General features: G+C 38.4%; 18 protein-coding genes and 2 pseudogenes across 26 annotated transcripts; 10 read left to right on the top strand and 10 right to left on the bottom strand.

The window, feature by feature from the left end:
• The first annotated feature begins 9,885 nt into the window (after positions 1-9,885).
• On the top strand, positions 9,886-11,583 carry LOC121771238 (protein DEEPER ROOTING 1-like). 2 transcript variants are annotated; one of them, XM_042168017.1, is made up of 5 exons: positions 9,886-10,011; positions 10,097-10,154; positions 10,409-10,941; positions 11,044-11,178; positions 11,316-11,583. In XM_042168017.1, the coding sequence occupies exons 1-5, from the start codon at positions 10,006-10,008 to the stop codon at positions 11,325-11,327; spliced, it is 744 nt and encodes a 247-aa protein (XP_042023951.1). In that variant the 5' UTR covers positions 9,886-10,005; the 3' UTR covers positions 11,328-11,583. The 2 variants fall into 2 exon arrangements, with proteins under 2 accessions (XP_042023951.1, XP_042023950.1); XM_042168016.1 differs by having other exon boundaries at positions 11,044-11,212.
• Positions 11,584-12,256: 673 nt separating this feature from the next.
• On the top strand, positions 12,257-14,465 carry LOC121770086 (annotated as a pseudogene).
• A 677-nt stretch (positions 14,466-15,142) lies between these two features.
• Positions 15,143-18,104, top strand: LOC121771176. Of its 2 annotated transcripts, XM_042167959.1 has the most exons (10): positions 15,143-15,725; positions 15,846-15,941; positions 16,159-16,266; positions 16,391-16,498; positions 16,582-16,677; positions 16,763-16,876; positions 16,967-17,080; positions 17,167-17,277; positions 17,454-17,741; positions 17,844-18,104. In XM_042167959.1, the coding sequence occupies exons 1-10, from the start codon at positions 15,183-15,185 to the stop codon at positions 17,949-17,951; spliced, it is 1,686 nt and encodes a 561-aa protein (XP_042023893.1). In that variant the 5' UTR covers positions 15,143-15,182; the 3' UTR covers positions 17,952-18,104. The 2 variants fall into 2 exon arrangements, with proteins under 2 accessions (XP_042023893.1, XP_042023894.1); XM_042167960.1 differs by lacking the exons at positions 16,159-16,266; positions 16,391-16,498; positions 16,582-16,677.
• Positions 18,105-20,382: 2,278 nt separating this feature from the next.
• Positions 20,383-21,783, top strand: LOC121769814. Its single transcript, XM_042166573.1, has 2 exons — positions 20,383-20,783; positions 21,015-21,783. Exons 1-2 carry the CDS (start codon positions 20,462-20,464, stop codon positions 21,572-21,574), a joined length of 882 nt encoding a protein of 293 aa, XP_042022507.1. The 5' UTR covers positions 20,383-20,461; the 3' UTR covers positions 21,575-21,783.
• A 6,094-nt stretch (positions 21,784-27,877) lies between these two features.
• Positions 27,878-31,491, bottom strand: LOC121771037. Of its 2 annotated transcripts, XM_042167835.1 has the most exons (12): positions 30,914-31,491; positions 30,697-30,792; positions 30,502-30,615; positions 30,195-30,302; positions 29,963-30,070; positions 29,780-29,875; positions 29,584-29,697; positions 29,310-29,378; positions 28,838-28,951; positions 28,643-28,747; positions 28,394-28,489; positions 27,878-28,286 (listed from the first exon to the last, which is right to left on the bottom strand). In XM_042167835.1, exons 1-12 carry the CDS (start codon positions 31,457-31,459, stop codon positions 27,939-27,941), a joined length of 1,914 nt encoding a protein of 637 aa, XP_042023769.1. In that variant the 5' UTR covers positions 31,460-31,491; the 3' UTR covers positions 27,878-27,938. The 2 variants fall into 2 exon arrangements, with proteins under 2 accessions (XP_042023769.1, XP_042023770.1); XM_042167836.1 differs by lacking the exon at positions 29,310-29,378.
• Positions 31,492-38,866: 7,375 nt separating this feature from the next.
• Positions 38,867-41,701, bottom strand: LOC121771878 (NAC domain-containing protein JA2-like). The gene is made up of 11 exons (XM_042168767.1): positions 41,159-41,701; positions 40,944-41,039; positions 40,750-40,863; positions 40,444-40,551; positions 40,212-40,319; positions 40,030-40,125; positions 39,834-39,947; positions 39,558-39,626; positions 39,327-39,440; positions 39,135-39,239; positions 38,867-39,034 (listed from the first exon to the last, which is right to left on the bottom strand). Exons 1-11 carry the CDS (start codon positions 41,699-41,701, stop codon positions 38,867-38,869), a joined length of 1,635 nt encoding a protein of 544 aa, XP_042024701.1.
• A 1,067-nt stretch (positions 41,702-42,768) lies between these two features.
• Positions 42,769-45,933, bottom strand: LOC121771877. The gene is made up of 3 exons (XM_042168766.1): positions 44,595-45,933; positions 44,183-44,459; positions 42,769-43,334 (listed from the first exon to the last, which is right to left on the bottom strand). The coding sequence occupies exons 1-3, from the start codon at positions 45,752-45,754 to the stop codon at positions 42,975-42,977; spliced, it is 1,797 nt and encodes a 598-aa protein (XP_042024700.1). The 5' UTR covers positions 45,755-45,933; the 3' UTR covers positions 42,769-42,974.
• Positions 45,934-48,576: 2,643 nt separating this feature from the next.
• LOC121771876 (putative late blight resistance protein homolog R1A-10) lies at positions 48,577-49,620 on the top strand. The gene has a single exon (XM_042168765.1). It carries the CDS (start codon positions 48,577-48,579, stop codon positions 49,618-49,620), a length of 1,044 nt encoding a protein of 347 aa, XP_042024699.1.
• Positions 49,621-50,838: 1,218 nt separating this feature from the next.
• On the bottom strand, positions 50,839-53,175 carry LOC121772727 (exocyst complex component EXO70A1-like). The gene has a single exon (XM_042169927.1). It carries the CDS (start codon positions 53,003-53,005, stop codon positions 51,212-51,214), a length of 1,794 nt encoding a protein of 597 aa, XP_042025861.1. The 5' UTR covers positions 53,006-53,175; the 3' UTR covers positions 50,839-51,211.
• Positions 53,176-60,511: 7,336 nt separating this feature from the next.
• On the top strand, positions 60,512-64,306 carry LOC121771804 (oligouridylate-binding protein 1B-like). The gene is made up of 12 exons (XM_042168688.1): positions 60,512-60,797; positions 61,339-61,400; positions 61,748-61,850; positions 61,957-62,033; positions 62,113-62,174; positions 62,315-62,402; positions 62,583-62,658; positions 62,746-62,776; positions 62,915-63,028; positions 63,256-63,341; positions 63,442-63,618; positions 63,821-64,306. The coding sequence occupies exons 1-12, from the start codon at positions 60,693-60,695 to the stop codon at positions 64,103-64,105; spliced, it is 1,266 nt and encodes a 421-aa protein (XP_042024622.1). The 5' UTR covers positions 60,512-60,692; the 3' UTR covers positions 64,106-64,306.
• Positions 64,307-65,670: 1,364 nt separating this feature from the next.
• LOC121770800 (protein PHYTOCHROME-DEPENDENT LATE-FLOWERING-like) lies at positions 65,671-71,936 on the top strand. The gene is made up of 12 exons (XM_042167576.1): positions 65,671-65,923; positions 66,254-66,293; positions 66,415-66,479; positions 66,571-66,651; positions 66,988-67,068; positions 67,153-67,311; positions 67,381-67,479; positions 67,561-68,798; positions 69,094-69,320; positions 69,398-69,546; positions 69,660-69,698; positions 69,772-71,936. Exons 1-12 carry the CDS (start codon positions 65,756-65,758, stop codon positions 71,359-71,361), a joined length of 3,936 nt encoding a protein of 1,311 aa, XP_042023510.1. The 5' UTR covers positions 65,671-65,755; the 3' UTR covers positions 71,362-71,936.
• A 541-nt stretch (positions 71,937-72,477) lies between these two features.
• On the top strand, positions 72,478-74,433 carry LOC121771357 (annotated as a pseudogene).
• Positions 74,434-74,492: 59 nt separating this feature from the next.
• Positions 74,493-76,932, bottom strand: LOC121771356 (zinc finger CCCH domain-containing protein 62-like). Its single transcript, XM_042168143.1, has 9 exons — positions 76,700-76,932; positions 76,475-76,548; positions 76,254-76,368; positions 76,101-76,162; positions 75,970-76,021; positions 75,762-75,873; positions 75,565-75,663; positions 75,356-75,474; positions 74,493-75,234 (listed from the first exon to the last, which is right to left on the bottom strand). Exons 1-9 carry the CDS (start codon positions 76,852-76,854, stop codon positions 74,667-74,669), a joined length of 1,356 nt encoding a protein of 451 aa, XP_042024077.1. The 5' UTR covers positions 76,855-76,932; the 3' UTR covers positions 74,493-74,666.
• A 929-nt stretch (positions 76,933-77,861) lies between these two features.
• Positions 77,862-79,873, top strand: LOC121770638 (3-oxoacyl-[acyl-carrier-protein] synthase II, chloroplastic-like). Its single transcript, XM_042167395.1, has 8 exons — positions 77,862-78,223; positions 78,528-78,715; positions 78,990-79,064; positions 79,130-79,220; positions 79,318-79,472; positions 79,570-79,618; positions 79,702-79,761; positions 79,845-79,873. Exons 2-7 carry the CDS (start codon positions 78,596-78,598, stop codon positions 79,740-79,742), a joined length of 531 nt encoding a protein of 176 aa, XP_042023329.1. The 5' UTR covers positions 77,862-78,223; positions 78,528-78,595; the 3' UTR covers positions 79,743-79,761; positions 79,845-79,873.
• A 208-nt stretch (positions 79,874-80,081) lies between these two features.
• LOC121770637 (25.3 kDa vesicle transport protein-like) lies at positions 80,082-83,028 on the bottom strand. 4 transcript variants are annotated; one of them, XM_042167392.1, is made up of 7 exons: positions 82,795-83,028; positions 82,506-82,605; positions 81,926-82,134; positions 81,389-81,549; positions 81,151-81,297; positions 80,864-80,940; positions 80,082-80,444 (listed from the first exon to the last, which is right to left on the bottom strand). In XM_042167392.1, exons 3-7 carry the CDS (start codon positions 82,111-82,113, stop codon positions 80,361-80,363), a joined length of 657 nt encoding a protein of 218 aa, XP_042023326.1. In that variant the 5' UTR covers positions 82,114-82,134; positions 82,506-82,605; positions 82,795-83,028; the 3' UTR covers positions 80,082-80,360. The 4 variants fall into 4 exon arrangements, with proteins under 4 accessions (XP_042023326.1, XP_042023328.1, XP_042023325.1 ...); XM_042167394.1 differs by lacking the exon at positions 82,506-82,605 and adding an exon at positions 82,262-82,338; XM_042167391.1 differs by lacking the exon at positions 82,506-82,605 and having other exon boundaries at positions 82,795-83,026.
• Positions 83,029-83,489: 461 nt separating this feature from the next.
• Positions 83,490-86,495, top strand: LOC121771682. The gene is made up of 4 exons (XM_042168526.1): positions 83,490-83,810; positions 84,232-84,876; positions 85,314-85,658; positions 85,816-86,495. Exons 1-4 carry the CDS (start codon positions 83,682-83,684, stop codon positions 86,089-86,091), a joined length of 1,395 nt encoding a protein of 464 aa, XP_042024460.1. The 5' UTR covers positions 83,490-83,681; the 3' UTR covers positions 86,092-86,495.
• Positions 86,496-86,618: 123 nt separating this feature from the next.
• On the bottom strand, positions 86,619-93,769 carry LOC121771875 (ABC transporter B family member 19-like). The gene is made up of 9 exons (XM_042168764.1): positions 92,777-93,769; positions 92,329-92,677; positions 92,048-92,102; positions 91,780-91,955; positions 91,541-91,705; positions 91,168-91,463; positions 90,738-91,054; positions 88,424-90,525; positions 86,619-88,293 (listed from the first exon to the last, which is right to left on the bottom strand). Exons 1-9 carry the CDS (start codon positions 93,334-93,336, stop codon positions 87,946-87,948), a joined length of 4,368 nt encoding a protein of 1,455 aa, XP_042024698.1. The 5' UTR covers positions 93,337-93,769; the 3' UTR covers positions 86,619-87,945.
• A 1,600-nt stretch (positions 93,770-95,369) lies between these two features.
• On the bottom strand, positions 95,370-103,561 carry LOC121771681. Of its 3 annotated transcripts, XM_042168524.1 has the most exons (3): positions 102,625-103,561; positions 102,112-102,541; positions 95,370-96,291 (listed from the first exon to the last, which is right to left on the bottom strand). In XM_042168524.1, the coding sequence occupies exons 1-3, from the start codon at positions 103,206-103,208 to the stop codon at positions 95,527-95,529; spliced, it is 1,779 nt and encodes a 592-aa protein (XP_042024458.1). In that variant the 5' UTR covers positions 103,209-103,561; the 3' UTR covers positions 95,370-95,526. The 3 variants fall into 3 exon arrangements, with proteins under 3 accessions (XP_042024458.1, XP_042024457.1, XP_042024459.1); XM_042168523.1 differs by lacking the exons at positions 102,112-102,541; positions 102,625-103,561 and adding an exon at positions 96,779-97,602 and having other exon boundaries at positions 95,370-96,697; XM_042168525.1 differs by lacking the exon at positions 95,370-96,291 and having other exon boundaries at positions 101,256-102,541.
• Positions 103,562-104,689: 1,128 nt separating this feature from the next.
• On the bottom strand, positions 104,690-106,330 carry LOC121771874 (aldehyde oxidase GLOX1-like). Its single transcript, XM_042168762.1, has one exon. The coding sequence runs from the start codon at positions 106,328-106,330 to the stop codon at positions 104,690-104,692; it is 1,641 nt and encodes a 546-aa protein (XP_042024696.1).
• Positions 106,331-107,304: 974 nt separating this feature from the next.
• LOC121771531 (phosphoinositide phosphatase SAC2-like) lies at positions 107,305-113,747 on the bottom strand. The gene is made up of 16 exons (XM_042168335.1): positions 113,239-113,747; positions 112,386-112,590; positions 112,105-112,270; positions 111,342-111,564; positions 111,030-111,106; positions 110,721-110,908; positions 110,544-110,641; positions 110,297-110,430; positions 110,110-110,205; positions 109,428-109,833; positions 109,154-109,275; positions 108,921-109,028; positions 108,497-108,685; positions 108,091-108,267; positions 107,898-107,991; positions 107,305-107,792 (listed from the first exon to the last, which is right to left on the bottom strand). The coding sequence occupies exons 1-16, from the start codon at positions 113,362-113,364 to the stop codon at positions 107,673-107,675; spliced, it is 2,529 nt and encodes an 842-aa protein (XP_042024269.1). The 5' UTR covers positions 113,365-113,747; the 3' UTR covers positions 107,305-107,672.
• Positions 113,748-122,380: the final 8,633 nt, after the last annotated feature.

Genomic DNA, 122,380 nt, shown 5'->3' with positions numbered 1-122,380 from the left:
TCCGAAAAGACATGAGGATCCCGAAGACGACGACGAGCCGCAATATGATGGAGTAATCCTGACTATTGATGCTCTCCCTGCCGGGAAGACTAAGTCGTCCCTAAAAGCAGAACGCAGAGGTTCCAATCAAGAGGAGCCAACACATAAAAGGCTGAAGAAAGACGAAGTGATTACATTTTCAGATGCCGATCCCGTCCCAGCCATCTCTCCTCACCAAGACGCTATTGTCATTCAAGCCGGAGTGGCAAACAAACTGATCCACAGAGTATTTGTGGATACAGGAGCGTCAGTCAGCATTCTTTTTAAAGAATGTTTCGATAAAATGGAAGTGGATCCATCCCGGCTCAGTCCGGCTCCACTTCCTCTGAAAAGTTTCGCCCAGGAGGACACCCGCCCTGAAGGTATTATCAGCCTTCCGATCACGGTGGGAAAAGCGCCTACAAGCTCCAATACGATGATCGAGTTCTTTGTGGTGAAAGCTCGGTCCCCGTACAACATCATCCTGGGGAGAGACTGGCTCAACATTGTTCGGGCCGTTTGCTCTACTTATCACCTCACCATCAAGATCCCCACTAAAGGTGGGATAGCGGTCATCCGAGGTGATCAAAAAAGAGCAAAAGAATGTCTGCAGATTGCGCTTAAAAGTGCCGAGCAACCAGTTCGGCACCATCAAGCATAGCAATCACAGCAACCGGAGTCAGAGGCAAGCGAGATGACCGAAGTCACTTCAGAGCCGAACTCAATGACCGTTCAGTTATACGAAGATGATCCATCCAGAGTGGTCAAGATCGGCTTCGCAGGAACGCCTCTACTCCGGGAAAAAACCATCCAGCTCCTCAAGGAGTATAAAGACGTCTTTGCATGGTCTCCGTTGGACATGACCGGAGTGCCCCCCGAGGTAATCACTCATCGGTTAAATATTGATCCTTCGGTCCGGCCGATAAAACAGAAGCAAAGACTCTTTGCGGCAGAAAGAAGCCAAGTCATCCATGACGAAGTCCGCCAATTACTAAAAGCGGATGTACTATTCGAGGTGAAATATCCTTCCTGGGTGGCCAATCCTGTGATGATCAAGAAAAAAGAAGGAGGATGGCGGATGTGCATAGATTTTACCGATCTAAACAAGCACTGTCCTAAAGATTGCTATCCCCTTCCGAATATAGATAAAAAAGTAGAAGCTTTGATCGGCTTCGAAATTTTCTGTTTTCTTGATTTACACAAAGGATATCACCAAGTGTTGATGGATGAGAGTGACGCTCCGAAAACAGCTTTCATTACCGATTTCGGCATTTTCGCTTATAAAAAGATGCCATTCGGTTTAAAGAATGCCGGAGCCACTTATCAAAGGATGGTAGACAAGCTTTTTCGGCACCTGATCGGAAAGGAGGTCGAAGTGTATGTTGATGATATCGTCGTCAAAAGCAAAAGCACTTCGGAGTACGAGCACAACCTCAAGTCCACTCTCAACGTGCTCAAGAAAGCCAACCTCAAACTTAATCCCCAAAAGTGTACCTTTTTGGTAGATTCGGGAAAGTTTCTGGGTTGTTGGGTTTCAAAGGACGGACTCAAGGCAAACCCCTCAAAAGTTCAAGTCGTTCAGAACATGGCAATGCCGAAGTCCATACATGACGTGCAAAGGCTAACCGGATGTCTAGCCGCACTGAATCGATTCCTTTCCCAAGCAGCCGAAAAGCAACTGCCGTTCTTCAAGGTGTTGAAAAAGGCACCAAAGTTCGAGTGGGGAGCCGAGCAGAAAAAGGCCTTTGACGAGCTCAAAAGTTATCTAGCCGAGCTTCCTATTCTCTCTGCTCCAACCGAAGCCGAGGTAATATTTTTATACTTAGCAGCATCAGATCAAACCATCAGCGCGGTGCTTGTACGAGAAGAAGGCCTAAAGCAGTTTCCCATCTACTTTACAAGCCGAGCATTAAGAGGTCCAGAAACAAGGTATCAACCTCTGGAAAAAATTGCTCTGGCGTTAGTAAATGCAGCAAGGAGACTGCGGCCATACTTCTATGCTCACAAGGTATGCGTCTTAACCGATCTGCCTCTTCGGCAAGTTTTGACCAAGCCAGCAGCATCAGGCAGAATCGCCAAATGGGCCATAGAGCTGGGAGAACACTCAATCGAGTACCTACCTCGGAAAGCCATCAAGGGACAAGCCTTGGCAGATTTTCTTACAGAGGCCAAGTTCGATCAAGCAATCCCTGTCATTGCCGAACAGAAAAATTCTGCCAATGCCGAACTAGCACAGCCTTTGGAATCCGAAGGAGAGCCGCCAGACTGCTGGAGCGGATTCGTAGATGGAGCTTCAAACAAGATGGGAAGTGGAGCTGGTATTTTACTCGTCGCTCCCGACGGACATGAGGTAACCTACTCACTTCGGTTCCTATTCCCCACTACTAATAATGAAGCCGAGTACGAAGCCCTCCTGGCCGGACTCCAGTTAGCGCAAAGTTTGCTCGTCAAATCTCTCAAAGTCCATTGTGATTCACAAGTCATAGTAAATCACATGTTGGGAACAAGTGAAGCCCGTGACGAGAGAATGAAGAAGTATTTGGACAAAGCGCAAAGCATCAGCCGAAGTTTCTCCTATTTTCGGATAATCCGCGTTCCCAGAGCGGAAAATAGCCGAGCAGATACCTTAAGTAAGTTGGCCTCAGATCCGAGCTCAAAGGCGGAAGAATTAATGCATCGAAGCATTGATGAAGCCGAGGTACATTCAGTATCCAGCTCGTCGAACTGGATGACGCCGATCTTGCAGTATCTGGATCTAGGACAACTGCCCGAGGATAAGAGAGAAGCTCGGAAGATCACATGCCGAGCACTTCGGTACGAACTTCATGAAGGAGTCCTCTTTAGAAAGTCTTACCTCCAGCCGTTATTGCGGTGCGTAGGACCAGAAGAGACGGACTACATCCTCAGAGAAGTTCATGAAGGATCGTGCGGCAGCCACATCGGAGCTAGAGCTTTAGCTAAAAAAGTTCTAAGATGGGGATATTATTGGCCAACCTTGGTACAAGAAGCAGTGCAGCTCGTCAAGACATGCCCGAAGTGCCAAATCCATGCAAATATCCCAAGGATGCCGCAGACCGATCTATCCACTATGCAAAGCCCTTGGCCTTTCATGCAATGGGGCATAGACATAGTGGGACCACTTCCTCAAGCTCCTCGGCAAATGAAATTCCTAATCGTTGCCGTGGACTACTTTACGAAGTGGGTGGAAGCTGAACCATTAGCTACGATAACGAGCTCGAAGGCATTGGATTTCGTCTGGAAGAACATAGTGTGCCGATTTGGCATACCCCACATCCTCATCTCGGATAACGGGACTCAGTTCACCGACAAGACGTTCAAGAATTGGTGCCAAGAGCTGAATATTCAACAGCGGTTCACTTCGGTCTCTCATCCACAAGCAAACGGACAAACGGAGGTAACAAATCGTATCCTGGTGAAAGGGTTAAAAGCTCGGTTAGAACAAGCCAAAGGACAATGGGTAGAAAATCTCCCTCAAGTCCTATGGTCCTACCGAACTACACCCACAACCTCCAACGGTGAAACTCCGTACAGTCTGGTGTACGGCACTGAAGCCGTGATTCCGGTTGAGATCGGCGTACCCAGTCCACGAACTCTACATTTCTCCTCAGAAATGAATGATGACGGACTGCGAGCCGAAGAAAGAAGAGAATTGGCATGCATAAAAGCAGCCAAGTACAAGGAGCAAGTAACCCGGTATTACAACCAAAGGGTGAAGAAGCTACAATTTCAAGTGGGAGATCTCGTCTTGAGAAACAACGAAGTGAGCCGAGCAGAAAAGCTGGGCAAGCTCGAACCCACATGGGAAGGTCCGTATCGGGTGTCAGAAGTCCTCGGCAAAGGGTCTTACAAATTGGCTCACATGTCAGGAGAACAGGTACCCCGAACATGGCACATTTCCAACCTCAAGAAGTTCCATTTGTAAGAGACAGTCCAGTCAGTCAGTCTTATGTGCTTTCCTTGTTTTTTATTTGCTCTCTTTGCCTATGTGCGTTTTTGTTTGTCTTACGTGCGTTGTGTCTGTCTATGTGAGTGTCGTCTCTTACAAATGTAACTGAGGTATCTTGTTCTTCGAAGGCTGATCCCCTTCTTAGAACATATACAAGCTAAACGATTGTGAGTCAAAGCTTCTACAGAAGATACAAGACCACAATTCAGCTTAAACAAGCAGTTCGTCTGAAACGAGCTGCAACAAGCCAACGATTGCGAGTCAAAGCTTCTACAGAAGATACAAGACCACAATTCAGCTTAAACAAGCAGTTCGTCTGAAACGAGCTGCAACAAGCCAACGATTGCGAGTCAAAGCTTCTAAAGAGGATACAAGACCACAATTCGGCTTAAAAATCGAGCACTTCGTCTGAAACGAACTGCAATAAAAGTCCGATTCTCGCGATAAAACTTGCCTGAATTAGGACAAGGGAAAGTCCGATCCACGCGATAAAACTCGCCGAATTAGGACAAGGGAAAGTCCGATCCCCAAATTAGGACAAGGGAAAGTCCGATCCCCGAATTAGGACAACGGAAAGTCCGATCCGAGCGATAAAACTCGCCAAATTAGGACACAGACGAGTCCGGTCAAAGATGTTTATTTCATCAGCCCAAAGACGAGTCCGGTCAAAGATGTTTATTTCATCAGACCAAAGCCAAGTCCGGTCAAAGAAAAGTTCACTTCATCAGACCGAAGACAAACATCAACTTACCCCGTACCTTTTTCCAGAATGCCGAAGTAATTCACTTCGCTTTTCGGGGGGGGGGGTAGTGATGGAGTACGTACTAAACAAGCCAGCACAAAGCCCAAGAAAGAGTATCAGTTCGGCATGACCAAAGAGTTCGGCTAAGAGTTCAGTTCGGCACAACCAAAGAGTTCGGCCTCAGCCTACAGCTCGGTAAAAGCCAACCAATCAAGCTCTGCCCTCAGGTCGGCATCAAGCTCTACTCTCAGATCGGCAAAAGCTGCTCGGCAATAATTCAGCAGTTCGGTCTCAGTATTCGACCGAACTAGGAGATAGTGGACTCATGCAAGATTTCCACCTCCGCTACACCGACGATCTATTTAGTGGTGTCAAGCAGTCATTAACTCATGCAGGATAGTGGACCCATGCAAGGTCGCCACGACCTCCACGACATCCACTACCTAATAAATGCTGCATGCCACGATCTTGGTTCAATGTATAAATAGAACCTAGGTCAGATAGATTTTCTTCTTCTGTTAACTTCTGTTAAGCTCTCTAGAGAGAAAATAGCAAATAGCAAGTCTGTATTGTTAGCTGTAGAAAACAGATCAAGCAATACAACTCTGCCCTCTTTTCTTCCCGTGGACGTAGATTTACCTCAGTAAATCGAACCACGTAAAATCTCTGCGTTTTTCCTGCATTCACTAACATTAAAAATTCGCGGCTTCATCATGAAGGCTACACGAAATCAACACGTAAATTGATGGTTGTGACCTAGAAGACTTTGGGGAATGAAGAGAGAGAATTGTATTTATTGGGGAATTTAATTTGTTTAGGTCCCATTCACCAATAATTTATGATAGAGACTTTTGTTTTGTTTTTGTGATTGGTGAAAAGATTGAGGAAAAGAAAACAACCATCCAATCTTGGCCTAATCATGAAGTGTTAAGTGTGTTCGAATATATGATCGTGATACAAATAAAATAGGAGATGTATTAAACAATGGTAAAATATTTCACTAAAGAAAATACTACTCCTTGTTTCAACTTGAATAGCTATGTACTTATTCAACTTAAAATGTTAGGTTTTTTTGAAGTGAAATGTAATTAATGGTTACAACATTTAAGAAATACTATAATCAATGAAAATACTGTATATATATTAAATTTATCTTAGGTAATGCAGTTGGATGATGGAAAAGAAAAACAAGATAGATTGCTACATTTCCTTTTAAATTGCTAGATTTGGGCTGCAACAACTTGTAGATTGCTACAGTGCTACATTGTTGAGGATTTAATTTTTTTTGAGTGAAGAGATTGAAGTCGGCTCTCTATTGGGCTGACATTGAAACACTATAATTGGGCTTACTCTCTATGGGCTCAGGTCAGTTTCATGCCCAAGGCCACATTATACAAATTGTTTCTTCTCCTTCTTCACCTTTTTCTATCTTTTACAAATAAACTTCCATTAATGTATCAAGATTAAACTACTAACACGTTTATTCTCCAACTAATAAGTTCAAGATTCAAATTACTATGGACATGAATGTATCGAATTTCCCAATAATACGGTCAACAATGTTACATACCAAACATGATAACCACTCCGAGTCAATTAGCTCTCAAATTCCCTCATTGGACACGGCCACAGTTCCCTATCCAAGTCGGGCCTCATTGAAATAGCAATGTTACATGCCAAACAAAAAAACGTATCCCAAAAGATTAATCTACCAGGATAGAGAGCTCGTTTGGTCTATAAATATCTATTGTCTTACACAATTGACGTGTGACAAGTTTCCTTGCACTGAGATTCATAACATCTTCATGCCTATCAAGGAAAATGAACTGTTGCCGCATGTTGTCTAGTACAAACTTCGTTGAATACTAATAAGGCCAAGTTGATATAAGAGTACATTTTTGTGCTCAAAGATTATTTAGTATCCAAGATCCAATGAGATTTGCACTCTTAGCCACTTTATGGAGGATAGTAGACCACATCAACTTAATCAGCACCCTTTGTTTAAGGTGTTGAAACACCAAAATATTCCAAATTTGGTAAGTTTTCGAGTTTCAATTGCACCACTTATGGCAATTGGGAGTTGGATTTCTCAAATTCTAGACCATTTGCTAGTTCTACTCATTCTCACATGGCTATGGCTTTTTTTCTTCTTCTTTAAACGGATAATAAAATAATGGGGGTGATTTTTTCTTTCTCGATTGGTGTGAATTCTTGAGGTTTCTTTAACTTTTCCCTTTTCTTTAACTTGTGTCTATTTACATGCATCTCGAGGGATATCTGCAAATTCTATATAGAAGCTCAAGGAAGTCTGAAATAGAGAGGGTGACGGTTTGCATGACGTTTATTATACTTAAGAATTTAATAAATATATTGTGATTGCAGACGATAGTATAATACTCCCTCCGTATTCAAAAAATAGAAACATTTGAAACGACACGGGTTTTAATGCACAATTGGTAAAGTAAATGAGAAAAATTGGTAAAGTAAGAGATATGAAAAGAAAAATGAGTAAAGTAAGAGAGAAGAAGATAAAAAAATAGTGAAAGTAGAGTTAGTGGATTGTGGGGTCCATATCCTAAAATAGAAATATTTTAAAGTTTTTATTTTTAAGGAACGACCCAAAATGAAATAGTTGCTATTTTTAAAAAACGGAGGGAGTAGTATGTTCTGAGATAATATCATTAAATAAAGAGTGAATAATAATTTAATAAACTAAATAAATTGTTAATTATTTTGTTGAGATATACTTTGTGGATACTTTCTCCCACCATCATGCAGCAACATGCCAAACCTAGTATGGTTTTGATTGGCGGGGGACCAAACTTGAAACGTGTTCGAATCAAGTGAATTTTTCCATTAACTCAAAGTTATGAAAAGAGTATTTTAGTTGTCATGCTAAAGAAAATAAAAGTCCAAAACACATTATAAACAAAAGTATTTGTGATCTTTTATTGGGATATAAACTTTAGGATTTATAGGTCACTTAATCACACGCTCCCTATATTTCATGGTAGTAGAGTCAATTTTTTTCAGCATGAAAATTTAGAAAGAGATGTATAATGTATTAAATGAATAGATAATAAAATAAGGGAGAAAAAAGTAAAGAGAATAAAGTAAGAATGAGAAAATATATTACTTTTTCTAAATGAAAAAAATGATTCAACTATCATGGAACGTTCTAAACTGGAAAAATAACTCAACTATCATGGAACAAATGGAATTGTAGAAAAGCAATGTTTAGGTTTAATTTATCAACATTTTTAAGAAAACAATTCGAAATAAAAGAAAGTTCTAATAATAAGATTATCTAATACTCGTATCATTATTTTTTTTATATTATTATTTGAATGATATTGTAGAGTGGAACCACACACAAGAGAAAGACTGCAAGACAGGGATACTCATTTACATTAAAATTGCTAATTTTGCTAATTTTGATGACACATGTCATATCTGAAATCTAATTATTTAGACAAACCCGACCCCTTGGGACACGTGTTGACATTTAAAGGGGGTTTTGGACACTTGTCGATATACTATTCGCTCTCAACTTAAGCTATGAGAACCAACTTTAATTTAAGAAACAACTAAAAGAAGACGAATTCGTTATTTAGTAGCCTTTCATCCAAATACATTTGAACTAATTAAAGGGACAGTTAACTATTTTTCTAATACTAAAAGCTAGTTATTTCATGAATATTCAATATAGTAGTAGATGTTACCTTTTGTGTACGTGGAAAATAGTAACACACGCCTATTAATCCAAAATAGAAACAATGGTGTTTAATCGTAAAATCATTTAGAAACAATGTATCGTATTTCAACTGACTAAACTGATTTTTCTTTATAATTAATAAATTGACATTTTGAATCATTCACCACTATTGTTATCCTCATGTTAGACAAAAAAATCACTTAGAAGTTAGAAATTTTAGGAGGATTTTATTACAGACATATTAGATTCTTATGAAGCCATTGATCATCTTGACCAGCTTATCAAATAATTAAATGCATAAATATTACCCTGTCACGAATTATGATGCATTTTTGTCACGTTTCATTTGGCATTGAAATTATGTACACGCGTATATATATAAAATAATAAATATATATGTAAACCACAAAGAAATGAAATTAGGAGAATTTCTTCACAAGAATTTCTTCACATTGGTATGTGATTACTAAGAGTAACTAACTATATTAATTGCACATATTTATTTTGTCGAAAACACAACTTGTTCAAAGTTCATACCGTGGCGCCATATGTCTAGGTTCTTTGAATCGAACGAATCGATTAACATTCAACTTTATATTTATAATTAAATTTGTATTTTATCGATCTACATATTTTCGAAGGGTATTTAATTTAATAATAGTATTTTTTAGGAAATGTGACTTTTCAATTTCCAAGAATTCTTCGAGGGTGAAAAAGAAAAACGAGTGTATACAATTTATGATGGATTTCACGTCGAATTAGAGTACTAACTAATTAATTAATATTAATCCAATCTATGTGGGAAACTATGTGTATCAGTATATAATATTTGTGTGTGTGTTTGCGTGTATTTTCCATTTTTGAACTTTGTATAGTTCTTGCAGCTTCTAGGTCCACTCCTACTAAATATTTTATCCCCTTAAATCAATTCTTTTATATTTTTAGTTTTCTTTAACCTACAAGTTAATTAAATCCAAACACTAATTTATGAATAATGCTTCTTCACACATAGGGCCAGTATGTTCTTTCTTATTTATTACTATTTCTTGGATTATATATTTTCAGGGATTAGTGGTGATTAAGGCCTTAATCCGCAAGATTAGGACTTTAGCCTCGTGTAAAATAGGTGGCCTTATGATATATCATGCCTCTCATTTTTTGAGATCATTGCACACTAATCTTCACTTTACCTCAAGATTAGCATTAATCTTATGGATTTACATATAAGTATAAGTAAAACCAATGAGAGACTAACATGTAATTATAAGAAGTGACCTTGTTTTTCCATTATGGGGCATGTATTTTAGGCATTGAGATTTTAAATTTGATACTAGGTTAGGTTGAGTTGATCTCTTGCCCAAAAGAATTCAAGATTAAATATATACATATATTTTGGAATTTGCACCAATAGAAAAGCAGCTTCATCCCACTAATCTAATCTATAATTGTTAGTGCTAAAGTTCACATTTCATTGGCTTCTAGCTAGGATCTGCTTCTTCAAGACTTTCTTTTTCTTCACCAAAATCTCTACAACCCCCACCTCTTAAGAGTAATTCTTGCACAATGAAGGTGAGAGATTGATCAATTTAAGTATTTCTTTTTTTTTTCAAAAGTATTCATTTCTTATGTTTCAATATGTGTTGTTTTTGTGCAGTTCTTCAACTGGATGCAGAGCAAGTTCAATGGAGATAAGAGACCTAATTCTGTTACAAGTAAGTGTTTTTTTAACTCTTTCAAGATCCAATTTTAATCAAATGTGTGACATATCATATTGCAAAAGTAGACAATTCACTCTTTCAAGATCCAATTTTTATTCAAGTGTGAGACATATCATATTCAAAACTAGATATTTACTATCAAAATAAGAGACAACATTACATAAAGACAGCAGGTTGGGCTAATCAACTAATGTCTGAAAATGAGTTCTTGACAAATAAATCGAACCTAACACCAATCATCTTTGCAGATCACAAAATGAAAGAGCCACCAAAGGAAGAGTTCAGCGACTGGCCCCACGGCCTACTCACCATCGGGACTTTTGGAAACACAGCCCCAACAGACAGCAAGGAAGAAATCCAAGCAGCAGAGGAGCAATGCTCATCTCCTGATCTTTCAGAATTCACAGTTGAGGAAGTAGGGAAGCTGCAAAAGGAGCTAAAGAAGCTCCTAACGCGAAAGCCAGCTGCTGAGGAGCAGCCGGCTGATCTTCCATTGGACAGATTCCTCAACTGCCCTTCCAGTTTGGAAGTGGACAGGACTAATTCAAACAGGTTCAGCACGTACTCAGACGACAAAGATGAGGAGGAGATTGATCGGACGATCAGGATCATCCTAGGAAGATGCAAAGATGTGTGTGATAAGAAGAAGAAGAAGAAGAAGAATAAGACAATTGGGAAGAAGTCCTTAGCCTTCCTTGTCAAGAAAGTATTTGCTTGCAGAAGTGGCTTTGTCCCGGCTCCTAGCATTCGAGACACTCTTCAAGAATCAAGAATGGAAAAGGTATGTGCCTTAGAAACATGTGTTTGACATGATTATGATTTTGTATCAAAGTTAAGTTGCCATTTTTGGACATACATTTAAGTTGTTTTTTTTGGGATTTAGCTTATGAGGATAATGCTGACCAAGAAAATGAACTCTCAAAAACCTTCAAGAATGGCATCAAAGAGATGCATAGAGGATTACAGGGCTAAATCTGAGGCAGACGAAGATCAAGAATCGCGCTATGAAGGTGGAGAGGTATCATCTAAATGGGACAAGACTGATTCTGATTGTGAGTTCTGTTTTTTGAAGTTTGATCATATTTTTATGTGTAGGAAAAATGAATTTATGTATATATGTATGAAGACTAATAGTTATAGTGTTTTTATGTACAGTTATTGTGCTAGAGATTTAAATAATGCACAAGTTCATCAAGACTTGAAGAAAATAAGGAGACTTTGAGGTGATAAATATGGATCATGGGAGATTTATGAGCAATAAAAATATTTATTTTACAAGTGAACATGTATTTGTTCTTCTTGTTGATGGGAAGGAAACTTTCCTTCTCTTTTTTCATGTGAGCATTCATCGATTTGGATGAATTCATCACATGTTGTGTAATATTCTCACCAGTTTTTCTATAGTAATATACTATAGTTTAGATTCAACCCTCAATTTTGTACATCATACTTCGTTTCATAAGTAATACTTACTACTATATCATTTGTATGTGTGCACGTGAATTCTCCGCTTCTTCTTTAACACGTGCCCGATGAAATATAATACGAGACTGAAAAACGAGACATCAATTTTGTGTATCATACTTCGTTTCATAAGTAATACTTACTACTATATCATTTGTATGTGTGCACGTGAATTCTCTGCTTATTCTTTAACACGTAGAATGTGCCCGATGAAATATAATACGAGACTGAAAAACGAGACAAGTAGGTAAGATAATGTATACATTTTTCTAAAGCCCTTTAAACACATCAAGTTCTTCCGATTTCCAATTGTGTTTTTGTTTTTGTTTTTGTTTTACATATTGAGATGACTTCTTCTCTTAAACTGCAAAAAGAGCCCTTAAGGTTTAGTACATTTACATAACTCACTACACCTTGTGACTATCTTCAATATTCATCCCTAAAGATGACTAGATTTTTATTATCCAAATAACACCATAGAAAAGTTAAGCACAAGGAAAACAATAAAATAAGAAGTACGGTAAATAAAAGGACCAAATATTTCTAAAGCTTGACATTAATGGGGTGAAAATACACTTATATAAAACATAAGTCTCTATTTAGACAATATAATAAAAAACGAAGAAAAAGAATCCTACACAAAATCGATAATGGATTTTCCCCAAAATAGTCAGATTAGGCCTTAGGGCCTTCCCCATTTCCGATCTTCAACAAATAGCCAACATTACACCGCCCCACTTTCAAATCTTCCCCCTCTTTTTTGTCAAATTTCTTGAATTAGGCTTCAGCGCAGCTGTCAAATTTCGGATTTTCACTCAATTGAGGTTGGTGAAGAGAGTAATTCGAGTGGCCAATGCGATTTATGTCGTCGGAATTCTTGGTTTTTTTCGGTGGTTTCTTTTGTGAATACCGAAAAGACTCGAGCTTTCATCAATGTCGTGGGCTGGCCCTGAAGATGTCTATCTCTCGACTTCCCTAGCTAGCTATCTTGACAGTGAGTTTTCTTTTTTTGCTTTTGTTTTTCAGAAAAATAATTTAATTGGGAATTTGATGGTTTGAATGTAGTGTGATTTATGGGTTTATTGTGTTTCAATTCGAGTGAAACTGTGTGACTGTTGGAATCTGAATTTGGATTTATTTTTGTATTGGTTGAGCTGTTGAATTTGCTGTTTTGTAATGGAATAGTTGAGGAGATTCTTTGTAGCATTATTCTATGAAATTTGAGTTGTAAAATAGTGTGTGAAATCTTGGCAGATATATGAGATTGATTTGCATCAATGTAGTTTATCTCTGACTTAAAGGTTGTAGATTGTGTATGTAAATATAGTGACATATTATTTTCCAGAGTTTAAGAGGTGATTGGCCGGGAAGAATTGTTACGAATAAATGCTGTTAACGAACGGTTTCTTGGGTAATTTGGCCCGTGTGTGTTGCACGTAGATAGCATTTAGCGAACTTGATTGGTGCACGAGAACTTGAAATATGCAATGCCACAAGGCGAAAGATAGTAGTGCTAGTTCTTTCGAATGTATAGAGAAGGCAGTTTGATATCGTTCTCTAACAATTTAGACCGGTTAAGGACAAGACACACTCTGAGTCTGCGTTTCTATCCCAAAAATTCTATGTTTTTATGCCTATCTGCAATTACAAATTTACAATGTTTGATTTAATATTTTCTAAGACTCTGAATATAATGAGATTGAAAAGGCAAGTCTGTGATTTTGTGATTTTGCTCTGTCATAGGTTCGAAAATTGTGAGTCTGTGACGGGTTTTTTATTGCTAAAAACAACTAACAAGCTGCGCCTTTCTAATCTTTTCACGTACCAAATTGTAAAAATCATAGATCAGTTTGTATATGCCATATTTTACATTCATTTCATTTTCATAACAGTCCTTGTGATATAGTCCGATGATTCATGATTTGTTATCTATTTCTAGTTTGAATACGGAAATCCTTAGCTATATTATCCGTCTAATGTAGAATACATTGTATTTGTATAACGTCACGCTTGTTTAGATTAGTCTTACCTTTTGACTTGAATTTTTTCTTTCCACAGAGAAACTTCTTGTATTACTTCGAGATGTCCAGAAGGGATCCTTCGCTCCGTTGACCAGTTTGGTACGGCTGTGAATTCACCATAGAATCTGCCCGCAACATCTCTAACAACTCTTGATATCTTATTTGTAGCTAATGCTGTCCTAGAGGGCGCGTGTGAGCATGTGATTGTAGGCCAGCTTTATTGCGATATCCCCCTGGGTCTGTACATAATCCGTGGAGAAAGTGTCGTCTTGATTGGTGAGCTGGTACGTGCATTTAAACTCTGCAGTAATCGCTTTCTCCATTTCCCACTTCCCTTTGTATTTTGTCTTACGCGATCATGGTTGGTTAGGAATTGAACAAGGATGAGCTTCCATCTCACATGACCCGCGTTTCATCAGCTGAGATAAAGAGGGTAAAGCTTCAGTCTTGATATCTACTGACGTCTCGTTTAGTTAACATCCCTCTTTGTGCAGGCGCAGAAGGCAGAAAGGGAGGCTTCGGAGCTCAAGGGTATGATGATAAAGAGGATGGACTTTCTTGATATGGATTGATTTTTTCGGCAATCCAGTTCATCGTTGTGCTCCAATGTCGGGCTCTGCAAATATTGTCGCAGATGCTGGCCTTTTGGAAGTATAACCGCGCTGGAGAGTCGTGCCTCTGCTCTCGTGGTACTTGCGAATATAGCGCGATATATAAAAGCCCGGCTTCTTCTGCAGCGCGATAAAAAAAGCCCACAATCTGCGGATAAATGTATAGACGTGAAATTATTATTGTTCATTTATTGATGATTATCTTTTAATTTGAGCTTTATTATTATTATTAAATTAGATAATAGTTCAAGGAAAGTATAATATTTTACATTTAATTTAATTTACAGTATTGTCTTTCAATCAAAAGTAAGTTTACTTTTCAGTATGAACAGGAACTATCGGATAGCTTAAACATTTGAAAAAACAAATTCTATAATCACTTAACATTTTGTAGCTAACAATTAACAGTTAAATTTTAGGAAATTATATCCAAGTATGAAATAACATTAATTAAACCTATTATAAATGATACTCCCCCGTCCCCTAATAACATTAATTAGTATGAAAGACAGTTGATTATAGAATGTGGGATCACATAGCTAATGACAATATGCTATTTATCCAATTAGCAAACCATCGAACAGATTAATAATTATATGTCGTGACCATTATTAAATTTAATTATTTATTTAAATTATTAATCTTATCCAAATAACACAAAATACTACTAGAATCCCAAAAAAAGGAAATTTATGATCTGTAAAATCAGGGAGAGAGAAAAAGCTAAAAATACTACTAGAATCTAAAAAAAAGGAAATTAATTATCGAAAAAATCTAGAACACCTGATATCGGATTTCTACGTAGAATAAAACCCACACACAAACTCTTTATATATTCATAACACCATCAAACCTAATCCATTGCAAACGAGAGTATACAAAGCAAACACGAGAGAGAAAGAAAGAAAGAAAAACCGAGAGAGAAGATGGGTGATCACTTGGAAATCCGGATCGAGCAGGGATTCCAGCTCAATCCGACCCCGGAGAAGCTGATCAAAGGCTACCTGATTCCGTGGGTAACGGGGCAGAATCCGATATGGAACGGTGTCGTTGAGAAGGCGATCTACGGTGACAGCTTCCCGTGGGAGATTTTCAGCGATATCGAGTCGCTTTACCACTCGAAGATGGAGGAGAAGGGCGCCATCAAGTACACCATCTTCGCCTTCACTACGCTGGTAAGGGCTCGAAATTCCAAGAGGGTTTCAAGAAAGGCCGGGAAGGGCACGTGGGATGGCCAGACTGGCCCCATGAAGATTGAAGACTCCAACACCGGTTTTATCATCGGCCAATCCAAGATGCTCACGTTCGGGAACTCAGGCAAGGCGGACGTCGGCCATTGGATTATGCATGAATATTCTCTTAGTAAGGAGTTGGTTAAGAAGAGCGGCCGAGCAAACGCCGCCGATCTTGTCGTATGTAAGATCACTAAAACTGTCAAGAAGGACAAATCCGATCACAACACAAATCAGGTATTTTCTTGGAACTTTTTACGCATCCTAAATAAAATTTGGAAAGCATAATCCTAACCTTTTAGGGTTTACGAATTTGTGCAAATTGTTACTCAACTTTTTTTCCCGCATTTTCCTTAGGGATTTTTTAACGGAGATTATCAAGTCCAATGTGCGCAACCAGAATCGTACGACGATGGTTCAAATTATGAAAGATTCGCACCGGCCACAAGTGAGGTATTTTTTAAAAATTATGTTAAGAGTTTACAAATTTATGCAAATTGTTATGTAACTTATTTTTTCATGCGTCCACCCTAGGGATTTTCATCGGAATATATAGGCAAATTTAATAAATTTAAATTTTTTTGGAACAATTTTACATATCCAAATTTTAGGTATGTAGCGGGAAATAAAATTTAGAAAACATAATCCTTACCCATATTTTTTTGTGAAGTCACCCGCGGGGATCGGTCACCGTGACCGTTATGATGCTCCTGCTGCGCAACCAGAGCCGAATGTTGACGGTTCGAATCATATGAGACTTGCGCCGGACACAACTGAGGTAATTATATTTTTTCGTTTAGAGTTTACAAATTTAGCTTTATTTTTTAGTAATTTCTTGGAACTTTTTACGTATCCGAAATAAAATTTAGAAAGCATAATTCTAACTTAATTTTTTTGTGAAGTCACCGGCGGCGATTGGTTACAATGACCGTAATGATGCAATGGCTGCGCAACCAGAGTCGAATGGCGAGAGTTGCAATCTTGTGAGATTCGCGCCGGAAACAAATGAGGTATTTCTTTTTTTCTAATCCTTTTTGGGTTTACAAATTTGTGCAAATTGTTACTCAACTTTTTTTTTCCGCGTTTCCCTTAGAGATTTTTTAACGGTGATTATCAAGTCCAATGTGCGCAACCAGAATCGTACGGCGATGGTTCAAATTATGAAAGATTTGCGCCGGCCACAAGTGAGGTACTTATTTTTTTAAAAATTATGTTAAGAGTTTACAAATTTATGCAAATTGTTATGTAACTTTTTTTTCATGCGTCCACCCTAGGGATTTTCATCGGAATATATAGGCAACAACGGCGATTATCAAGTCCAGGCTGCGCAACCAGAATCGTATGACGATGGTTCAAATTATGCAAGATTTGCGCCAGACGGAAATGAGGTACTTATTTTTGTAACTACATTCTTTTATTAGAGTTTACAAATTTATGCAAATTTTTATGTAACTTTTTTTTTCATGTGTCCACCATAGGGATTTTCATCGGAATACATAGGCAACAACGACGATTATCAATTCCAGGCTGCGCAATCACAATCGTATGACGATGGTTCAAACTATGCAAGATTTGTGCCGGACATATATGAGGTACTTATTTTTTTTAATTACATTCTCTTAGAGTTTACAAATATATGCAAATTGTTTTGTAACTTTTTTTCATGCGTCCACCCTAGGAATTTTCGTCGGAATATATAGGCAACAACGGCGATCAAGTCCATGCCGTGCAACCAGAATCGTATGACGATGGTTCATATTATGCGAGATTTACACCGGACACAAACGAGGTACTTCTTTTTTTAAATTACATTCTTTTAGAATTTACAAATTTATGCAAATTGTTTTGTAACTTTTTTTCATAATATTCTCCCTCTAAATTTGAATTTTTTTGGAACAATTTTACGTATCCAAATTTTATGTAAATTGATATCTAACTATTTTTTTTCTGCGTCCGCCCTTGTAGTTTTTGTTACCAGCAAATGAAGTTCCATTTGCAAATCCCGGTTTTGATCCGTTTGCGCAACCCAATATTGTTCCGACTGTGCAACAATCCGATGAGAGACATGCGCCGCTGCAACCGTCGGAGGACGCAACTGTATCAATGAAGAGGGCGGCGGAGGTCGAAGATTCAGATATGAAAAGACAGAAATGCGACGGCAAAGAATACTCAGATGCTAATCCTGACTGGATGACGGAATTTGAAGATTTGTTCCCTTCAGATTTTCACCAACTAATGGAGGCAGAGACGATGGTACCTAATCACTTTATTTGAATTACCTAAAAATATAGTTTCGAAATATATTTAGGTAACAAAGTCCATATTGATATTTTGTTTTGTATTTTTTTTTTGCAGCCAAATCCTGAAGGTTCCGGTGATGGATGGGTTCCGCAACCGATGATCACACATGGGGCGAATGCATTTGATGTCTCGGTTCCGACCGAAGAACAACAAAGAATTTAATTTAAGTTTAATTAAGTATTCGCATTGAAAAAGAATTATGTAATACGTTTAAGTGTATATTTTGTGACGATGAAGAGCATCGGCTTTGAGTCACCAAGGGGGGAAATGGGGAACCATTATCGATCCTCTTTAAATATACATATACTTTTTCTACTTGTATTGTTATAAAAAAAATTATTCTGTATAAATATAGTGGTTGGAATGTTGTGTAGTAATTACAATGTCCCAACCTATTTCGCAATTTTGGGTAACTCTGTATATTTTAAATTAACGAATTATTGCTCGTGTCTCATGTCAATTTAATATATGTAGTCCATGTTTTAAGTTATTCCATAAGTACTTCTTTATAAATGTTAGATGAATTGACTTGCTGAAAGCTTTATATATCACGCATGAAACTGCGATTCAAACGTGTTCGATCAATTGTTATTTTGAAACAAAAACAAAGTTGACTAACCATTAAATTATTAAATAATACTCCATACAGTATATCCTAATTAACTAAACAAGGAAACGCCGATAAAAATTAACTACTACTCAAGTACGTACTAATATCCAGAATCTTATCCAAATAACAAAATAATACTAATTGAATTTTATATATTTTTTTGGTTTTCGATTTTATCCAAATTTAACATAAATTGCTTTCTAGTATATCCTAATTGCTTTCGTTCTGATCTTGCTCCAATCTTGATTTCTAACAGTTTTGTACGTTGCATTCTATTTTTAAATGGATGTTTCATGTTTGTATAATAATATCTCTGTCGTGCTTTTGCACTATTTTCACACTATTTTGCACTATTTTCGCACTATTTTTTATTCTTATATAATATCGTTCTATTTTTGCACTAATTTGGCACCAATTTACTCTTTCATTTTATCATTTTTTTTGTTATTTTAATCTTTTTATTTTATTTTTCTCTTGGATTCCTTCTGTCTTCCCCCATTTCCCCCCTCATCTCTGGCTATTTTCCATTTTTCTTAACTTCATTTATTTCAAAATATAAATATTCTACGTATTCATAAAATTAAAAATCACATCAATAACTTTAATTTGATATACATTATTTTAAAAATAAATTAGTAATAAAAGGTTATAAATATTGAAAACATGTTATAGACAGTTTTATATAAAATGGCGCATTTAATGGGGGATGAGGACTCGTACGTTGCTTTGGATGTTGCAGTATTTGGTTAGTTGTGCTATGTGTGAATGTAAAATGTGATTAGCTAGGAAGGATTTAATTATAATGTTAGCTCATATTTCTCATTTGGCTGACTGATTCAGTTTTTTCTTGAAAACGAGTATATATTATAATAATTACATGAAAATGATATTTTAATTGCATGAACACAAAAATGTAGATTAATATTATGAACTTGAACGAGATAACATTCTCAAACCCAAAACTCTCTAGCGAGAAAAAGCTAGGAGTGAAAATCATAGCATAAGTAAAGTAATGCTCTCCAGCTACATCCTTACACATATCGACTGGTTGAATAGTTCTTGTATTGTTGGAATAGTTCTTCTCATGCAGCAACATCAAAATGTCTCCATTTTTGAAAGCTTTGATGGGATGAGAAAATGGCAATTTAATCGGATCAAAATAAATTGTACTAAACCTATATTCTATAGTCCAAGATTCTTCGAATTGGTACTTCTTCATTAGCCAGATGACAATTTCACTGCCCACCGATATGCAATAGCTAAAACAAAGACAGTCCCTTAAAACAGACAACTCCCTAACTCCAACCATCATAGGAGGAGGGGAGTATATTATTTAATTTTTTTTGATTGAATTTGGCTTGAAATGAGCTATATATTGGCTTTAATTTGAGCATAATATTTTATTCATAGTAATTGTTCTAAAGATAGTAATTGTTCCACCTCCACTATTTATTTATTTATTTATTTTTGTCTAAATCCTAAGTAATTACTCCTTCGGTCCCAATTTATGTGGAGGATTTTTGTTCTAATATAAGATTTTATTTAGTATTATTTTATAAGTTAAGTCGAGATGATAAAGTAAGAGAGATAAAGAAAGTAAAGAAAGTAGAGAAAATGACATTTCTATTATTAAAAATATGCAATTTTGATTATACATTTCGAAAAAGAAAATGGTTTACTTAGAGTGAAACATGAGTAGTTATTAAATTAGAATATGAAGAGTATGATTTCCAAATTCTTCTGGTTTATCAACAATTAAATTTTTTGAGTGAACTTTAAACTTAGTCCATAATGTATTTTATTTATACCTTCTAGGGACCTGAATTACAAAATATATCCCTGCAAATATATAAAAAAATGGAAAATATCAAAATAACTCCTCATTTTCGAATAAACTTAAATGAACAAAAGAAAAATTATTTGCGTTATTATTTTATAAATAAATAGTACTACATAAAATATTCACCAAAGCCTTCATTTCCAATTTAGCCCCAATTCCCAGTCCTAGCCTCTTTTCTTCTTCTTTGTTGTCAGTGTGATTGAGCAGTGATTCAGTCCATCAATGGAGCGTGATTTCTTCAAATATCTACCATCAGAAATCACCACCGACATCCTCTCACGCCTGCCCTTCCGAAGCCTCGTAATCAGCAAGTCCGTTTGCAAACCATGGCTCAATTTAATCGATTCCGACGATTTCCGCAAATCCGAAATCAAAACCCCACCCGCCCTAGTCCTCTTGACAGAGAAGACGATGGATTCAACTTGGTGCGCGATTTTCGAAATTGAAGACGAAGACGGAGTCGATGCGGAGAAGAGCCATGATTTTCACCACATTCCGCTCATGGATTTGGAAATCCCTCACGGAAACAGAGCAACAATGAAAGGTATCACTGCTAATGGATTACTTCTTCTCTACTCACTATCAACTAAAGGTATTCCTGTTTACATATGCAATCTGATAACTCGTGAATATACGAAGCTCTGTTTGCCTGCGGACTACATCCCGGGTAATTCGTTGAATTTTGGATTCGGCATGAGCAAAATAAGTGGGCAATGTAAGGTCGTCTGCATCAATAACTGCACCGACTCTCATCATGTATACACCCTCGGAACAGGAACATGGAGGCGTGTTGAAGCCGGCGCTGCTTCTGGTTTCGCATTTTATGGTCAAAGCATTGAATTTAATGGCAACATTCACTGGAGAGCATTTGATTTGGGTGGTGACATGTCGATTTGTGGTTTTGATGTTGAAACGGAATGTTTTAGACTCTTCTCAATTCCTCCCGTGGAAGATGGTGGATATCTAAATGGGTATTTGTGTGTTTTAAGGGATTGTCTGTGTTATTATTACACACGTAAATATGAAATTGTCATCTGGATGATGAAGGAATACCAAGTCGAGGCTTCTTGGACCATGGATTACAAGTTGAGTACTCTGGTTTTTGATTTTGATGTGGATTATGTGTATGTTCATCCGATTAAACATTTTAAAGACGGTGATATTTTGATGTTGCTGGACGAAGATGATCTCATCTACTACTCCAACAAGACAAGAAGTTTTCAACAAGTCGGTATGTTTGGGGATGGATCTGCGGGTTGCCTTAGCGCCCTGACTCTCACTCCTAGCCGTTTCTCACTCAAGAATTTCGGATTCAAGAATGTGATCTCGTTTTAGTCCAGGTTCTAATGTTTGTCTGTTGTCTAGTGTTCGGAATCTAAGGTTTGTTTGTCATGTAATGTTCGGGTTCTAAGGTTTCTTTGTCTTGTAGTGTTCGTGTTTGGTCTTATCGTGTCCATCTTGACATAAACCATCGTCGATGCATCTGTAATGTGTTACTAGTATTTGTCATCAAATTCGAATGCCTCTTTTATTTGGACTGTTAATGTTTTTTTTATTAGACTTTGTTTATTGCCCTCTTCGTTGACCTCGTCACTGAAGACAGCCAGACTCTCGTAGTCCACCTCCGGGAATCACGGAAACGGTGAACTTCATTGTTGTTGTTGACGTTGAGGCGTAGTGAGGTGATTATAGTACCTTATAAATTGCCTAAAGAGGAAAACAGAGAGAAGCGTTTTCCTTTGATTAAGTCAAAGCATAGCACACAAACCTATCAAAATTTTCAAAGATGGTGACGTTTTGATCTTGTTGGAAAATGGACTCGTCTACCAATCCAACAAGACAAGAACTACTCATGAAGTTAGTATCTTCTATAATACTGATAGGATGGTTTACTCTACCGATATCAAGATTTTCACTCCTAGCCTTCTCTCACTCAAGAGTTTTGGAATTGAAAATGCGATCTCGTTTTAGTTTACATTTTGTGTTCCTGTAAAGTTTCTTTGTCGTGTAGTGATTGTGCTCTAATGTTTTTTTGCTATGTAGTGTTCGCTTTTGGCCTTATCATGTAGACCCGATGTTCACATTTGATTTTTCTAATTTCAACAAAAATCATGATTAAAATGACAAAGTTCATCAAAATTTTAATTGTATTAGACAATCAAGATATGTGCAAAAGTAATGATTTAATGAGCTAATTTCATATATTAAGAAATAGATCAGAAGTCAATCAAAAGTTTTGATTTAAATGACATTTTTTCATATGAAAATATGAAAGTAACTTGGTAAGTTCAGTGTCATAATGCTCGTGCACATGAGAGATAATTAAATACTCCCATGTCCTCAAAAAGTATGAGTATTTGATTTGACACAGGTTTTAATGCATAATCGGTAATTGAAAAGGTTTTTAAAATATCATGAGAATGGGTTACAATTTATTAGAAGGAAAAAAGTTTCGAAAATTAAAATGTTCATACTTTTTAAGTACGAACTAAAAAGAAAGGAGTACATACTTCTCAGGGACGTAGCGAATATGGTGTACTTGATGGCTCCCTTTTCCTCCATCTTCGAGTGGTAAAGTGATACATACCAAACGGGAGAACTCATCCCAAAAGACTAGTCTGTTAGGAGAGAGAGCACATTTAGTCTATATACCCCACATCAGTTGTTCTCACAACCGATGTGGGAACAACTGATGTGGGAATTGAGTCTGTAACATTCGACCCTCTTTTAAGGGCCAACGTCCTCGTTGGTCACGGCCACGTTGGTCACGGCGGATTCTTTGCCCGGCCACCACTCCGTGGGTCACCACTCCAACGTACTCGTACCGATGTGTGAATTGAGTCCGTAACATTTGACCCTCCTTTAAGGGCCAACGTCCTCGTTGGTCACAGCCACGTTGGTCAGGGCTGGTTCTTTGCCAGGCCACCACTCCGAGTTCTCGTTGGTCACGGCCACGTTGGTCATGGCAAATTCTTTGCCCAGCCACCACTCCGAGCGGTCCCAAACGCACTTGTTGGTCACGGCGAGTTCGTTGCCCAGTCACAGCAGCAACGGTGGGAGGAAAGCAGCAACGGTGTCGGCGTTGGGTGCGAATAGCACCGTCGCGCGGCGGACAGCAGCTCGCGTCGGCAAATCAGCGAAATGCCGAGGGATTGGAGACATGAGTGAGCCTCTGATTTTGTGAAAGATTGGAGAAGGAAGATTTAGAGAGTTAAGAGAGAATTTGCGTTTGAGAGTGATGAGAGACGGAGGGAGAGATCGAGAAGAAGAAGGAGAATTCAAATCTCATTCTAGGAGTTTACTGTTCACGAGATGGATGACTTGACACACGTTTTTCGAGAATAGAATGGAGCACAAGTAAAGACTTTAAACGAACGAGGTGGGCTTTCGAACTAAATTATTTTCAAGAGCTTGCGATTTATTATATCCGGTTTGAGCATCTTTTTAAGTGATGAATTGCTTTCTAAGTGTGATTGCCAATTATTATTTCATTCCATGACGACGTGATATATGTGTTTAAAGTGTGAAAATGATTGTCATAAGTTGTGAATTGGTTGTGAAAGTGATAGCTTTTGAGTGGTTGTGAATTGCTCGACTTTGTGGATGTGATATGATGCTCGACTTTGACAGAAAAATGATTTATATTTTAAATATGTTTTTGAGGAAAAATAAAGTTTACAAAGGGTATGTCATGCCATGTTTTTGTTTTGAGAAATGCATATCTGTTTGTTTAGCAAGGGAGTTGTCCCTACTAGACCTATTGAAATCGAATTCGGGTCTGACTAAGGAGTGAGTCCCTACTCAGGCTAGTGTACACCAATGGGGATCGTGAGCCGTCTTTTGAGTCGGCCGGTCTAGTGATCGAGTTTGCGGCCACATTCTCGTTCACAGGATGTTGATGTTGATGTTGTTGAGATAATGATTATTTAGTGGGGAGTGAGTCCATACTATAAGTTTAATCGAATTCGGGTCCTAGCAAGAGTGCGTCCCTACTCGGACTAGTGTACACGATGAGGACAGTGAGTCATCGAACGGGTTGGGCGGTTTTCGTGCTCATAGAAAGTGGCCCCCTTACACAGCACCCTAAAGAACAGATATGACAGTTTCTTAAATAAATCAAGGAGAAATGGTTGTGTTTTGAAATGATGAGGAAAAAGGATTTGAGGATGAGTAGAAAATTTGTGTTGGAGATATTTTTAGTGTCTCGGGCCTTTTCAAGTTAAAAACCCTGAGGTCACTCAATGGTGACATGATATAACTGTTTTTATAAAATTGTTTTGGAATTTGTCCACTGAGTGCATCAAGTACTCAACCTTGCATTTCTTTTTAAAAATGTGCAGGTTGAGCGGTGACGAGCGCGGTGGGTGTTGAGCATAAAAGTGAAGAATGTCTATCAAATGTCTAGAATATGTTGTGTCTTCATGCATAGCATTATTCTACTCTCGAAATGTTTCTGCTAAATATTGTTTCTTTTGAGTTGTTGATTGTTGAGATACTCTGATTTTATTCGAGCTATTCCCATTTGTTTCGAGCTATGGTCGAGTTGCGTTGTTTTCCCCTTTCTTCCCCGCTTCTTTAACCATCTCCTAGTTGCGATCAACCGTGTTTTCTATCCTTAGAAAATGCGGGCGTTACAAATAATAATGTGATTCCATTGTCCATTGACACTACATTAGCTACTATTATTCTCATCTCTCTTACTTTACCAATTTTATCTTAATTTTCGTGTCATATCATATGCTTATATTTTGATGGGGCGAAGGAAGTATGACGTTTGAATCTATTTCGAAATATAAATAAAATTGAACCTAAACTTTGAGCCGCGACTTATTATTGGAGTGCTTCATATTTGACATGAAACTTTATTCTGAGTTATTTTGTGAGCTAAGTAGAAAAATAATAAAATAGAGAAAAAAGAATGTAGTTTTTATTTTAAGAAACGTATGATAGAAAATGTGACAAAACAAGTCCATATGAAAATGCATGTCCAAGACTGGATTATACTCTCTCAGAATGGAGATCCAAACCAAGATAGCATGCACATTGTTGGGTCTCAACAATACTATCAAATGTTACTAGAAAAATATAAAATTCAAACTTTAATTTTATGTAACTAGTAAAATTAATAATAATGTCAATGATAAATTTTAGACATTAGAATTAAAATAAATATTTTGTAAAATACTAGATAAATAATGCTAATGTAAACTAAACTAGAGTAATGATTATCAATAATACTCATATATGCACCATAAATTAACATATCATTTCTTCGTGAGTATATAGTCTAACAATCACCTATACTCTCTTCGATCTTTCCACTTTTTTTCACTATAGCTACTTTATTCTCACTCCACTTAACATATTCCCTCTATCCACGAAATAATGTCCAAAATTGTCATTTTAGTCCGTCCACAAAATAATATCCAAATTTACTTGTTCATTTATAGCAAATGGACTTCACTTTCCACTAACTCGATACACTAGCATTCTATTATATTGGTTGGAATGTTGTGTACTAGTTTCAATATTGGGCGGATAAAGTTTATACTTCCTCCGTACTTAAATTTTGTCACATTTTTTTCATTTTCGTCATTTCCATAAAATTTGTCACATTTCACTTTAATCATAAATAGTAAGTAGACCTCACATTCCACCAACCAATTTCACTAACTTATTCAATCTACTTTTATTTACATTTCTTAAAAACTGCATTCACACTGAATGTAAACTTTCAACCAAAAAAATTTCCAAAAAAATCATAAAATTAGCTGCACATTATGATTTGTAAACTTTCAACCAAAAACAAACAAAAGCAATCATCGTTATTTTCCGAATAGTTAGTCATACGCTGTAAACATCTTCAATTTTTTGTCAGTGACATAATTGAATCATACAGACACTGTAAAGATCGAGGAAATTCAACAAGAAAGTAATCGACGTTCATTAGATCATTTCAACGAATAGTTGGTACACAACCAATAACATCATATGTTCTAATTCTTCGAAAAGGATATATATTGAACTCAGAAATTTGGAAACCATCATGGGAAAACTAAAGAAGAAAGCGAATAGCCTGACATATGATATCGCCGATCATCGCAAACCATGATTATAAAACCGAAAAATAATATAGACGAATCCACAAACATGTTGTGCGCATAATTTTCATGCCTAAATGAATTCCTTTCCGTGGCATTTCTGTCTTTTCAAATCATCACCTTCTTCATTTCGAAGATCGACCTCCGCCGCCCTCTTGATCGGAGCTTCATAACCGCCGCAGTACAGTTGAACCATCGAAGCAATCAAACCATCGTTGATCAGCTGCTCAATCGAAACAACGCCAGATTGCGCATATGGAACTTTCTTGACCGTTTTGGTGATCTTACACACGACGAGATCGGCCGCGTTTGATCTTCCGCTCACTTTAACATATTCATCGCTGAGGCAATACTCGTGCATCGTCCAGTGCCCGACGAGCATCGTCGATTGGCCGATGACGCAGCCGGTTTCGGAGTTTTCGATCTTCTTGGGGCCTGTTTGGCCTCCCCACGTGCCGTTCTCGGCCCTTCTTGAAACCCTCTTCGAATTGGAAGCCCTAAGCAGAGTCGTGAAGGCGTAGATGGTGTATTTGATCGCGCCCTTTTCCTCGGTCTTCGAATGATAAGACGACTCGATGTCGCGGAAAACCTTCCACGGCTCGCACGGGAAGTTCTCGCCGTACATCTGCTTCTCGACGACGCATTCCCACGGCAACAGGTAGCCTTCGATCGGTTTGAACCCAAATCCGATAGGAAACATGTTTGCGCTCTCATCCGTAACCGTTGCTCTTTCTTCTCTCTCTCTATCAATGTTTTGTTATACATTTATTTATATATAACTTAGTTTTAATATTTTTAAAATTATAGAGTCTGTGTACTTCCTTCCTCTTGTCCCTCAAAATTTGTCCCTTATTTCAAATTTCGTTCATCCCAATAAAATTCGTTCATTCCAGTAACTTATTCGTACTCACATTTCATTACTGCCTTCGAACCCCACTAATTGACGCCGGTTCACTTGGCACAGGTTTTAATGCATAATTGGAAAAGTAAGAGAGTCCTAACAAGAAAAAGTACTCAAAGTATTAATATATTATACTTTAATTAAATATTTAGTCAACTTTGTTTTTGTTTCAAAATATCCATTAAAAGAAATCGACGAAAGGAAGGAAATCCAATAACAATAGAGCACGATCACCAGAAATCATTCGGACATAATATCGAACACGTCTGAATCGTAGTTTCATGCGTGCTATAAAAAGCTTTCATTCAGTCAATTCATCAAACACTTCTATTTTATTGGGCTTTGGAGTTTGGACAATAAAGGGGTTTTGCTGAGATTTAACAAATTTAATATGATAAAGAATAGAATTATAGGAAAACTTAAAACATACAATATGTATAATTAAATTGACATTAGAGACGATCAAGAATTTGTTAATTTAAAATATACAGAGTTTCCAAAATTGTGAAATCACCCTTGAAAAGAGGTTGGGAGATTGTAATAAGAAAATATATGTATATTTAAAGAGGATCGATAATGGTTCCCCATTTCCCCCCTTGGTGACTCAAAGCCGATGCTCTTCATCGTCACAAAAATTTCTGGTCTACAGTTACACGTATTACATAATTGTTTTTCAGTGCGAATGCTTTAATTAAAACTAAATAGCAGGACCCGGATGTAAGTTGAAGTCGAAGTCAAGGCCATCAAAACTCAAAGGCGTCGGTTCACCGGCTTCATAACCATCGCATTTCTGTCTTTTCAAATCTTGTCCATTTCGAAGAAGATCGACCTCCGCCGCCCTCTTCATCGGGGAAGCCAGAACCGGAACCGGAGCTTCGTAACCTCCGCAGTACGGCTGAACAATCGAAGAAAGCGAACCATCGCTAATCCTCGGATAACTCATCTCCGGTTGAAAAACTGGAACTTCATAACCACCGTAGTACGGCTCCGAAATCGAAACAATGCCGGGGTTTGCGAATTGAACTTCATTTGCCGGAAACGTCAACTGCACGGCAGACGCAGGAAAAAAATATTAGAAATAATTTACGTTAAATTTTGGATAAAAAAATTTGAAAACCCTTAAAAATAAAATTATGAACAAAATTTAAACACCTTATATGCGTCCGGCTGTAGCGGCGCACCGGATTGCTGCACAGTCGAAACAACACCGGGTTGCACAATTGGAACATCGTATGCCGGTAACAAAAACTGCAGGAAAAAAATAAATTAGATAACAATTTACGTAACAATTTGCATATATTCCGATGAAAAACCCTAGGGTGGACGCATGAAAAAAAAGTTACATAACAATTTGCATAAATTTGTAAACTCTAAAAGAAAATATTTTGAAAAAATGGGTACCTCATTTGTGTTCGGCACATTTGTCGCATAAATGGAATTGTCTCCGTACGACTCTGGTAGCGCAGGCAGACGGCCGTCGTGGCCTATATTTGCCGGTAAGAATCCCTAGGGCGGACAGGGAAAAAAATGTTACACAACAATTTGCATAAATTAGTAAACTCGAAAAGAAAATAATAGAAAAAAATAATTAAGTACCTCATTTGTGTCGGGCGCAAGTCTCATGTAACTTGAGGTGTTGCCGTACGACTCTAGTTGGGCAGCCGAAGCTTGATAACCGCCATCATTTCTTCTATTTTCCAATGGAAATCCCTAGAACGGACGGAGGAGAAAAAGGTTACATAACAATTTGCATAAATTTGTAAACTCTAAATGAAAATAATTAAAAAATACTACTCCCTCCGTCCCAAGATATTAGAGCAACTTCTTTTGGGCACGAAATTTAAGGAATTGATATTTAAATAGTTAAAGCGAAGAGAGTAAAGTATGAGAGAGGGAAAAAGTAAAGGAGAGAAGAGAGAAAAAAAGTAGGTGGAGAATAAAGTAAGATAGATGTTTTTTTGCCAAAAAAGGAAATGAGTGTAATATGTTGGGACATCCCAAAAAGGAAAGTTGCTCTAATATCTTGGGACGGAGGGAGTACTTCAGTTGTGTCCGGCGCAAGTCTCACATGATTCGAATCATCGATATACGTATGTGGTTGCACAGCCGGAGCATGGTAACCGATCTCCGTGGGTGACTTCATAAAATATATGGGTAAGGATTATGTTTTCAAAATTTTATTTCTCGTTACATACATAAAATTTGGATACGTAAAAATGTTCCAAAAAATGTAAATTTATTAAATTTGGATGGAGAATATAATAATACAAAAAAGTTACTCTACAAAACAATTTGCATAAACTTTTAACTTCTAAAAGAATGTAACTGAAAAAAATAAGTACCTCGTTTGTGTCCGGTGCACATCTCGCATAATATGAACCATCACCGTACGATTCTGGTTGCGCAGCCTGGACTAGATGATCTGCGGTGTTGCCTATATATTCCGATGAAAATCCCTAAGGTGGACACATAAAAAAAAAGTTACATAACAATTTGCATAAAATTGTAAACTCTAATATAATTAAAAATAAGTACTACCACATTTGTGTCCGGCGTGAATCTTTCATAATTTGAACCATCGCCGTACGATTCTGGTTGCGCACATTGGACTTGATAATCACCGTTAAAAAATCCCTAAGGAAAACGCGGGGAAAAAAGTTGGGTAACAATTTGCACAAATTTGTAAACCCAAAGAGGATTTAATTAGAAAAAAAGAAATACCTCATTTGTTTCCGGCGCGAATCTCACAAGATTGCAACTCTCGCCATTCGACTTTGGTTGCGCAGCCATTGCATCATTACGGTCATTGTAACCAATCGCCGCCGGTGACTTCACAAAAAAATTAAGTTAGAATTATGCTTTCTAAATTTTATTTCGGATACGTAAAAAGTTCCAAGAAATTACTAAAAAATAAAGCTAAATTTGTAAACTCTAAACGAAAAAATATAATTACCTCAGTTGTGTCTGGCGCAAGTCTCATATGATTCGAACCGTCAACATTCGGCTCTGGTTGCGCAGCAGGAGCATCATAACGGTCACGGTAACCGATCCCCGCGGGTGACTTCACAAAAAAATATGGGTAAGGATTATGTTTTCTAAATTTTATTTCCCGCTACATACCTTAAATTTGGATATGTAAAATTGTTCCAAAAAAATTTTAATTTATTAAATTTGGACGGAGAATTTAATAAAAAAAAAGTTACATAACAATTTGCATAAATTTGTAAACGCTGAAAGACTGTAATTACAAAAATAAGTACCTCATTTATGTTAGGCACAAATATTGCATAGTCTGAACCATCGTCATACGATTCTGGTTGCGCAGCCTGGACTTGATAATCGCCGTTGTTGCCTATATATTCCGATGAAAATCCCTAGGGTGGACGCATGAAAAAAAAAGTTACATAACAATTTGCATAAATTTGTTAACTCTTAACATAATTTTTAAAAAATACCTCACTTGTGGCCGGTGCGAATCTTTCATAATTTGAACCATCGTCGTACAATTCTGGTTGCGCACATTGGACTTGATAATCACCGTTAAAAAATCCCTAAGGAAAACGCGGGAAAAAAAAGTTGAGTAACAATTTGCACAAATTCGTAAACCCTAAAAGGTTAGGATTATGCTTTCCAAATTTTATTTCGGATGCGTAAAAAGTTCCAAGAAAATACCTGATTTGTGTTGTGAAGGGATTCGCCCTTCTTCTCGACAGTTTTAGTGATCTTACAGACGACGAGATTGGCGGCGTTTGCTCGGCCGCTCTTCATAACCAACTCCTTACTAAGAGAATATTCATGCATAATCCAATGGCCGACGTCCGCCTCGCCTGAGTTCCCGAACGTGAACATCTTGGATTGACCGATGATAAAACCGGTGTTGGAGTCTTCAATCTTCATGGGGCCAGTCTGGCCATCCCACGTGCCCTTCCCGGCCTTTCTTGAAACCCTCTTGGAATTTCGAGCCCTTACCAGCGTAGTGAAGGCGAAGATGGTGTACTTGATGGCGCCCTTTTCCTCCATCTTCGAGTGGTAAAGCGACTCGATGTCGCTGAAAATCTCCCACGGGGAGCTGTCGCCGTAGATGTCCTTCTCAACGACGCCGTTCCATGTCGGATTCTGCCCCGTCACCCATGGAATCAGGTAGCCTTTGATCAGCTTCTCCGGGGTCGGATTGAGCGCGAATCCCTGCTCGATCCGGATTTCCAAGTTATCACCCATCTTCTCTCTTGTTTTTTCTTTCTTTCTCTCTCGTGTTTGCTTTGTATACTCTTGTTTGCAATGGATTAGGTTTGATGGTGTTATGAATATTTAAAGAGTTTGTGTGTGGGTTTTATTCAACGTAGAATCCGATATCATGTTAGTATATTTGCAATTTTCGACCAAAATCCCCTTTTCTTTTGGATCACGATTTTCCTTTTTTGTTAGATTCTAGTTAGTAAATAAGATTCTAAACTCTGTTTAATTAGTTAATTAGGATATAGGTATTTAAATTAAGATTCTAAATAAGATTCTTTTTCTCTCTCAATGTTTTGGTATGGAGTCTGCTTATTCATGTGTTACACATTATATAGCCGTCGAGGGTTTATGTGTTAGTTTTAACTTATTTAAAAATAGAATCTGTGTTAGTTTCGCGCCCAATCCCTACCTTTTTTGGATAATTAATTTCCTTTTTTTTAGATTCTAGTAGTATTTTTAGCTTTTTCACTACAAAAAAAAGCGTCGATTTGCTACCAGTTTTTTGGATTGACCGATGATAAAACCGGTGTTGGAGTCTTCAATCTTCTTGGGCCACGTTTGGCCGCCCCACGTGCCCTTCCCCGCCCTTCTTGAAACCCTCTTCGAATTCGAAGCTCAAAGAAGTTTTGTGAAGGCGAAGATGGTGTACTTGATGGCGCCCTTCTCCTCCATCTTCGAGTGGTAAACCGACTCGATGTCGCTGAAAATCTTCCACGGCTCGCACGGGAAGTTCTCACTGTACATCTGCTTCTTGGCGATGCCTTCCCATTCAAGATTGTCGAAGATTCCGTTCCATCGGAGCTGCTCTCCCTTCACCCACGGCAACAGGTAGCCTTTGATCAGCCGTTCCCCGCTCGGCTTGAACTCAATCCGATCGGTAACATGTTTGCTTTTTTCTCTCTCAATGTTTTCTCTCTACACGTTTATATAGCTTTTAACACGCAAACTCAAAAATCGTTTCAGATATTTTATTGAAACAAGCTTTATAAATAAAGATCTCTGTCAGTCAATTCATCGAACACTTTTATTTTACTGGCTTTTGCACGGGGAAGGGATTTGCTGTGATTTGATTATTTAAATTATAGAATCTATGTTAGTTTCGCGCGTAATCCTCGGATCATAAATTTCCTTGTTTAGTTAATTATAGTATTTTTTATTATTATTTGGATAAGATTCTAGATATTAATAATGAATTTTTATCCGCATTTCCTATATTATTTTATAATTTAATCATTAGTCAACTTTGATTTTGTATCAGAAATAATAGAGTGTTTAACACGCAAAATCAGAAATCGTTTTAGATATTTTATCGAACCACGTTTTAATCGCAGTTACATGCGTGATAAATTTAGATATCAGTCAGTCAATTCATCGAACACTTTTATTTAACATATTCATCGCTGAGGCAATACTCGTGCATCGTCCAGTGCCGGACGAGCATCGTCGATTGGCCGATGACGCAGCCGGTTTCGGAGTTTTCGATCTTCTTGGGGCCTGTTTGGCCACCCCACGTGCCGTTCTCGGCCCTTCTTGAAACCCTCTTCGAATTGGAAGCCCTAAGCAGAGTCGTGAAGGCGTAGATGGTGTATTTGATCGCGCCCTTTTCCTCGGTCTTCGAATGATAAGACGACTCGATGTCGCGGAAAACCTTCCACAGCTCGCACGGGAAGTTCTTTTTCTTTGTCTTCTTTTTTTTTTCTTTTTCTTCTTCGATCTACATCTACCTTCCCACACATTCATTGCCATTTTCTCTTTGTTTTGCTTCCTTCCTCTTTTTCTATTTTCTATTTTTTTTTGCTGTTTCTTTTTCTTCTCTTCTTTTTTCTTTTTCTTCTTTTTTTGGGTAGCCACTGTTTCTTTTTCTTTTTTGTTTGTGGGAGGTGGCAGATTTTTTTGGAAGTTCACAACTACTTTCTCTTTCCCAAAAGGTGGTGATCATGTTGGAGCAACTAAGATCATTTATTTTACCCAAAAGGGAAACCATTTTCTAACTCGGAAAAAAAATGTAGGCTCAAGGTTTCAAAGTGGCAACTAGGGGTAGCTCTTTTTGGTTGATGTAATCACAAAGAATAAGGCTCAATTTGGCTTTTCCTAGTGCCCTCTATCTATGCCATAGTGACCAAGCGATATCAACTATCATGCAATGCAATGTCATTCCACACTCGAAAACATGTAGAAAGTGTTCTACTTTGAGGCTTTGAACCTTACCATTTATGGGTTTTTATGCAAGTGATAGTGCTTCACATTTCCATCGTACTCAACTTCATTCAATCAAAACCACAAGTTCTTGAATAGATTTTTCAAAACAAAGCAAGTCATTTTTTTTACTACGATTCAATAGGGGGATCATTACCAAATCATGCATCAAGGCTTGAGAAAAAGATAAAACACGGCACTTTACAAAAACGACACAACACCAACAAGACCGAACAACAAAACAAACCCCCTCCTCACACTTGGACCTTGCTTGCCCTCAAGCAAGTTTGGTTAAAATGTTGGAAAAGGAAACACATCACATAAAAACTTAGAAAACCAAGAACAACACACAAGAATCCCACCTCCTCACACTTGGGCATTGCTTGCTCGAGAGCAAGTAGACCAAGTGTTTAGAGATAGATTACTAACAACACGAAATACAATTACAAAGGCCGGCAAGGCCACAAAACATGTAAAACAAGGCCGACAAGGCCACAACACCAAAAAACTTTAAGTAAACACATACATCACACATACAACATATATATACAACAAATAAAAGAGAGGGTTGGATAGAAATCACCTCCCCCGCACAAAGCGGGGGGTACGGGCTGATGTGGCAGGTGGTGGTGAAGGTGGTGCAACTGCCTCCTTGGATTTCGATTCCAAGCTCATGTGTCGGCTTCACGACTCCTACTGTTTTGGCCACTTTATCCACTAGGGCATTCAGACTGCCCAGCTCAACAAACTGGGCAAGATACATGTGTTCTTCCGGAAAAGCATCGTCGAATCTTGCTTTCCAATCCTTTCAAGTAGACGCATTCAACTTCCTTTTAGGATCCCTCTTCAAAGCTTTTATCAACTCATTTTCTTGAGTTTTGTCTAGGCACCTATTGTTGATCATGAGAATGGTCTTTTCTTCCAAATATTTGATGATGGGAGGAAATGCATTGCGCTCCAATTTAGATTGATGGACCTCCAATGATAGAAGATTTTCTTCTATTCTTAAGCTGGGCAGCTCACCATGGCTGGGTAGTTCCTCCAGATTAGGCAGTTTACATCTCTCAGGTGGGTTTGTGTGATTCCTCTTCTTGCACCAAGTCATTATTTCAGCCTCTATCTCCTCATCACTAAGCTCTTGAGTGTTGAACAACTTGCATTCACTAAGTTGTTTGAGCTCAACTTGTTCTTCAATGGAGGGCAATAGATACATATCTTGCAAAAACTCGACTTCAAGAAAGTCGGGACCTTTCAACTCTTTGATCAAATTCTCACCTTGGACATTTTCCAAATCACTATTGATGCTAACGGGGAGAGTGACATTTTCCCCAAAGCCGACATACTTAAGGTTGGTGGGCAGTGGCTTCAACTCCAATTTTGGTGACCGAACTTCCGACGGCACCACTTCCTTCTCTGCCCTCAAACTGGGCAGGTTGCACTGACTGGGCAGTTCGTCTGGATTGGGTAGGTTACTGGCAGATTTTGCACGCTCCAATTTGTTGCACCACTTCATGATGGCCGCCTTTGGTCTCAAATGCATGGGTGTCGGCCCATCGGGTTGAATGATGATGTTCACTTCAATCTCCTCATCGCTATCCTCTTCATCTTCAAACCAAGCAGTCTCCTGACTTGGGCAGTGTGTTGCACTGGGCAATCTGAGCCCCTGTTCCAATGATACCCTTGGTCCGCTGTTTGAGTTATTGTCAAATGAAGCTTTCAACGCTTTCCCGGACCTAAAGGTAATCTGATTAAGAATCTCCTTCCTTGGGGGTTGCACTTGAGCCGGAATTCCTCCACCATTCCCACGCATATCATTGATGGATGTCGCCAATTGTGTCATTTGGCGTGCAAGATGATCAAGACTAATCGTTTGCTCATATTGTTCATCTTGCATCTCATGCACCACACTGTAATTGTCCATCAAGTTCCTTTGCATGAGTTGTTGGGATGTGATTAGATCCTCCATTATTTCTTCTAAGCACTTTGGTGGAATTGGCGGATGATTTGATTGATATTGGTCGAATTCTTGTGGCTGGAAACACGGAGAGAAATCACTTTGATCCGGAGGCCAATAAACATGATTTCCATCGGACTCTTGGAAAGCTTGGTGATGTACTTGTGGTGTTGGACCTTCATATTGTTGGTTCGGATTGGTCCATTCAAAATAGAAGTAATCACCCCATCCATGATCGTAAGGATCTGTGAAATAATCCATGTTGCCCTTTAATGGCTCACCACCCTCATCATTGTCTCTTGAATTGATTTCCTCCAAACCTTCTGACTCTTCAAACTGGCCATTCTGTGGAACTGGACAATTCGAAGAACTGCCCTGCTTATCTTCTCAAACCACCTTCCTCACGTAGTTTCTTCGTCGTCTTCACAATTTCAATATCGAACAGAAAATTTAGGGGAGAGGACCTGCTAGAAACTAAAAAATAAAACAAGAAAAAGAGAAAAAAACAACAACAACAAAAACAAGTCAAAAACTATATAGACTAAGTGTAGAAAAACATAACAAGACAACAACACCGTTCCCCGGCAACGGCGCCATTTGAGAGGAAGGAATTTCGCACGCGTGTCGTAGGCGCGCGTCCCTTCCTATTCAACAAAATTTATAAGTTCCCACTTTCCAAAATACTATTAATTAGCATATGGTAAGTTAGGGTGTCGAACCCACGAGGAACGGTTGCATCCGTTATGTATTTCCACACTTAAGAATGGTTTTGGCGATGCCGCCACGTTCTAAATTGGGGTTGGGAACTAAACTACTAAATGCTAATAACACTTAAGCTAAGATTGGGAACTAAAAGTGAAAATAACATGAAAGTAAAATAAAGCATTTAAACTGGAATGCAGACTGGGCAAGTTGATAAACTGAGCAAGTTATCAGAAAAACAGAGCAGCAGCGAGAAATTTTTGCACTTGGCGAAAACAAGAACTAAGCAACAACATGCATGAATATTCCTGAGTTCCGAAAGCAAGAGGAACTAAGCTAAAAATCTAAGGAAGATAAACTAAGTGTTAACTCCTAAAGAAAGCTAGAAACTAGGAAAGTGACCTTAAAAGTGGCTAAACCAATTGACTCCTAAAATGCTTAGATAACTTAAATAAACAGAGAAATACACCTCAAGAAAGTAGCTTTACACAAACCTAAAATAGCAAACTTGAAAATAAGGTTTTTGAACGAAACAAGCAAGAACATCAACAACCAAACATAAATGCTAAATACTTAGAGAATTAAATACACCAAAAGCTCTTTAAGATCAGCCCAACAACCTTAACTACAGAGTTAAGATGTTGGAAAATGAGTACAACAAGGAACTAGATCATTCAAAGCATTAAAACACTACACAACTACAAGCTTCACCCCATGGTGAGCAAAAGTGGCAATGGCTGCCTATGGTTCGAAATTTACTTCAAGGATGAGAGAAAACTAAGCTTAGAGAGAGAAAATAAAACTCACTAAAGCTAGCTAAATAGTGGTGGTTCAAAAGTGGTTGAAAAGTTGTTCAAAAGATAAGTTTTGTTGGTTTAGATGCACTTCTTCCAACCAATCTGATGTGGAAATCTTATCCACTCCCCATGATGGTAGTTGGCTTCTTTTGCCTTCAAAAGTGTCGCTTGTGGGCATTGGTAGCACAAAGACTCGTCAACTTTGCTTTGAAATGCGACTTTGAAGAGCTGTCAACATTGCTCGGACACCGGCCAATCCATCAAACTGGGCAGTTTGTGTCTTGTGGATTCCTTCCTTCCCAAATTACTGAATTTGCATCCAATTTGCCTCTACTTTTGCATGTAATCCAGAATCCATTCCATTAGCATGCTAGTCGGACCATTCCATTCATTTCCTGCCAAAAAAGCATCTTTTTCATGCAAATATTCAACTAATAAGTACGAAAAAGTGATCAAATCCGAGTGACAAAAACTTGCCTATCAAATTCTAAAATAAACCTATCGACTTATCGTTCGAAAGTTCAACTTCGATTGTGTAACCATATTCACGTGATTTGTAAAATTCCATCCGTAATTCAGTTGAGTTTGCTGTTAGCGAGTTGTGCGAAGAAGATGTTAAGTTGCCTACAGAAGATGAGAAGAGAAAGAAATAACTGTCGTGTCTCTTGCAATTCCTTATGATGTTAATGAGAAATAATTATGTGTCCTTTGTTATTCTAGAGATGTGTATATAAGCTTCATCGGAGTCTTGACAAATATTATGAAAATAAGAAATACATTTCTGCAAATCTTGTCTACAGCTTTTTTTTTACTATGAAGTTCTTTCATTTCTTTCATGGTATCAGAGCAAGATCTTGATCCTGTCTCTTTTATTTTTTATTTTTAGTTAAAGATGGAAGATTCTAGCATGTCAACTGCTACTTTGAACGATTCCGCTTTCGCAACTCCAGTGCTGCCGCAGAATCCACTGATTTCTGTCAAGCTCACTGATGAGAATTTTTTAATATGGCAACAACAGGTTGAAGCCACGATCTGGGGATACGGCCTTGAGTCGCATTTGACCGGAGATGAGGATCCTCCTCCTGAGAAGATTGCAAGATCCACGGAAGGACAGACCGTGATAAATCCAAATTTCTTGGCGTGGCGACGTCAGGATCAAAGGTTGGCCGCTTGGTTATTATCTTCTCTTTCAGAAAGCGCTATGATTCTTGTTGTTGGTTTGAAAACAACGAAGGACATTTGGGAGGCCATTCAGACTCACTATGCCAATCAATCAATGGCAAAGGTTATGCAGTATAGGCTGCAAATGCAAAATATGAAGAAAGAGTCCCTTCCGATGACGGAATATCTTGGAAAAATGAAATCTTGTTTTGATATTTTGGGATCAGCGGGGAGCAAAGTTGCAGATCGCGATCAGATCCTCTACATCCTTGGAGGATTAGGGCATGAGTATGACCCCATTGTTGCTTCTATCTCTACCAGAGTGGAGCCTTGGACCGTGAAGGATGTTGGAGCTGTGTTGTTGAGTTTTGAATCTCGATTGGATTCTGTTGGAAGCATAGCAGGTAGCATGGAGGGCTCTCAACCTTCTTTGCATCTAGCACAACAATCTGGCCAAAACCAGAGAAAGAATCATTTTCCTGCACAGAATCGAGGAGGTTTCAGTGGCAACAGTCGAGGAGGTACCAGATCCTATAGGGGGCGAGGAGGAAGAAGCTATGGCGGAAACAAAATCGTGTGTCAACTCTGTGAGAAGCCCGGACATTCAGCAAAAGCCCAAGCATCTGATAAAGCGCCTCTACACTGCTCAAGCTGCGCAATTAGATTAATCTCCTGATAATACGTCTCCGGTTGCGCACCCGCAACTTGATAATAGTCGTTGTTGCCCATTGTCGCCAACGAAAATCCCTAGGGGCGGACGCAGAAAAAAAAAGAATTACTACTACTACGTAACAATTTGCATAAATTTGTAAACTCTAAAAGAAAATATTTTTAAAAAAATGGGTACCTCATTTGTGTTCGGCACATTTGTCGCATAAATGGAATTGTCTCCGTACGACTCTGGTAGCGCAGGCAGACGGCCGTCGTGGCCTATATTTGCAGGTAAGAATCCCTAGGGCGGACAGGGAAAAAATGTTACATAACAATTTGCATAAATTAGTAAACTCGAAAAGAAAATAATAGAAAAAAAAATAAGTACCTCATTTGTGTCGGGCGCAAGTCTCATGTAACTTGAGGTGTTGCCGTACGACTCTAGTTGGGCAGCCGAAGCTTGATAACCGCCATCATTTCTTCTATTTTCCAATGGAAATCCCTAGAACGGACGGAGGAGAAAAAGGTTACATAACAATTTGCATAAATTTGTAAACTCTAAATGAAAATAATTAAAAAATACTACTCGTACTTCAGTTGTGTCCGGCGCAAGTCTCACATGATTCGAATCATCGATATACGTATGTGGTTGCACAGCCGGAGCATGGTAACCGATCTCCGTGGGTGACTTCATAAAAAAAATATGGGTAAGGATTATGTTTTCAAAATTTTATTTCTCGTTACATACATAAAATTTGGATACGTAAAAATGTTCCAAAAAATGTAAATTTATTAAATTTGGATGGAGAATTTAATAATACAAAAAAGTTACTCTACAAAACAATTTGCATAAACTTTTAACTTCAAAAAGAATGTAACTGAAAAAAATAAGTACCTCGTTTGTGTCCGGTGCACATCTCGCATAATATGAACCATCACCATACGATTTTGGTTGCGCAGCCTGGACTAGATAATCTGCGGTGTTGCCTATATATTCCGATGAAAATCCCTAAGGTGGACACATAAAAAAAAAGTTACATAACAATTTGCATAAAATTGTAAACTCTAATATAATTAAAAATAAGTACTACCACATTTGTGTCCGGCGCGAATCTTTCATAATTTGAACCATCGCCGTACGATTCTGGTTGCGCACATTGGACTTGATAATCACCGTTTAAAAATCCCTAAGGAAAACGCGGGAAAAAAGTTTGGTAACAATTTGCACAAATTTGTAAACCCAAAAAGGATTTAATTAGAAAAAAAGAAATACCTCATTTGTTTCCGGCGCGAATCTCACAAGATTGCAACTCTCGCCATTCGACTCTGGTTGCGCAGCCATTGCATCATTACGGTCATTGTAACCAATCGCCGCCGGTGACTTCACAAAAAAATTAAGTTAGAATTATGCTTTCTAAATTTTTTTTCGGATACGTAAAAAGTTCCAAGAAATTACTAAAAAATAAAGCTAAATTTGTAAACTCTAAACGAAAAAATATAATTACCTCAGTTGTGTCTGGCGCAAGTCTCATATGATTCGAACCGTCAACATTCGGCTCTGGTTGCGCAGCAGGAGCATCATAACGGTCACGGTAACCGATCTCCGCGGGTGACTTCACAAAAAAATATGGGTAGGGATTATGTTTTCTAAATTTTATTTCCCGCTACATACCTTAAATTTGGATATGTAAAATTGTTCCAAAAAAATTTAAATTTATTAAATTTGGACGGAGAATTTAATAAAAAAAAGTTACATAACAAGTTGCATAAATTTGTAAACTCTAAAAGACTGTAATTACAAAAATAAGTACCTCATTTATGTCAGGCACAAATCTTGCATAGTCTAAACCATCGTCATAGGATTCTGGTTGCGCAGCCTGGACTTGATAATCGCCGTTGTTGCCTATATATTCCGATGAAAATCCCTAGGGTGGACGCATGAAAAAAAAGTTACATAACAATTTGCATAAATTTGTAAACTCTTAACATATTTTTTTTTAAATACCTCACTTGTGGCCGGTGCGAATCTTTCATAATTTGAACCATCGTAGTACGATTCTGGTTGCGCACATTGGACTTGATAATCACCGTTAAAAAATCCCTAAGGAAAACGCGGAAAAAAAGTTGAGTAACAATTTGCACAAATTCGTAAACCCTAAAAGGTTAGGATTATGCTTTCCAAATTTTATTTCGGATGCGTAAAAAGTTCCAAGAAAATACCTGATTTGTGTTGTGATCGGATTTGTCCTTCTTGACAGTTTTAGTGATCTTACATACGACAAGATCGGCGGCGTTTGCTCGGCCGCTCTTCTTAACCAACTCCTTACTAAGAGAATATTCATGCATAATCCAATTGCCGACGTCCGCCTCGCCTGAGTTCCCGAACGTGAACATCTTGGATTGACCGATGATAAAACCGGTGTTGGAGTCTTCAATCTTCATGGGGCCCGTCTGGCCGTCCCACTTGCCCTTCCCGGCCTTTCTTGAAACCCTCTTGGAATTTCGAGCCCTTACCAGCGTAGTGAAGGCGAAGATGGTGTACTTGATGGCGCCCTTCTCCTCCATCTTCGAGTGGTAAAGCGACTCGATATCGCTGAAAATCTCCCACGGGAAGCTGTCACCGTAGATCGCCTTCTCAACGACGCCGTTCCATGTCGGATTCTGCCCCGTCACCCACGGAATCAGGTAGCCTTTGATCAGCTTCTCCGGGGTCGGATTGAGCTCGAATCCCTGCTCGATCCGGATTTCCAAGTGATCACCCATCTTCTCTCTCGTTTTTTCTTTCTTTCTTTCTCTCTCGTGTTTGCTTTGCAATGGATTAGATTTTTGATGGTGTTATAGTTCATATATAAAGGCATTCATTGTAGAAATCCGAAATCATGTTACATATTTATACTCTATAATATTTGTAGTTTTCACGTGTTTAGAGCTGGATATTAGATTTAGTTGCCATATATGTACATATTCGTGTGTTTCGAGCTATATTTCACGATTTTCCACGATTTTCTAGTAATAGATAAGATTCTAAATTCGGTTTTTTTTTCAGTTATATTAATAATAAGTAAAATAAATTTGAGATGATATTATTAGTATTTTTTGAGGTGTTTCGGGCTAATCTTTTGGATAGTACAGGCCCAATTCGTTTATGGTCTAAGGCCCAACTTTGATTGGCCAGACTAGAAACCCAACCCAACTATTGATTATTCTACGTATTCACTATTGATTATTCTATCTAGTGGATTAGGATTGTCTCCATTCACTATTGATTATTCTATCTAGTTGGTATTCTATCTAGTGGATTAGGATTGTCGCCATTCACTATTGATTATTCTATCTAGTTGGTTGATTATTCTATCTGTATTCAGTTGTCAAGATAAAATAATATCAAGATAAGATATAATCTAGGATTAAGTTGTGACATTATTTCAATCATAAGAGGTTAGCTATGACTAATTATCTCATGATTATCCATCTAAGATTGAATTGGGGAATTGAATTTCATGAACCAAATGTATTACATATTTAATCTCGGATACAATCTTGCAAACTGAACTCCCCTAGTGAATTAGGATCGTCTCCATTCACTATTGATTATTCTATCTACTGAGTTAGGGTTGTCTCCATATTCTTCTTCGTCTTTGTCGATCTCTGATCTTCTCTTCCTCTTCTCACTAAAGCGTGTGCGAGTGGTGAGGTGTAAGTGATCCATTCTCTTGAAATCCTAGAAGTTTTTGACAAGTGTATTTTTCGTGTGTTTGGTGGTTCGATTAGGTGGTAAAGGTAAAATCTTAGAAGAAGAATAAGTCAAATTTTCATAAAATAAGTTAAGGTTGTTAAAATAGTAAGCTCTTGTTCTTGCCTCAATAACTACAATAATAAAAATTACACATCTTTTTGTCACACATATTTGACATTATTGTTTTTCAATTTCATACAACTATCTCAACTATAAGTAACAAAGTGGAGTATATCACTATGATAAATTTTACTCCGTCAAGCTAGTTCTAAATTGCAAAATCGAACCAAAAACCTCTAACTATCCTTCAAACAAACACATCACAACTTTCTCAACATCCCAAAAGTTCCCAAACTGCTTCAGCCTCTCAACATTTCTCCCATGCCTATGAAGAAACGCAGTGTAAAGAGGCATGATCATCTGCAAAACCAAAATCCGAAGCTCCTTCCGAAGCTCAGCCTCGGACAAGATCCAACCACTCTGCTCCTCAACAACCTCCTTAAACCTGGCTTGGAAGGCCTTAAACCTCAGCCTCGAGAAAAACGAGCCAGCAAACAAGCCTCCGAGCCTCTCAAAACAGTCGATTTCCAAGCAATCAAACACGCCCTTCCATGAATTCAGGTAGACTCTGGCTGAGAGATTGTATGATACGATCATCCTCTACATATTATTAGGGAATATTCATAGGATATTATTCTATTTAGTTAATTGTGATTCACCATATCTTTCCCATATTTGTTTAGATATTTGTTTCTTGTTCATTAAGTTAGGGTAGTAGTATTATAGTATTATAAATAGCAGAGCTTGTTATCATTCAATCAATCAATGAATTACATATTTTCCCTAAACTTGTCTTGAGCAACAAGAATATTATCGTTCCATATTTGCTGCCCAACGGAGAACGTCCGTGGAACCGCAAATCGTGGCCTTTCCTTCGAGCACGTCGAAGGTTCGATCACCTTATCTCTCCGAGAAGTTAGCCATCCGGCCTCGCTACGGAGAACGTCCGTAACAACTGGTGCTTTCATCCCGTACTCATGACGTCAACATACCATGGCCCATCTACGTCGGAACGGCCGACGAGGGAAGCAACGCCGGCGCTGCATATAGGCCCGCCGCGTAGTCCCGACCAATCGGGGAAGGCTTCGGTCGACCCAATCACATTAGGGTTTGATAAATTAAATGCACGCCTCGACAGTATGGATCGACGGGTGGACAAATTGGAGTCGCGTATGAACGCGAACGACCGGCCACCCCCACTTCTGACTCCAGCACCACCGTACGCGCAGCGAACCCGCCACAACTATCTGGCCCACAGTCGGCCGCCCTACCCGCCGGACAGGTACAGGGGCGGGAAGATCCACCGAGCAGGTACATGGGAGCCGCCTTATTGGCTACATGATTTCACGGCCAACGATGGAGACCAACATTGCCGCGCAAGACAATCATGGCGAGAACCATCGTCGCTCCTGTTCTCGGATGGACAAGATCCTCCACAAATTCCTAACAGGAGGTATCAGGGGCGCTTTCATGACCAACCCCAACCTCGAATCATTGATAACAATTGGGATCAAGGGGGCTGGCACGATCGTGGAAACAACCGTCAAAGCCAGAGTTCTGAACACTATTCGTGGCGACACCAGCAGCCTCAATACGGCCACGCCGAGCAGCTCCATCAGCCCTCGTGTTGGGACCCACCCGACAATCTCCGCCAGGGGACCTTCCACGCAGGATATCAGCAATGGCAGCCGACTTACCACCCGCCGGAAGTGTTGTACACGCAGCCTACATACCAGCCACCACGGTGCAACCGATCGTTGGATAACCGCACGGAACCGTTGCCTACTGTCGCCCCGCCACGATCTGGCTCCACGCACCGGCCTCAACAGTCCAGCAAGTTTATTGATTCAGGGAAGCAACATGGTCTTCCCAATATTTCCAGTCTCAAGGTTCGTCTCATCGGCTAGCCTGTTCGTGAACTCCTCTCCGGTCATCTCCCTCAGCTCGAACGAGCCTTTGATCCGATGAACGATGTAGTGGACATTGTTCATCACGAAGAAATTAGACAATGCTGCGTCGTTGTAGTGCTTGGATTTGGCCTTGAGGTTGAGATACAGAGCTTCGATGATGCAGAGCAAGTGAAGCACCAACGGCGAATTCGTTGATTCCGTTGAGAAGTCTAGATCGATCTGCAAAGGCTTGCGCACGATCAGCAGCGTCAATATCTGCTTGTAATCGACGATTGAATCAATGTAATCCATCACCGCCGTATTTAGCGGGTGAATCGAGCCTCCGGTGATCAGAAACTTCGTCGGCTCTCCAAACACCGCCGTCTCGAACTCTAATAGAATATCTCTAGCACAATTAGCCAAGCTAAGCAACAGATCCACAGCTTTTTTACACACACATATCCCAAATTTCCACTGGAAAACCGTTTTCACATCAGGCAACAGATTCGAGATCGTTATGTACAGATCCAAAACACTGAACAATTTCTCCGGCGATTTCCGGCGGTTGCTAATCGCCTCGGCAAAATTGAAGAGCGAATCGGCGTGGTCGGCGACGGTTTCGACAAAACAAGCATCATCAAAATCGGAATTTCCCAAACCTTTGAAGATCTGCTCCGCCAATCGCCTTTCCTCGGTGAAGAGAACTCGGACGCAGATCTCGGCGTTGCGGATCCATAGCCGGATCTTCTGCTGCTGGACGCGCCACTCGAGGCGCTGGATGATCTTCGGGCTCGAATTCTCGATTCCTAAAATTTTGAAGCTCTCGTCCAAGGCGGACTTCCGCGCGCCGGCGTAGACGCGGATGCACTCTCTGGAATTTCCGGCGGTGATCATGCGGTCGGCGATGCGTCGGAGATCTTGGATTGCTTCGCTGAGGAGTGAATTGACTTCCGATTTGTCGAAGATTACTTCGACCGAGAACGAGCTGAAATCGGACGTGCTCGAGTGGCCTGCGAGCGGTCCTTTTGCGTAAGTGGAGGCGAAGGAGAGGAGAGCTGATCGGAATTCGTCCTTGAGCGGCTGAGTGGAATTTGGGGATTCGTTGACGGAGTCTGATTCGCCTGAATTCATTCTACGACGTGAATTTTCTGTCGGATTGGAGTTCCGGTGAAGGATTTTAATCTCCGGAGAGGAACTAAGGGAGCGGAGCTGCGGATGCTACCGGCAACTCAGTGAAAATGGCGGTGGGCTTTATACAGAAAGATAAGAGTTTGGCGGGTGTTTTACTTCATAAGATATTTTGGCTAGAAATTGAAACTGTAAATAGGCGAAACGAGTCATCCACCTTATTCTTCACGTTTCTATTATGTAAATCAATAATATTTTGATTTATAAATTTATCAAGAAAACTATATAATAAATTGAATATATGTGGACTAAGTCTGCTTATTTTTATTATCTAAAGAAAATTACAAACCGAAAGTCTTGAACACGACAAAGACTTTGAAAATTAGTTTTATGTTAATGCCGCGGACCAATAACTGGATTTCAAGCATTGACAACAATGACATGAGTAATTTTTAAATATCCACTTAATATATTTTGCTTAATAATTTACAAATTAATCAAAGCTTCATTTGTTATTTTAATTTATTGAAAATGGACAAATCAATGTTTATGAAATTTGAAAAATTAATAATGTAATAAAAAAAATTATGTATCAGAATAAAAATAAAACAAAAATAATACATCCGCTGGCTAATTATGAATAATGCTTATTAATGGTACTCACATAAAATATTATTGATAATCGAATTGGAGTGGGCCAAGCCCATTTATTTAATATAATTAATTGATACGGGCTGAGCCGAGCTCATTTACTTTGAATCAACACTATTTAGTTGGATCATTTCTCATGAAAAAAAAACCTAGTACTCAATTTTGGACTCAAATATTGCCCACCATTTTAGGTTGAATCCAGCATTTGGGTGTGTTCATTAATTGTGGTATGTTCATATTTTGTGTCGTATACTCATGTGTAACATATGATGTTTGAATATATATCAAAATATATACTCCCTCCGTCCTAAGGTAGTTGAGTCATTTCTTTATTTGGTAAAAGTTTTCTCTCTCTAATATTTTTTATCTCTCACACTTTATCCCCTCTCTTATTTTATTTTTTATACTTTAACTTTTGTCACATTAATTTCTTGAATCTCATGCCCAAAAGAAATGTTTCTACTGCCTTGAACGAAGGGAGTATAAAATTGAACTTGAATTTTGAGCCATAACTGATTGTTGGAGTATCCATGTTTGACATGGAACTTTATTCAGCTTTGTTATGTGAGTCACGTAGAAAAAAGTAAATAGAGAAAATGTAGTTTCTAGTTTTAAAAATATATTATCATTTTAAATGTGACATCCTATAGAAAAAAAACAAGTCAATTTGTAAATGCATGTCGAAGATTGGATTGTACTCTTTTACAATGGAGATCCAAACCAAGATATCTTGCATGCACATTGTTGGGTCGTTGGGCATATAAAGGGAAATGTTCCACTAGTCCTCAACAATACTATTAAAGGTCGTGGTGGATCGTCTGTCAAAGTATGCCCATTTCGCCTTATTTCCGGTTCGCTCGAAGATTGCGAACTTGTTCGTCGAGACGGTGGTAAAACACCACTGTTTTCCCAAGACCTTGGTTTCGGACAGGGATCCGGTTTTCTTGAATGAAGTATGGGAGGATATGCTTCGCTTGAGCGGCACGAAGCTCCATTTTTCCACAGCATGCCACCCGCAGACGGAGGTACGGAACAGGGGCATAGAACAATATTTGAGGGCTTTCACGGCGGATAGACCGACTAAATGGGCAAACTTCTTGCCTTGGGCTGAGCTTGCTTTGAATTGTTTCCATCACAAAGGTTTGGGAACATCGCCTTTTGAGGCTTTATACGGGCGTGAGCCCCCCCCCCCCCGATCGCTGCCCCACCTTCGGCTTCAACCCCGCTGGATGTGGCTGCTCTAATTAGGCAGCGCGGCGAGACTTTCGTGCTGCTTCGCGAGAATCTGGAGAGGGCTCAGCAGAGGATGCAGAAGGCGGCGAACAAACATCGCCGAGAATTGGAGTTTGTGGTAGGTGACAAAGTTTTGCTCAAGTTGCAACAGTACAGGCAACATTCGGTGGCCAAGCCCCTTTCGTCGAAGTTGTCACGGCGTTTCTATGGGCCGTTTGAGGTATTGGAAAGAATTGGCCAGGTGGCGTATCATTTGTGGTTGTTGCAGTGAAGTGACGGAGATTGTTGCAGCCAAAGATCAAGCCTCGGAAGATGCAAACATGTGTGAGAGGATGGAGAAGGTGATAGAAGACATGGATTTGATCCGGGTCGTTGCACTCAAAGACCAGCTGCAGACTCTGCAGAAGGCGATAGAAGACATGGATTTGATCAAGAAAGAAGTGATGGAGATCATTCCACTCACATCTGGTGGTTCGTCAACATCTTCGAGGAACAATTCTTCTACATCTTCTCTCTCTAGGCTAAACAGCGCAACCATGGCGGGATTTGATGATGTCATGCTTCAACTAATGGATAAGCTCACTGACTGACGAGTCGGCCGCCATGTCATCCCAATTGTAGGAATGGGAGGAATTGGTAAGACTACTCTTGACAGAAATGTTTATGAAAAGCCTCTTACTACTCACCATTTTGACATATGTGCTTGGGTTACAATTTCTCATCAATTTAGCACGAAATAACTTCCGTGTGAAATTCTATTTCAAGCCAATAAAGAAGAGAATGAACGGTTGAGTGAAATGGGAGAAGATGAAATAGGACTATCGCTCCACCAATATTTATCATATAGAAGGTATCTAATTGTGTTGGATGATATGTGGAGTGTTGAACCATGGGAGAAGATACAACTCTATTTTCCTGACAATAGTAACGGTAGTCGGATAATGGTGACAACTAGGCTATCGAAGTTGGGATCTCAATTGGATAGCAATTACGGCCTTCAAATGAAATTTATGGATGAGGAAACTAGTTGGAATATGTTCTTCAAAATTGTGTTTGGGAAGGAAAGTTGCCCTTTGAATTTGGAGAAAATTGGAAAGAAGATTGTTAAGAGTTGTAGGGGCCTTCCATTATCAATTGTTGTGATAGGAGGTCTTTTGGAGAAAATGGAACCAACAAAAGAATATTGGAAATCTATTAGAAGAAGCATAAGTTCATTAGCAAATTTAGAGAATGATAAGCATTGCTTGAAAATACTAAAGCTGAGCTACAACCATTTGCCGGTTCATCTTAAGCCATGTTTTATGTATACGGGGACATATGAGGAGGATCATGTAATTCGAGTCTCTAGACTCATCAAGCTATGGGTTGCTGAAGGATTTCTAAAACCAATAAGCTGCAAGAGTTTGGAAACAATTGCAAAAGAGTACCTAACTGAACTAGTTGATAGAAATCTAATTCTAGTTCACGAGTCGGGGTCAACTGGAAACATTAAGTACTGCAAAATCCATGATCTGCTGAGAGACCTTTGCTTGAGAGAAGCTCAAAAGGAGAGGTTTTATGATGTGGTCGAGCAACATAGTCCTCAAGGCACGTGTAGCCAACGACGTGTAGTTATTATGCGAAGCACTCCAGAGGAGAAAGTAGTCGATGCCTTGAAATCTAGACCATATGCCCGTACATGTATAAGTGATTGTACAAGATATGAACGGTTGCCCAATCCAAAATTGTTTGAGTTGGTTAATTTGAGGTTTCTTGATGTTAAATCTGATATGTACCTCCACCTTCCTTCTTCAATCAATCTCCTCTGGAGTCTACAGACATTAATTGTTCATTATCCTGTAGAAGAGGTTATACATGCACCGGTCGAAATTTGGAACATGCCTCAACTTAGGCATGTTCATTTATGGAGCGGAGAAATTCATCTCCCAGATCCTCGAGTGATAACATTGTCGTCATGGAGAATCTACAAACCCTCCAAGGAGTAAAAAATTTCAAGTTCGATGAGAGGATGGTTCGGAGAATGCCCAATGTCAAGAAATTGGGAGTAAAGTATGATGGTATTGAGTCTAGTGATGATGACTGTTGTGTCCACAACATTAGACATCTGCAGAAGTTGGAATCTCTTCAATGTTTTTGCTATCCCGGGGCTAACTTTTTGCTAAAGCTTGCCTTTCTACACTCTGTTAAAATTAAGAGCCTATTTTTTCAAGTACCATATGGTCGTAGAATGGAAGACATATTGGAAAAGGTTAGTACATTACCTCATCTTCAAAAGCTCACTTTGATTGGTGGAGATTTCACAATATGCAAATGGGAAACAGTTGAAGGCCAGTTCCTCAGTCTCAAATATTTGTACTTAAGATGTGGTAATCTGGAATGCTGGAAGATGGAAAGCTCTCACTTCCCGTGTCTCGAGCACCTAGATCTTTTAGTCTCGAATGATATGAAGGAGATCCCCGCAGAACTGGGTGAAATTCCGACACTTAAATCCGTGACTTTGTACAATTGCAGTGAATCGGCTATTAAGAGTGCGAAGAGAATGGTAGAGGAACAAGAGGACTTGCAAGGAGAACAACTCTCCTTTCGAGTCACAGTTCGTCTCCACATCGATGAGGACAGCGATGAGCTGTTGAAGTTGGCTACTCCCAACTTTAAAGTTGTTAAATATTAGCTCAAAGTGTACCATGCCCATTGTTTAACCTGTATTCTGTTTTTGATAATGAAACGTTTTTTTTTCAAAGAAAACTCATATGTGCACCGAGACACAATTCTATATCTCTATTGTTATAATGTGGTGTTAGGTAGTAAATGATCATCAATATATGCATATCCATGTATACTAGTTTTGTCTGAGAACAGTCTCTTGTGTTCAACAGAGAAATGTAGTCTAGTCTAATACTAGCTTATTCCACTTTACTACATAGGTACACTTCTAATGCCTATGAAAATTCAGTAACCTGCATAGCAAGAAGCATATTCTATCAACAAGAACTAACATTAGATTGAATCAATCCTCATTAACATCATTTCATATATAGTTCTTCCTACACAAATCAGCCAAATATGGAACTAAGAAAAGAACCAAACAAACACATTAAACAATCAATAGATAAAGAGATGCTCAGCTCCTTCAAAGGAAATATTTAGCTTATGCATCAGTTGGAAAGAAATCAATGTTTGATGAAACATATCAAACCAAATAATAATAATAATTCAATGACCTTCTAAAATTTCTTTGCAGACCATAATAATTGCATGTGAGGATTCATAAAGTACAACAATTACAACCATTCCCATATGAACAAATGAAACAAAATCTAAAAGATAAAAAGTACAAACAGCACATGCTTACAGTTACAGGGCAGGGAGAGGAGGTGGTGGCAGCTATCAACAGTCCGAAAAAAGTATCTTCGGTCCTAATGGCATCCATTTATCCATTGGAGACAATACGGTCGTCCCATCCAAAGAGATTGCAGGCTCAATCCCCGAACAACAGGAACCTCATAACACTCCACCAAAAATTCAAAGAATGTCGTCCTACAATCTACGTGGCAAGCTCAACCAATCCCACTTGGGTCACTGGGATCTCTTCCTCAAATGCTGCGACACAGGGTACCCCTCGAAGAAGTCCAAGACTGCACTTTCAAGATCCTCGACTGAGTATTTGATGTAATTCTCAGGGTGCCTCCCACTCTCGATATGACTTCTGAACCTCCCAAGAAACGATCTATACGCAGGGAGGAGCTTCTCTGATATGGAAATCCTGAGCTCCTCTCGGAGTTGTGTCTCGGGAATCAACCATGTCGCCTGAGTTCTGTGCACCTCCTCAAACATGGAATTGAAAGCCTTAAACCTCTCTCTCAGAGCACTCTTTGACACACCGGATGAGAAACTTCCACTTACATGCAAACCCTCGTCCCTCAAGCAGTACAATACTTTCACCCACGTTGCCCGCTGGTAATTAGTTGCAGAGACCCGGAACTTCCCCGTCATCTTCCTTAGATAGTCATCCCCAATCATTTCCCTCAACTCTGGCGACCCCTTGATCTTTTGTACAATATAATGAACATTATTCATCATAAAGATATGAGCTAATGAAGTATCCTTATAGTGCTTAGACTTTCCATCCAAATTGAACTGCAAAATCACAATGATCCAAATCAAATGAAGGGCCAGCGTCGAAGCTTGCCCTTCATACTCAGAGAAATCCATATCCGGAACATTGGGATCGCTCGAATACCTCGGACCAGTGGAGGGCTTCGACACGATCAATTCGATCAAAGTCTGCTTATAATCTGAAATCAAACTTATGTAATTCATCACATATCTAGTCAATGGATGAATCGTGCCACCGGGAACCGGAACTCTCGAGGGCTCGCGAAGCACAGCGCTCTCGAATTCGGATAATATCCCTCTGGCTGCCTCGGCTAACCTAGAGACTATCTCAACAGCCTGAACCCTAATCGACTCACTAGATTTTGACTCGAACACGGAATCAATATCAGGCAACAAATCAGATAACGCATCGTGTAAATCCAGTATCTTAAAAAGTTTCTCAGGCGATCGCTTGCTAATACTAATCGCTTCTGCGAAATTGAAGAGCTGGATAGCAGGACCTTTGATTGTTTCCATGAAGCACGAATCGTCGGCGGAGGTTCCTAAATCTTCGAAAATCTGCTCGCAGAGGCGGCGCTCGCTGGCGAAGAGCACGCGGATGCAGGTCCTGGCGGCGCGAATCCAGCGGCGGATCTTCGTCTCGAGCGTCTCCCACTCGAGCTTCTGGATGTCGCCGATGCTGAGCTTCTCGACGCTCAGGCGCCGGAGGCTGGCGTCGACGGCGGACTTCCGCACGCTGGCGTAGACCTGGATGCACTCGCGGAGGTAGCCGGCGCCGATCATCCGCTCGGCGATACAGCGGAGGTCGTAGACGGCGTCGCCGGGGATGAGATCTACTTCGCGGATGCTGCTGGTAGACTTGTAGCAGCTGCTGATGGTGCTGCTGCTGCTCAATTGCTTCTCGTAGCTGCTCTCTCCGATTTCAATTTCGTCTTTGGGGTCGAATTCCTGAGAGGCGAACTCGGAGTGAGTTGACTCGCTGAGCGACTCGGCCTCGATTGGGGAGGTGTGGGAGAGGAGGATGGTGCGGAACTCGTCCTCGAGGCGAGCCATGGCGATCTGGAGGGCGGAGGAATCGGAGAGGGAGGCGGAGTCCATGGATTTCTGGAGCTCGTCGACGGCGTCGAGGTAGCGGTCGATTTCGTGGCGGTCGCCGCTGAAGATCATCTTGTCGCGGGCGTCTTCGGAGGCGGAGGAGTCCCAGCGGAGGATGACGTCCTCGGCGGAGGAGACGACGGATTCCGGCGGTTCCATGGATGGTCAATAGTGGGGAGGTTGGGTTTTTTTTCTTTTCTTTTCTTCCTTTTTTTGGGAAAGGGTGATGATTGATTTTGATGGTGGTGGAAGGAATTGAATATGGAGAGAGAGAGGAGAGAGGGAGGGGCTTTGCTTCTTGATTGCCGGGTTTCGGTTCGGGCTTTATCTCTTTCGATTTTAGTTTCTTTCTATTGGTAATCTTTTTAGTTTTTACTGTGAAATTATTGAACAATCAAACCGGTGAAGATGAAGGTTAGTTCTTGTTTACGAAATTTGAGGTTTTAAGTTTTGTACTGACTGAAATTTTGAATTTAGTAGTATTTAAACTAAATTGATAAAGTTATAAATTTGAAAAACAACCATATTCTTAAATTGTTGAATTTTATTCATGTCATTACTATAAAATAAAAGGCACAAATTATTGAAAAAAATTTAAGTTTTTGTTAATTTCTAGTTCATTTTGTAATTTTAAAAAATAACTGATTTTATTAAATTTTTACTGTTTTTTCAGTTGTTCCTTAATGAAAAAGTTAGCCATATTACATGTATGAATTTATTGATGCGACGGATATATGTATAAAAAGTTAGACATGTTACATGTAGTACTTAGTAAACCAAGGAATGTGATTACCTAAGTATATTAAATGATGTTTTTTAAATAGTCAAATGTTTTATTCATGTAATATATTTCGTGTTCTGCATAATAAATAATTTTCTCCAAATTCAAAATTATTGAATAATTTTTAAAAAAATACTAATTAGTTTATAGTACTAATATTTATATACTTTTATAACTCACATGATAAATTATAAATTAATCAAACTTTTTTATTTCTCCAATAATTCTCCAAATAAAAATATACTATACTTTTTTGTAATTTGATATACTTGTATAATATGTGGCCTTTTCACCTTAGATAAAGGTCATTAAACTTTTTACAGCATGCAGTTCGGTGGAGCATTTTGAGCGGCGGTGGGAATCAAAACGGATATTCCGATAACGGGTCCCACTTGCAGTCGTTAAGAGCTGTTTCCAAAAAATACTTTCTTTTTGTGCTTTTTAGAAATAGGTTGATGAGTCAAATATCCATTGTATCAATTTTATTTAAATTTTTGTAATTTATTCATAATTTTAAAAAAAGTTAATTTATTAGTTATATTTCAATATTTTCAGTCTATATATTTTGGCATCAAATGTCGCTCCAAGGGTATTACTGTATATAAATTGATTTATTATTTTGCTTCGAAATATTAATTGTATAATGATATTACTATTTCATTTTAAATGGTTTTATAATTATTAGAAGCAATAAATCTAGAAGCATTGTGTGATTCTCTATTGTTTCTAGAAGGTTCAAATTTTTCTTTTCCATATTATTTATTATATGTGGCGTGTTTACTTTATAATATGTGCATGTCCTATAGTGGAGTTCTTTATTGTTAATCTAAAATTACCTTGTTATGATAGTATGATACAGAAAGACCAAATACAGACATAATATGATTAAAAAAATTGTTCACATGAACATACATGACTTGTATTAACATAGACACAACACAAATTACCATTAGATCAACCTAGGAATAAGGGTACAATAAATCCGATTTCACACAACACAATACCCATACAAATTTTGAATTCTTAAAAGTTAAAAGACTAATATTTAAAGAACCCCTAACTACTACACCACAAATCAAATATTTATTAATAAAAACAATAGTATTAGTGATAATTGATTACATATGAATTATTATGTCACGAACACGATAGAAATTTGCTAAGCAAGCCAAATTTGTAGTAATACAATCTACTCCACAGATTTTAACCAACTTTTATTTTTAGTTTTATTTTAGTAAATACTTATACCAAATATATTATCTTAGTTTTAACAGAGAAAATTTAAATTATTATCTTAGTAATGAGGTCAACTTATAGCTGGAGGTGACCGGCACTCACACGTGCAAATATGCTCGCACGTACACAAAATGATAGTCCCAAAAAAAAGATGTTTTCGATCAAAGCAATAAAATGGAGATAAGACTTAAATTTTTTGATTAGTATAGTTTATAGTTCAAAGTTCAAACTAGTGAACTTAAGTTTATGGTTGGCGATACAATAAATGAGGTAAAAATTAACTGTCTTCCTAATTATACTGTCACATTTTGATTGACATAAATACTTTATTGTATGTTTACAAATTTGGTAAGCTAATTAAAATATTAAAAGCTAGCATCTCGTCATTTGACAAAAATGACAAAGGTTATCATTTAAAAAATAAATTAAAATTTGTGTCAATATTTTTATAGCTATTACTTTTAAATTTTGTTTGTGGTATAACGATGATCTGATAATTGGAAAATCTAATACCGATCAATTATTCGGAGTATAATTCATTATCAAGGTTGATTATTACACGATCAGAATTTATATTATTTTCCAATCTTAGTGAATAGTCACTTACAATTGATTATATTTTAAATAATTTTAATTTTAAGGTTCAAAATTAAAATTGTGACCTATAAAAATATGGGGAAAAGGGCATAAGGCCATCCACAATAGGCGCCCAGCGACCGCTCAGCCGAGCGCCGGCGCTGGGCGGTTCGCTGGGCGGTCTATTGCAGCCGCCCAGCGGCTGAGTGGAGAGAGAAACCGCGCAGCGCTGGGCGGTTATGTGGCGCTGGGCGGTCCGTTCGGCGCTATTGCAGCGCCAGCATCGCCCAGCGCGATTTTTTTTTTTAAATTCGAATTTTTGAAATTCAAATTTAAAAAAAAAAATCAAATATAAAAAAATATTATTTATTTATAAAAATTGTTTTCTATATATAAAAATCAATTTTTATAAATAAATTTATACTAGAAATTCGTAATAGCCCATATATATTTAATGGGCTTGCGAATTTATGAAACTCATTCTTGGTTGTCTCTCTTTTATAGAGACATCCTTGAATGTTTTATGTTCCACTTTCGATGTGGGACAAACTCATTCTTGGTTGCCTCTATTTTATAGAGACATCCTTGAATGTTTTATGTTCCACTTTCGATGTGGGACAAACTCATTTAAGGATGTTTCTCTTTTATAGAGAGATATCCTTGAATGTTTTATGTTCTACTTTCGATGTGGGACAATCTCATTCAAGGATGTTTCTCTTTTATAGAGAGATATCCTTGAATGTTTTATGTTCCACTTTCGATGTGGGACAATCTCATTCAAGGATGTTTCTCTTTTATAGAGACATATCCTTGAATGTTTTATGTTCCACTTTCGATGTGGGACAAACTCATTCAAGGATGTTTCTCTTTTATAGAGAGATATCCTTGAATGTTTTATGTTCCACTTTCGATGTGGGACAAACTCATTCAAGGATGTTTCTCTTTTATAGAGAGATATCCTTGAATGTTTTATGTTCCACTTTCGATGTGGGACAATCTCATTCAAGGATGTTTCTCTTTTATAGAGAGATATCCTTGAATGTTTTATGTTCCACTTTCGATGTGGGACAATCTCATTCAAGGATTTTCTATAAAATTGTATTTTAAATTATGTCATTTTTATTTTTTTAAGATTTTAATTATGTCTTTTTTTTTATTTTTTAACTTTAAGTTGTAATGTTATTTTAAATTTTCATTTGTAAATTTAATTAATGTAATTTTTTTTAATTATGTAATTTTTTTTAATTATGTACTTTTTAAATTTTATTAATATTAGTGAATTTTCCCGTATATGTCTCGTAAATTAAATTTCGTATATTGCGTTATTGTTAATTATTGCATTTTGTATATATTTGTTAATAGTGATGTGGATAGTATGTGGCTAGGCTATGGCTGGGCTATTTGCTTGTTTTGATGATGTGGCAGGAGGATTTTTAGTGCTGATGATGTGGCAGTGGCTAGGCTATGGCTGGGCTATTGCTGGGCTATTTCTATTGTGGATGGCCTAAGGGCATCCACAATGGGGCGCCCTATGGTGCGCCACGTCAGCAGTTTTATCCTCCTACCCTCCCACCTGCAATGGCGCGCCCTAAGGCGCGCCCTATATGTTTTAATATTGTTTTGTTAATTAATTTAAGTGTTTTCAAATATATAATGCAAACTAATTTAAAAACACAACGAGCATCCAAAAACCGGTGAATATTGCATTAATAAATACACAAAAGTTACACGATTCAAGTTGGCTAATCTACGCAATTCCCAACTTCCGGCGCAACTCATCGATCAACCCCCGGAGAATTTCGGCTTCTGCGGGGTCCGTACACTTCTTGAGGGCATTGTGCGTCTGCAACAACGTCTTCGCCATCGAGGCTGCTGCCAACGACTCATACGCGGCGGCCATCGCACTCGGGACCGGGATCGGCGATGGCGCGGCGGCGGTCGAGGATGATGTCGCCGCCGCCTTCCCATTGGCCTTCGCAGCCTTGACGCCTATGGGACGCAGGGAGGACATCGGTGTGCCAGTACTATCGTCATCCATGTACGTCCGGTGAGGTCCACCGGACGAGTTCCGCTTTCGCTGCTGGTGTAACCACCAGCTTCGGTGGTCTTCTTCCTCTTTATCGCCCCGGTGTACAGAATCCCGCCTTGTAACTTATGCTTGTCCCGCAAGAGCGCCCAGATGGCCTCGTGCTTGAACTCGCCGTACAGGGACTGGTACGACAATAACGCTTTAGAGCTCACGTCGCTCCCATGTTCCCTCGCGCACTTCTGGTACTCTGACGCGAACAAGTTGACTTGTTTCTTCACCTGATCCCAGTGCTTGCGGAGCTGTTCCCGTTGGCGCTTGTACGCGCTCGGCGGCTTTGCCGCATTGTAGCGCTCGGCGATTCGCTCCCAGTACGCCACCTGCCTCTGGTTGTTCGCGAATATCGGGTCCTCCTATACATCCACCCAACACATCTCCAATATGAGGGTTTCATCTGGCTGGTAGTTTGTACGGCCGGGGGCGTACTCTTCACATACTCCCGGAGGTGGCAACTTCTGCGCGCGCTGTCGGTTTCGCTTCTTTTTCACGGGGGCGGAAGCGGATGGTGTGGCGTCGGCGGCGGCGACGCGTCAGGATAGGCGACGGGTCGGTTTGGTGACGGCTCCATGTCAGACAAACCGTACAATTCCGTGCTGAATTCGGGATCGTACTGTGCGTTGGCGTCGAATGGCCGATATTCATCGGGTTCTGTACCCGGCCAACGCGCCTCCCCAAATATCGGACTGTTGGGACTTGCATCCATTTCGTCGAAATAATAAAAATGTGAGTTTCGAGAGTGAAATAGTGAAAATGAAACGCTACAAATGAAGGTGTGTAGGGGTATTTATACAAAAATTTAAAAACGCGTGGCATCGTCCGCGACCATCGTCCGCCGATCCCGCAATGGGGCGCCCGATGGCGCGGACGATAGCCCATCGTCCGCCGAGCCCACAATGGCGCGGACGATGGCGCGGACGATATGCCATCGCCCGCGCTTCAACCGCAGACGATGCATCGGCCGTGGGCGTAGGGCGCGGACGATGGCGGGCACCCACAATGGGGCGGACGATGGCACATCGGGCGTGCCATCGGGCGTCCCATTGTGGATGCCCTAAGGAGTGAAAAAAGTTCCTAATCTTTTTTGTTGACTATATGCAGACAAATTTTGGTTCCAAACTGAATCGTTTAAACGCCTCTCCAGTCTTCAACACCAAAAAACAATTCCAGTCCCATATTTCTTATCAACATTGCATTTCTCACATACAAACAAACACAGAAAATAATCAAGGAATTTAGAAAGCAAAGCTCCCTCGCCCCGGCTCATCTCCGAAGCTTCCACGTCTTCCTTCCGAAGAACAACCATCACTATCACCATCTGGCACGATTTCGTACCCTCCTTCCTGGTGTTCACTTCTCCCATCAACACACAAACCTTCTGTTCGGATTTCGAATTGTCAACTGTAACAAACGTTTGATATTGCCTGTTGTGGGTCCAGCCCCCACGGATTTATTTTTGGGTCACTCCCCAAAAGGCCTCGAACTGATTTGGGGTTGGACAAGATTATATACACCTTTCAACTTCCTTCAGACCTCCGATGTGAGATGCGTTTGTAATTAACACCTTCTATCCTACTAACACATTCTTTAAGACCTAAGCATCTCGATCTCAGGGTCATCTTCCGTGCAACCTATAGCAAATTGGGCTAATTGTTTCATTTGTTGCATGAAATCGTCTGTATTAGCTAGGTCATAATTGAGTAGATTCCCCTCTCGCCCCTCAGCAAGCTGAACATGAGTAAAAAACGGTTGATTTTGTTTTTGACTATTTTAGTAGTGGAAAGCCGTTAATGCCGTTGTTAAGGTTGTCTGTGTAGTGGCTATATTTAGAAGCTGCGGCAGTCATAACGCATAACTACCTTTTGATTTATCATGATAATAATTGGACTGATATTGTTCAAATTATTTCTTTTTAGGTAAGAAATAAATTTCACAACTCAATAATTAGAGAGAGAAATAATAATAAAATTATTTATTCACGAGATCAGCTTAGAAATTGTATCACAGAAAGAAGCGTGAGCAACTTTACTTCAATATAGCAGTATTTTTCCTAATTCACGATAGAGACGTACATTGTGAATTATCTAATTTATAAAATTATTATCCTATAATTATAATTCGTTATTCATTGTGCGTTGACTGAGGTTCTACTTCAAGTCTTCAATAGAGTAATTCTGCATCTGAAAAATTGATAGACCTGCGAACACTCAATAACAGTCAAATTAATAAATACACTATCTATTAAAAAATTCATTTTGGGTATGGATGATAGTATATTTTTTTTGTCTAATTCCATAATCCCACTTTTATATTAGTATTAAAGTAAGGTTGCTAAATATGGCACAAATAGTAGATGAGATGATTGCCACCACACTGTCTATGCATATGTTGCCGATTACTAAATCCTCTATTCATGAACTTTAAATTTGCATGGAATTTTTTGGATGGGACCAAAGTTCACTTCTGTCTCAACCTTTGGGGTTAAGTTCACTATTGCTATTTGCTTGCCTGTGATTATCAGAATGACAACGATTGCTGTCACATAATAACATCACTTCTGTCTTTCTACATCACTAATTACTTTTGTTCACTACGCTCAATTCTACGAGTTTCGTATTGAATCCGCCATTGACAATACGAGCATTAGTAATAAAATTCTCTCTTTTAATGAAATACAAATAGAAAATAACTATACTATATATGTACACGAAAAGTAGTCTTAATTTTTCATTTTGCTAAAAAATAATCTCTATTTATTTATGGCATGAGTCTCATTTTATACTAACAATACTTCAACAATTTTTACTTTCTATTTTTCTCTTATTATTAAATATGAATTAAAACCGTGCACCCGCTTAGTGAATCTATAGACGGGTCGATTTTTTTTTTATTTGGGTCAAAATAATGGGTTACTAGTTAAATTAAGGCCCATTATGGGTGCACGACTCGGTAAAAGCTCACCTATATATAGTTCTAAAAATGCCAATAAATTCCTGCTTTTCTGTGACGCCTCTCTTTAATTCTCATCTGCCCTTTACTTTTCCCCTTTTTTTATTTTTTTTTTCATTTTTTTCTTTTTTCTTCTTTCCTTCGCGAACCCTAACACTGAAAGAAAAAATTTCTTCGATCATTTCATCCGGATAAAATATTCGGTTAGAATTCGATCGAAAATGCTGAATCAGAGATTGAAGCAGCAGCAGCACCAGGCGTTGATGCAACAAGCTCTCCTCCAGCAGCAATCTCTGTATCACCCCGGTCTCTTAGCTGCTCCGCAGGTTCGGAGTGAAATTGATGATTGATAGAGTGTTTTTTCTGTATTGCGTTTCACTGTTTCGAAGAAGATCTTGAGGATGTGAATGTTTGTTTCGTCAACTTACGCGATGTGATGAAGTTTGTAATTGTGTGTTTTGCTATGCTGCTTTTGATCGTCTAAAAGTTTCAGATGATTTTGGTGGTAGTGTGATTGTCTAAAAGATTGACCTCGTTGCCTTTTTATATTTCCCCATAGATGCCATTTTCTTGGTTATACACTTACATGTCTTTTAATTTTAGCTCGTTTAGTGTTTTGAAGGTCGTTTTTTCAATTTATGTGGCAAGTCAAGTTTAGTTCAGTCAGTGGTACCTGAAATTTGAGTTTACGCTTTTGCTGCTATCAGTAATGGCATTTCAAGACTTGTACCATGTACATATGGTCTTATTTCCATATTCAGGAAATTGAATTACCTTAGGGGTGGATGTAGTCAATATGGGCGGATAGACTAGGATTTTTTTTCTTTATTTTTATTTCTTTTTTCTTTTCGCCTTTTCATTTTGCAGATCGAACCAATTCCAAGTGGAAATCTGCCTCCTGGGTTTGATCCAAGTACATGCCGCAGTGTGTGAGTGTTGTTCAGGCATTTTTTACCTTTTTCTTTTTATTGTGTCCCCTCTTCAATGCATGCTCCTGTAGCTTGCAAATGCCTTATATTGTTGAAGTCACGATTTACTTTTTTTTTGGGTATAGACTGTAAGTGAGTTCTTGCATCTATAGTTATGCTTCTCTCTTGACTCAGTGTATATGCCATTATGATCAACATGAGTGCAATATGTTGGTGGTTTTGTAATTGTCTCCAACTCTCCTGTCACTGTCTTATATGTGAAGCTGTATCTTGAGAAGGTTACTACGATATTTCATTCTTTTGTATGTGTGTAAGTTCATGGTTTTTGATCGTTTGAGACAATGCAGGTATGTGGGAAATATTCATACACAGGTGACTGAACCACTTCTTCAAGAAGTTTTTGCAAGTACTGGTCCTGTCGAGGCTTGCAAGCTTATCAGAAAGGAAAAGGTACTCATAAGAAATACTCCTACCCTCTTTCCCACAAATTCATGTACCGGTTGCATTGTGTATGTAGAGCTGATGTTGACATACGATACCTTTTTGCTCTATGCAGTCATCCTATGGATTTATACACTACTTTGATCGTAGGTCCGCTTCACTTGCGATATTGACTCTAAACGGGAGACATCTGTAAGTTGGATATATTTGAATGTTAGATCTTGCATTTTCGTTTGAATTTTGCTAGTAATATATATATTTTGTTACTTAGGTTTGGGCAGCCTATCAAAGTCAACTGGGCATATGCCAGTGGTCAGAGGGAGGACACATCAAGTGAGTTTACATTATAATGTTTGATGTTTAACATTCATGCTGTATTTGTTAAATCTTGGTATATAACAAGATACAGTAGTAGAGTATTATTTTGGTACAATATAATCTCTTTTTGTAACTTAATATTGTCTACTATTCAGGCCACTACAACATTTTTGTTGGTGATCTAAGCCCAGAGGTTACTGATGCAATGCTGTTTTCCTGCTTTTCTGTTTACCCTAGTTGTTCGTAAGTTCCTCTCTATCTCTTGGTTCCTCCCTTCAGAATGGGAAACATGGCCTTGACATTGCAGATTACTTCTACTTTATTCTCCATAAAAAATGAATAACAGCTTCATAAGTTTCTTTTGGTATCTAGAAGTTATTGACCTAGTTTAGTACTTGATGGTTCTCTCTCTTTTGGTCATAGGGATGCAAGGGTTATGTGGGATCTAAAGACTGGCCGTTCAAGGGGATTTGGATTTGTGTCTTTCAGAAGCCAACAGGTATTGGCCATTGGGCAGACTTTACCTGTGCCATATGAAAATAATAATTTCCTTCATTCAGCTGAATTATTTGGATTTCTTTTACAGGAAGCACAGAGTGCAATTAATGATTTAACTGGTGAGAACAGTTTGGATTGGTATCTTTGGATTACTTCTCCTGATTTAGAAAAAAGAATCGCCATTTGCCATCTTTGATCTCTTTAAATCAATTAGGGGAGAACACTTACCTACCACTTTTGATATGGAAACTTCTCAGGTAAATGGCTTGGCAGCAGGCAGATACGTTGCAATTGGGCCACAAAGGGTGCTGGGACCAGTGAGGACAAGCAGAGCTCAGATTCTAAAAGTGTTGTAGAACTTACAGCCTCAGGTCAGTAAGGATGGATGGATGGAATGGATGATATAACGACTGTGGAAAAAAAACAGGAAAAAACCGTTCGACTTAATTTGTGCTAGCTCAATTAAGAAGGCATACATTTAATTTATAAAATGCTGTTGAATCTTTTAAGATGGCCGACCCAGCATAAAATGCTGCACAAAAATTGGCTATGATCTCCTTTGGCATAAAATAATGCTGAAAATGACTTACTTTTACAGAGGATGTTAAAGAGGCCGCAAGTAGTGATGCTCCTGAGAATAACCCTCAATATACAACTGTGTACGTTGGCAACCTTGCCCCAGAGGCAAGTCCTCTTTTCTTTTTGCTGCGGCTCGTTTACTTTGAAGCATTTCATACTCCCGAGCCTTGATGCATTTCTGAACCTTTCTTTCTTGGTTCACCAGGTAACCCAGGTTGACCTCCATCGCCACTTCCACGCACTTGGTGCTGGATCAATTGAGGAAGTGAGGGTCCAACGTGATAAGGGTTTTGGCTTTGTTCGTTATAGTACTCATGCAGGCGCAGCAATGGCTATTTGTATGGGAAATGGTCAGTCCTACCTCTGCGGTAAACCAATCAAGGTATGTACTTGTCTAGTTGTATTATTCTTTGGCATTTTTTATATATTCTCTGCCTGTGAAGCCAATAAATTCTCCATTTGTTTTGGATTCTTTCCCTACACATTTTCTGTTCCAACTCCCACTATGTGCATTAAGACTTCTTCGTCCAGCTCTGTCGTTTGATGGCGTAAGTTTGTTAATGGAGTATATACTTGTGGTCCAGTGTTCATGGGGAAACAAGCCAACTCCAGCTGGGACGGGCTCAAACCCACTTCCCCCACCCGGGCCAGCATCCATGCCGGGCCTCTCCGCAGCTGACCTCCTGGCCTATGAGCGTCAAATTGCACTTGCCAAAATGGGCGGCGTGCATCCTCTAATGCATCCACAGGGGCAGCATCCTCTGAAGCAAGCGTCCATGGGGATGGGTGCCGGTGCAAGCCAGGCCATCTACGACGGTGGCTATCAGAACGTTGCTGCGGCCCAGCATCATCTCATGTACTACCAGTAATGATGACAGATTTATGGGTATGTGAAAACCTAAAACAACGGTTTGAAGCCGTCGTTTCTGAGTGTTTTATGTTTGTAGGGTATCCTGTAAGATTTATGGTGGCCGGCTGAGACCAGAATTTGGTCGTCCATATATGTCATATACGACCTATGTAACGCTTCTCTTTTTTCCTTCATGAATATTGAGTGGTTTCTTTAGTCATGTTGCCTAGCTATATATTCTCCTATTTTACTGTATTTGGTAAGGATCAACTTCATAGTTTTTTTTTTGTTTTGTTCAGATTGTGGTATGTAAATTAGGGTTTTTAACTTTTTTTTTTTACTTTAAAAGTTGGTAGTTTTGACTTTTGAGGTTATATTTGAGCCCCCTCCGTTTGATTGGTGGAAATAGAAAAGAAAAAACATGTTTCTGGTTGCTGAGATCATTATTTTGTTTTTGGAGGGAAAACCAGATTTTTTTATTTAAAATTTATAATCATTTTCATTTGATATTTGAGAAGTCAATTATTTGTTTCTTGAAAGAAAACTTCTTTAGTTTATCATCATTGTCGTTTAAATGAACTATTTAACAATGACAATCAATTTTATATACTTACCGAAATTATTAATGTGATATTAAATGCTTTGAGAGTTCATTGCTTCAAATATTGGATGAAATCCGGCCAAATAATTGTAAAAATTGGGGTAATATATTACATTTTCCCATCGTACTTCCTCCGTTCCATAATAATAGCGTTATTTTGTCCTTTTGATATGTTTTCATTTTTTTTAATTCTATTTACTTTATTCTGTCTTCATCCTACATCTTTTTCATTTCTTACTTTATTTTTTTACTTAACTCATTTAATCGAATTTTTCTTAATCTCTGTGCCAAAAAAAATATTTCACTACTATAAAACAGAAGGAGTAGGTTTTACATACTCTATTTTACAATGGCATATACAGGTACCTTTTGTCATCGAAAAAATAAAATTTCCTTACTACAAGTATTTAGTTAAAAAGCCTATAAAATGTAGTACGTACCATTCTTTTCCCGTGGCAATATAAGAATGTATTCGCTTAAACTATAGTAGTACTAATTTGTTTGGGAATATTACCATTTCAAATCATGAAATTTGGATGAAAACAGAATATTAAATTATAAAATTTTAATTTTCATAATTGCTTTATATGCAAAATGATGGAGTACTATATTTTTAACCATGTTCAAAACGATATAAATATTTTTGAACAAATAATGTCGCGTTAAACATCACTAAAAAACATCACAAAAAGATCTTTTTTCATACACAAATTATTATAGTAGTTGAGAAAAATTGAAATTAATAGTTTAAAGTTTAATATTTTGATGTTAAATTAATCTGAATTTAATTTTACTTCAAAGACTAATAATCTTATTTTTTAATGAATGATGAAATACTAGCTCAATTGAATTCAATTTTTTATTCTAAAATGAAACAAATAATAATAAACACAATTAGACAAAACCCTATTCAATTAATCTCGACTATAAATACAAAAACAATATGCCATAAATATCGAGATACACATAATCTTATACTGACGGTGGAGTAAAAGGAAATCAATTTCTGTATCGTCTCTTCAATACTATGAATTTGAGATAGTGAATTCAGCTCTACAGGCTATAGCTATGGGGATCTCGTTTAAGGTTTCTAAAACCGGCAGGCGGTTTCGCCCGAAACCGGTGCTGTCGAACGCCGTCGTTTTACGCGCCAACGATGAATATTTGAACGATGCGCCGATTGCTGCATCGAAGCAGAAAGCTAATGTTATTGCGTTGTCTGCTGCTCGGAAGCTGGTGCGCTTGCTGATTTCCTCCTTCCTAGTTTTTCGTAATTTGGCAATTTTCGAATGCAATCCGGTGTTATAGATTATATGGATCGTAGAATTACGTAGCTGAATCCTTTTGTGTGTCTCGACGTGTGGTTTTGGGTTTTTGAATGCAATTGCATTGGGAGATATGAGACCGTGGAATAGATGTTAATTGAGATGTCTGGTTTAAAGATAAAGATGATTAATTTTGTTTTAACTCAGTGAGAAAAAAGGAAATTTTGAAGCTTTTTTTTTTCTCTACTTTGTTGCTTAGATCCAGTTTATTTTTGTAATGATATCTCTTTTAATTGGACAGGGAGATGACATGGGGAATAAGGGAATATCTAAAATTGGCGGTATGCAAAAGTCTTCTCTGAATATATACTCAAGATTTTAGTTTTGCTCCTTTATCTTAAAATATATAGCTTCATGGTGTGGTATTAAATCTTGTGCTTTTTCTTTGTTCCTTCTTCCCAGAGAATGAAGTTTCGTTCATTCTTAAGCTTTTTCCGGATGGATATTCAATTGGGAAAGCTGTTGAGGTCTGCCACACATTGCCTATTTTAATTTTTTGCATGGAAGTAATTAAGCTTCGGAAACCTGTTGCTTGACTATGTTACTATGAATCTTCAGAATGAATCTGGGAATCAGACATCAATCGATGTACCAAAGCTCTTGCATCCATATGATAGAACATCCGAGGGTCTATTTTCGGTAGGTTTGCAGTTTATATCTCCACTTTATGTATTTGACTAGTTGTTGATTCACTTGATGTGGTTTGTTAGAAAAAGGGATGCTGTCAGTAACTCCTGCATTCTCCCACCACCGTTAGTCCTTTTAATGTTGGATATGCATTTGTAATGTTGTGCTTGGATAAACATAATATTGGGATCAGTAGGGTCACTCTTATGGTGAAGTTCTTCTTTGAGTTGCAAATCTGGATCCCATTTTTTTTTATCGCAACTCTCTAGTCAATGTCTTCATATTAGAACGTATCTACCTTTTTATGTTAATTATTTTGAAGATCAAACTTACTTTTTTTGGTGACAGGCGATTGAATCTGGTCGATTTCCTGGAGATATTCTGGATGATATACCATGCAAATATATTGATGGGACACTTGTCTGTGAAGTAAGCTATGCAATGTTCACAATAGTTTTCCTTAATGCTTTTTAAGCGAAACATAAATATGCAACAAAATTTATGTTAACACAGGTGCGAGATTATCGAAAGTGCTTTGCTGGAGGAGTTCATTTGGCTTCTGGTGAAAGCTCAGCTGCAATTAACAGAGTGTCTCTTAAAATGACACTCGAAAATATAGTGAAGGATATTCCATCTATTTCAGAGAATGGTTGGACATATGGCGATCTGATGGTAAGTGATCCTCTGCTCTAACTCTTGCAGTGCAAGGATAACTTTCTTACATTATTTTTTTGGGTAAAGGAAGTGGAGTCTAGAATCTTGAAAGCTACACAACCACAACTTTGCTTAGATCCATCCCCACAACTAGACAAACTATCTGAAGATCCAGTTCAAAATAAGGTTTGTCTATTTTTCATTTTCCTATATGGTGATTAAATTTCATGATTTAATATTTGGTGTCCCGTGTCCCTTTGTGTTTAGTTAAATTTAGAACCACACAGCATGCGAAGGAAAAGATTGAGGCAGATTTCTGAAGCGAATAACCATGGAAAGAAAGCAAGTCCAGGTAGAGTTTTGGAAAGTTCTAGGTTGGGAGACACAGTAACTTTAATGCAGCAACCTTCCTATGAGAATACAAACAGTCAAAATAATGTTCCAAGTGCTATGCTTCAACTGAGAAGCAATAGCTTTGGGTCGGATGGCTCTCTTCTGCCTTCACCTATGGCATCTCACCAGCCAAAATATAGTGGTGGTGGAAGCCCAAGAATGATGAACGATCAGCGGACAGGAGCACTTTTGAATGCATCGGTAGGTTCTCCTGGTGGGCAGGGCATGATGATCTCATCCGTTGATAACACTTCGGCTTCTCTTCATGGAAAGAGGGATAATCAAGATGGGAAGCCATATCTGGTGACCAACAAGAAGGCTAGACTTACACATACAGGGGCTAAGGGGAATATACATCATTTAGGTTCACAGATGGATACTTCACATGGTTCTGAACTGCACTGGAATAACACATTAACGCAGCAGCAGTCAATTGGAAGAGAAATGCAGTATACTGACAATGGCATGCAAAAGTTCCCTCAGCAGTTATTTGAAGGGGTCCAAAATCAGGTAGGAGGGCCTGATGGTCGTGTGACCATGGGAGAAATAGAATTGGCAAATATTGACTCCCAGCAGTCACAGTTGCAACAAAAGATGCCACATCAGATGACGAGATCCGGCTTCCCGCAATCTCCTTTGAACAATCTTGGACAGCCTCTTGATAATAACTCCAGAAAGGAGGACCCTTTCCAGAAGAGAAAATTGGTTCAGAGTCCTCGTGTTTCTGGTGGTGGCCTACCTCAATCTCCTTTGTCAACAAGATCTGGGGAATTTTCTAGTGGTTCTATGGGGCATCAATTTGGAGCTGCTGTAACTAGTAGGCTTGTATCACAAAAGGATAAAACTGCAGTCACATCTGTTGGCGTTGGTGGCAACCCGTCTTTCACTTCAAGTGCTAATGACTCTGTGCTGAGGCAACATCACGCACAGGCAGCTGCAAAACGCAGATCTAATTCTCTTCCTAAGACTCCTGCAATAAATGAGGCTGGATCTCCAGCAAATGTTGGCAATATTAGCATCCCAATAAATGCAAGCTGCCCTCCTGTTGGAAGCCAGGCATTGGGTGATCAGACCACGGAGAGATTCTCGAAGATAGAAACAGTAGCTATGAGGTATCTCCGACAATCAATATGCCGTAATTTTCATCAGCATTTTAATTTAGTTTTCACACCACTGAATCATCAACTTAGATTCCATATTTTCATATTCTGTTGGATTCTGGCTGAATCTAGTACTGACGTTTTAAGCTCAAGTAAATTACATTTTCACTAGTGTCTTGTAATATCTGATATTAGGTAATAGGTTGAATTCTATTCTCAGATGCTGTCTTGTCTTTAACTGTTGGTTTGATGTTAGAAATAATGAAATCTCCTTTGTGTTCCTTGTGACATTATCTTTTGCTTTCAGGTATCAACTTAATTGCAAAAAGGGTAAGGACGATGAGTATCTTATGAGCAAGTCTAGCACGTATTCAACTCAACAGCTGGTGTCTCATTTGTCGAGTGATTCAAACAATGAGAATTTGAAAGATAAAACGGGTCAAATGCCACTGTCAAAGTCCCTGGTTGGTGGCAGCATGGATGTTTGCAGGACCAGGAGTTTGAACTTCATTCAGACAGTGCAGATTCTTCAAGGTGAATTAACATTCTAAACATATTTACTATATTATTGGAAAACTGAATTTGGCTGATCCTGATAATTGATCTGTCAGGTAATACCTTCCAAGTTGTTCCAAACTCCAGAACTACGATGATCATGTTGGAGAAACCAGATGATGGTGCAGTTGTAATTCATATAGGGGAAATAGAGGGTGCTGAATACTTGGCCGCAGAGAATTACCTTCCAACATTGCCAAATCCTGTAAGCTTTTCAAGTATCAATTTTCTTTAATAAGCACATTGGTTATGACCAAAATGGCCATAGTTCTGTATTTGATTACTCATCTTGCTCTTTCCTTGTGTTTGCTTGTGCAGCATATGGCCGACCTACTTGCAGTGCAGTATGCTAAACTGGTATGTTAGCATTCCTAAGTTAAAAAATCTGCGATTTATTCCAATTTGTTGCTAAGAATATATACTTGAGCAGATGATTCGGGAAGGTTATTACATGGAGGATCGCGTTCAACCAGAAACTGTTCGGATGAATCCTAACTCACGGACCCAGTCAAATACTCCGAGAATTTCTCCCACTAGTGCAGCACCTGAGATGCAGCAGTTTCTTGAAGGTGTTCTGTTGCAACAATCGAGCGATGCTGCAAAACCTAGTAATAGTGGTAATTCAACCTCATTGCAGAACCTACAAGGCCATAGGATGCTGCCTCCAGGCAATACTCAGGCGATTCAAATGTCTCAAGGACTTCTACCTGGGATTTCAGTGTCTTCAAGGCCTCAGCAACCCGAACAACTGCCGCGTATGCAACAGCAACCTCAAAAGCCACAGCAGCATCCCCAGTCTCAAAGGATGCTCGCAATGAACCCGATGCAGAATCCTAATCATGTAGCTCAGAATGCTAATATGCAGTTGCGGCCTCAAACGACAAACAAGACTACAGCTCCCGAACAACTGCCGCCTAAGCAACAGCAACCTCGACAGCCACAGCAGCATCCTCAAGTCCAAAGGATGCTCTCAACAAACCCGATGCAGAATCCGAATAATGTAGCTCAGAATGCTAAGACTACAGCTCCTCAGTTTCAGCTGTCGCAACAGCAGCAACCATCGCAACTTCTTCAGCCGCAGCAGCAGTCAACAATGCAGAGAAAAATGATGCCTGGCCTTGGAAATGTCAGCGTTGGCGATATTAGCAGTAATATGGTGGGGCCTGGAGGTGGAGGTTTGGGTTATGCCACGGGAATTGGTGGGGCTAGGGGTGTGAGTGGATCCGGCATTTCTGCGCTGATGGGCTCTGTGCCAAACATAGGAAACATGAATCAGAACCCGATGAATCTGACTTCAGCTGCAAAACTTACTAATGCCACTAGATCCGGGATGCTCACTCCGAAGCAAGCTGCTTACATCAAAAAGACGATGGGAAAGCAAAACCGAGTGAATATGTTGGGGAACCCGCAATCGAGCATTGGAGGCATACCCGGAGCTAGACAGATGCATCCAGGATCTGGTGTTTCCATGCTCTGCCCGGGTGCTCTAAACCGAGCCAATACGGGCCAGATGAAACGTGCAACTAGACCTAAGGTACCAGGAATGATTCTTTACAAGAACCAGCAGAAGCAACAACACCACCAACACCAGCTTCAGCAGCCTCAACAGCAGCTGCAGCAGTTACAACAACAGCAGCAGCAACGACAACAACACCAGCCTCAGCAGCAGCTGCAGCAGCCTCAACAGCAGCAGCAGCAGCAGCAACACCAGCTTCAGAAGCCTCAACAGCAGCTGCAGCAGTTACAACAACAACAGCAGCAGCAACAACAAATGCAACAACAGCAACAACTACAGCAGCATCCACAACCACAGCAGCAAGAAACAACTTCACCATTGCAAGCTGTCATTTTGCCTCCACATGTCGGATCACCTCCAAGCGTGGGGATACCCCACCAAATGAATAAGCAACAGTCCCAGAAAACGAGTCAGAGAACTCCAATGAGCCCACAACTGAGTTCAGGGGCCATTCATCCGATGGGTGCTGGCAGTTCAGAAGCCTGTCCACTAGTCCTCAGTTGAGCTCGCACACCATGGGCTCAGTCGCTAGTATCGCAAACTCTCCAATGGAGCTGCAGGGTGTAAAAAAAAAAGTAACTCTGTCAATAATACGTAGTGCTGATGAGTTCCTTCCGGTCAGGCTTGGCTGTGAACCAGGAAATGCGTATATATAGTTGGACCAGATTAGAAGTTGAAACTGACCCGAGAAGCATTAATGATTGTTTTGAGGCAGGTCACCGAATAAAACGTAAAATGAAGAAGCCCTTTCAGTGGGAAAGAGTACATAATTCATTTCCTTCTTCAAAGTCGGACAGTAGTAATTACTGATACTGATGTTGTGAAGCTAGGAGATACTACATTGTCCTTTGTTGGATTAGGTTTATTTATTGTTAAGTTAGCATACATAGCTTGGTTTAAGCTCTCTTCCTTTCTCAGTTCCTCAAATGCACCAGGATGAATTAGGCATTGCTATCTATATAGAAGATTCCTCAAAACTATAAAGGTGTAGATGAAACAGTGTTTTACACATGCACTTTGATTCAGCTGCATCTTTAAGATCACAGCTGCACGTGTTAGATCATGAATTATTAACTGCATCTGATTTTTTTTTGTAGAAACTGCATTTGATTTCTAAAAAATGGAACATGATGAATATCAATTATCAAACCTTAAAACTTTATAATAATTCTATAAAGTTTCTAAATATTTTCCTTTAGAATGGAAAATGTGATCGCCATTCAAATAAAGACATACATGAAATAAAAAATTGAAAATATTCTCATTCTTGATTGAGCAGTCGAATAAATCCCAAATACCTATTTTATTTAATTAGCATAATTCTGATTCTGTTTGTCGTTAATGTTCGTATTTATTGCTAAAATTCCCTTCTCAATTTAGTGAGAATCCCTAATTTCCATTTTCACGGTAGAATCCCTAATTCTAAAAATGGTGAATGGAATTGAAAGAGAGAGACTCATTGAAGGAGGAAGTAGAAACTATGAAGAAGAAACGGTCGACTACAGAAGGAGAGAAACCAAGAGAAAAGGGGATATACATTAATAACTACATTTTGGCAAAAGTTTAGCAAATTACAATTAAGAGTCTTATATATACGAAGTAAAAGGCTAACTAACCAATAAAATGCTAACTAATTACATTTTCTAATTTCAACATCCTTCACTCAGAATCCCTAATTTTCACGAATTTGCTTGCCACTGCATTCCGCTTGCAGATTTGTGAAAGAGGTAAGTTGATTTCTTCACTTAAAAAAAATTCTGCAACTGAAATATAGCATTGCATTGCACGAGGAAATTGAATGTTGCTTGAACATTAGACGACAATGGTTCGTGATCCATGCTCCAAGCCCCAAGGTCTCGATTTTATGAAAATTAGCTGAGTGAAGCTGTGCTGTAAGTCTAGAGTGAATAGTGTGAGGGAGATTATACTTGAGCTGATGGAATCATTAAATGATTGATTTGACTCCTCTAATTTCATTTCTTCTATCGTTTTAAAAAGAGCAGCATATGATTTTTTATTGATCTTTAACATTATACTATGTTTATTGATTAGCATTTCCAGAACAATTTTGATGTCAAAAAGTTTGTTTCACTTTTGGGAATGTAGTAATGCTTGAATCTTCAGATTGGGTAATTAGACTTAAGATTCATATAATTGAGAGAATGCCTTTCTTCAACGACTTGGAAATGAAATTTGAAGCTCATACCACGATGTTCAGCCTGTGTTATGAGAATATTCGTATATGTTTATGCATAATTTTCGTGCTTCCTGTCCTTATCTCTTACACTCGGATTTACAGATGAGGCGATGAGCTAGTTTGGAGTCTTGAATAAGTTCGTTTTCAAAGCAGTTGAAGAAACTATGTTAGCTGCCAATGTGCACTCATTTAGTTCCCCTTTAGCAGTAGGTCTTGAAAAAACTAGTAGTTTTGCTGTTTCACGGAAAAATGCAGCACTTGTGGCCAAATTCAAGCCCAACCGTACAAGCACAGGCATCAGATCATCTTTACAGTCGATTGTAGCTCCAGAGGTTGATAAAGACTTCACCTCTGCTCGAACCCGAGTTAAGATTTTATCTGAAGCATTGCCCTTTATCCAAAAATTCCGTGGCAAGACTATTGTTGTCAAATATGGATTGTTGTCAAATATGGAGGAGCAGCGATGAAATCTGAGGCCCTGCAGGCATCTGTGATTGCTGATGTCGTACTTCTTTCCTGTGTTGGTCTTCGTATTGTATTTGTCCACGGGGGCGGGCCTGAGATCAACCACTGGCTTGGCAAGCTAAATATCGAGCCAAATTTTCGTAATGGGCTCCGTGTCACGGATGCATCAACCATGGAGATTGTGTCGATGGTGTTAGTTGGTAAAGTGAACAAACAGCTCGTTGCGCTGATCAACAAAGCTGGCGGGACTGCGGTCGGGTTATCGGGAATCGATGGCTGGCTTTTGACTGCTCGGCCATCTCCCAACGCCTCGCAGCTTGGTTTTGTTGGGGACATTGCAAGTGTTGACCCCACGATCATCCGCCCTCTTATTGACAATAATCATCTCCCTGTGATCGCCTCAGTAGCTGCTGATCCGACGGGACAGGCCTACAACATAAATGCAGACACGGCAGCTGGCGAGCTGGCAGCAGCATTGGGCGCGGAGAAGCTGATATTGTTGACAGACGTGGCCGGGATACTGGAGGACCGGAACAATCCGGAGAGTTTGGTGAAGGAAATCGACATCAAGGGAGTGAAGAAGATGATTGAAGAGGGGAAGGTGGCTGGTGTATGATCCCGAAGGTCAACTGCTGCGTGAGGTCTCTGGCTCAAGGTGTTCGGACGACAAGCATCATAGATGGGCGGCTGAAGCATTCTCTACTCCTTGAGATTCTCACAGATGAAGGTGCTGGAACGATGATCACTGGATGAGAAGTATTGCTGGTAAACAGTAAACTAATCTTGTTTTTTTGGCAATGCCAATTTTTAATTTCTCATGCTGAAATGGAACTTGTTGGAGTTGATATTTATTTTTTATTTCCCCTTAAAGTTGAGACTTTGTCATGCTTTTTTCTTGGGTGCTGTTCCATAAATTTGCTCTCTCTCTCTCTCTCTCTCTCTCTCTCTCTCTAATAAGCAAATGTAGACAGTATTTACAAAATGAACATTGTACATTCAAGAAGGAAAAATCATTATATCTGACTCAAATGGATTCAAAATGTATTCCAATCATGTTCTTGCACAATGGGAAAACTAAATTTCCACTCAACAAAAAAAAATAGAATCAAATCACAGATGATAAAAAGGTGAACTTGGATTCTACCTTTCATCTATTTGAAGCTAATTCATGCGAAAACTTGCATCGATCCCCAAAATGACACCTTCCTTGACCAAAGTAACGACATTTCTGCTGTTTTTCAAAACCTTGCTGGTAAACTGGTAGACTCCCTACTGCATTCATATTCTGTATATGGTAAGCAAAACTTTGCTGTGAGTATCCCATATTTTCCTTGAATGTATGCCTTTGTACTGGAAAGTCTGGGTGATTGGGATATGAAGGAAAGATCTGAGGATGCCCTCTTACAGGACTTCTGTAAATTGGATACTTCAGATATCGTTCTTCTTGAGTCGGACTCTTCAAAATAGGAACTATACTGGGATGCAGATCTGTCTTTTGGGCTCTTTGAAAGTTGCAGTTGGTAGCCATCAAAGGCTGTCTTCGGCTATAATTAGGATTCCCATCCAGCTTTACTGGCTGAGTTGGAATGTTCAATTCCTGAGTTGCAGCATAAAAGTGAGCTTCATGCTGCTGCTGTTGAGGGCGGTTGATCTGTTGGTCTGGCTTGCTTCTCTTGTATTCTTGTTTTCCATTTGGATGATCGTTCATTGCAGCCCTGATGTATACAAGTGAAGCAATAATCACTAACTAGGACACATGTTTTGGCATGAGAAAATTCCTTATAGAAGCTAATCTATGATGTTCACATGTTTACTTAACTAGAGAGGTTTACATACCTCTCTGTTTGTCGCTTTTCCTTCTGCTGTATGCGCGCTTCCCTGTTGGAACGAGCAGCACCACCTCTAGCATGCTTTTCTAACAAAATTCTCTGCCTTTCTCCCTCATCTTCCCATTTCTGATTGGCAATAAGGGTTGGTTGTAACACTTGATTGATGGATATATGCAAAATTATAAACAAACACACACACACACACACAAAACACACCTGTCTCATTGTTTTCAACCTATAGAGATTCCTGCCTTTGATGAGCAGAGGATGAAGTGGAGGCAGTGGTTTCTCTCCTTTACTCCACAGCACTTCGATCTGCTCAAACAAGAAAGAACGCTGTTTTATACTAATAGAGACAGAGAGCCAAGTGCTACTAATACATTGACAGAATCAAATATAATTGATGTGTTCACCGTGAACGTGTGTTGCTGCTTGGCAGCACCATAGCTCTCCTTCAAAATCCTCCCTGCAACAATCCTTGTTCCGCAAACACCACCTTTGGAACTACGAGACACAATACTGAACCTGAACAACATCAAGGTGGATCCGTGGTAACTATCTCCATTCAAACTCATCAGTTACGGTAAAAAAATGATAAAACTAAGTGAGATGGATAGTTACTCGTCATAAACATTCTGTTCAAAGATGACTACATCTCCCTTGCAAGCATCACCTGCACGATTACGAAGTTCAAATCAAACATGGAACATCAAAAACCCAGCCTCTTGAAGCCAAATAATAACACAACTCACCTTTGCAATTCAACACAAAACTAGACTGTGGATACTTAACCTCCCCACCACCATTGACAATACTGAGAAACATAACCACAGAGATTAATGACACTGGTTTAGAAACACAAAATAGAAATATAAAAATCGACTCGAAAATGTGTAGAACATTACTCCACATGCTCCTTAATCCTCTGTATCAGTATGTCTTTCTTTCCACTCAGCCTTAATCCATGATTCCTTAAATAAATCTTGCATTCATCCACCTTCAATTTTTCAACCTGACCACCTGCCATTATTGGATAACTCCTCATTGATTCTGAGAAAATGTATGATTACACACACAAACACACAGTCATGAAATAGCTCAATTGAGCTAGAATACTAAACCAAACCTTCAATCATTTTCTTAATAATTTCATAGCTCTTTTTATCCTTCTCATCAAGCTCATCTCCTTCTTCATCGCGACTGATGTAAACAACCAAAAAACTTAATTTCAAAACAAACAAAAAATATAGAAGCTAATACTCATCATATAACAGTTGAAGCTAATAATGCTAAACAAATAACCAAATAATACGAGATAGAATAAAATGTCGAAAAATAGCTAGTCGATTACTTGATCTTCAATATCTTTGATTTTCGCTTTAGCGAGAGATTTGATAGCGTCAATCGGGTCTCCTCAATGTCGAAATTCGGATCGTTTTGCGAATCATCGGAAAATTGTGAACCAGATTCCGATTCAGTGTAGCATTCTTCCTCTGGAAATTCCATTAATTCAGATCGAAACCTTGAGACCGATTGAAAAGTTAGGGCTTTTGGGGGGTTAAATTGACTGCTTAATTTCTTTGATTCGTGTGTTCTTCCATTTTTCGAAAAAATGTAACCGTTGGCTAAAGTGCATAATAATAATAATAATGGAGTAATAACAATATTTATTATTTTTGTGGGATATTGTTCTCTAAAATTATGAATTTAGGTCAAATTTTGATATTTTCCATGAATTTGGTGTAAAATATCACAAACTTTATGTTTCTTACATTCTACGTGAGTAACTGTTAAATGACCATTTCAAGTTCGTGCCAAGCAAGATAAAAAGGCACGTAGAAATCACGCTGATTTAGTGGTGCTAAGTATGATAAAAAATTACACGTAAATTAGTCAGATATAATGATTGATCTGTTGTAAAAAAATAACAAACAAAATGTAAAATTTATAATATTTTAAACCAATTTTAAAGTAACAATTTTAAACATGTAGATGAAATTGACCAAAAATGGTGTTTGAAATGATAAGTCAAAATGATTTTATTTTAATGGTATTTGAATTTTAATCCGAGACATCTCTCATATCCTATCACGAGCTTTGAATAATATTTGCAGGCTAATGTTCAAAAACATATTTTTAATATCTATGTTTATTTATGGTTTTGTTACATCTCCTCAACATTTTCAATGAAGGGAAGTTGGAGAATATCAGAATACAACAAGAAAGGCTTCTCATATCCTAAGATGTGTAAGAATATGCTCTTTGAATGTCTTTCTAAACAATACTAAACAATTTGGTTAAGAATAAATTACTTCTCTTATTGGATCACAAGACTATTAAAATACTTCAAAACTTGTCTTTCACTTCACTAAACGAAAACCACACCATAAGTTTCACTTTATTAAGACAGGCTCAAGTTGAGGTGTGAATTTTATTTTTCTCAATTTAAACAAAAAATTGAACTACAATCTTTTTATGTGACATGAAAGATTTGTGATGAATCATGTGTTATGTTTAATATATTTCAGCATTTATTTTTTCTATATTTTTGCAGAGTTGAAAAAATGGTGGTAGCATCATCTCTTGTCTCTCCTCTTTGCACATGGTTAGTGGCAACATGCTTGAGTTCATCAAGAGAAGGTAGGAATTTAGATAAAAATTCAAGTTATTTTCAATGCCAAAAGAAGGTGAGAAGGAGGAATTTGGTGGCTCTTAGTAGCAAAAATGGTGGATTCAGCACTTTGATGGAGTTTTGTCGTATCGAACCTTGCGAAAGAGTATTGCAGTTCCCGCGCGTTGTTTGGTGTGGGTGCATTTGCGGATCTTGGATCCAAGAATCGGAGGCCAAAGCAACTGAGTCGAGCTCGTGGTTCAGGTAAATAAGTGCTAAGAAGGTTGTTATTTTGGGTAATTATTCGATTTTGTCCCATTGTTTTAGTATCATAGGAAAATCTCTCAAAATTGAAACATTGGCTTTCCTTGCAATTATTCTAAGATTGAGATGTTTTAATGAAAACGGTAAAACGGCGAGACAAAATCGAGTATTTACCATTTTTTAAGCATATTTTGAAAGTCAAAATATACATAAGTTGTTGTATGCACAAATTTAATACTATCACTCGACGACGAAGTGCAACTTAGTTGTTAAGACGGATCATTAACTTTAAATTTCATGTCAGATGAGGAGAAAGCCGTAGCGTCTACAGAGACGAAGAAACCAAAATCGAAGAAAAGACGCGTCGTCGTAATGGGATTGGGTGTTGTATCACCACTTGGACACAATGTGGATGAATTTTATGGCAATCTTCTTCAAGGCATCAGTGGAGTTACCCATATAGAGTCATTTGACACTACTCAGTTTCCCACAGTAAGTAATTTTTTTTCACTTCTTCCTCTCACTGTAAAATTTCCTGATAAAAATTTACTACGACGAACATGGGCTCAGCCGTTGTAGCAATGGAGTTGGTGAGTTGGGTTCGCGGTTTAAGATTTTTAGACGGATTAAAATTATGATAAAATTCATAAAACCACGAAAAGGTCAAGATAGATTCGATCATTTTAGGCACATCATTGTATCGAACGATGAAATTTTGTGCATAAATTGCATTGCGAATACATACTATCTGAATGCTCAAGAGCAGGGGTGGATGGGTCCGACCTATCTGAAAGGTAGTGTGGCAGGCGTACTTCTACTCGAAGAATTGGAGCATGCAAAAGTAAGCTTTGATTTTACTAAAGCAAATAATCGAGCACACGAATTCTCTATTTCTTTCAATTGTAGCAAAGAGGCGCGCCTATATACGCCGAGTTTTTAGGGGGAAGCTTCGCATTCGATCCATATTATACAATGGACCCACAGGCTCATAGTAGAAGTACGTATTCGGTAGCTACACAAACGCCTCCAACTACTACTTATACGCTTTACGTTCCAAATTGAACGATTCTCGGGTTTGTTTATTGCAAATTCAGGTAAAAGTTGTTTTCGTTGTATAGAGACGGCGTTGGCTGAATCACGAGTCGATAGAGAAGATATCAACTACATAAATGCTCATGCTGCATCAATACCTGCATTCGACTTAGCTGAATATCAATCTATTACACATTTGTTTGCACAAAATTCTGAGGTTATTACTTAAGAATCTCTCTCTCTTGGATTTATGTTGTGACATTTAATTTATTTTTTCCTCAGCTAATAATGAACTCAACAAAATCTATGATCAGTCACCTATTAGGGGCTGCTGGGGCTGTCGAAGCTATAGCAACTATCAAGGTAAGCTTGATCAAATGTTGTAATAGTAATAAGTCAATTTCAATCTTCATGCTAGAAGATTTGATTTTGATGTCATGGTGTAGACTATAGAGACAGGATGGATCCATCCAAATATCAACCCTGAACATCCAAACCAAGGCCTGGTACTATTTTCGTGTTCGCACTCATTTTCCTATTCGGTTTTTCTATCACGTGTACATTTATGATGTCATTCAATACGTTTCAGGATTCAAGCGTTCTCGTTGGCCACGAGAAGGAAAGCCTCGACGTTAAAGTAGCACTCTCTAACTCATTCGGATTTGGGGGAAATAGCTCGGCGATTTTATTTGGCCCCTTACTACAGAGACTGATCATTATGTATATAGCAATTGGCATATAATTAAAATGCTGATACGAGTGATAGATAAAGCACGGTTTCGAAATCATCCGAGTAAGGTGCGGGCTGGTATCAAAGATCAATGCATAAAACTAGAATACTCATGTTTTTTCTATAAAACGGTAAACACAGAGGAAGATAACAAGCATAAGCTATATGTTTCTCAGACATCTTGAAATCAATTCGTCTCATAGTACGAAATCTCTATATTTTCCGACATGCTTAGTTTCCAAAATCCGCCAAAAAATTGGAAGCAGATCCCTTTTCTAGTGGTTTCTAAAGATAAAATGATAGAATGAGCCAAGAAGCTGCAATACCACGTTAGCAAGATCGGAGCAGCTCATCAAACAGCAAATGGGGGAATGATCAATAAAGCTTGCTCTTGATATAGAAGACGAGAAACACAACTCCAAGAACAACAGCAACGGGGGCCCATTTCCGAATCAGAGCCTACATGATAGTTCAATGACGAATAAACACGTTAATAGAGTATGATAGTTCAATAACAACACTCAACAGATTCATCTTTCTATAAACAACTTATGAGTTTTGCATGCGCGATCCTTCATGCCGCTGTTTGGAGTCTGTTTGGTGGATCAAACCTTGCCGGTCATGTCCGATTGAAACACATGTTTCTTATTTATATCTATGAACATACAAGCATGGTTTTCTCACATTAAGACCTCAAAAGTTGGCGCTGAACTCAGCAATTTTCAACAGTAAAAAGGGTTTTAGTAAAATTTAAGAGGGTAGTGTTGTATGTGATATTTTTGAAGGAGTTATCTACAATTATTTTTGCCAGAAATAAACACTCTGTTAGTATGCATCACTTACAAGGCCATATAAATGAAAGCTGTAATCAGTCATACCTGACGGTTCAAATCTTTTGCCTTCTCTGCATAAATGCGGGATTCTGATGTTAAGCGACTGGACATCTGGCTGACCTCTGAAAAATATAGATCATTAGATACGCACAAGACAAGGTTCATGAATATAAATAAAAGTCTGCAAAATTCAAACAAGGAAATAAGCATATTCTTCCTGATACAAGTATCCTTCTAGTTAATATTAGTGAAACATAATGCTCATTAAATACAAATTAAGTCAGGAGTAAGTTATTAAGATCTGAATACTAAGTTGACAAGGAGCCACTTACGGTCCAACTTTTCACCAACACCAAGAACTTCTTGTACATTGCGAGTCATTATCTGGTGAACTTCATAGAGTTCATCATTCAACTTTGAAATATTCCGTTGAGTTCTTGTGTCCTGGTACAATTTTTTTGTCTTCTGTATAAATGTGTCTAGCAAATACAAGACAAGTTCTCGATTAAAACCATGAAGTAATTGAAACGAGAAGAATGATATTAAGAGAAAGATAATGAAATGACTCACCGAATTTGATAAAAGCATAAGGCCTTGCAGCAGTTTCGATCTGATTCCCATATGTACGCTCAAATTCATTCTTGAGATCTTCGAGATATTGAAAGGCAAGCTTCTTAGGATAAGCACGGTCGCACATTGTCAAGTAGCATACACGCCCTTCAATAATATAACTAAGCAGCCACATTAAGGTTTAACTTTACAGCGAGGAGTAAGAAAGCAATAACACTAATAAGTAACATTTTAAAATCACATTGCCTGCTAAGTTTTAATTTACTTCCCCTAATTCCTAAATCATGTTGTGCAGCTATTATAACTCAACAGTTAATACAGTGGTACATATAACCGAGAAAGCAAAATTGTGACGTTATGCACACTACTAAAAATAGCCACAAGGACGACAGGTAGATGTCAGCAAATCCATACACATGCATCTCCGATACAACATTTTGGTGAGTCAGTATAGTAAAAGTAGCCACCAGCTTAAACACAATGCATGTAAACAAGCAACAAAACAATCATAATTATTTAAAAGCATCCAAAGGATACTGAAATATATAAGGCCCTGTTTCGACAGACATCCTTGACGCCTCATTATGACCCCTTGATAGATTTTTGAACAAAGACTTCACTTGTTGTTTATAAAAGTCTGCATCGGACACATCACGCCCATCATCCAATCCCTCTGCCAATGGAAGGCCATCAGTAACACGAGCAATCATAGTCAACTTCACCATTTTTATTTCCTGAGCTCACACCTGCAAGATCAAGATGTCTATCAATAAAAAGAAAGACCTAAATCTTAGCATTTCTCTACAATACAAACAATTAAATCAGCTTGTAAAAAGAGTGAAACTAATTTCCCTATAGAACAAATGGAGTTACCTTTTTAGCTGTTTCTAAGAAGACGACATCACGAATTACAGTCATCTACTTCGTTTTCGTCGATTCCAATCGTTGTACTTATACACCAATAATGAATAGAATTCACGCACTTCAATAAAATGTCCAATGTTGAATACAGGAAAACACTAGAAAATTCTTCGACACATTTACATGTAAAGGAACAACTGAAATGAAGCGTAGGCATGATTTCATGAAAATCGCATAAAAATCTAATTATATTCACCCGGATGCATCGGAAACGCAACACAATCCTGCTATCACCGATTTTCCCTTTAATTTCACCATCATCGATCCTGATCTCCAATGGAGCAGAGCCCTATCAACTGTTCTACCAATTTAACAACAATTATACTACCACAAAACAAATGAAATACCCGCTCAACCCAAACCGCTAACTAGCCCGAACATCTACAAACGAATTTAGCCAATTCCCGAAACAAATCAACAACACGAAATCTAAAAACCAGAATATAAAATCGAATTCAAAAACACAAATGAGCTAAATCAGCTACCTTTGACATGCGTCTGTGAGCTCCTTCCGGTGTAATTTTCACGAATCCCCGATCTACAATTACTAAATTGTGCCCCTCAAATAGATCCTCCGCTCAAAATTCGAACGATCTGAAGGAAATATCGCGATAGCAATCTGAGAAATTTGAGGGTAATGAGATGTTGTCCTAATTTTGACTAAAATTGTGAGAGGGCGTTAACTTTTTTTTTTTTTGCTGTTATCAATTTCAGGAATATGCATTTAATTTTGTTATGATATTTTTCCCGAAATCAATTTCCTCAAATATGGGTATAACTATAAACCCAGTTAAATAAATAAAATTAAATGTAGTATAAAAAATCAGAAAAGTAAATATTTTAAATTACATCAGATCATACTCCATCCATTCCTGAATATTTGTCTCGTATTTCATTTTTCGCCCGTCCCTAAAAATTTATCATCTTTCATTTTTATCATTTTTGGTAATAGGCTCTACATTCCATTAATTCATTCGCTCACATTTTATTATAAAACTAATATATAAAAATAGGACCACGTGCTAACTTTTTCAACTCACTTTACTTTTTATAACATTTCTTAAAATTCATGTCGAGTCAAATAGTGACTAATTATTACTCATATAGACCAAACTGTAACTAAAGATATTTAGAAGGATCAAACTGTAAATTCCGTATTTTGTAGCATTTGGCACTAAAAACTGTTCATTACAGACTCTTCAGCTTTTCCACTTTGCCGAAAGCCTATTCAGATTCCCCAAGTTGTGATTATATATTCAATCTATTCTTCACTTTGTTCTACTTCCCTAAATCATTCGTTTCTCCAACCAATTTGTGTAGCGACAAAACCTAATTTTGTAATCCTTAACCGTCGCGTATCAGCTCACGCAAGATGAACCGTGGCAGAGGCAACAACCGCCGCGACGGAGGAAATCTCGGCGGAGGTGGTGGTGGTAGACAGCACTATGCCGCCAAAGGGCGATCGGCGCAACCGACGGGTCAATGGGTGGCTCGTGGCGTGGTAATTCGTCTTTATTGCTGATATCTTTTTTTGCTGGCTCCGTTGCCATCGAATGCTGTGATTGATGGTTGCTTTGTATTTAGTACTATTAATTTAGGTCATTTAGAATTTAGAGTTCAGAAATTTATCAAATTATGAGTCATCCTATGAATTTTGTGTTTATGTGGCAATGGGGGTGTGGCTGGAGGGAAGACTGCCTCATTTGTTACAATAGTTAAAGAATATGATCACAATATATGATCTTGCTATGTTTTAACACACTAGAGTGGATAATGATCAGATTATATATACCAGACCTTTATAAGATATAGTTAAGAATCTATTTTCCCAACCTATGTTTTTTTTTTCTTGTGAAGAGTGCCAGTTTTGAGATGCTCGGAATTTCTAAAGACATGTCACATGTTCTATTTTGCGATTTCAGGGCGGAGCTGGAGGTCTTCTCGATGAAGCTTCTTCCGGTAGTGGATCTTCCGAGATTGTGAGAAATACAGAAACAGCATCTGTTGCTGATGTAAGGAAGAAGTTTGGTGATGTGTTGTTGTCTTCAGCATGTCCAAGTGAACCTAGCTCTGAATCTCATGGATCTCTTAACTTGCCACCAAAAGATGGGTATTTAAAGGGAGTGCAAAGTGTTCCTAAAACAGAACCAATTGTTCCATGTTACAACAATAACTTTCCTTCGTCACCAACAGACTCTAAGCTGAGTGAGAGCAGTATGAGTATTAAATCAAGGGATCGGAATTTAAAAAATTGCAGTCCATCACGCTACATCTCCACGTCTCCTGAGACAGTTGGTTGTCAAATCTCTCCTGAGGTTCAAAGTGGGAAGAAGACAACTTCTGAGGGAGCTAGTGGGGAAACTAAATTTGGTAGCTCTGTTTCGCAGCACGATGGATTTTCTTTTGATATCTGTGAGGAGAGGAGTAGTGGTGTGAAGCTGAAAACCCCACTGCACAAAATAAATAAAGCCAAGAGGAAAGCAGAACTCCGAATGCAAGGAGACAATATAAAGGTTTTTAGGCCTGGCATGATTCTTCTGAAGGGTTATTTTTCTTTAGATGATCAGGTGACATATCATGTTTATCCAATCATTGAAGTATTTACATTATATCACTTCAGTATTATACTTTGAATTGCTAGTATATAATTGAGCATCGGATGAAGGTAGCTTTGCTTTGTCAATGCAGTTCATTAGATTGAATAGGGTTGAATGTTGAAACCTTTAATGCAATTTTGGGGCCTACACAATTAGTTTAATTCTTTATGACTTGGCCATAATAGAGATGAAGGGAAGTTATTGTGTAGCGTGCTCACTCAACCTCATCATGCCAGCCCTTTCTGTCCCTGGCTTGCAGAACGCAAAATAAAGTATAAGAAAATGATAAATTTAGAAAAATGGATGCACTCATCTTAGGAATATATTATTGACTACTAGAAAACATTATGATGTGGGATATATGAAGCATTAGTCCTTTTTATAACTCGGTTTTTACCTGTGTTTAGGTCAAAATGGTCAAGTCATGCCGAGATCTTGGTAGGGGTCCTGGAGGCTTTTACCAGCCTGGTTTTCGTGATGGAGAAAAGTTACACTTGAAGATGATGTGCCTTGGTAAAAATTGGGATCCTGAGAAAAGTGCATATGGTGATCTGAGGCCTGGTGATCAAACCAAACCTCCCCCAATTCCCGATGAGTTTCAGTTGTTGGTCAAAGGAGCAATCGAGAAGTGCCATCAGTATTTAGAGTCACATAATAAGGTGCTGAAAGCAAGAAATATTCTTCCTCCAATGACTCCAAACATATGCATCATCAATTTTTACACAAAGACGGGCAAGCTTGGTCTTCATAAGGTTTGTGCATTCATTTTTCCCTACTGATTCCTGATGGTGAAATTTTTCTCAACTGAATTTAAATTATTCTGTCTACCGAACTCTGCTGGGTCATAGTTAAAGTACTACTGATTTTGCCCCTTGTTTGAAGTACTGATTTTGTTCCTGTTACAAGTAGGACAAAGATGAAAGTTCGAAAAGTTTACTGGATGGACTTCCAGTAGTTTCTTTCTCTCTTGGGGACACAGCTGAATTTCTGTTTGGGGACGAGAAGGATGTCGACAAGGCTGATAAAGTTGAACTGGAATCAGGGGATGTGTTGATTTTTGGTGGCAAATCTAGGCACATTTTCCATGGAGTTAGTAACATTTTAGCGGACACTGCTCCGAGATATCTTATGGATGAAACGCATCTAAAACCCGGTCGTTTGAATCTCACATTCAGAGAGTACTGATGTGTACATTCAGAAGGATCAAACACTCACGCACAAGTTGGCTGGCATTGTGACTTTAAGGCTACACAACTCTGGGGCGTATGCACTGAAAGAGAAGGAATAAATATTCGAGATTTGTATTTGTCGATTTGATCACCTTCTCTAAAAGCAGGATGCCACAAAAAACATCAACTCGTACTTCTGGGATTAACGGGTACGTCTTCACAGTCGCCTGCTAGAGTGACATTGCTATTCAGTTCTTGAGAAGAAGCCTGTCCTGTGACATTGCAAGTGAGAGAAAGAGTGATGAGAAGAGGGTGAGATTTTTCAGTCTGTTTAGGACTCGTTTGAATGTGTTATTTGCCTTTGGCTTTTTGCTTACTTGTACGCTCTATTACCCTTTACAGTTTACATGCTTAAATTAAGATGTACTAATTAGTACTCCCTCCGTCCCAGCTAAGATGACACGTTCCTTTTTTTCACGTGTATTAGAAAAATGGTAATAAATAGTTAAACTGGAGAGAAAATAAAATAAAAAAGATAATAATATAGAAGATAGTGTCTTATACAATATTCTCCAACTTACTTTATTTTTTCTCTATTTTAATTATTTATCATCATTTTTTTAAAACAAGTGCGAAAAAAATGTGTCATCTTAGCTGGGACGGGAGTAGTATCATTTTAAATTATGAACAGTTTTTGTTTTATGAAATATTTATTAAAACCCAGACTATTTTAATGTAGCTCGTTGAAAACAACGCTATTTATTGAATAAAGTAAATTTTGCGTGGTTCTAAGGCAAAATATCATAAAATGCAAAAATTAGACACCAAGAATCTCAATATATACCTATGAATAAAAAAAAGTGATTAATTATTAAAACTTAAAATTACTAATGGGGTTCAAGCTCATTGTTGTACCAATTCTTAAAAATCCTACCAAGCCCATAGACCCAACTTGTGAAATCTTTTGATGGAGTGGTGTCTGGTGATCTCATGACTGAAATAGTACGAATATGTACAACACCTTCTTGGTTGGGATATCTTATCTACACTTACAATTAGTCATTAAACAATCAACTCTATGCTTTGATTAAAATGGTGAATATAGATCTAATTTGATAAGCCAATTTAAACAACTTTTTTGCACTTTTGATTTGGTTCTCCATTAGTTGGATGAATATGAAGCCAATGGTTGGTGGGTGGCCAGCCTGTGAGCTTTTGTTGGTAAATTTCATTTTCTATCATCATTTTTACTTCTCTTTTTGGCAGCCAAACTCCAATACCCACTCTTTTGAAGACATAATCCACTTTACCAAAAATAAAAAAGAATAAATAAAATAAATTAGATCTCACATTTTCAAGCAAACTCCACCCAACCAAAAATATATTTTTCTGGTGATCTTGGTGAAATGTGTGGTATATAAATGCATATATGTTATAGTTATGTAGCATGTTACATTATTACATTTGTCAAGATTGTGTTGAGACATACTAGCTTTGATGACTATAAAAATTTCTTCATGGGTGATTCCAAATGTGCAGCAGTACATAGAATGTGGCTGAATGAAGGTGGAGAAGCAGGGCACATGCCCGATTTTCGCCTCATGTTTTCTTTGAAAATCCGGCGTGTGCCCTGTCCCTCCATCTTCTTCCCTCATTCTGATTAATTTAGAATGTTGGAAGGAAAAAAAGGTAAACTTTCTTGACTTTATTTTTTAATCCACAAATTAAATAATGGCATTTGCAATGTACTCAATGAATTTTCAGACAGTTAGATAAATCAACCTAGTGTAAGCCAAAATGGAATGAAAAACAAGTTGTCTTTCTATTTTTCTATTTTTTTCTCAACATTCTAATGCACATTTTTTACATGTCAAGCAAATGCCATGGCTTCTGTTTCTGCTCTAACCAAGTTGGCATAGATGCCATCCAGGTTGGCAGCCAGCAGGGTTTCGTGGTCGCCATATTCTGCCACGGAGCCTTCGCATATGACGGCTATGAAGTCAGCCTCCCTGATCGTGGAGAGGCGATGGGCCACCACGACGGTGGTGGCTCGCCTTGAGGCATTCTTTAGCGCATTCTGGATGTGCCTCTCCGATTCTAAGTCCAGTGCGCTGCTAGCCTCGTCCAGCAGCAGCACCCTCGCCTTCTTTAGCACGGCTCGCGCTATCGCGATCCGCTGCTTCTGCCCGCCCGATAGCTGCACACCACTCTGCCCAACCTAAAATTACAAAAACACAACATAAGACACAAATTCATGTCTAGGTAGGTTCTAGAGCTGTCAAAATCACTGGGCCTAGACCGGGCTTCGGGCCGGGTTAACTAAGAAGATTTGATTTTTATTTTGTTACCTCAGTTTCATATCCTTGAGGCAGACTACATATGAACTTGTGAATGTAGGCCTCCTTCGCCGCCTCCTCGATCTCCGACCATGATGCGTTCGGATCCCCGAACGCGATGTTCTCGCGGATGCTCCCGGCAAAGAGCGACGGCTCTTGGCCGACCAGAGCCACCTGCCTTCTCAACCAGTTGAGATCAAACTCCCTCAAATCAAAACCTCCCATCAAAACTCTCCCTCTTTTTGGATCATAAAATCTCTGTATTAGCCACACAACCGTTGATTTCCCTGATCCACTCCCTCCCACCAACGCCACCATCTTCCCTGCCCTAATCTTGAGGCTGAAATTGTTCAACACGGCCACATTCGGCCTTGTCGGGTAAGCGAACGTCACCTTCTTAAGCTCGAGGTCCACTGATTTTGCACCCTCAAGCCTCCTGCCCCGCCTGCCCTCGCTGCTAATGCAAGGCTTACGGCGCAGGATCCTAAAAATGGCCGGAATGGCCGTCACGGCCATAGAAGTGTCAGGCGCCAGCCCGGCCAGCTGCCCGACCGAGAACGAGCTGAGCACAAGAATCAAGAAAATCTTGTACACAACCCCAAAGTTGGTGTACCCCTTTTCCACAAGAAACGCGCCGAAATACAGAATTAGCGTGTACGCACCGTACATCGCACCCTGGGAGAACCCCAGGACGGACCCCATTATCTGGGACCGCCTGACAGAGGTCCGCCTTGGCTCACCCAGGGCCCGGTCAAAGGACCGGACGACGCTCTCCTGGGTACCGAATGTCGCCACGGTCCTTATACTTGACACGGCCCCCGCGGCAATAGTGCTGGCTTTCTCGTAGGCTGCGTTATCCAACCTCGGCCCGATGTTGACTATCAGATTCAAATAGCTCGCCCCGAGTGTCAAGGGAGTGACGGCCAGCGCCATGAGCGCCAGTCGCCACTCCAGACGGGCCGAGATCCCTAACCCGACCCCAGCCGAGCTCAGGCCCATCAACAAAACAGAGATCCTATCACCAAGAACTGATCTGAAGCTAACACAATCAATAGACAGCTTTGACACAAGAATTCCACCGGAATTCTCGGGTGCGTCGAACCAGCCGGGCTCCTGCCTCAGCATCGCCCGGAACAACGACTCCCGGACGCGTCTAGTCAGCTTCGTCCCTGCCCAGCCACAGAACCCCTGCTGCCCAATCATGGTCAAGGTGCACCCAAATCCCAAACCAACCAACACCAAACATAGCCTATTAATCTCCTCTTTCAAATCATCCACATCATCAAAGTAAACCCTAAGAGCCTCTCCCAAAATAAATGGAAAAATAGACAAAATTGCCCCTGCAAACATACCTAAAATCAAACCAAGAATCAACACACCTCCTTCTGGCCTTTGCAAACTCCAAACTTCCCCTAACCTATAACTATCCTCCCTCTCTTCATTTCCCATCTCCACATTCATAGATTTCTCCACATCTCCACCCCCGGCCAGCCTCTCCGCCTCCGCCACATCCACACTCCTCGCCTCACCGGCCCGCTGCACCACGGGGTGTCCCTGGGACACCCCGTGGGACGCCAGCTTGACGAGATCAAAATACGGGCCTCCCTTCTCCATTAGCCGCCCGTGATCACCGCTCTCCACGGCCGTGCCACGGTCGATCACCACGATCGTGTGGGCGTTCCTGACCGTGGCCAGCCTGTGAGCGATGATCACGGTGGTCCTCCCACCCGAGATCTTGTCAATGGCCTTCTGGACCACTGCCTCTGACTCCGCGTCCAGCGCGCTCGTCGCCTCGTCCAGGAGCAGGATCCGCGGGTCCTTGATCATGGCGCGCGCCAGTGCTATGCGCTGCTTCTGGCCGCCCGAGAGCTGGGTCCCGCGGTCCCCGACCTCGGTGTCGTAGCCATGGGGCAGGCCGGAGATGAAGGAGTGAGCATTGGCGGCGACGCAGGCAGCGAAGGCCTCTTTCTTGGTTGCGTTTTCTTTTCCGATCATCACATTTTCGAGGATTGTGGTTGCGAAGAGAACCGGCTCTTGGCCCACCATGCCTATCTGATTCCTCAGCCACTTCACCTGCAGAGTCCTCAAATCGTAGCCGTCGATGTTGATAAACCCTGCAGTTAGTTTTTTATTCGTTAGCTTGTGAACAATGTCACCATCTTTAACACTACAATCTTCTAGTTAAAATTTTTGGTTATTTTAATTAAAATTCGATTAGTTAATTCAGTTTGGTTCTGTTTAAATTTCCAGTTTTCACTTAAATTACTACAACTACATTTTATTTGACTCATTAGTTGATGAACAAAATGGTACATCAAAAACTCACCTTGTGTTGGATCATAGAACCTTTCTATAAGAGCAAAAACAGTCGATTTCCCACCACCACTCGCTCCGACGAGTGCCAGAGTCTTCGAAGGCGGGATGACGAGATCCAGGGCTTGAAGAATCGGGACGGTGGGGCGCGACGGATAAGCGAAGGAGACGCCTCTGAACTCGATTCTACCGCGCATGCTCGACGGCGTCCTCCCCTCGGAGCCGTAAGGATCGATCTCAGGAACTCTCTCTATCACTTCGAACACTCTGCTCGCGGCCACGGTTCCTTGCGAGAACTGCGCGAAGTAAGATAAGGCCAATGCTAGGCCTCTGCAATCAATCAAAAATTAATTATTCGAAAAACCCTTATGTATTTTGCATCTATTTCAAGATTAAAAAATAATAACCAAATTAAATCGAAAAAAGGCGGGAAAGCACGATACCTTCCACCGACGTTGACACCGAAAAAGCAAGCAATGGCGGAGCCACCGGAGAGATCACCTTTTGCAACTAAAATGGAGCCATACCAAAAGGCAAGAGCCCAAGTAGCATACGTGACGAGATAAATCACCCCCATCCCGGCCCCCTTCGCGAACCCGAGCTTCGCCCCAAGAGGCACCGATCCCTCAAGAAGCTCGCCGTATTTTCCCGCCAAAATTTCCTCTGCTGCAAAGGAGATAACAGTTCTGATTGAGCTTATTGCCTGTTCCGCAATGCTCCCAGCTTTTCTGTACGAACCCTTTTGCACATAAAATAAGGAGTTATTCAAGTATCCCAAAAAAACAAAATTTAACTCTAAAAGCTACAAAATTGTACCTCCTCCTTGGCCGTTAAGCCGCCATAGATGGCCTTATACGCTATGCCACAAAACATAGTTAACGGCGTCACTGCAAAAACGGCTAGAGACACCTTCCATGAGCTCTTGAATCCAACGGCATATCCACAAAAGAATGTAAAAACGTGATGAACAAAATGCGCCATCTGCAACACAAATACAAACACGATTATTTGGCTTATTAATTCCATCACTATTTGAATGAGACTAGTTAAGGAACCTTTTCGGACATGACTTCTTGAATTTGTGCAACATCGCTAGAGATTCCGTGCATTATGTCGCTTGTGGTTATCTCTGTGTCGAAAAACGCCACATTCTGCCGTAGGACGGCTCTCAGATATTCGGTTCTGATCCGGTGGGCTGACCTCTCGCCGACCAGCCTCCAGCACGCGATCTCTACCATGGATCAAAGAGCGTTTTCAGTCACATGAAAATGTGTTCGTTAGTATGAAAAAAAAAACTAATTTTACTCTCGTGCGACGACCTACCTAAGTAAGCTCCCACCATAACTATGGCTGCAAGTCCAGTCATATATACACATATCTGAAAATTTATGAACACTAATTAAAAACAATTAGCAAACTGTACCCAAATTTTAGTTCTTAACCAACTCTGATTTTTTCAAAGAAATTTTACCATTTTGGAACCTTCCATGAGTATATTTTTAATTGGTCAATAACTCAAATTTTTGGAATAAAATCCAAAGGTATTAGAATGAAATGTTCGTATTTATAGAGAGTGTTAACAGATAAAGAAGACAGATACATACAGTGTCCACTTCCTCCATCATCTTATCCTTATCAGATCCTCCAAGGGCAAGCTTGTTCACAAATTTCCCAAAAAGCAAAGAATAAAAAGGCAAAGATCCTCCATTGATGAAAGCTCCCAAACTTCCAAACAATATCAACACAAAATCGAGCACCATCGCGTACCTAAACAAACCAAACAGCCCAACCGATCTCCGCGCCACAGCCTCATCCTCTTCATCCTCATCCTCGTCGTCATCACCCTCGCCCTCATCCTCGTCGTGATAATCAACGACAACTGGCATGGAGTGGCCCCCGCCGCCTTCCAAGTCACCACTCCCAACGTTATGATAATCATGATCATGATCATTCCTATCCATGTAAGCATGGGAAACAGAGAACCATCGCTGGTCCTGTTCGTGTCCGTGTTTGTGGTTGAGATCGCGATAAGTTTTGATCAGGCGCATCTAGCGGTCCAAATCGCCAGGCAACTGGTCAAGACTCGCGGTCTCATCCACTAAACTTCCCCCACTCCCTTCATTAATTGTCACCATTGGGCCGGCCTGGGCCAGCCCAATGTAACTCTGCAGCTCCAGCCTCTGCAGCTGGGGCCGCGGCATAAGATCATATCCGGATCCCGAGAAGTCATGACTCGAGATCCCACCATAAGTACGCGACATAAAGTAGTCGTTAGCCGATCTTCTGAAGATCCTGCTACGCGGAGTAGCAGAAGAACTCGTGGCCCAGGGGCCGAATGCAGCAGCACCGAGGCCCCGATTCTCATGCCAGCCCGAAGGCTCGAACTGCCACGAGAGCTCCCCCTGCCACGACCGGTCGCCGTCCGTGGCAAAGGGAGAGGCCGGGGTCGGGTTGGCCACCCTCCTGGCCCCACCTAGGTGGGGGAAGACGTACGAGCTCGAGGTCGAGAATGAGGAGGTGGAGACGTACTCGGACCTCACCGGGGTAGTGTGCCTCCGCCTCCCGCGGCGGAAGGCCGGGGAATTCTCGGCCTCCAGCGAGTGATCGGCCATGATCTTCGACGGAATCTATGCTTTTCTTTTTTTTGGTTGATTGATGAGTTAAGAAGATATATTGATGAATCAAGTATATTCCAAATTTAGCAAAATTGTGGAAATCGTCACCTTTTTTTTCTTGGAGAATTCAGATGGTAGCTGCAGTTTTGAGACACCTGCAGCAATGCATTGGATTTAGCTAAATGTTTTATTTAGGTTCTTGTTTAATTTAGTTAGAAACCGATGCTTCGATTATTTGTTGTAACAATGTGTTCGATTAAGAGATTAGTAAATTGGATAATTTTGGTATTAGTTCTGACAAGCCGGCTTTGTATTTTTCTTGATATTTGACTATGGACGCCGGCTCGATTTTTGTGAATTTTTGTAGTTTAAAAGTACTCCCTATTTTGGATGTTTGTATTATACTGGTCAAAGGGGTCTTCTTGAGACGATCTCGATATTAAAAAAAGCAAAAAGTAAAAAATATTATTGAATTGGATCTCATATATGACATTGTTAGTGAAAAATAGACGTATTTTATTATGCTCACCTAATATTAATTTCTATATATTTATAACAGTAAGTTAAGTTTTTTCTATAAAGATCTGAGTCTATTTTTTTATTAATAACATATTTTTTTCTTATTTTATTAATTTTGAATTAAAATCTATAATGTTAATAATTAAGACTATTTTTTAAAGATGGATGTGAAATGAGTTACTATGTTCATAGTGGGGCATGCCTCCACCAATGGAAAATTTTTAAATGATAAAATCTTTAAAAATATTATTATTAAATCAGCTATATGCAAAAATCATTTCATTTGAGATGAAAGTCTCATTGTAAGATGAATAACCGATCGTTGCTCAATTTTTTGTTATTTTAAATTTATGCTAATACAGGCAATACATTATATTAATAACTTGTCTGGTATATGATCAACATTATTAAGTATACATAAGAACATTAAAGTATAGTATTATTTGAACTAATGCTGAATCTGTCGAAGAATGTCATCACCAAAAAACAGAGATTAAACATTTTTCCATGTTCCTGTGAAACGCCAAATGGCACGTAAACTGGAAAGTAAAATTGAATTGAAAATTTGAAATTGAACATAAACTGGCACTTAATTAACAACTAATCTTTACCATGACTAGTAAGAGGATGCTCATAAATGTATTAGATTTAAATAATTAATACACATAAATAAGATCAGTTTCAATAAACATACAAATTATTATTAATAATAATAGATACTCCCTATGTCCCACATAATTTGACCCAGTTTTCCATTTTGGGCCGTCCCGCATAATTTGACTTATTTCACTTTTACCATTTTTGGTAGTGGACCCCACATTCCACTAACTCATTCCTACTCACATTTAATTATAAAACTAATATATAAAAGTAGGACCCACTTTTCATTATATTTCTTAAAACCCGGGCCCGGTCAAAGTGTCCCAAATTATGTGGGACGGAGGGAGTACTAAGTAGTACTAGTACGAGAGTATAACGTATTAGTCGTTAGGCTAAAAAACATATTGAGGACATAATAGGCAAATTAAATTCCATTTTACATTATAATAATTTTACGGGTTTTTTTCTTGTCTTCTGATATTTAATGTATAAGAAATGATATACTACTCCCTCCATTAGTCAAAAATGTTCCATTTGCCATTTTGAGATGTCTGCAATTTAAATTCTCATTTATTTTTTTAGGAGTATATAACAATTTACTAACTCAATTAACTCAATTCAATAGTAATTCTTAATTAAATGAAAAGAGCATAAACATAAAAATACAAGTGGAAAGGGTAGACAACATGCTACGGACGTTCTTCGTAACGAGGCCGGATGGCTAACTTCTCGGAGAGATAAGGTGATCGAACCTTCGACGTGCTCGAAGGAAAGCTCACGAATTGCTGATTTTCGGACGTTCTTCGGTGAACAACAATTTGGAAACGAAATATGATATTCTTGTTACTCAAGACAAGTTTGTGGAAAATAATATATTCATTGAATGAATAAAATGATAACAAGCTCTCCTATTTATAATACTAGAATACTACTACCCTAACTTAATGAACAAGAAATAAATATCTAAACAAATATGGGAAAGATATGGTGAATAAGGAAAAACTAAATAATTAGAAGATCCTAAGAGATATGATAGATATGATCATATCACAACATCCCTATCATCATTCATTCGACGGCCTTCATGTCACCATTTTTTATCATTTTTATACCGCAGCCGTAGAGACAAATGAAGAAGTTGCATAATGCACAGTAAAATCCTTGATTTTCATATCTTCTACGACGACAAATGTCGCAGTGGCGTTTTGTGGTGAGAAGTTGAAAGGTGAGAGGGTGTGGATGAATTGCGTCAATGATCACATATTCCTGCCCAAACTTCTTGTTTCTATAGTAGCCGGATGTAGTTATAAAGCATCGTGGATGGAAGGATACATCGCAGGCGCGGCAGTGATACATCCAACTCCTGGGATTCATTTGTGTTTCGCATTGATCGCAGTAGAAATCGCCAGGACGATTGACAGTGGCGTCGTACGTTAACAGCAGCGGGTGTTGCTCGTCCCATCTACGGCTGCTGACTGATGCCAGCAGCACAGCGCATCTGACATGCACAATGAAATCGCATGAGCTGTTGCAGCACCTGTAACAATCATAATTGACTACGTGTTGGCCACACGTAGCTGCACACGACAAGCTCCATCGGTTGATATCTCTGCCTAGATCCGACTGGGTCACATGCTTGAGGAGATGTCGCGGGTGAGCTGCGTGATGTATGGTATCCGGCAAACAAGCGCATTGGATATCGACTTCGAAGTCACACGCTGTGCAACTATAAATCAGCCCATTCGTACCATACTTGCACACACTGCAAGTTTCGTAGTTCCAAGGTTGATGTTTGTCACAAGATCGGAGGACAAGCTGGTGATCATCATGTTGGTGGATTGGAAGAGACGGGACATTAGGTGGCAAGTGAAAGCATGCCAAGTGAAGATTGTATTTGCATTCACTGCAACTCATATAGTAGTAGTATGATGATGATGATGATGATATAGGACTGATGCACCCATCACACATCAATTCTGATCTCTTTCCATAATTCTCTTCGTCTTCTTCTTCTTCTTCTTCTTGGCTTCGATCGCCAGATGAGACTAAAGTGAGTTGATGTTGGTGATGAATGAACTTATAGTACTTCACCTTCACCAACTCATTAGCAGCAGCAGCAGCAGTAGGGATGATGGGTGGTATCAATGTTTCTCCTCCTCTTTGTCTCATCACAAAAGGTGTAATTAGTTCCTCGGCCACTTCATTTGTTGGAAGATGAATCATGTCTTTCCCAATGTTTCTGGTAAATAAAAAACACATGACAATAATTAAGATAAAGGAAGGATAATCTAATAAGTAATGACATAGAAATAAATCATACTCAGTGATGCGAGGCTGCTTGTTGTAAACGCACTTGACGTGGACAATAAATCTGCAGAGTTGACAATGATATATCCAATAGTTGGGTAGCAAATATGTGTTGCACACATCACATTTGTAGTTGAAATTGAGATATTCAAAAGGGACTCGAAAGGATAGAGAGAGAGAGTGATGGTGGTCTTCCCTTTTGAAGCTTTGAGGCAAGGAAGCACATTTTTCATGGATCCAATACTGGCAATCATGATTGGTGCATGTGTAGGAGGAACTCTCTTTGCGTGTGGTGCAGCAAGCATCGCACTTGAAGGAACAACTTCTCCTCCACAACTTCAGCTCATGGTCAGGATGACTTGGATGGCGTATGACGCTGCGCCTTTTCTCATTATCATCATCATCACCCATTGTATCGACCATGCCACCACCTTGTGCGCATCTCAGGTGCATCTGGAAATAACAACCTGAGCAATTGTAACCAATGCTCCAAATAGTCCTTCCACATATATCACACCCCCCTAATTGCGGTTCGTGGCGTTGGATGAGTATGTGTTGAGGGTGGTGCGATGGATGGCGTATCTCTCTCGCAATCGCACCACATTCAGCGTGTAATAATCTTGGGTAGCCACATCCCTCAATGCTGCATCCATAAGCTTGCTCTCCAATACTAAACAACTCTTCACACCCATAACAGTATACTTTTTCACGAGTTTTCACCAAACTAAGTGGATGCTCGTGGCTCCAATGATGGAGCATCTCTCTCTCATTCCCCTCCTCCTCTATCTCCTTTCCTCTCAAACTCATTCTTATTTTTTTTTTCCTTCTCAATATCTATCTCACTTTTTGTGTGTGGGTGTCTAGACCATATATATAAATACTATTTGTACTACTCCTCTTCCCAACATTTTCAAATGTAAGAATCATACAATCCTTCCAATCTCACCAAAAGTATGTACTTCATTAAAGTAATAAATTAATTCAGTCAAACAATAATCTTCTTTCTCTTTTTCTTTTGTCTTTTGCTTTTCCAATTTTATTATATTTTCATAACAGTTTAGGTTTAACTTTGACTGACATCTATTATTGATACAATACTTTTGTGTAATAATTTGAGAAGGTTCATCACTCAAAGAATCTCCTTTTTCTTCGGCATTGTCTTCTTTTTCATGTAATTACCGTTTGTTGGTGGGTCTAATTAATAATTCATTTCTTGATTGTGTGAATAAATATATGTTCTCAAATATTATTATGATTTTTGCTTTGACGATTTCTCTTTTGGAATACTATACACTAGAATTAAAATTTCCTATATATGTCGGCAAAGTATGTGTCAAAGTAACATATTAATTCACTCAAACAATTTTATCTCTCTCTCTCTCTCTCTCTCTTGTTTTCTGTCTTTGCTTTTCCAATATACTAATTATAATCTTATAATGCTTAATTTAACTTTTAGTGATAAATAATGATATAATAGTACTAAATTGAGACTGTACATCCATGCACAATTTCTTCTATCATGCATGTGCTTGTTCCATTTTCCTTTATTTTCAGAGTAGAGCCAAATTATAATGAATTAAAAAACATTTGTATCATCGTTCTTGACAGATTACTGAATCAATGATCTGAAACAGATAATTTATCTCAATCGACGACCTTCCTGTGTGAGTATTTTTTCAGTCTAGACAGACATATATGAAGACTCTTTGTTACCGTATTTCTAACAGTTTGGAATACAAGAATCATGCATGCAATAGTATTTATATAACGTTTAATTTAACTTTGAGTGATGACTAACTTCGCAAAAATACTGGCAAACTATCTCATCTTTCATTCAACATTTTGAATCATACAAAAGCATTTAACTCAAAGAAATCTCCTTTTTCTTTGGCGCTGCCTTTGTCTTTTCATGTAATTATCTTTTTTGTGATGGGTGTAATTAATTTTGTCTTGTGGAATAACACTTTTTTTCCCGATTCATGTAATTAGATATATATTCCCAATCATTACGTATTACGGTTTGAGGATTTCTACTTTTCAAGAGCACAAAACAATTCTTTTTCTTTCTCTTAGTCCTTTGTCTTTCGCTTTTCCAATATCATTATAGTATTTTTATGACGTTTAATTTAACTTTTTCAAGAGCACAAAACCTTCCCGGCCTGTCCATTGCAAAAATACCTTCCTTTGTGAATCTTCTTTATTCTTTCTCTTTGTCTTTTGCTTTTCTCATATAGTAGTATATATTTTCCAAAGATTTCAAAATAAAGTGTTGATTACAGCATAATGATCTTGGTACATTAAATTCTAGTTCTAACGACTGCAAGAATTAAAACTAGCTTCAAAGCCCAACATGAATATTATTAGTGGGGAGTTAGGAAAAATATTATTACAAATTACAAGATTAATTAAAAAGAAATAATACAACTCTATTTGTAGAACAAAATTAGTGAAAATGTACAAAGGTTTTAATAGTGGACGTTAGTAACAAAATCCTAAAAATAGGATTTGGGTTGTTTGTGGCTAATGCCATTTTTTCATAATTAGTACATTATTAACCATAAACAAAAGTAGTCATCCCAAAATAATAAGAGAGGTTACTTTCTACATTCTACTTTATAACTAACTTTTCGATTTAAATTTTGGTTTAGTCAACTCAACCATTAATGATTTGATCTTGGAACATCTCCGACCATTTACACTAAACTCATACCCATTTTATTATAAATGTCACATCAAATATGATTTTACTCACACTAAATTCAAACTTAAAAGAATATTCTCTATATTAAATATGCCTTTTCACTCACAAAATTTGATAAACTTTTAGGTTTTGGTTTAGTGTAAACCTAAAGATAAGTATTTTTTTCTCAAAAACCAAAAATGAGATTGGTTTTTGAGTACTATTGGAGCTAATTATCTATCTCATTTTAGGTTTTAGTGTACCCTTGGAGATGGTCTTAGCTCTTTAAACCTAACGCAAGCTTTAATTTGATTCGACTTTGCATAGATTTAATTAAATGTAAATGGTCTTATTAGAGACGATGAAGCGTATCTTTGTTGGTAAGACGCTTCCCCTTTGACCAATAGGTAAGAGGTTCCAGTCACCACGGAGGTAGATGGGGAATCATTGTTGATCCTCTTATTAGACAAGGTCAATATAAACTTATTTTTCGTTGTTCAAGCTCGACTTTCCACCTGACTATCGGGCTCGGATCTTGTGGTACTCGATAATGTCATACTCCCTCCGTCCCTGAAAATTTATCACCTATTTCCTTTTCGTCCATCCCTAAAAATTTGTTACCTTTCACTTTTACCATTTTTGGTAGTGGACCCTACATTCCACTAACTCATTCACACTCACATTTTATTATAAAACTAATATATAAAAGTAGGACACACATGGCACAAACTTTTTCAACCCACTTTCTAGTACATTTCTTAAAACTCGTGCCAGGTGAAATGGTAGCGAATTATGAGGGATGGATGGAGTATTTGATAGTTAAAATTGTGACTTGTGAGCCCAAAAATAACAACATAGAAACTTGAGGAAATACAAGAAAACCAATGCAACAATGTTACAAGAGAGATCTAATCAAATCATTGTTGTTATAGATTTAAATCTTCCTTAAATATCTAGATGTGGAAATAGGTTGCAATCCGACTTATTTTAGTCACCCGACCTTATATAGTGATGGCAACACATATTGGGGGAGGAGAGAGTATTAATAACTTGTCTAATAGTAGTATATGATAGTACTCCGTATTAAGTAATACACATAAGAACATTAAAATATACTATTATTTGAACTAATATAATGTTGAATCAGTAGAAGATGTGTCATCACCAAGAACAAGAAACAGAGAATCACAAATGAACGTCACTTAAACACTATGTTCCTATGAAACGCCAAATGGCACGTAAACTGTAGAGAAAAAATAATATTTTGAAATTGAACATAAACTGACACAATCTTTACAACGACTAGTAAGAGGAGATGTGGGATGCTCATAAATGTATTAGTTTGAAGTAATTAATACACATAAAAAAAGATGAATTTGAATAAGTAGACAAATTTACAATAATAGATAGTAGTATGATAATTTCTCTCAATCGACAGCCTTCATGTCCCCACTTCCGATCATTTTTATTCCTGACCCATAATAATAATAATAATAATAATAATAATAATAATAATAATAATAATAATAATAATATAGTAGTAGTAATAGATACTAAGTAGTACTAGTACGAGAGTATAACGTATTAGTCGTTAGGCTAAATACATATTGGGGACATAATAGGCAAATTAAATTCCATTTTACATTATAATAATTTTACGGGGTTTTTTCTTTTCTTCTTATATTTAATGTATAAGAAATGATATACTACTCCCTCCATTAGTCAAAACTGTTCCATTTCCCATTTTGAGATGTCTGCAATTTAAATTCTCATTTATTTTTTTAGGAGTATATAAAAGTGAGATCCACAATTTACTAACTCAATTCAATAGTAATTCTTAATTAAATGAAAAGAGCATAAACATAAAAATACAAGTGGAAAGAGTAGACAACATCCCTATCATCATTCATTCGACGGCCTTCATGTCACCATTTTTTATCATTTTTATACCGCAGCTGTAGAGACAAATGAAGAAGTTGCATAATGCACAGTAAAATCCTTGATTTTCATATCTCATTGCAACGACAAATGTCGCAGCGGCGTTTTGTGGTGAGAAGTTGAAAGGTGAGAGGGTGTGGATGGGTTTCTTCATTCACATCATATTCCTGACCCATCTTGATGTTTCTATACTCTCCGGATGTAGTTATAAAGCATCGTGGATGGAAGGATATATCGCAGGCGCGGCAGTGATACATCCAACTCCTGGGATTCATTTGTTTTTCACATTGATCGCAGTAGAAATCGCCAGGACGGTTGAGAGTGGCGTTGTACGTCAGCAGCAGCGGGTGGTGCTCGTCCCATCTACGGCTGCTGACCGACGCAGGCAGCAAAGCGCATCTGACGTGCACAATGAAATCACATGGGCTGCTGCTGCAACACCTGTAACAATCATAATCGCCTATGTCTTCGCCACAACCAGCAGCACACGACAAGCGCCGTCGGTTGATATCCTCGCGTACATCCGACTGAGTCACATACTTGAGGAGATGTCGAGGGTGAGCTGCGTGGAGTATGGTATCCGGCAAACAAGCGCATTGGATATCTACTTGGAAGCTACACTTTGTACAACTGTAAAACAGCCCATTCATATCATACTCACACACACTGCAATTTTCGTAGTTCCAAAGTTGATGTTTGTCACAAGATCGGAGGTCCAGCGAGTGGTGGTGGAGTGGAAGTGAGGAGAGTTGAGGTGGCAAGTGAAAGCAAGCCAAGTGAAGATTGTATTTGCATTCACTGCAACTCATGTAGTAGTAGTAGTAGTAACATTTACTATTACTACTACTACTACTACTTGATGATGATGATGATATAGGAGTGATGCACCCATCACACATCAATTCCGATCTCACTCCATAGTTCTCCTCGTCTTCTTCTTCTTCTTCTTCTTGGCTTTGATTGCCAGATGAGAGTAAAGTGAGTTGATGTTGGTGATGAAGGAACTTATACTTCACCTTCGTCAACTCATCAACAGAAGCAGCAGGGATGATGATGAATGTTCCTCCTTCTCCTCCTCTCTGCCTCATCACAAACGGTGTAATTAGTTCCTCGGCTACCTCATTCGCTGGAAGATGAATAACGTCTTTCCCAATATTTCTGTTGGACATAAGCACACATGATTAATTAAGATAAAGGAAGGCTAATCTAATAATAAATGAACGATATTGGCTAGCACATACTCAATGATGCGAGGCGGCTTGTTGAAGGCACACTTGATGTGAACAATATATCTACAAATTTGACAATGATATATCCAATTTTTGGGCAGCAGAATTCTGGTGCACACATCACATCTGTAGTCAAATCTCATATACTCAAGTGGGACATGAAAAGAGAGAGAAAGAGAGTGATGATGGTCTTCCCTTTTCAAATTCTGAGGCAATGAAGCACATCTCTCATGGATCCAATACTGGCAAGCATCTACAGTACATGTGTACGAACTCCCCTTGCGCGTGGTGCCACAGGCATCACAGTTGAAGCTACACCTTCTTCTCCACAACTTCATTTCGTGGTCTGGATGACTTGGATGGCGTATAATGTCGCGCATTTGCTCAACGCCATCGTCTGCTGCTACTGCATTGATCAGCCCATCACTTTGCGAGCATCTCAAGTGCATCTCGAACTCACATTCAGAGCATGTACATTTGTAACCAATGCTCCAAATAATCCTTTCACAGATAAAACAAGTATATAAATCTGGTTCGTGTTGTTGGATGAGTATGTGGTGAGGGTGGTGCGATGGATGTAGTATCTTTCTGGCCATCGTTGCACATTCTTCGTGTAATAAGTTTGAGTAGGCACATCCAGTGATGCTGCATCCATAAGCTTGCTCTCCGCTGCTAAACCGATCTTCACAACCATAACAGTATTCTCATCCACGAGTTTCCACCAAACAAAGTGGATGCTCGTGGCTCCAATGCTCAAACATCTCCCTCTCTATCCCCTTTCCTCTCTCACTCATTTTTTCCTTCTCAACTATCTCAGTCTGTCTCTATCTGTGTGGCTGTCTACCAAAACACACTATTATTCTATATATAAACACTCTTTCTTATCAAATCATACAAAACTTCCAATGTCTAACAAAGTGGAGTAATTCATTCAACCAATCTTTTTTTCCTTTTCCAACATAATTATATTTTCATAACGTTTGATTTAACCTTCAGTGATAGTTCTATTGATAGTATATAATGCCAATTACAAATAAGTCTTCCACAATCTTCATGTGTGGACCCACATTTCATAGTGACAGCTATCTCCTTAACAAAGAATCTCCTTAATTTATTCTCTCTCTTTGTCTTTTGCTTTTCTCATATGACATATCTTTAGTTATCTTTTCCAAAACATTTCAAAATAATAGTAGTATAAAGTGTTGGTTACAGCATAATCTCTCTGTCTTTTGCTTTTCAAAACAATTGCATGAATGAAAAACTAACTTCAAAGCCCAACATGTATGTCGCTCTTATATGAAGCCCAAATTTGTGATTTTACCAGTGGGTATTTACTTGGGCCCATACTTTAAAACTGGAAGTCCATTAACTATTCGATATTGAGCCCATGAGTTTGATAAATAGTTGCATAGTTCTAGTTTTATAAGTACTATTTTAAAAAAATATATAGTAATTCTCTAGTGTTAGTAAACATTAATGGATGATATAACAATACCATTTTTCTCCAACAAAATAAAGAAATATGTGGTCTAAAATTTAATTCATATGTAAAAATAATAAAATTCCAAATGAAAAAGAGAGTCACGATGTTTATGCTGGGACTATGCCTCCACCAATGGCAATTTTTATTTTTAATTAATAAAACCAATAATAGTACTGAAAATGGTTTAATCCATTATCAAGTGGGAAGATGGAGAAAGTGGCGAGAAAACCGAGTCTCGTCGATCAAGCTGAATGCTTAGGCTTTGAATGCAGAAAATAAAGAAGATAAAAGGCAAATACTTCTTACTTCATTGATTAATTGAATAGATAATAATGTCTTTTATTTATAAAGCTAAATAATCTAAATTTCCTCAATCACAAAAAATTATTTTAATTAGAGATTAAATTCTTCTCAATCTTTTTGGATCCATTCCTTAAATACCATGAAAGTTTCTTGACATATAATTATAAACAAAATGCATACAAATATTTATCTCAAAATAAATAATCCATAAAATTTTGAATAAAATGCATACAAATATTTATCCCATAAATAAATTATTTGCACACAAAGAATAACGATAGTTGTCATCAACTAAATATGGATCCAGATTCCCTCACTCGGAATATCTCTATGAACCACAAACAAAAGGTAGTACCCACCCGGTGCAAAATTACCCGAACCCGGCATTCTGACCCGAAGCTGGTACTTGTATCGCCCCACCTCCTTCACATCCCAACTGTCGAGAATCAGCAACCTTTGATTCATCGAGAATGAGTGAGTCGCAAACGCCGGCACAATCATTGTCACCATGATTTCACTCTTCACCACCCGACCCGACCCGACGTTGAACCGGATCATAACATCCTGCCCATACCCGACGTAAAATCCGGATACGGGCGAAAGGATCTGCGGCCGAAGATACCCGAACTGCGGATCCAAATATGACGGTGAAAACGACTCGAGAGTTAAATCCGTTGGAAACAGCACGTCAGTGAAGTTGTAAAATTGGTGAGGATTGCTTCCGCCAACGATAACTCGGCCATCGCGGAGTAATATGCTGGAGGAGTGATACATCCTGGGGGTCGAGGTCGGGTTCTGGACCTCGAATCTCGACCCGGGTTGATTGTCCGGGTAGTAGAGAACCGGCGAAAGAACCGGGCTGCGACCCAGTTCCCAGGCCGCGGTGCCAAAAGCAGCACCGTTGATAATCAAGACATTTCCATCCGGCAGCAACAGCATGTCGCCCATGACCCGAGCCAACGGCATGGTCTCCATGACCCACTGTGGATCCGGGTCGTTTATCGCGATCCTCCCACACGTGTTGAGAGCTTCTACAAAATCACGATTATAGTATGCTCTTTTGTAAGAGTCTGTGGGGGCGCCCCCGCACACCAGGACCTCTACAGTACTGCTCTTCAGGGGGAGCAGTACTGCAGAGCCTGTGCTGGGGTAGTTCCTGGGGTCCCCACCGGGTAGGGTGGGGTAGGTACGGATGACCTTGGAGTTCATGTGGTCGAACAGTATAGCGCGATTGTTGGCGAAAATGAATAAGTTTCCGTCGATATTTAAGAAGACAAAGGGGTAGAGGTTGTTTTCTTTACCAGACTGGAATGTCTGGTAAAGAAAGGGGAGGCTGTAGGAGCCCTCCCCCGCGGTTTTTTTGGGGTAGAACTCGTAGTTGAACTCGCCTCGGCCGCCGACTATGATCTGGCGGCCGTCTGGGAGGATTTGGCTGGTGGCGTACCACCTTCTCTGAGAGAGTGCCTTTGTGGTTTCTTGCCAGTTGCATGAGTAGTTGTTGTTGTTATTGGTGCAGGGTTTGTAGAGGCGGACGGCGTGGTCGCCTCTCCCGTTGCCGCCGGTCTGGACTAGGGTGCCGTCTGGGAGGACGGCGCCAGAGGAGCACCAGATGTTGGTGGAGAGGGTGAGGGGGCGGACGGAGTTGGAGGCGACGTCGTACTCGACAGAGTGGGCGGTGCAGTCGAGGCGGGAGGGGGGATCGTCGGGGTCGTGGACGCATTCGGCCTTGGGGAGGGAGATGTTGGAGGAGCCGAAGTTGGTACGGTCGAACATGACGACGCGGTCGGTGTGGAGGAGCTGCATGTGCATGGCGGAGATGCCAATGTTGGAAAGGAGTAGGTCCCACTTGCCCCCGCCTCCGGCCGCGGGGACGGGCCAAAGGGGAAGGCAAAGGAGGAGGAAAAGGCAAAGAGGAGGAGAGGGTGGAGTCATGTTGGAATAATGGGAGAATTGTGGTCACGGTGGGATCATTTATAGAGCGGCTTTACCCTAAAATCTAATTTAACATGGAAATAAATTATTTTATTTAACAAATCAAAATTTAATTAAACATGGAAAAAGATTGTAGGTTACTAAGTAAGACTAAACAATATTAATATGCATATTCTCATTCCAATTCGTGCATACTAATACTGTTATTACAGTATAATTATTACGTGTAATAAATATCCGTGGAGTATTTGAGAAGTGAGGAAAACCCTAAATTTTACTGGGCCAAGAGTATAAAATTTTAATTAACTTAAATTTGTATTATAAGAAATGGAAACCATAATATATAGTCAAAATAAGTCGCCTCGATTGGTAAGATATTTTCTTTAATCAAAAATATATTTAGATCAGGAATTTGAGTCACTTTAAATTAATTAATTCATGGATTTAGTCACTTTAATAAATCAATAGGTCGGATATTCAAGTTATATCAAATTAGGTTAAGAATATGAATTATCTTGAACTAGATCGGATACTCAAGTCACATTAGGTTTTGTTGAATATGAGGTGTGAGTTGAATTTTTTTTTTTTTTTTTGTCCTCAAAACAATAGGTCGGATATTCGAGTCACATCAGATTAGGTTAAGAATTCGAATCATCTCGAACTAGGTCGGATACTCATGTTACATTAGGTGTGGTTGAATATGAGGTATGAGTTGAATTTTTTTATTTTTTAAAGTAATCACCTTGAATATGCTTAAATATAAATTGTGATAAACTTAAATATAGTGTGTAAACAGCAAAACTTAATTAAACAAATTACTAATATACTTCTCTCCTAGTACTTATTAGACAAAGTTGATCTCGTGATGTTACGATGTTTGTTGTTCTTGCTCTAGCTAGCATTAACACAGATAATCTTAGGCTAAATAAATTTCAAAAAATTCGACACAAGTAAAATAATTAAAGTAAAGAAGGTTACATAAAACGATAAATAAACTTGATAACAATATATATACACGAAAGGTGAAACATAGAATTCCCAACAACGGATAAAATGGAAACTAATATTTACAAATCAAAGGCTAAAGAAAAGTACTGCAGTGTTACTATCTCTAATAACTCATCAAGCTGTGAACAATTACTACACCGGTAAAATTAGTTGGTTGAATGTACAATTTTCTGTACCCAAAATTTCTCCATCCCTTCTTTTCTTGCTTCGTTTCTTCTCCATTTATTTCTCAGTCACCTACTGATCCACATCCTTTGGATGGATTCACCAAGTCAAATAATGGAGCCAATGTTTAGTGCACTTTTTCCACGGAACGAACAGTCGTACGTAAGTCTTAAAGGAAAAGCATGTTGCTGTGGTTGACCCAATGCACAAAGCGGTCGGAGTATTCGGTTAGGTCGACAGAGCTGCTGGCAGAACCACCTCCGAGGTCTCCGCTGGCCTGTTCCTTTCCCTGGAATCATAGGTTGTTGTAAATGGCCAGTTCCAACTTATTTATCGAATTTAGCAACTGTTTTAACGTTGTAGACTGAAAAGTGTGATGAAAATGAAAACTGACCTTCAAGCTTGATGCAGAGTGATGGCATGGGGTTGATTCCATTTTAATATCGCCAGAAGACATCCCAAGGCTTGGAGAACCGATTAGCAATGATCTGCAACGAGCAAAGATACAGTTAGCAACGAGCAAAACTAGCAATGATCACCAGCATGAACCTTCGATTTCTAGTTTTTTATGAAATGGGGTTTGTTACCTTTCGTAGGTTTCCTCTTCACAGGAGTTCCCAGATGAAGATAGCCAATCAACATCGAGAAAGTTGGAACAGTTGAAAGAATCTACACGATCAACAAAATATGTGCTCTCATTTTCGAGGAATTGCTCTTCTTGGACATCAGGGAACAGCTGCTTGCGTGACATTGAGGGAGTGTACCTAAGAAGCAACCAATATAAGATCAATAATAGAAAATAGAAGCTCGAGGATATTTCATGCTTCCCTAAATTATTTCTTAATCCAAGCATATGACACATCCATGGTTGTTATATGGTACTATAGTTTACCACTGTTAATTTCAATGGCGCGTGATATGTTTCACATTTTTTATCTAGAGGTTTTATGTGCTCAGAGTAACATTTACTTCGGGAGATGTGATAACTCGTACCGGGAATATGTTATAGCAGTTTCAGAAGTTGAAAATTCTGGAGTTGATTCGGAAAGACCCACGTTACAGTCTTGAATCTGAACAGCTAATGGCCTTTGAGAACTATCCATCTCAAGGTCCTTCTCATCAACAATGGGTGAGTTGTCACAGAGAATGTTACCATCAGAAAATGATCTTTTGATCATTGACCTGCAAATTCATTTGTATTGCCATTAGCAATGATCTCATCAACAAATACTTGCAGTGTTTTCAGTTACATACATACAATCCACCCTTTTCCTCAATAAGCATTTTGGTGAGCAAAATTGTTTTGTTTACTTTTTCATAAACCCATAATCGTATTATGAACAAATTGAAGAATTCATATATCATGTATCCAACATGAGCTTTAAAGTGGTGGGTGCAGACATGTATTGTCAAATACCTAGAATTTTCCAAATTAGAACCACGCTTTCCAACACCGTAATGTTGGTCAGAATCCAGCTCCCAAAGAGCTGGCTTACCCTGCTGCGGCTGAAAATGACCCAAAAACCTGCTCACAAGAAATTAATCATATTAATTATATAACATAAAACATCAATCCAATGTTACACCAAAATGATCACTTTAGCGAAAATAGTATTTGATAAACTGCTTTTGCAGAACCAATTTGCTTACACATTTATGGCGTCTTGTTTATCAGCATCCATGTAAGCGTTACTATAAAAACGCTGAAGAGTTCTCAAAAACTCTTGGGACTGTGTTGCTGCTTTCCACTGTCCTCGTCTCTCAGAGAAGATCTGTTCATTGTAGCATGAATGAGGTGGTCAAGAAGGAAAAAGAAGAGTGGATTACTACCAAAATATAACATCTTATTGACGTATATATTTTAAGGTGTTAGAGATCAATATAAATTCCTTGTTTTACTTCTCAGTTTAAATATAAGTACTACCTTATTATGTGCTGCAGATCCACCGTACTGCAGGGCAAGAGTGTCACCCATAGCTTCATAAATCTTCATTAAATCATCTGCCAACGGGGAGTCTAAACTAATACTAGGACTACTGATATACCCTAATGCATGCAACTGATGACCGAGAGCAACGAGCCCAAACACATATTGAGCAACATTTGTCCGGTCCAAACAATCAATGCAGTTTGTTCTTAATACCCCTTTTTGAAACAATGGAGACTTTACAACAGGAGAATCATTCACATCAGAGGCATCAATTCTATCACCAGTATTCACATCAGAGACAAGTCTATCTTCAGCATTCACAGCATGCCCATCCTCAGTCATAACGAAGAGGTCTTCATCCAGGCAATCATCATTACAATTATTACTGCATGGGAGTTGGCTGCATAAGGAGAATCAATTGGTTACAAAAGGGTGTATTGGAGAAAAGGGTATATAATCAAAACAAAGAAACAAAAAGAGGTAATATTAGACCATAACAAACATATTGATCCAAAAAATTATGCAATAAAAAATAAGAACACAAACTATCTAAAAAAGAACAAAGCACTTGGGTTATCACAAGACATCATAGTCTTCAACATCTAAATAACTAATCAGCAATAACACACCCAGTTAACCCTTCAGTATTTAGCAGTGGTTCAATTGCACTGCTCACCATAAAAATGGAGGTAATTCACAGTAGAAGAAGCCGGTTAAGTCCAATGCATTAGCTGCTACTTTGACTAAATACGCCAGCACGCTTGCTGCTTTGCTGTAGATAGAAATACAGAAATTAAGGTTAAATATTCAAGAATGAAGGCAAAATACGGAAAGAAATGAAAGGAAGAATTATGCATTCATACTTTCGTGAGTATTTACTCAAATCCCAATGAAGGAACTTCAAGCGATTTTCATGCGCTAGATCTTTATTGATGACTTCAATAGCATGAGCAAACTCCGCACGAAGAATAGATTCCCGTGGCTTCTTCTCACGAGTCTGGAAATTGAGGAAAGGAGTATTAATAAAATTTTGAGTACTTATCAGGAGAATGTAAAGGGGGAATCTGCACCATTAGCCGCATCAGCCAAAACAGTTATGCAAAACTTTACCTTAATTAAGTTTAAAATAATTATAGGATTCCCATATCTCTTAGCTAGATTCTCAAAATGAAGCTTAGTGGCATGATATGCATCATCCTTCTTTGACACTACATAAAAATATAGTTAGAAAAGTGTCTTATAAGAAGTTGAGCACTAAGAGAACATTAACAACTTTATGAGTCATACATATGATATCAGGTTTAATATTCAATCTTGAGGTCTCTTGTGACCAAAAGAGTGGTATTGAACCCCGGTTCTGCACAACAGAAGATATGTGTCTCGGTCTTCCTCCCACCACATCCTCAAGCACAATTTGTTCGGTCTCAACATCATTTGCCACACGACCCTTTTCATTCACTCCGCGTTTCAAGTATCTGCGTCAGACAAGTGGATTTTAGTACAAATTTTTTACATAGTTGAATTAAAGCTATAAAGAGTTAAAGACCCATTGAAGAGACAAAATCATAGCATTAATAATGCGAGAAATCCAAGGACCTGGTTCCAGCATAGTGACGTGACCGTCTAGCAATAAGAATCAGACTGAAATCATGGCCAGATACTGAGAGCTTAACCTGTTAAAGATTCAAAATCAGAAAACCAGCGAGCAAGTAGTTGATGAAACATCTTATATAAATCACATAAACTATAATAAACCATGGAATGTTAAAATTTTATATGAATGAAGTCAACAGCATAAAAAAGGCATGGTTGGTAAGCCCTTCAGAGACAATCATATAAACAACAAGTTCTATAACATATTTAGAATAGACAATGGGGCACTTATGGACTACTTTCAAACATAGTTACCTGTTTAAAGAATCCATAAACCAGTGCTACAGTCCAAACCGAATTCTTCAGTTGATTACGAATACCACGAGTTAAGAACTCATTCCAGACGAACATTGTCTCATAAAGGGATACTCCTGTTTCATGATTGCTTAGATTCCTTTGAAGACTAAGCATGACATGGTAGGAGTAGCTAAAAAAGAAGTCCTTGGTGAGATCCACGTTGCGCAAGAGCTTCTTGTATCTATTTATCAACAAAAGAGAAGGCGGAGGCAAAACAATTTAATAGAAGACCATTTCAAAAGTTAGATATAAGAGAACAATTATAATAAACATTAAAAAGGCAAGAAATGTCCCCCTGAACTCTGATGATACCTTGCCTGATTCAACATGTTAAACTAACACCACAACACCAATGTGGTTTGCCCTGCACATTAACTGAGAAAAGCTAGCAATGGGCACTAAGAACAATTTAACTAAGGCGGATACACTAAGAACTGTGCTTATATCACTAAAAGGAATATATGGAAATAACACTCATACTAAAATGGCGTAGACAATGAGTGTCATACAAGTAATCGACAGACATTAGAGAAGCATCGGAAATGTAGAACTGGCAAAGACCGCTATAATATGAAAAGGAAAAGCATTAAATAGCTTAAGAACAACTACATTAACAGTAAACAACAAATAAGAAGCTACAGAAACATAAAAAGCATATTTAATCTTATAGTTCTGTCCTCTCATAACAAAGTGACTTTTTACATGTGAATTGGCAAAAGACCTGTTCTCGTTCTTAGAATAAGCCATATTTGAGTTGGCAGAAGAATGAGGTACTGGGATCATCTCGCTCTTGGCAACGGAATATACAGCATGACCACAAATCATGCCAATCTTCTTTCTTTTAGTGATAATAATCATGTAATATGGTCCCAAGAATTTTATGAATCCTGTAACCAAGAGAAGAAAATTCACAAGAAAGTCAAGCAAATTATATATATATAGTTTTCAACTGATTTGATGCAATCTATCTGCTGGGTGTGATATTTACAACATTTAACATACCAACAATTCCATAGCATATGGTAACAAATTTTAGTCCACCAGTAGACTTGTTTCCATCAGCAATTGTTTGCAGGAGTGCGGACTGTTCATCCTGGGAGTATATTGTCGAATCTTCAACAACACAAAGCTCGGACTGCTCTAATCTGCTTATTTTCAAGACTTTCCAGTACTTTTTCCTTCTCTCAAATCCAAACATATAAAAGTTCTGGAGCAGCAAGAAAAAAAAATGAGAAAGCGGAGTCAGGGAACAAACATGTGTCATAGACTCAATCAAATATGTTCATACAACAAATAGAAAGCAAATAATGCTGGTATACAGTATGCAAGACCTTTAGTTAAACAATCTACCCATGGCATGTTATCTCATCTTCAATCAACAAAAATGCAATTATAATATCTTTCTCTTCCAAACCATCTTGGTTTGATTTAGCACCCAGCAATGATCTAAGTTCTATACCAAAATAAATTCAATGAATATAAGTAAAAGAGATCCAAATAAAAGCTAAGCTCGAGCAGCTTAAACAAGACAAATTAAAGCTAAGCCCTAGCAGCTTACAGGGTAAAACACGAAAAAAGCTGCGTTAAAGACTGGATTTTCACAAATCTAAAGAATTTTCACCTCCAAAAATCTTTCTCCTATTCACGATCACATCTCAATAGATTGAAATCTGATGTTAATGTCAAAATAGTTCTACTCCTTACAAATTAAGCAAAAAACAAACTTAACGCAGCTCCACCAATTAAAAATCAGCAACTTTTTCCCAAATTCAAACCACACAAAGCAAAAATATGACATAAAAAATATTAATTCACGTTCAAACAAGCAAGCAGCAACGAAATCAGAGAGTTATACCGAACGAGTTTCATAGAGCATGAATTTCTGAAACTTCCCGTCGCCTCCGCCGCCGCTAACGTCGTCAAAGCTCGCTTCCGCATTGGATTTGAAGTTCGTTTCATTCTCCCTCTCCATACTTCCCATTCCCGAGCCTCGAGCTCGGGCTTCTCAAATCCAATTATCGCATACAAATTCTCCAAGCAGAAGCTGCAAGTCAACTCCGCTACAAAAACCCTAGCTTCGGCAAACCAACTCAGCTCACGCACACACGCATCCGAAATCCAAAAAAATACAACTCTATACCACACCAACAACTATCACTACAATGAGACTCGATTTCGACCTAAAAAATCGCAAAAAATCCCGAAAAACACGGAAACAACAGAAAATATGCAAATTGAGGAGGCTGGGATTGAAATAAGGCGTCTCTGCGCGTAGATCGAGAGAGAAGATTGAGAAGCAAAGCTCCGGCGACTGCGTCCACACAAAAATTGGCGTGTAGAGAGAATAATGAATATTATATTTTCTTTTTATATTTATTCTGTAGCTTTGTAATTATTGGGTGTCTTCGATTTTTAAAGAAGCCTATATTTTTACAGTTTATTTCTTTTCTTTAACTAAATAGCGAAAGATATTTATTTTATTGATTGCGGCAGTTGTTCCATAATTATGGCTCTTAATATTATAAGGCGGTAATGAATATCATGTTTTTTTAGGTCAAAAATTATTTTATTATAATTGCGGCAGTTGTTCCATAATTACCTTTTTCTTTATATTTTTCAAATTACCATCCAATTCTACCAAATACTATTATTACAAAGTTATTTTTACTGCAAAATATTGTCCCACAATATAATATTCTTTCCAGGGATATGACCAAATCCGACGATTATAATTACTTATAAAAGTATATAACTCAAAAAAAAAACGTATCCTTCAACAATATTTACTCGATACTATTGATTTTAATATAAGGATTAATTATTTTAAATGTATCATTGCATTGGTTTTGCCCATCATGAATTCATTCCCCTAAGAAAAAACAATAAATAAATATTCAACGAAATAAAGAAAAAATCACATTGATTCCGAAAAACCTAATTCCCATATAAATGGAAATTGACCAGCACATTGTGTATACATAATAATGTGGGCCTATTGAGAAGATATTCATCAATTTCATACTATAAAATAAAGAAATTAAGATTCTCTGGTTATTATCTATATTCCTTCTTATCAACAATATTCTTACTAAGTAATGCACAATCCACAATATGTTTTGCTGATGTTTACAAATATATCGTTAATATAAGTACTAAATCAATGTCAATTATTAGAGAAGTGAAATTAACTTTTATTAAAAGAAAAAGTGCCTTTACCGAGCACTCGTTAACGAGCATAGGCGTTCGCTAATTACCGAGCACTTTCTCAGCATTTAATGAGCACTTGTCCGTATAGCGAGCATTTGTCGAAAACAAACGATTCATTCAAAATAGAAGAAAGTTCGAAACACATGGTGCTCGGTAAATTAGCGAGCACGTGAGAGGTGTTTAAGAATTTTGTAACTATATACTCGATAGTTTCGCAACAAGTAAAATATCGATCGCTTTAATGGTTGGTAGGTGGTTGATAATTATATTTAATTGAACATTTTTCGAGACCAGACAAATAGAAGTTGTTAGTTTAAGAAAATCTGGGCATTGCATGAGGAAATGATGTTCAAAAAAACTTTGTTGAAAAAACGGATTTTGATTAATTAAGAAAAATTGTAAAAATAGTTTATGCGTAGACTTCGTGAAAAGTTTTACAATATTCGTTTCATACGTGATTATCTGTCTCATGAGAACCTTTTTATTTATTTATTTGTGAATAAGTGTCTCATTTATTTTGAAGAATAAACCTCACAATTTTTTTGTTTCTTCTTAAAATCCAATCCAAATCTAAGATGAGTGAATAAATTTTTGCGTCGGTTGGAATATGGAGTATCAAGCTGATGAGAGAATTTCGTGTAATGAATTTTGTTTAATTTAGAGTAAAATACACCTGAAAAAATATTTGAAAATTATTTTAATGCTAATTTTCACGTACACGCAATTTGTTGAGATGGCAGCTTTGCCACGTGTTTATACAACAGTGATGGATACGTGTTTTCATCGGTCCAATAATAAAAAAATTAAAAAATCACTATCATCATTATTTTTCTGTTTTTCTCAAATTGGCCCCTCAACTATTCATATACTCAAAAAATGCCCCTTTCTAGGTTTTTAAAAAGATGAAACATCATTTTTGGTCCACGAACTTTGCCAAAGTATCATTTTAGGTCCGTGAACTTTGAAAATATCATTTTAGGTCTGTGAACTTTGAGTTAGTATCATTTGAGGTACTTTTTACTATTTCTAAATTTTTTGGACGAAAATACCCTCAATACATTAAAGTGTATATATTTTTAATAAATTTGTCATATACTCATAATTTTTTATAAATATTTTTACAATATATTTTTGACAAATTTTCTAAATATAATTTGACCTTAAATATTATCACTTAATTTTGTGACATGCAAGTAAAATTGCTTCTTCAATTTTTTTTATTAATTTTTTTAAAATTGAATAAAGAACTTTTCTTTAATAATAAAAAATTAAATAAAGATCTTTTCTTGCATGTCACAAAATTAAATGATAATATTGAAGGTCAAATTATATTTAGAAAATTTGTCAAAAATATATTGTAAAGATATTTATAAAAAGATCTTTATTCAATTTTTTATTATTAAATAAATTTCTTTATTCAATTTTAAAAAAAATTAATATGAAAATTGAAGAAGCAATTTTACTTGCATGTCATAAAATTAAGTGATAATGTTTAAGGTCAAATTATATTTAGAAAATTTGTCAAAAATATATTGTAAAGATATTTATAAAAAATATGAGTATACGATAAATTTATTAAAAATATATACACTTTAAGGTATTGAGGATATTTTCGTCCAAAAAAACTTGGAAATAATAAAAAGTACCTCAAATGATACTAACTCAAAGTTCACGGACCTAAAATGATATTTTCAAAGTTCATGGACCTAAAATGATATTTTCAAAGTTCACGGACCTAAAATGATATTTTGGCAAAGTTCGTGGACCAAAAATGATGTTCTCTCTTTTAAAAAATGGCAACATTTATTTGTGAATTAAATGTCGGAAAAAAATTGTTATGTGCCAATAAATACTGACATATAGTATTATTTTCGTGGATTTGAATTCAAATTAAACCGCTAACGGTTTCATCTAACTTGGATTGATTTGATTTTTTAAAATTCAGGTTATATTTTAACAATATTGCATTTAAATTGGCATACTGACTAATATTTTATTACTTTTCGTCTTTCTTTTAGAATGAAAACAATATGCTGTAAATTTGATTGAAATTTCTTACTCCATAATTGAATTCGCCAATTATTCTTGAGATATCTTTTGAATAAAAAATTTTGATATTCAAGTTATTGTGAGCTTATTAAATACTAATGATATGATTTATCGTGTGCATGAGGCATGAAGCCAACTTCTTAAAAGTAACGATAAACATTATATTTATAGTGAAAATGCAATAAATTGAATGAATACTTGGCGAAAACACGTACATTTTTCTTTTCTAGATCCGTTTAAGTTTAGCGTGTATAAACTAAAATATTATACTGTGCACATAGAATTGCATATTATCTACGTACGGGCACGAGTTATTGACAAACGACAATTCAAAATTTAAAGTTATGTGAATCATAATTGGATGAACACAAATATGAACTTTGTGATACGCCAATAATATAATCTCAAGCATATACTTTTTTTGTTACACTTTAATAACAATAATTTTGATAGCAACCCCCTCTTGAAGCATATATAAATGGTGTGGGCTTTTAAAAAATATGTACATATAAATCATGTGGTTGCTATTGCTTTTTCAAGCTCCACCTTAGTACTTATCGATGAATTTTCTAATTTCAAAATAAAATAAACGAGGTCAAATTTGTGAAATAATAAAAATGGTTCCATTTAAAATATAGGAGTATGCTTCTCTTTATTTATTATTTAAAATAGTTTTTAATAGCATGATAGTAATAGAATACGAAGTACTATTATTTTGAAATAGTTGTTGGGTATATTGTATTCGTTCTCATCCACAAAAATCTAAATAAGTTAGTTTATTAAATTGCGACATAATCCCACAAATTGTGGCATTCCTAAAGTTATAATTAAATAAAATGAAAGGAGAATAATGAAATTTGATTTCTGATAGACATATTAGTTTTATATATAATCATGGCGTAACAATGTACTCTGTAATAATTAATATTTGGAATTTCGTTTTGTGCTTGGAGTTACTATGAGAGATTGTGATCACACATAGTATCTAGTATACAGAGTTAGACATTCAGAATCGTTCGATTTTTTCTGTAATAGTTTTAAATATAACGTTTGATTAAAAGGTTGATTTCACCATTTTCTATTGCAATTTATATTTAAAATTACTTTTGTAATAGTAGTTTGTTGTTCGGTGTCTTTTTTAACATTTTGTAACATAAAAAATGATTTTTTTTATTTGAACAACATAATACTATATGTTTATTTTGTTTGCAATTATCAAATCAATATATATACACTATAACTTTTCTTGCTCAAATCAATATACTAACTTGTCTTGCTAGGCTAAGATTTTGACTTAGTAATTTTTGTATGTATTTTTTGGATTATAATTTGAGTCTAAGTCTACACACACAAAAACATGAAATTACGTGAGAGAGGCAAAGAGAGAGAAGTGAATTATTGAGGGATGAGACTATAAAATATCATCGACAAAGTAAAGAAATTTGTCACTAAGTTAGAAACTTCTATTGGTGGTATGTATGCTTGTAATAATTAATTAATTACGTGATGATTAATTTATATTTTTGTACAATCACGTCGTATTCCATAACTTGAGCATTGTGCTAATCAAAGTTCATACCAATCATGAATTGCTTTACTATATTTTACTTACTCTTTTTCTATAAAAAGATTCAAAACGGAAAGTCGCCAAATATGAATCTAAATATTTTATTTATAAATATGTGTTAATAAAAATTATGGAATTATACTGTTCGTATTAAAAGGGTGTTTATATATCGGTGGCTTTCATATTAAAATAAACATCCGATAAATTACGACAAACATGTGATGCACACTTCATGATTGGCAATTTGAAAGTTCATATATTTAATATTTTTATTTTACTTTTACATTTTATAAATTGTGACAAGAAATACGATTGGTCTGCCAAATGATTTACAAAAACCAAACATTTTCAACAAAGAAAAATGATAGATATAAACGTCGTTGTGCAAACAATATGCGTTCATATAAATATTTGTCAAATTGATTATCAATTATCATTGAACTATGCATGCAACTATACATTTATGAACGGTTCAATTCAAATAAAAATCGTGGATTTTTTTTAAAAAAATAATAGGAACTCTCCTACGGCATTAATTTGATAGGGCTAAAGATAATTTTTAATTATATTTAGAACATGGATTGATGCATTTGATAAATCATAGATGAATGGACGACCTGTGTTGGAATCTGGCTAAAAGCATAATATTTTTTATCTAGTTAACAATATCATTGTCATCTGATTAATTTTCTGTTTACTTCTTGTCATTTATAAATACATTATATTTATTCATATCGAAGAAGTCACTATATTTTTTCTTACTAAAATTATTACACGAAAAAATATCGACCAATAAAATTAATATACAAGCATTAAGCGACATAACCCTGAAAATGAATATGACATCAACAACAAAATTCACGTGCCATATCATCAATCAATTGCTAAAATCAAATGTAATTTTAAGTGGCTTAACTTTGGAAAGCAAAAGCACTTAATGTGCAAGTGGATTTAGATATTGATTTGGCCTTTGCGAAATTGAAAGTGTGGTGTAAATTATAGCTTGTGAAAATCATGGGTTTATTTAGAATTGACAATTCATGACAATTTATCCATGTCAGGATATTATGAGGTCGTATGAGACAATTTGATAAGGTTAAACACAAACACTATCAATTTTGAATTTGTTTCACAAGATAGACATAATTATGATACGGGCATTATAGTAACACGATTCACTCTGCATTGACACGACACAATAAGTCGTAACTAGAGCACTATACAATAAGTAGTATTTCCTTTTTAGTCAAATTAAAAGTATGAATTTTATAATTTTAGAAACGCATTTCTCTTAATTAGGTGAGATTCATTCTCTATTAACAATACTTAATTTACATTTTTTTTCTATTTTTCTACTACCAATTATTCATTAAAATTAATATTGAATCAAATATTCATACTATTTTTCAAGAACGGAGAGAGCACAACACAATAGTCGTATAAACTCTAGGTTCTTAAATACGAGTGCTTTCTTATGTCCAAACCCAAAACTCATTGTGTCTTTTATAGAGTTGTATATAAGTAGCTTCCTTAATTATATTATTGTGACAAGTTTCTCTTTGTAAATAAAGTGAGTCCAATTTTTTATTGAATTTATTTTTTTTTCAATGTTTTATACCCTATTAACTTTTCATTCAAATTCGTATAATCTACTAGCAAGACTATTTGTTAAGAGCATTAGCAATGGGGTGCCCTAGGGCGCGCCACGTCAGCAGTTTTATCCTCCTACCTCCCCACCTGCAGTGGGGCGCCCTAAGGCGCGCCACATCATCATTTTATTGTTTTGTTTAATTAATTTAACTGTTTTCAAATAACAAGTAACGAGTAAATAAAAAACGGTCTTAATAACAAACGGCGAAGTTTTAATAAAAAAAGTTAGATCATTGAACTAATAAAAAAAAACTAAGTCGGACCAATTCTCAACTTCCGACGCAGCTCATCGAGTAACGCCTGGAGATATTCGGCTTCGTCGGAGTCGGTACACTTCTTGAGGGCCGTGTGCGTCTGCAACATCGTCCTTGCCATCGACGTTGTTGCTAACGACTCAAACGCGGTGGCCGTCTGGGTCGGGAGCTCTACCGGGACCGGAGCTTGGGTTGCAGCGGTCGACGATGAGGTCGTGGTCGCCTTCCCCTTGGCCTTCGCAGCCTTGACGCCGGAAGGACACCGGTGTGCCGGAATTCCCTTCATCCACGTACGTCCGGTTGAGGTCAACTGGGTGGTTGCCGCTACCACTGCTCGTGTAATCACCAGCTTCAGTGGTCTTCGTCCTCTTCGGCGCACCAGTGTGCAGAATTCCACATTGGAACTTCTGCTTGTCCCTCAAGAGCGCCCAGATGGCCTCGTGCTTGAAGTCGCCGTACATCGACCGGTACGACAACAGCGCTTTAGCGCGCACGTCGCTCAAGCTCTCGCCGCTCCCCTGTGACCGCGTGAACTTCTCGAACTCCGCCGCGTACAAGTTCACTTGCTTCTTGACTTGATCTCAGTGCTTGCGGAGTTGCTCACGCTTGCGCTTGTACGCGGTCGGCGGCTTCACCGAATTGTAGAGGTCCGCGATGCGTTCCCAGTACGCGATCTATCGCTGGTTGTTCGCGATTCGCGAATATCGGATCTTCCGATATATCTACCCAACACTGGGTCAAGGTGAGAGTTTCGTCGTCGTTGTAGTTCGTACGGCCGGGGGCGTACTCATCGCAATCACCGGGAGGCGGCAACTTCTGCGCCCGCTGCCGGTTCCGCTTCTTTCTGGCTCGGGCGGAAGCGGTCGCGGCGGGGTCGGGATCGGCCGCTGCGGTTGGGCGGTGTGGAGACGGCTCCATGTCAGACAACCCATACGATTCCGTACTGAAATCGGGATCGTAATGGGCGTTGGTGTCGAACGAACGATAATCGCCGGGTTCTGTACCCGGCCAATGCGCCCTTGCGCTAAACGTAGGACTATTGGGGCTTGAATCCATTTCGTAGTAATTATGTAATTGTAAGTTTCGAAAATGAAATCGAGTGAAATGAAATGTTACAAATGAACGGTATTTATAAAAAAACGAAACTGTGTGCCATCGTCCGCGACCTCCACAATGGGGCAGACGATGGCGCGGACGATGGCCATCGTCCGCGCTATCCTCCACGACCGAAGTATAGGGCGCGACTATCGTCTGCGCCTTGTGGCGCGCACCCGCAATGGGTGCGGACAATGGATGGCGCGGACGATGCGCGCCATCGGGCGTGCCATCGTCCGCCCATTGCGGATGCCCTAATGGACATAGAGAGTATATTGATGCTTAAACAGACTCTAACTAATACAATTGAAAAATATTTAATAAAAATAATATTACATTAAAGTCTGCTCGCATTAACTCATTAGTTTTGTACTACATGTTTGTGTTATACTAAATAAATTTTTAATGGACGTTACCGACAAAATATATTTTTCGGGTTCACAAGACACCTTTTTATCACATAGTGAAAAAATTATAAAAAATAGTAAAAGATAAAAATGATGAGTAGTAATAAACGTCTACGTACATAATTGGATATTTTAGGTTATTCATATTTTGAACCGGTTCATAATTTTTGATTATTTTTAAATATAATTATATATTACTTATCTATCCTTTCAAAATAGATATACTTAAAAAACTTTTTTTGATAATCTTTGCTCTCTTTCTTCCTATTTTTGCTAAAAGTGTTGAGCAATTTTTCTCGCCTATTGAGTCTGTCGCTGATGAATCGGCGAATTTTTGATGTAGTGAATGCCGGAAAACACAGATCACGACACGGTGAATTTACGTGGTTCGATTTACTGAGGTAAATCTACGTCCACGGGAAGAAAAGAGGGCAGAGTTGTATTGCTTGATCTGTTTTCTACAGCTTACAATACAGACTTGCTATTTTGTATTTTATCTCTAGAGATCGAGAGAATGTTAGAACCTCTCCCTATCTATCTGATCTAGGTTCTATTTATACATTGACCTAGATCGTGGCATGCAGCCATTTACTAGGTAGTGGATGTCGTGGAGATCGTGGCGATCTTGCATGGGTCCACTATCCTGCATGAGTTAATGACTGCTTGACACCACTAAATAGATTGTGGGTGGTGGAGGTGGAAATCCTGCATGAGTCCATTATCTCCTAGTTCGGTCGAATACTGAGACCGAACTGCTGAATTATGGCC

The sequence above is a fragment of the Salvia splendens genome, chromosome 16 (genome assembly GCF_004379255.2).
Source record: "Salvia splendens isolate huo1 chromosome 16, SspV2, whole genome shotgun sequence".
NCBI classification, from domain to species: Eukaryota; Viridiplantae; Streptophyta; class Magnoliopsida; order Lamiales; family Lamiaceae; genus Salvia; species Salvia splendens.
This window is presented reverse-complemented; position numbering and strand designations above follow the sequence as displayed.

Excerpts from the sequence above, each read along its gene's own strand:
- LOC121771238 (XM_042168016.1), top strand. Across the intron at positions 10,942-11,043 it reads AAGAATCAAGAATGGAAAAG|CTTATGAGGATAATGCTGAC; the intron begins GTATGTGCCTTA and ends TTTGGGATTTAG. Across the intron at positions 11,213-11,315 it reads GGACAAGACTGATTCTGATT|TTATTGTGCTAGAGATTTAA; the intron begins GTGAGTTCTGTT and ends TTTTATGTACAG.
- LOC121771176 (XM_042167959.1), top strand. The coding sequence starts at position 15,183 with ATGGGTGATCACTTGGAAATCCGGATCGAGCAGGGATTCCAGCTCAAT. Across the intron at positions 16,267-16,390 it reads TTGCGCCGGACACAACTGAG|TCACCGGCGGCGATTGGTTA; the intron begins GTAATTATATTT and ends TTTTTTGTGAAG. Across the intron at positions 17,081-17,166 it reads TTGTGCCGGACATATATGAG|GAATTTTCGTCGGAATATAT; the intron begins GTACTTATTTTT and ends CGTCCACCCTAG.
- LOC121769814 (XM_042166573.1), top strand. The coding sequence starts at position 20,462 with ATGGAGCGTGATTTCTTCAAATATCTACCATCAGAAATCACCACCGAC. Across the intron at positions 20,784-21,014 it reads AAACAGAGCAACAATGAAAG|GAACATGGAGGCGTGTTGAA; the intron begins GTATCACTGCTA and ends CCCTCGGAACAG.
- LOC121771037 (XM_042167835.1), bottom strand. The coding sequence starts at position 31,459 with ATGGGTGATAACTTGGAAATCCGGATCGAGCAGGGATTCGCGCTCAAT. Across the intron at positions 30,793-30,913 it reads CCCTTCACAACACAAATCAG|GGATTTTTTAACGGTGATTA; the intron begins GTATTTTCTTGG and ends CGTTTTCCTTAG. Across the intron at positions 28,952-29,309 it reads ATATCGATGATTCGAATCAT|GGATTTCCATTGGAAAATAG; the intron begins GTGAGACTTGCG and ends CGTCCGTTCTAG.
- LOC121771878 (XM_042168767.1), bottom strand. The coding sequence starts at position 41,701 with ATGGGTGATCACTTGGAAATCCGGATCGAGCAGGGATTCGAGCTCAAT. Across the intron at positions 39,627-39,833 it reads GTGCACCGGACACAAACGAG|TCACCCACGGAGATCGGTTA; the intron begins GTACTTATTTTT and ends TTTTTTATGAAG. Across the intron at positions 39,441-39,557 it reads ATATCGATGATTCGAATCAT|GGATTTCCATTGGAAAATAG; the intron begins GTGAGACTTGCG and ends CGTCCGTTCTAG.
- LOC121771877 (XM_042168766.1), bottom strand. The coding sequence starts at position 45,754 with ATGAATTCAGGCGAATCAGACTCCGTCAACGAATCCCCAAATTCCACT. Across the intron at positions 44,460-44,594 it reads GGAAATATTGGGAAGACCAT|GCTGCGTGTACAACACTTCC; the intron begins GTTGCTTCCCTG and ends GCTGGTATGTAG. Across the intron at positions 43,335-44,182 it reads AAGCGCCCCTGATACCTCCT|AGGATGATCGTATCATACAA; the intron begins GTTAGGAATTTG and ends AATAATATGTAG.
- LOC121771876 (XM_042168765.1), top strand. The coding sequence starts at position 48,577 with ATGGTGACAACTAGGCTATCGAAGTTGGGATCTCAATTGGATAGCAAT.
- LOC121772727 (XM_042169927.1), bottom strand. The coding sequence starts at position 53,005 with ATGGAACCGCCGGAATCCGTCGTCTCCTCCGCCGAGGACGTCATCCTC.
- LOC121771804 (XM_042168688.1), top strand. The coding sequence starts at position 60,693 with ATGCTGAATCAGAGATTGAAGCAGCAGCAGCACCAGGCGTTGATGCAA. Across the intron at positions 62,403-62,582 it reads TCTGTTTACCCTAGTTGTTC|GGATGCAAGGGTTATGTGGG; the intron begins GTAAGTTCCTCT and ends TTTTGGTCATAG. Across the intron at positions 62,659-62,745 it reads TGTCTTTCAGAAGCCAACAG|GAAGCACAGAGTGCAATTAA; the intron begins GTATTGGCCATT and ends TTTCTTTTACAG.
- LOC121770800 (XM_042167576.1), top strand. The coding sequence starts at position 65,756 with ATGGGGATCTCGTTTAAGGTTTCTAAAACCGGCAGGCGGTTTCGCCCG. Across the intron at positions 65,924-66,253 it reads TGTCTGCTGCTCGGAAGCTG|GGAGATGACATGGGGAATAA; the intron begins GTGCGCTTGCTG and ends TTAATTGGACAG. Across the intron at positions 67,312-67,380 it reads GGACATATGGCGATCTGATG|GAAGTGGAGTCTAGAATCTT; the intron begins GTAAGTGATCCT and ends TTTTGGGTAAAG.
- LOC121771356 (XM_042168143.1), bottom strand. The coding sequence starts at position 76,854 with ATGGAATTTCCAGAGGAAGAATGCTACACTGAATCGGAATCTGGTTCA. Across the intron at positions 75,664-75,761 it reads AGCAGCAACACACGTTCACG|ATCGAAGTGCTGTGGAGTAA; the intron begins GTGAACACATCA and ends TTGTTTGAGCAG. Across the intron at positions 75,235-75,355 it reads GAAAAGCGACAAACAGAGAG|GGCTGCAATGAACGATCATC; the intron begins GTATGTAAACCT and ends TGTATACATCAG.
- LOC121770638 (XM_042167395.1), top strand. The coding sequence starts at position 78,596 with ATGGGATTGGGTGTTGTATCACCACTTGGACACAATGTGGATGAATTT. Across the intron at positions 78,716-78,989 it reads ACACTACTCAGTTTCCCACA|GGGTGGATGGGTCCGACCTA; the intron begins GTAAGTAATTTT and ends GCTCAAGAGCAG. Across the intron at positions 79,473-79,569 it reads TGTTTGCACAAAATTCTGAG|TCACCTATTAGGGGCTGCTG; the intron begins GTTATTACTTAA and ends ATCTATGATCAG.
- LOC121770637 (XM_042167392.1), bottom strand. The coding sequence starts at position 82,113 with ATGGTGAAGTTGACTATGATTGCTCGTGTTACTGATGGCCTTCCATTG. Across the intron at positions 81,550-81,925 it reads ACAGGGCCTTATATATTTCA|TTATATTATTGAAGGGCGTG; the intron begins GTATCCTTTGGA and ends GTGGCTGCTTAG. Across the intron at positions 81,298-81,388 it reads TTATGCTTTTATCAAATTCG|ACACATTTATACAGAAGACA; the intron begins GTGAGTCATTTC and ends TGTATTTGCTAG.
- LOC121771682 (XM_042168526.1), top strand. The coding sequence starts at position 83,682 with ATGAACCGTGGCAGAGGCAACAACCGCCGCGACGGAGGAAATCTCGGC. Across the intron at positions 83,811-84,231 it reads AATGGGTGGCTCGTGGCGTG|GGCGGAGCTGGAGGTCTTCT; the intron begins GTAATTCGTCTT and ends TTGCGATTTCAG. Across the intron at positions 85,659-85,815 it reads GCAAGCTTGGTCTTCATAAG|GACAAAGATGAAAGTTCGAA; the intron begins GTTTGTGCATTC and ends TGTTACAAGTAG.
- LOC121771875 (XM_042168764.1), bottom strand. The coding sequence starts at position 93,336 with ATGGCCGATCACTCGCTGGAGGCCGAGAATTCCCCGGCCTTCCGCCGC. Across the intron at positions 91,055-91,167 it reads GGTGTCAACGTCGGTGGAAG|AGGCCTAGCATTGGCCTTAT; the intron begins GTATCGTGCTTT and ends GATTGATTGCAG. Across the intron at positions 90,526-90,737 it reads GTTCTATGATCCAACACAAG|GGTTTATCAACATCGACGGC; the intron begins GTGAGTTTTTGA and ends AACTAACTGCAG.
- LOC121771681 (XM_042168523.1), bottom strand. The coding sequence starts at position 97,572 with ATGAGTTTGAGAGGAAAGGAGATAGAGGAGGAGGGGAATGAGAGAGAG. Across the intron at positions 96,698-96,778 it reads AAGCAGCCTCGCATCACTGA|AAACATTGGGAAAGACATGA; the intron begins GTATGATTTATT and ends TTTATTTACCAG.
- LOC121771874 (XM_042168762.1), bottom strand. The coding sequence starts at position 106,330 with ATGACTCCACCCTCTCCTCCTCTTTGCCTTTTCCTCCTCCTTTGCCTT.
- LOC121771531 (XM_042168335.1), bottom strand. The coding sequence starts at position 113,364 with ATGGGAAGTATGGAGAGGGAGAATGAAACGAACTTCAAATCCAATGCG. Across the intron at positions 111,565-112,104 it reads TATTCTAAGAACGAGAACAG|ATACAAGAAGCTCTTGCGCA; the intron begins GTCTTTTGCCAA and ends GTTGATAAATAG. Across the intron at positions 110,206-110,296 it reads TTGAGTAAATACTCACGAAA|CAAAGCAGCAAGCGTGCTGG; the intron begins GTATGAATGCAT and ends TTCTATCTACAG.